Here is a 121896-nt window from a genome sequence, read left to right on the forward strand (position 1 = left end):
ATATAAAAGATGATTTCCTAAACCAATTAGAGGAGAAAGGATATTACTTGTCAGATCTAAGGATAAAGAGTTCATGACAAAATAAGAAATCAACAAAACACAGAAGATAAAATGGACAATTTTAATTACCTAAAATAAAAAAGATTTTACACAAACACAACCAATGTAGACAAATCAGAAGAAAAGCAGGTAAATGGGGTTGGGGGGTACTTTGTTGCAAATATCTCTCTAAAGTCTATTTTTAGCTACCTAGGGTACTGATTCAAATTTATCAAAATAAGAGACATTCCTTAATTAATAATCCTGCTTAAAGGATTCAAACAAGCAGTTTTAAGAAGGAATATAAGTTATCAATAGTTATATGAAAAATGCTCTTGATCACTATTATGGGAAATGCAAATTAAAACAACTTTGGGGATCCACCTTTCACTCATTGGGTTGGCAAAGTTGACCCAAAGAACCCCACAAACAACCAAACCAAAATAAAAAAGGGAAAATCAAACTTTGAAGGGGCTGTTAAAAAAAAACCAAGCAGATAAATGTATTGTTGGTGAAGTTGTGAGCTGATCCTGCCATTCTGGAAAGTAATTTGAAACAATACCCTCAAAATTATTAAATTGTGACCCAGAGATCAATGAAAACTTTAGGCCCATATACCAAAGTGATCAAAGAAAGAGTAAAAGAACATGCATATAAAAATATTTATAGCAACTCATATGATGGAATACTATTATGTTATAAGAATATATCAAAAATTTAATAGCAAAAGGCAGGAATAGTCAATTTTGAAAAGATTGTGAGTGATTGAAAAGATAAATGCACTGTTGATGAAATTTTGAGTAGGTCCAACCATTTTGGAAAGCAATTTAGAAGATGACTTAAAGTTCCATATTCTTTGATCCAGAGATGCCATTACTAGGCATTCCCCCCCAAACAATCAATGACAAGAGAAAGGCCCCATATATAGCAAAGTGTTTATTCCTAGAAGTCTTTTTTGAAGTAGCAAGAAATTAGAAACAAAATAGATGTGGCTCCTGAGGAAACACCTATTAATTACAGAGCATTTGAACAAGCTGTGATACAAGAATATAATGAGCACTGTTGAATTTTAAGAAATGAAAAATGTAGAGAATCATAAAAAGACTTAGCTGAACTGATTGAAAGTGCAAAAAAAATATGAAGAAAACAATATCCACAATAGTTACAGCAATTTAGGTAGAAACAACATACCCAAGTCATTATATAATCCGAATCCTGTGAAATTTGCTTGGCACAAACTCCCAGCTTCTTTGCATAGCTAGAGAACTATGAATGTGAAACACTGCATATAATGTCGGGATTTACTGATATGTCTTAGCTTTGTAGAACTGTTCTCTCCTTTTTATTTTTTATTATTCAATATTACTGTCTGAGAAGAGGAGAGGGGAAAATTATACAAGAAGATATAGATGATGCAAAAGCAAAAGATAGCAAAAGCTATTTTAAAATATATCAGAGGTACCTTAATCCTTGATGAAAACCTGAGCGGAAACAGATAGGTTTTTGCAGATGATTTTCTCTAACAAACCACTCACATCTCTATGAAGTTTATTTAATCTAGGAGGTATAAAGATAACAAGATTATATCATATTTGTTTGTTCATTCATTTTAAAGAAAGCAACTGATTAGGTAGAATAAAATACAACTTTGAAGGTTCTCTTCAGTCAAGGTGTCACTGACACCTAGATCACATCAAAATCATACTTGTAGCTTCCACAATATACATGACTATAGAGACAAATCTACTAAATAAAATAAAAACATAAATTCACAATAGATATTACCTAGAATCATGGAACAGGTCTTGTAAAAAGTACAAATAAGTATATCCTGTTGATAACAAGACTCTTCAACTAAATGACACTATTCTTTGTTGATAGTATACTGATTGCACTGAGCCTCAGAACACTACAAAGACAGTTGTGAAATCTACTGCACAGATCACGATAATTATCGAGATCATTACAACCATCCACATTAGAAAAACAAAATGGAAGGAAAAATACATATTTTTACGGATATGACATGCAGTAAGGTAGGCAGTCTCTTGACATTTTGTTATCAACATTTACTCTTGGACAAATCCTAAAAATAGATAATGTTCTGTACTCAGAATTGAACAAGAGGAGGAGATTGGGCTGGATTCCTTTTAGCAAACTTAATAGTACTTTTTTTTTTGTTTTGTTTTGTTTTTTGCAAGGCAAACGGGGTTAAGTGGCTTGCCCAAGGCCACACGGCTAGGTAATTATTAAGTGTCTGAGACTGGATTTGAACTCAGCTACTCCTGATTCCAGGGCCGGTGCTTTATCCACTAGCCACCTAACTGCCCCAAACTTAATAGTACTTTGAATGAGTACTCACTGCTCATAGCCCACTGTTCTCTGTTATAAGAGCTCATTTCTTTTTCATTAAACTTCTCAATATGCAATATGCATATAAATTATGGAATATCACATCCTCAGAAGAAAAACAACTCAAATGATAAAAAAAATGGAAAAATGTATAATAGATGTAAGCAAGCTGGGGTGTGTTATCAACAATGGTTTGTAAATGAGAAGCGGCATAAAAGAACAATCAATCAACAAGCATTAATCTGTTACTATGAACTGTATAAAACCCTGGGGAGACAAGAGGGAAAAAAAATTCCTGCCCTCAAGGAACTTACATTCCAATGAAAAAAACAGCATGTGTATGACTAGATTCATATGAAATATATAGATAGTAGATGGAGAATAGCATTAGGGCAAAGGCACTAGGAACTGGGGGAGTGACCAGGAAAGACTTTCTGAGGAAGGTGACCCTTAAGGTGTCTTAAAGGAAGCCAGGGATTCCGAGGGATGGATGAGCAGAGGAGAGCAATACAAAAATAATTATAGTAGCTCTTCTTGTAGTGGCAAAAAAAAAATTGAAAGTGAGGGGATCCTCATCAATGGGGAATGGCTGAACAAATTGTAGTATATGAATGTGATGGAATACTATTGCTTGCTAAGTGGATGAACTTCAAAAAAGCCTAAAAACTGATGCTGAGTGAAATGAGCAGAACCAGGAGAACATTAACAGCCACATTAACTTCCCTCAGCAGTTCAGTGATCAAAAGACAATTCTAAAAGACTTGAGATGGAGGATGCCATCCACATCCAGAGAAAAACTGTGAAGTCTAAATGAAGACTAAAGACTATTTTTCACTTTTTAAAACTTATTTTATTTTTTTCCTTTTTCTTAAGAGTTTTCACTCCCTTTAGTTCTGATTCTTCTTTTACAACATGACTGGTATGAAACTAGATTGGAAATGGAAATATGAATATATTTTATGAAATTACTCACTATCAAGGAAGTAAGGGAGGTAGAAAAATATGAAACTCAAAAACAACAAGATGACTTTTGAAAATTATTTTTGCATGTAATTGAAAACAAAATAAAATAGCATTAAAAAAAGAACTGCTTGAAGTGACAAATAAACAACTTAAAAAACAAAACAAAAACCCCGAGGGAGTTTCTCTCTCTCTCTCTGTGTTTGTGTGTTTGTGTGTGTGTGTGTTTGTAGGACTTCAGGTTGCAGGACAATGAGGATGATGAAGGGTCTTGGGTTTTTGATGTATGAAGATTGTTTGAAGGAACTGAGGATGTTTAGCCTGAAGATAAGAAGATTCAGAGGGACACAATAACCTTCTCCAAGCATTTGAAGGGCTCTCATAAAAAGGAATTTTAGACTCAGGACAGAACCAGGAGTAATAGGAGGAAGTCACAGAAAGTTAGATTTTGGGTTGGTGTCAGGAAAAACCTCCTAACAATTTGAGTTGTATGAAAATGGAATGACTTTCCTAAAGAGGTGGTGGCATAATTTTCAAATTTTTCCTTGGAGAGCTTAACCATAAAGTTATAGAGAAGATTTTTTTTTTATGGATTAGACTAGATAGCTGGTGAGATTCCATTTGCTGTGATTTACATAGTCTATGCTTTAAAAATATTTTGACAACTGTGTAGAGAATGGACTGCAATTGAGCAAGACTTGAGGGGAGCAGCTAGGTGGCACAGTGGATAGAGCACTGGTCCTGGAGTCAGGAGGAGCTGAGTTCAAATTCAAGCTCAGACACTTATTTATTATCTAGCTGTGTGACCTTGGGCAAGTCATTTATCCCCATTGCCTTACCAAAAAAGAAAAAAGAAAAAATACAAAAAGAGAAAGACTTGAGGCAGGGAATCTAATTGGAAATTTATTGCAATAGTTCAGGCTAGAGGTGGCAACAGTTTCAAATAGGATGCTATGAGTGTGAGTGGAAAAAAGATTATAAAAGATGTGGAGAAAAAAATTATTAAGAATTAGCATTGGGGGGAGGCTAGGTGGTACAGTGGATTGAGCACCGGCCCTGGAGTCAAGAGTACCTGAGTTCAAATCTGGCCTCAGAAACTTAATAATTACTTAGCTGTGAGGCCTTGAACAAGTCACTTAACCCCATTTGCCTTGCCAAAAAAAAATTAGTATTGGGTTGGATTTATGGGGCGAATAAGTGAGGAATCAAAGATGACAGTAAGGCTGAAAATCTTTGTGATTGGAAAGATACTGGTACCCTTAAAGAGTAATAGGGAAATTCTGAAGGGGGTGGGTTTGGAAAGGATTTTAAAAAGATAAAAATTTCAACAATACCGATGACCTAAAAACTATGCAAACTAGTCATGTAATGGATCTTTCATATTAGAGAAAACAAATGGACGCATAAATTTTGTATCAAAACCCTTAAGATAAAAATCATAAATGAATTGGATTGATCCTCTATGGACAATTTAAGGACATACATGGGCAGAATTTCCCATCATGAGCAGGCATGACAAGTCTGTAATCTACATCAGTTTGTTAATCTTTTTAATGTAATACTCAAATCAATGAAATGACAAATCCAGCCTGTGTAGAAGGACAAAAAGGGAAGGATAGGTCCTACAAAAGATGTCCCAGATAATGGAGGAACCTTGGAAACACCATAGTGTGGTAAAGCAATGACTTCACACCTGCCATGGTTTAGGTTATTATGAGTTTTAGTCCAGTAGTGAGGTAACATAAGACTTTGAAATAAAATTTCCCAAGGAAAAGATATGAGTAGGATAAGACTGGAGGGAAAAGAGGGATTGCTCCAATTTGGAAACACAAAGAAGAATCAGTCTACTTGATATGGGCAATAAAGAAAAGATTGTTTAATGTTTTTAAAATATTTTATTTACATGATCTCATTTGATAAATTACCATTTGACTTTATTATTTGTACTATTATTTTAATATTTAAATGGATGGATTTGTGAAGTATTCCTCAATAGAGTACATTAATACCTATGCATATCTTCCCATTCTGTGTAATTCTTAGTTTTATGGAAAACAGATTAGTCTACTACCCTGAAATTCCTAGGATATTGTATTTCCCCATATATAAGACACTCCCATGTATAAGATGTACTTTAATTTGGGGGCCCAAAATTTGAAAAAAACAAAGTATTACATAATATTATTGAACTCAAGTTTTATTCATCATAAAACTCATACAACTCCTCATTACTGTCAAAATTCCCATCCATTTCTTTGTCCTCATCTGTGTTTGATGATGAATCACTATCTTAGGAGAGGCTCTGCCTGCTCTCCTGCCTGTGGTTGATGACAAGCACTCTCTGGGCAAGTCTGGTGCATGCACATATGCTCAGTCCATTGAGTTCCATGAACCTAAAGCACCAATTGTATCCTCCTTTGAAATCAGTGACTTCTTTTTCATCAACAATTCTTCTTGCCTCATGCTGAACCATCCCCTTTGCCCTTCAATCCACCTCTTCAATTCCCTCTCTAAATCAGGTCATTTGGCTGATTTGCCTCTCATGGCCTTCTTCCTGCCATGACATTTTCAGTAGGGTTTCTTCTTCCCATAGCCAGTCTCAGATTGTTTTCTCAGTCGGAGGAAGACCAAATTTACATCCAGCAGCACTATTTCCATTCATTTTTGCAAACTGGATCACTTTGAACTTGAATTCAGCACTGTATAAAAATCTTTTCTGAGCCATTTCTGGACAGAACGTGTAAAAACATAACCTAGTATACCAGTAACAACCAGTAACAAATGAGAAACAATGAATGCAAAGATAACAAGTGGGAAAAAAAGAGGGAAATGCAAATAAAAAAAATCTATAACCACTGTATAAGATGCTCCCAGTCTTTAGACTCCAAATTTTTTGGAAAATGATAAATCTTATAAATGTGGCAATACATCAGTTGTACATCACTCTTTGTACACTTATACATCAAATCATCATTGGAAATATACTACAGATTAATTATGACTACCACACATTTTTCTATTGTTCTATAGATCACAATAATCCATAATAAGAACTTACATTTATACTGTATATTTATTTCCTCACAATACCCCTATGAGAGATGTAATACGGTGTTATTATTCCCATTTTGTAAATGAGGAAATTGAAACTAGGAAAGGTAAAGTAGCTTGCTCAGTACTACATATTAGCTTGGAATTCAAATCTAAGTCTTCTTACTCCAATACAAGCTTATTTTCACTAGGATACTGAGATTAGAATAACAGGTAAATCTAATCCATGAATTAGAATAAACTTTGAGAACTGGCTCGAGCTAGCTAAAATAGCTTATTCAAAATTTTAAAAATCTAAAATACACTAATAATAATGAAGAGTTTGTGTTTAGACTATTAAGAAGAATTCTAGGGGCAGCTAGGTGGCGCAGTGAATAGAGCACCGACCGGCCTTGGAGTCAGGAGTACCTGGGTTCAAATCTGACCTCAGACACTTAATAATTACCTAGCTGTGTGGCCTTGGCAAGCCACTTAACCCCATTGTCTTGAGAAAACTTTTTTTGTTGTTTTTTTAGTTTTTGCTAGGCAATGGGGTTAAGTGGCTTGCCCAAGGCCACACGGCTAGGTAATTATTAAGTGTCTGAGGCCAGATTTGAACTCAGGTACTCCTGACTCCAGGGCCAGTGTTCTGTCCATTGTGCCACCTATCCGCCCCACCTTGAAAAAATCTTTAAAAAAAAGAATTCTAGCAGTGGCAGAACAAGTGATAGAACAATTGACAGAAACAGTGGAATAAGCTTGGGGTCCAAGAAAGAATAGTCTCTTCTCCTTCAACAATTAGTAGTGATCGTGAAAGGGAAGCATGAAATGGCAAAGGAAGTGATTGCAGATCAAGTGCAGTCCATAACCAATAAGAAGAATTTTTGGCCAACTTGGGCTGAGAATTGGAGATGAAGAAAAGAGTGTCAAAGATAGTCATATAGAAGGGGTGGCTAGGTGGCATAGTGGATAAAACACTCTCCTTGGAGTCAGGAGTACCTGGGTTCAAATTCGTTCTTAGACACTTAATAATTACCTAGCCGTGTGGCCTTGGGCAAGCCACTTAACCCCATTTGCCTTGCAAAAAACCTAAAAAAAAAAGATAGACCAAATTAGGAAGGCTATTGGTCAAGTCCTGAAATGTCCTTTAGGAAGTACTCCTTTGATTTACATTCCTTTTATTTCAGTGTAACTAGGGATACATAGACTTTAATGCTTAAATAAGGAAGCAAAGTTTTTAAGTGGTAGGGGGGAGGAGAATTGTTATACTGAGTGTCAGAACTTACCTGGAACATAGTAAGCTCTTAATAAATACTAGGATTTTAATTTTAAGTCCTGAGTCAAGAGTCTGAGACTCATCTTCAGGTAAATAATTTCATCTAATTGAGCCAAAGTTTTTACTGTATCATGTCTAGGGTCCTTTTTGACTCTTGTTTCCATCTACAATCTATTCTTTTTCCCTATCACTCACATAACAAATTCTCTGGGGCAGCTAGGTGGTGCAGTGGATAGAGTACTGACTGTAGTCAGGAGGATGGGAATTTGAATCTGGTCTCTTACACTTGACAAGTACTAGCTGTATGACCTTAGGCAAGTCACTTAACCCTGATTGTCTCACCATCTTCCAGTCATCCTGATTCACAACTGGTCACTGGACTCAGATAATTCTGGAGGAGACTTAGTGAAACACCTCCTCACTCAAATCTAATTTATGTGATTGCTTTATTCTTCCAGAATAAAGAGCAAACATCAATCATTTTTTCCCCTCAACCAATAACAAATAATTAAGAAAATTTAAATTGATGACTCATATGTCCATGAGGAAGGTAGGATGTTGCTAGAAATTGGCAGATTCCCTAACATATAACCAGGGGGAAGTCTCTTATCCCTTGATTGATCTGGTAATGGTACTAAGAAAGGTTTCTTTTTTCAAGGGCCACAAGAAGAAAATCAGATCATTGATCTAGAATTGAGGCTCTTAGCTTGAATTTTATCAGTGAAATGAAGTCCTTGCTTCAGCCTAAGGATAGTCACAGCATTTATTCCCTTCCCAGAGGGACCAGAGCTTGGGTCCAGATTCTCAGGATGTCATTGACTTAAGAAATGTTTCTCTTTTCTCTCCAAAGGGGCATATATGACCCCTTTATTCAGGGATCTTCGTGGTGTTCTAGACAGTACTGGATGGCCAGTCATAGAAAAACTGATAGTGCTATGGTGAAAATGATTCAAATAGTGAAAATTCGTAGTAGAACTATCCTTCCATACTAATCATTTTGACCCCACTGATTAGCATGAAATTACTCTTCCTTTTTTTTTTTTCGAAACAGACCTTAAGTTTCTTTTAAACTGCTGTCACTGATATAAAAATGGAGTGTATTTGTGGGGTGGTGTCGGAAAAGTGGTCATTGATTTTGGTGATGTTAGAGGGAGCAGTTTTTGTTGCCTCTATCCCCTGGAAGGGTCTTCGAGATGTTTTCTCTTTGAGACCTAGATCATCTAGTGGAAAACGGAGAACAGCCAAAGAAGCTCGGAAGACAGATTCCTGCCCCAGCAAGTCTCTCCCAAGTAACTTCCAGATCTCGGGACCCCTTCCCCCACAGTCCTATCTTCACAAAAGGAATGCAGCGACTCCCTTGCCAGAGGGGCGGGGGGAGTCGGGCTAGGCAGTAGTTTTCCAAGGCTGGCCAGGATTCCACACGCAGCGGAAGTCGGAGGAGCAATCTCTCATTTGCCAGCTGACGGGCGTCTCTCATTCACATGTCACTACCCAGAATGCCCCTGTGGCTGGCTCCTGGTACGGTGCTGGGAGGATGAAGAAGCGTCTGGATGGTCTAGCAGAGGCCGTGGGAAGGGGAGGCTTAGGCTGGGTCTACTCGGGAGCAAGCAAAACTGTGCTGAATCCAAATGGAAATGAATTAACCTCCCCCACACACCTCCGCCCTCCATTCTCCTCACCCTCACTCCCCAATTATTCTGGAGAGTTTAACCTTGGTGGATTGTTAGACTGGGGTGCATTTCACACGTTAGATGAGTTGTGCAGACCACAAAGACAAACCCAAGACTCCAGGGGCCTCGGTATGAGCTGTTGGACAAATAAATGTTGGCTCCACTCCAGACTGTTGTAAGGCTAGGCTGCCTGCCTCTTCCTTCATTGCAGGACAGAGAAATCTGTTATGCCCCACGGGGAAAGGAGAGGAGGAGGAGGAGGGGTGGATCCTGGGTTTTCCAGAATGGGAGGAACCAATTTTACGGAGAAATGGAGAATCCTCTCCGTTGCTTCATTGATATTTACTGTTGTCTAGGTAGAAATTTCTGAGATTTGTGGATTTTCTCTTTCCCAAATTCAATAATAAACCAATTTGACCAGTTTCTCAGAACTGATACTCTTCTGACACCTTACTAGTCTGTGAAGAGAAAGGGAGAGATTCAGGCAAAGTCTGAGATAATTTTTATGTACGTTGACAAAATTACTTCATCTCTGCTGAGAGACGATTAACTGAGTTCTACACAGTCAGGTTTTCTTGAATCGAGATATGCTTTTACTTACATTTCTGGAATTTTTAGTACATTCCAGCATATACAGAAGGTACAGCCTACAAGCTGGTCACTGGACATAACCACTATAAGAAACAAATGTCTCAGAACTCCCTCCCTGAACAAATAGTTTTGGGTCTTGCCATCAACTTATCAGCCTAGGTTTAGGGAGAAATTGTGAAAGGAATAAAAACTATATCCAGGATCGCAAGTATTTTCAGAATTCTCAGACAGAGAGTAGCTTAAGGACTCCCTATTGTCTTAACGTTGTTTAGTTGGATTCTAACTCAGATTAGAAGATCTGAGTGGAGGAGTCAATGATAGTTTTTTTTTAAACTGGGTGCTTTGCTATGAATTTTAGATATCTCAGCAATGTATGTCCTAGAAAGCCCCTTTCGTTTTCCCTTCTTACACATCCGGCCCTACAGAGACCATTTTTCTTTTTCCAAGCAATTTCATAAACCTTTCTCTTGGGAAAGAATAATTGCCAAATTCGTTAGGGTTGGCTCACTTAGGATAGAGACAATTGTATTCTAACCTCTAATCCTAACCACTTAAATTTTTGACACCACAATCATCAGCCCCTTGAACTCCACTAATTTCCAAAGAAGGAATGACCTGAAATCCCAAATTTCTCTTGAGAATCTTGAAATGAGGAGCCTTTCACCTCTGAATCTATAGTCCTGTGATAACAGATTTGGACTTGGCCTCTGAAAAACTGGGTGCTGTGGTTTGCTATGAGTTTCAGCACTGTAATTTTGGACAGCGCCTCCATCTCAACCCAAGCGGTATCTCAACCGAGCTATTTCTCTCTCTCAAAAAGTATAAAGAATTAGAAAGAAGTCACAAAACAGAAGGTAGGAATGGAGTTGGGTTCTTAGTATCTAGGGGAAAATCACTTCTATGGGCGACATTAGCAAAACGAGGGGTTTGGACTACGAATATTACTTAAAATAGGGGTTCTCGTCAATCTAGTGAAACATGGATCCCTTTTGAGAATAACTTTTTCAAAATGTGTAAGATATAGGATTTTAAAAATCCTAAAAATTATTGAAATTAAATATGTAATTTCGCCTCTCCTACAGTTCCCAGATCCTCTCTGCAATCTATTCCCCACCTTTGGGGGCCCAAGGATCTCGGGTTAAGAATTCCTGAATAAGAAGTTTCCTTTCCTTCCAAGTCCTGGGGATTCTTTCTATGAGGTGATCAGTCCATTAAGGTCCTAGAAGTTCCTCAGGGTGAGACGCTAATTTTCTTTTAGCTATTTTCTGTTATTGAATGTGGGCTGTATATTCCTAATTGTAAGAGAATTAAAAATCAAACCAGTATCTGTGGCGAAATTCTTTCTGGGAAGTATCTTTTTAAAACTTGTTTTCATATTTCTAAGTCTAAGTTCAGCCCTGGTCTCTGAGGCTATTTTGTGCGGGAAAATAAGCCTACGGTGACAGTAAAATGGAGAAATGAGCAATTACTTGCAAATCAGTCATTCAGACTCCCCCCAAAAAAAACTTATCCCCACATCCTGTGCTCTCGATTCCACTTTGCCCTCCAGACACAATCCTCCAAGGCACTCTTACTATCTCCATCAAATTAAATACATAGAAATTCGACTCAACGGGAATTCCTTTTCCCAGACTCTGACCAAAGAGTAAGAGGTGATACGTAAAGTCCTAGAAATCTCAGAGGGAAAGGACTTCAGGTTTGATGTTGCATTGAGAAATGAATTGATGGGAGCAGCACTGGTTTCTAAGCCATGTCTTTGGAATCAGTCACAAGGAGAAAGAAAAGGGGAATGGAGGCAGTCTTTCCTTCCATTTGCTTGAAAGAACCACAAAACAATTTTCCTTCACCAAACCAGCTTCACTGCAGCAGAAAAAGGAAAAGTGGACTTTTGAATAAAGGATACTTCACTAAGAGGATATTTTAATCCAACTTGACTCCTGGTTCATATGAAAACCCAGGTATATTGCTACAAGTAAACTATTGTTTCTCGATTTGGCCTAGGTCCCTTCCTGATCGCTGGATTTGACTCTTTTCCATCTCCCAAGGGTCGAAGTCTTTTTCTCGGAGACTGTAAAGTAGTCCTGTCGGTTTTTTCTTCTTATCCCGTCTCCCTCCTCTCCCCTTTCTAAGTATATCTCCAGACCTTTCCTTTCTTGGAAAGAATAGGGGGATTAATTTCCCTTTTTTCCAGAGCCCCACTCTCCCTCCAGGCTCAAGAGCTTGGACCCTGGAGTGGCGAGAGAGAAAGAACGATTTTTCAATAAAATGTAAAACCCCCTATAAGCAGTCAATAAGCATATATTAAGAGTCTTTTATGGGCTAGGCCCTGTGCTAAACTCTAGAGATACAAAGAAAAGAAAAAGACAGTTTCTGGTTTTAAAGAGAGAAATGAATGAATTGGAGGTGGACTTGGATTCTGGCACTGACCCCACCACTGAAATATTGTACGACATCAGGCAAGTCGTTTAACCTCTGAATGCCCTCATTTCCTCATTTGGAGGGAAATCGTCTTTTACTTCTACTTGTTAGTTTAAAAAAACCCCTACAATTCCTTGTATCCTTGTTGTCCTTTCCCATTCAGATTATTTACAAAATTAATTGTTTCTTGCCTGTGCATAGTTATTTGTATGTTGTCTCCCCCATTAGATTGTGGACTTCTTGAAGGCAGGAACTGTTCTCCCTCTCCTCCCTTCTGTCTTGGTCACAACACAGTGCCTAGCATATAGCAGGTGGTATAAATGAAATTCCTGGTGACTTGGAGGTTATCAGTCCCTCACCTTTAATCCCCGGAGCCAAACTTCATGGTGTTCCATGAACACCCTCGGGAGAAGAAATGACCGATAAGGGAAAGATCAATAAAGTTCCTTTGTATAATGAGCCTTGGTGTTGTGCGGGAGAAGGAAAGAAATGAAGGTTATTCCTTTTTCAAGAAGTTTTTTCCTTCTTGTTCTTCTCTTAGCTCCTGTCGGTTACACAGTAAACTGAAGCGGAAAAACCCAGAGACCCGACAGGAAGCCAGAAACCACTGACCCAGTGTTGTTTCAGGCCAGAATCCCGAGAGTCCTCAGGGACTCCAAACCCAAAGAAGAGTGTGGCTCTTTGCAGTGAAAAGACTCTGATTCGGTTCACAGTAACTTTTTCTTCATGATAGGTGCACCTGGAGGTGGGGAATGGCCCAGACCGCCTGGGACACGGTCCTTCAGTTTCAGCTTCGTTGGAAGGAGGAAAAAAGAAGCCATTGAAGGGAGCACAGACTTGCCTAATCAAAACTCAATTACTTTCGAATACTGAATTTCTCCCCCCCACCCCAATCCTAAGAATAGGGAAGCTATTTCTTCTTCTGTCCTGACCCTTAGAACTTAAGAGTACTTTTGGAGAAGGCATAAAGAGCCGCCTGTGAGCCAAACGCGCGGACTCGCAGTTGAGATCTATAACCTTTGCGTCGAAACTGGTCCATATGTGAAGTGGAGTTGGGGTTGCAAGAACCTTAAAGCCTCGCTAAGGAAGATCGGGCATAAGTGAAACTCATATTAGCTGAAAGTGATGGAGACTAGAATTTCATGCAACCCCTTCCCACGCCCCATACACACTCTTTGGTCAGGGTCAGGGAAAAGGAATTCCAGCTGAGCCGAATTTCTGTGTATTAAATGTGATCGAGAGATAGTGAAAGTGCCTTGTATGGTGGGCAGAGTAAATCGAGAGTCCAAGGTGTGGGGTTGTTTGCAAAAGCAAAGCAAAACAAAACATAAAAACTAAACAAACAAATCTCATTCTTTTCAATTATCAAAGTCATTTTAGAACCAAAGTGGATTTTATTTGAATTTTCCAGCTACTTTTGTGATGATTACCCAAATGCTACAGGAGAAAACGCATTTGACTTTTCCAGGCGCCTGAGTATTTTGGGTTGCAGAGCCCAGTTCCCCTTCTACAGCTAGTTCACGAATCTCGGGCATCTCCAATCTCCTGTCCTTTCCTATTCTGTCCTCTCCTCCCAGCTCCTCTTCCCTTCTTTCCCCACCTCCGACTGGCAATCTGACGACAGACTTCTGATTTCTGCTATCTGGGTTTGTCCGCACATTCCCAGAGACTTTTTGGGTTCCTTGGTTTGATTGGTCCCTTGCTCCTCAGGCCTCATTAGTTCAGAGGGCAACAGAGCTATTATATACAAGTTGTGTCCTGACAACTAGAAGCGAAGTAGCACTCTGGAGTCCCAATTCAACTGAACTGGGAGTAAGGATGTAGAAGTGGGGACCCAGACACTATACTGATGTCTGGATAATTGTGAGCTGAGGCGAAGTTACTGATATGACATGTTAAATGATATTTACTGCCTTTGATAATAATGATCGTGATCATCTAAAATATAGCAAAATCATCCTGTCATGCCATTTAATAAAACCTCTAACATTAGATGTATAAAATGCTGGAGTTTCACTCTCCCCTATAAAGATTTGCGAGGCCATATGGAGAGGGAAGATTTCACCCAAAGCTACCCGAATAAGAGGACATGGCTCCGGCAAATCCATCAATCCTACGAGTTGCTTTGAAAGCATCATCGGCTCCGGATGGGATAAACTGAGGGTTCCAGAGGAGCTTGCGCCCTACTTCATCTCTCCTCTGGTTACCTCGCAGATTCGGGGAAACTAGCATCTCTCCTTCCAGCTGTAAAGGAAATGCACTGTGCTCAGTTATTCAAGAGATGGCTGGGAGTCGAGTAAACAGAACCCTAAAGGAACTGGATGCTAAGATCTCACTTCACTCGTAGAATCCTCTCTATTTCAAAGGCAACATCTTCTGCAGACTTTACCGGCATATCGTCGATTGTGTAGACTCGCCTTGACCTGAGGATCTAGTAGAAATGAGATTCAGAAAGTCAAGGAAATGAGGAATCTATGGAGACGAAATTTATTCTCGGTCGATCTTGTTTTATGATTAGAATCGATCTCAGTGCCTGTCAGTTTGCCATTCTTATGCCATTGGGCATTAACTGGATTATATCTTTTATTCTAGCCTCCTTTAGTACAAAATCGAAAATTGTTGCAGATTCTGATGGGACCAAGTTGCGGCATTTCTGCTCACCCTCCCCTCCCACCACCCTGCTCCCAATTCTGTGCACAATGACTGTCCAAGGGACACATAATCATAGAGGCAGAACTGGGAAGAAGGAATCCTGTTGTTGGTTTTAATTCCTGTTTTTATTCAGTCCTGTGTATACTTGGCCACCTCTGGCCAAATTCCCTACTTTGCTTGGCATCATGTAGACCGAGTTTCTGAAAGGCTGGAGACGATTGGGAAAAATCCCAAGGGACTAGAGTTGAGATAAGGACTGCGTCTGTGATTTCATTCCTATAGGATTTTTTCTGGAGAGGAAGTGCAATGGCCTCCTAATTGATGTCCCTGCCTCTCCTTACTCCAGTCCACACTGCTACTCCAGATTTTCCTTAAGTGAAGATTTGCCTAAATAATCCCCCCTAATTAATAAATTTCTGTGACTTTTCATTGTCTCTGGATCAAATAAAAATTCCTCTGATTAGCTTTTAAATCCCTTCACATCGTACCTCAACTTCTTTCTACAGTCGCATTGTACAGCTTCCCCCCCTCCACACACACACACTTTCTGAATCCGGTTAAATTGACCATTTACTCATCTGTTCACAAAAGTCTCCAAGCTTTTGCCCTTGCAGTCTCCGGAACCTGCAATAACACTTTCTCCTTACTCCCACCTCATAGGATATTCTGGCAAGCTGTAGTTAAGGCACACCTGAAGCCTTTCTTGAAATCCCTTTTAGTGGTCCTCTCAAACTATTTAGTATTTATTCTCTGTCTATATTCTTATATACATATATTCACATAGGTATATTTATCCCATGCACACGCTGGAGCGCACACACACACACACATACACAGTAAATATATATCCCAGATTAAATTGTGAGCTCCTTGAGAATAAGACTGCTTCATTCTGTGTATTTTTATCCCTTGTGCCTGGCACAGAAGAGGTTAATAAATGCTTATTTATTGAAATACCCTCAATCAGAGTAGGCCAGCATCTACTGGGTAATTTATACGGGGGGGGGGGCAAAGCAATGGGTTAAGTGACTTGCTTAAGGTCACATAGCAAGGTAATCATTAAGTGAATGGGGTCGAATTTGAACTCATGTCCTTCTGACTCCAGGGTCAGCGTTCTATCCACTGCGCCACCTAGCTGCCCCCAACTTATACTCTTAAAGGGTTGCATCCATTCCGGAGAGGATAAGTGCCCACGGTTACAGAGCCAGTGTGTATCTCAGGCCGGACTAAACTCCAAGTCTTCGACTTTTCAAGTAACTCTCTATCCACTAATCAACCTCTTTCCCTCATTGCCACTCAACTAGGGAAAGAAAGAAGTTCCATTAGAGAAAAGAGCAAAGATAAGTTAGAGACTTATTTCATACCCTTTCTCTTTTCTCCTTCACCACCCCAGTTCCTTGCACAAGGCTTGCATCTAGTTGTGGTTTAATCGATTTTAGTTTAAGGTTGAAGGGGATGGCAAGTGGGGCTGAGATCAGTCTGTGGAGACTCAGACCCTTGTAACGAGCCTACATTATTACCATGCTGAGCGGGATAAGGATCTCGGAAGTTCAACCTCCTGGTTTTACAGATGAGAAACCTGCAGCTCAGGAAGGTGAAGAGGTTATGGTATCCTCTAACTAGCGACAGAGACTGAACAAGAACCCAGAAATCATTCAGAACGAAAGAGTCATCGCCTACCAAATCTCTAGGAGTGTGTGATTCCAGAAGCTCGCCTCTTTAAGGAGAAATGAAATACTTCCACAGGTAAAGGTTTGCAATGGGATGGAGATTAGGAAGATAAGTAGGTACATTTCTGAACTTCTGAGTTCTCATACAGAACTCCATTCACTGATTTCTGAGAACTTGACCAGCGGCCGGAGGTTGTAAGCTGGAAATTTCAGTGAAGAGCTCATTGGGTGAAGCTTTAACTTTGCTTCTTGGACTCTTGGGTGATTTGACCCTGGAGTGGTGTTCCATGTCATACTGGACTTTCCCAGGCTAGTGCCTTAGCTAAGTAGGATGGGAAAGAGGGTGATGCAGTTAATTCTAGCTTGAAACGCTAAAAGAGAAGAAAATGGATTCAAGCTCTAACCGGTGGCCACAGCAAGAACATTTTCTGTACCTTCCTTCCACTCCAGCCCTGTACATCCTTCTCTCCTGAAAATATTCTCTCTTGTGCTTCCCAGGATGCTTTCCCCTTAATGGACTGTGTTTTCTCTCTTTCCAGCGATTTCCTTTCAGAAACTCACAGGACCTTCATAGAATTATAAATGAAAAGATCAAAAGAACTTGAGATGTAGCTTCTAATTCTATTCCTTGAGTATATATAGATTAGGAAACTGGGGCCCAGAAAAGTCCAATAACTAACCAAGGTCTTTCGTTTGCTTAGTTTTGAATATCCATTTGGTAGTTATTTCGTGATCCAGGAAAGTCATCTCCCAGTATCCTTTTACCACCACCGCAATAATTTTTCCTCTAGAGCCGTGATCTTAACCTTTTTTTGTGTATGTGTGTTCAACCCCTGGGACAATGTGTCGAAGACTATGGACCCCTCCTCATAATGATGTTTTAAATCCCTAAAATAAAATGCAAAGGATTACAAAAGAAAAATAAAAGTTAGTGGAAATAAAGATCATTTTCCCATCCAATTTAACTGTCCCTTGAAATTAAGAATCTCCCTGTTTTTGAGTCAGCATTTTATCCAACATTATTTCTTCCTTCATTTTCCTTTTTTGACTTCCCTTTCTTTTTGACCATCCTATTCTCTACCCCTCCCCCCATCCTAGCCCCAGTTTTCCCTTCAAAAGCAGCTGAGTTGGCCAGAGAGGAAAAAAAAAGACTAAACTCTTTTTAATATTCTTCTGATTCTGGTATTTTTAAAAAGGAAACATGGAGCTGGTTTTTAATTAGCCTAAAGATGAGTGGTTTGTAGCTTGGGTATTTAAAATAAAATCTATTTTAAACAAAATACTCTCAAATTAGCTCTTCTCAGCAACTGAAACTCTATCTAGAGGGAGTTGGTCTCTATAGTTGCAAACTTGAGAATAGGGTTGAAGGAAGCAAAATTCTGATATCAAATGCTAATGTTTGGAAGACAGGAAATTGATCTTTGCCTCAACCTGGGTAGGTAGAACCTTTATACAAATGCCTAATGGTCTTGGCATCTGCATTGAGATATAGAAAGTATAGCATGTCCTCCATGTTCTGTTTCTATGGACTCCTTACACCAATGCCTCAAAAAATCTATAATGCAAAGTAAAAAATTCTCAGTGACTTAAGAAAGGGTCTGAAAGAGTTTTGGTGAGAGGGAAAAAACTCATCAACTGATGGCCAATCTCCTGTACTTGAACCTCACACAGTGAAATTCTTTCCAGTTTGACTGGGTCTACTGTAATTTTTGATGTCCTGAATGCAGGGGTTACTTCCACTACACATAGGTTAGAGGAGTAGAGGGTAGATAAATTATAATTATAAAATGACTATGCCTGCATGAATTGGTTAACACTTAAGATATCTTCTTAAAATTCTCTTTTTGGTTATGAATTATGTACAAAATCAGTTGACACAATTCAAAGTAAATATAATTAAGATTTCTTCATTTTCCCTGGGTTCTTAATGATTTCATATGTCACTCCCTTTCTAAATGTTCTCAATTATGCCACCTTCTCAATCCTATAGAAAGATACCAAACGAGGAAATTCACAGAGCATCTTATGAGAAAGGAGAAGGAACATTTCACAGGACAGAAGAAACTGTTTTGATTTGAGGGTATCAGGCATGCAGTTAAGTTTTTTGAGCCCATTTTGGATTTTATTGATTCCCTTACTTTTATAATGTTTGGTATTTAGGGCCTGAGGTGGGGAGTTTTACAATAGCTCTCCAGATTCATGCCAAACTTATCTCAAGCTACATTACTGAGGTGTCTCTTGCTCCCCCTGGTGGCATCATATTGAATATTACAGAATCAGATCATGCAACGTCAGAAAAACAAAATGGGATTACTTTTCCTCTCCAACCCTCTTTCATCCTTGCCAGGAACTAAATGGTCAATCTGGAGAGTAATTTCCTCGTTTCAACTTGTTCAAAAGAAAGGGATTGAACCAAGTTCTAATCAATGAGAAGACAAGATGACCCAGCTACAAGGCTGAAAGTTTTTGTTCTCTATAACTTTTCCAAAGTTGGACAAAAAGTGGAAAATTAGAAGGCATAAGAAGCCTTTCTAGAGTATTCCTTGATATCCTAGTGACCCTTATCTAGAAATGTCCTACGGGCTCTGTAGGCTTTACTAGGTGAGGAAGAGGAAGGGTTGGAGACACCAATCCTCTATGGAGGTCGACAAGTGACTGCAGTGCAGCCCATCTGAGGATTTGCTCAAGGAAATAAACTTCCATCTTTCAATAGAACTGTGATCTTTTCAATATGGATATTGACTACATTGTTGCAGATTGAAACCCAAATATTCCTTTTCATCCCCTTTGGCTCTTGTCTGTATTCTCCAGTAAATCCTTCAAGGGGATTCTATTCAATGTGCTATGGTCTTTTTTTTTTTCTAGATTTTTTGATATTTTGTAAATACAAATGGAGCACACTGAATTCATTGGCCATCATTTACCCTGTTTTCTTAACTTATTCTTTTCTACATATTTGTGACACAGTGAAAAAAAAATGCTGAATTAGATTCAGAGGAACAGAGCTCAACTCCTATCTCTGCTACTTGTCATCTCTAGGGCCTCATATTCTACAGAATAAAGATTGTATTAAATAAGTCTATTGTTGACTAGGACTTTTTCCACTTCCCACTGAAGGCCAAGACTCAGCCACATGATTCTAAAATGTACTGTGACTGGGATGGAACTGAGAATGAACTTCAGTATTTTATAAGAATCACTGTCAGCAAATTGGGGCAATTAGGTAACATAAAGGATAGAGTGCTGGACCTGGAGTCAAGAAGGCTCATCTTTATGAGTTCAGATCTGTCCTCAGATACTAGCTTTGTGATCCTGGACAAGTCACTTAACCCTGCTTGCCTCTGTTTAATGAGCTGGAAAAGGAAATGGCAAGCCACTTCAGTATCTTTGCTCAGAAAACCCCAAATGGGATACGAAGAGTCTGATAGGACTGAAATAACTAACAACTAACAACAAAATGGTCATCAAATTACAAAATCTTAGAAAATGAAAGGAAGTTGAGATCATTTAGTTGAGCCCTCTAACTTATGCAAGAAGACCATCATAAAAACAGTCATTCAGTCTCTGCTTGAACATTTCCCATAACAGGGAGCTCACTACTCTCCAAGGCAACTCATTTCATTGTTTGACAACTGTAATTGATAGAAGAGTCTTTCTTATATTATTAACAATGCTTTCACAAGTATAAAACACTTTTCCATTTAAAAATCTTTTAGCTCTCTTATTCAAATGATCATCATAACAGCTTTACAAGGTCTTTAAGGAAAGTGTGATTTTCTTTAGTTAACTGAAGTCTATTGAGGTCAAATGATTTATTTAAACAGCACAGCTATTAATGAGCAGACTCGGTACTAGAACTCAAGTCCTTCCTAGTTTTCTGTATTTCCACCCATTGATTCTCATTCTACCTTCTCAAGATACACAAAACAACACTATTCTCTTCCTCTATTCTCCCCCCCCCCCCAACTTTGCTATACTATGGACACTGTAATTCTTTCCCTGGTTGTTATGTGTCCGCAAAAATGGGTGTGTGTCCAACTCTGCTTATTGCGGGGTTGGAAGTTAGTGCCAGTAATATTTCTTATATCTTTCTGAGTTTCAAGGGGGCCAATCTATTCCAGCACTTGTGGAGTTTGGAGTGTATATTTAATTCAATACAGACCACAGAACCAGCATGGATTCTTGTGTGAGACCATGTGTCTATAGCTCCATGCATGAAAGAGCATGTAGTGGAATGTTCGTGAAGCATGGATAAAGGTAGATGTATTAAACCATCTGGCCCTGCATGTGTTAACCAAGATATTTGTGTACCTGCCTCCACCTGTATCCAAAAGCATCTTCAGGAAGTTTCTGGGAATATTCTTATGTAGGAGGTTACTCAAAATGTGTATATTCTTGCATCTCATCTGAGGTCAGGGGAAAAATGAGAAACCTCACTAATTTAGGCAAAGTTTTGGTCTTTTTTTTTTTTTGCTAGTAGAAATCTCATCTTTGAGTGGAAATTTTCATGTCTATACTCCCTGTGTCAGGGAGGGGCAAAAGCACATCCTTATGTGCCTCTATCTGAATTGAAAACTGATTAGTAACTCATTTCCTCAGAGCAGTGTTTGTCTTCTTACACTTAATCATCTTTCTTTGTATTATTTTGAAAAATGTATTTAATTAGTTTTTTTTTATATTATATCTTCTTTTCCCCTCCCAACAAGTAAAATATATGCTTCTTGAAGATAGGGAGGGTTTGTTTATTCTAGTCTTTGTATTCCCAGCACCATGTATGTGCGAAACAATTAATAAATAAATGCTGACTTGAAAGGTCGAGTTTCTATTTGAATTTTAGTTATTTTGTAAAAATGTTATTTTTGGAAAGTAGAAATTGCCTGGATAGAGTGCTGATTTTCAAGTCCAGTTGTTTGTTGTATTTGACTCTTCATGATCTCATGGATCATGGTCTATCAATACTAATCATGAGTTTTCTTGGTAAAGATACTGGAGATGTTTACCACTTCCTTCTCCAATGGATTAAGACAAACCAAGGTTAAGTGATTTGCCCAGGGTCACACAGCTACATTTGAACTCAAATCTTCCTGACTCCAGGGTCAGCAATCTATCCAATGAGCCTCCTATTTTGTCACTAGCTGCCTGCTTGATCTTGGGGAGGCATTTTAGATCTGGCATTTTAGATCTCTGGGACTCAGCTTCAACATCCTTATAATGAGAAGACTGAACAAGATGACTGATAAAATTCTTTCTAGCTCCAAAACAAGCTAGTTCCTTTGGTTCTGATGTTTTATTCTCCTATTAGATAATAAGCTCCTTGAGGACAAGGGCTGAATTATTTTTTCATTTTGTGAATCCCAGGGACTAATCCGATGCCTGTGCAATGGAGGTGTTTAAACATTTAGACTGAATGGATTATGCATTTGACCAGATCTGCTGTTCTTTGGTCCAGTGTAGCAGTTGTGTCTGAATGAGAGCATGTACTTGAAATGAGTCTGGTTCTCAGATTGGATGATTCTGTGAAGGTGTGTCTTTACAGACATCCATCAAGCTCTTTATCTGCATCTCCCTGTTCTTATGCCCTGGAAATTGCTTGACCAGTCAGAATTATGTTTTCTTGTGATTCCCTAGCAGCTTTGGCCAAGAAGTCCTTCTAACTCTCAGATATTTGCTCTAGGCTGGGAGCTGATAGTTGAGGAATATTCATCTCCTGGGAGTTTTTGTTCTGCCTGCATGAAAGGCCTCAATAGCTGGGAATACCACTCTAATTACGGGGAAGCCCGGCTTATGTGGGGGATACAATGGGCCTGCTAGTCTCATAGCAGCTCCTTACATCAGTCAAATAAGGCGCTCTAATGACGGGGTGAGAGCCGTGAATGCCTAAAACAAACTCCAAAAGGAGAGAAAATAAAGCCGCCGGGGGCTTAAGATATATTAAATTACCCTGATTAGGAATCCTGGCCTCACTGGGGTTGGTTGGAGAGGCTGGGGAGACTGAGAGTCTTGCTATTCATTTCGGGGGAGAAGGGTCAGCAGGTCGGGGGGGTTCACAGAGCCCCGACTCATTCTCATGCTAACACTGAGCACAAACTCGAGGCTTAGTGGGCTGGAAAATAGAAATGAATTTGTCATAATCCTTGCTCTTCTGTCGAAGGGTGAGTTAGCTCTGGCTAATTGCAGCCAGTTAGAGCTTGGCTGGGAGAATAGGACAGGGGGTTGGGCGGGGAAACTTAGTCTAGGAGGCTGGGAGAATGGGACTGGGGCTAGAGGCTAGTAGGGGGCCTCCATTCCCCTCTCTAAGAGAGATGGATTGCAGGGGTGAAGCAGGCCCTAAAAAGAGCCTAGGCTTTTCAAATGAGCTGTGATGTGATAACTGGACTCAGGACTTCAAAACTGGCTAGTTTGTTTGTGTATGTACAGACATACAGCACCAAGAACATCAGCAGACATACAGTCCTATAATATAAGGCCTGAGAAAGTCATTAGGAGTCATTAAGCCTGAAAGGGACATAAGGAGTTATCCAGTCAACATTTCATTCTTAATTTTACAGGTGAGGAAACTGAGGTTCAGAGATTTGTCCAGAGTCACCTAAATAATCATGAAGCACAAGAACTCAGGTTTCCCATAGTTGCCTCTATCTATATAGATACAAATGCATAACTGTGCTGCTCCCATAAGACATGCTAGAAAACCCATATCCTTAACACTTCCCCCACTGTACAATGTATATATAATTATGGACAAATAAACCCCTACCCAAACACTAGCTACTTATACTCTCAATACACACACACACACACACACACACACACACACACACACAGACACACACACAATACAGACACAAGTGAACACAGACACATAACACACGTGCTCCAATACAGCACATAAATGCAAGCCCCTCCCCTCCCCAGTCCCAGAAGCCTGGGCAATGTCTAGTTGACTCTCAGGCTCAAATTCTTGTGTCTGTATAATTAGCCTCTCCATCCTCTTTGGGTTGCTTGGTTTACAATCGATTTCTCTGCAAAGCAAGCACAGTTGACAAATATTTCAGGCTGTCACCCCCGCCCCTCTCTGCAGCACCAAAACCATGCCTATACAATTACGCCTGTAGTGGGGGCAAATGAAACCTCTCCCACACAGCAGTGGATTTGAACAACAAAGGCCAACAAACCAGCATATAAACGGAGAAAACACCCACTTCACCAAGGACAAGGCCACCCTCTACTGGGAGAAAAAGCTACAATTTAAGAGAGACAGTTCTATCATCCTCCTCACATACCCTCAATCCTCAAGGTCACACATACCTACTGGGGGCTTGATCTATATAGGACCTGCTCTTGTCCTTCAGATTTAGGGTACTAGGAGAAAAAGCTAACAGAAGCAGAGAACCCAGGAGACCCAACCCAGGAGACCCAATGAGGGGTGATAGTCAAGGAAAAAAAAGACAGAGCAAAGAAGATTGTTCTTCCGGTGGACAGACTCAAATTTTCTATCTTCAAGGAGACTTTCTATCCTTCATGTCAGAAAGAGAGTGGGGAGAAGCCTGGACATTTATGTTCCCTAAGAAAGGCTAGAAAATTGCACTCTCTGCATTTGAAATCCATTCCCTATGTTATTGTCCATGGTAAACTTCCAGCCTTCACTCTAATATCTGTGATATGCCTCACAAAATAGTTTTGTACCAGAGAGAAAATCATTTTCTGGCTTCTGCACTAGAAACTCTTTTCCATGCGACCCTCAACCTCTGTTGGCACTGAAAGGATGTTTACCTTGCCAACCATGGTTCCAACTCTGGGTGAGAGTGTTACTGTCTGTGAATTACTTCCCAAGGCTCCAAGAATCTCTCTCTCTCTCTCTCTCTCTCTCTCTCTCTCTCTCTCTCTCTCTCTCTCTCTCTCTCTCTCTCTCCCTGAGACTACAGATCACATTTTAGAGAGCCAGTCTCAAAGTCAGGAGACAGGGCTCAAGCCTGACTTCTGACACATAGCTCACCATACTACCTAGGGAAGCTATTTAACTTGTCAGAGTTCTTGGAAACTATCTAAAATCATAAATCCCCAAGAAGCAGTGGACTTGCCTCTGGTAGAGGAAGTAGCCTTACGAAGGAGTTTCTTATATCAGTATATCACAGGTCCAGACCCTTTTTGGTTCAGTTTCTTCCCTTCCTAAGTCAGGCTACAGTTTTCTCTTCTACATTGTAGATGTGAAAAATTGATGCATGATGGGATAGTGAGCAGCTGACCTATGAACTAAAGGATCTCAGGTTTCTTGGGCTTGTTGGGGCTCATTCCCCGTACTCCTGTTTCCCCACATCCTAGTCTTACTATGAGGGCTCAGGAAGTATGTAAAGAACATTGAGACCCTTTTGATGAATCAGGAGCAAAATGATTTTTAAAAAATTTCAGGAGGAAGCAGAAGTTGTTCAGCAAAGAACTATCCCAATTTGAGAACATCAGCAGACAGTGATCATCCTATTTCTGCAACTGTGGATAAAACAAAGTTCTTTTTTTGACTTGTGGCTTATCTACAATTGACCTTCACTCCACTCTGGGAAAAGGAACTATTTCAGCCCTGATCAAGAAAGAAAAAAGCTATATTTGGAAGTAAACAGTGACTGTAGGAGAAGGGGACTTGGAAAAGAAGACTTCTGAGTCTTTAATTCCAAAATATGCCACTGTCCAACCACAGGTGACATATTTGACTATGTGCTTCAATTTCCTCACCTTGTAAAAAAAGCACACCCAGGAAACACGACTTGGGTAAAAGGGTTGATGGTATTTGGGGCTGCAGAAGTCAGGACTCCTCTCCAAGATCCATCCCTCCTTACTCCATCAGTACCCTACCTCACAATTCTTAAAGGCTCTTGTAGAGATTCAACTTAGGGAAATCTATTCCATCTAGGGTGAGTCCACACAGTAGTTTCCTGGCAAAAAAAAAAAATGAGTTTTAGTGAAATTGCTCCCTAAACGACATTGGGTAAAGAAGTCAGAGAGAAGAAAGGACATGAAGGAAGTGATTAACTTTTTCGTTAACTTTGGACAAGTCTCTTGAGCTCTCAAATTCTGTTTCCTCATCCATAAAATGGGGAGGGAGTTAGGCTACTCTCCAACGACCTTTCTTTTCAAATCTGACATTTTATGATTCTTATCATATCTCTAGTCAAAGAATAGGCATTTCCTAACAAATGTGGCTTTAGGGTAAATAAAATGGTAGCAACATCGACTCATCCCTCAACACTTCTTTCCTTATTGACACAAAGTGAAGGGGACTGGGGTGGAGAGATTCTATTATATTATGACTATTCAAAGTAGTAAATCAGGTGATTTAAATTTAACCTCTCCTCCAAACAGATGTCTCCAAACTAATAATCATTGGTGGCATTGAATTTGGCATTTTCATCAAGATAGATTTTAAGGAGATGCCATCTCCTGAGCCACCAGGTGCTCCTTAGGGATTGGGTCAGTTCTACTCTTCTATCTCCCTTGTTGATGGGACCTTCTTTGCTTCGGGGGTGGAGGGCTGCACCCACTTTCTCCTTTTTGTGACTGATAATATGGAGGAGGGAATGAATTATACATATGTCTCTTTGTTACCCAGGCTCTTGCACTAACTATACTGCTAGGACTCGGCCTGCATTGTCTGCTCAGGTGTGAGCAGGTCACCTGTCTCCAGCAACACCCGAATTTCCCCTTCAGGGTCAAAGTCAAAACCCGAGGAAACTATGGAATCATTTGGGGTGTGAATGTAGCGGTCATGGTGAAGGTACAAATGAAATAGCGTACACTAAGAATTTTGATGACCTTAAAACACTCCATAAATGTTAAATATTTCATGTTATTATTTTTGGACTAATCATTTATGTTGGGCAAATCATTATTACTGACAGAAAAATGGATGGGGGAATGGAGAAAAAGTGAAGGGTAAATAACCTCGAGTTCCTCTGGGTTTTCCCTAGTAAAATCAGGATTCTCCTACTGAAGCCAATTTTGCTGATTTCCTGAAGTTGGAATATTTCTTACCCTTGAGCTTTGCTGGTAAAGCTGTCAATTGAACCTCAGGATTGTGTGAAAGCACCAGTCCTGGGGAGTGAAGGGGGAAGCAAAACAAAGTGTGCCAAAATGGGCACATTGTCCTAGAAGGGTCCTGGGTCCTTAGTTGCAAGGTCCTTAGGGTTTTCCTTAGGGAGGGGCCTAGAGCCAGAGACAGGAAAAGGGAACAGCCTGCAGCAGGAGCAGTCGCCACTAAAAATAGGCACGAGGTGTTGGCTAAGACGCAGGGAAATCGTGATGTGAAGGCTGGGACAGTTTTGTGCGAAGAGGTGGGGGGGGCGGACACAACACCCACAGAATGTGAAATCTGAAGTGTGCATGTGAGAGAGCAGAGACACACACACACAGCTAAGCAGCCAAGTAAAGAAGTGTTACATACATTCCCAAATAAGTGACTTTATATACATAACGAATGTGTATAAACTTGATTACAGTTATTCCAGGGAGAAAAAAAATGAATTTCAGTATTTCCTCCAGAAATATAAAGCAACCTGCATGTGGTGATTCTCAGTCATAAAATGTTGACTCGGAGAGAGAGGATGGTCCAGCAAAGAGAGCCAAAGGAGAGAATTTACTTCCCAAAGGGTGATCAACAGGGATCCCCCCCCCCCCCCATCCGTCACCCATCCGACTGCGCAGGACTTCTCTATCGGAGTTTCTTCCCCCTCTTGTTTCCTAAAAGGAAAGTTTCAAGCAATAAAGGCTAGGATTTTTGGTAACTAGAAAAAAAAAAGGAATTGTGGTGAGTCCAAGACCTGGAAAGGACATAGGGCTAAGGAAATAAAACGCACTTTAATGAAACTTGCTGTTATGAAGGTCGTGGACACGTTAGATTTCAATAGTTATTTCTTTAAATTACATAAAAACAATTGAATTCGCCATTATCCTCATAGGTCAGCGACATAGCATCCTTCCTCGGTTGCCGGAAAGCAAATGTCCCACACGAACATTCCTGTTTCTGCTTTCTCGAATCTCTTTGTTCTAAAAGAGGAAATTAATCATTTTGCCGGCCAATTTCTATACTAAAAGCGGGGCTATATTTTACACTAATTTCGAGGACACAGATCTGTTTTTATCAAAATTGCAAGAAGGCGGTGAAGACTTCTGCGTATATAGATAAAGAGTTCGGCATCGATCTGAGTAAGTGCTCACGAATAGCAGTTTGTGAGTCGGGGTCTGGAGATTCTAGCATCCGAGGGCTCCCCTCGGACTAGACTCAGTGGGATTCCCTCCTACATGCATTCCATATTTCTCTATCAATGTCACACGAGGGTTCTCTGGTGCAACATCGGCAGCCTCAGTCCTCCTGCACCAGAAGCCGCAGCTACCAGAGGGGCAGTGGTTATTGTTTTGTCTTCTCTGAACTCACCGGCTCCTCCGTGGCCCCTCACTGCCCTTGGCCCTTCGTTTTAAACAAACAAACCCACCAGTTCTCACCCCCTCCCTTCCTCTAGGCTGAGCAGAATCTCCGCCGAATGTAATGGCCTAGGGGCATCCTGTGAAGTCGTTTGGAACGTTTTGACTGAAATTGCGGGGCCAAGTGGTTCCTCTCGGTTCTCCACTCTGGAGAAAACACAATGTGGGGTGGGGGTGGGGAACAGACCAAACCCCTTCGATAATGAGATCCCAAAGACATTAAAAAAAAAAGAAAAGAAATTCTGGAGATCTCTAAGCCCTAGTGCTGTCTCTGTGGGTCCAGGGAGAGAAGAAAAGACTTAATGACCGTACCTGGCTTTTTTTTTGAGGGGAGGGCAGAAAGGGAGTCGGAGGGAGGGAAGATATGTTCAGCTAGCTCTCAGGAGTCGGTCCTAGGTTTCTTTTTAAAAATAAAGAGATAAAAACACATTTTAAAATGTCTGATTTCAGAAATTCAGATATAGATGACTTTCACTTCCACACATCTGCATATGTTTGAACGCCAAAAATTCTATAAAATCAATTGTATCCATTACTGAATTAGGCACGTGTAGCCAGAAAGTCCCGATGAAATATATTCACATATCAGTATTGCCCACATGGGGTGTGTGCTGGGAAGAAAATAGGAGTACGTAAAGAGATATCTCTATGCATGTGCATTTCTATATGTACATATGTGTCCTCGTGAATATTTACATAATTATATATGTTTACCACTATGTATTTATATCCACAACCAGGCTGCTTTTTTTTCCGGGTGCCTCACATAAATCCTACTTGCATTCCTTCCTCATTAATTGTTCTCACTTGGAAAATGGGATTCGGACAACCAGGTGTCAGAGATAACCCGAGCTTCCCTCCAACACCAAAAGACTTGTCCCAGGAACTCTTGTTAATTGATTTTTCCCTGATCCTTGAATCCTGCAGTGATCTGGGTAAAGTCAGAGGAGCTTTAGATGGGGACAGTGAGTTCACTAATAGGGAGCCTGAGATCTAGGGTTTCCGGCCTCGAAATGTCAATGGGGATAAATGAGAATCCGAGGTTGGTGGAGAAAAGGAAAAGGCAAACGACGAGGGTCATTTAGGCAGGTAGGGCGAGAGAAGGCTGGAGCTCACTGGGCGTGGATCGCCAGTTCTAAAAAGCTCTTGGTTAGGGGATCTCCCTCGCTAGTCTGTGGCGGGACCCACTTAGGCTAAATCACAACGCGTCTATTTATGTATTTCTCTCCATGTGCTGGATTCTGTGTTCCTGTGAATTGGAGCGGGTGGAGGAAGGGGAGAGAACGTTCAGATAAAGATGAAACGGACACTTCGATTTCCTGAATCTGCTCTGTTTTTCTAAGTCCTGTCTGATAAATAAACGATAACTATTGACCCGGTGCCCCTCCATTCTCCTTCTATTGTCGCAGCTCAATCACACACTTACTCGAAGAAAAGCCAGTTTATCTTACCCCTGGAGCAGTGTGTGTATATGTATGGGGGGGGGGGGGCGCGACTACTTTAGTTAGGGAGATTCTCCAACCAGAATTGTGCAGATGGGTTGAGGAAAAGAGACTTTCAGAAAAGGACCAATTTCCCCCGCACAATGAGCGCTAAGTACCTGATAAATGGGGCTGGTGTTTATTCATGAGCAGGTACTTTGGAACAGGCGTTTAAAATAGCCGGCCCGCTCCGCCTCGCCAAGGTACTTAAACCTCGGCAGGTGCAGCAAGCTAGAGAGCACAAAGCCCGGGCTGCTCGGGGAGGGGGTGTGAATGAGAGAGGGAAGGGAGGGAGCACGGAGGGTGGGGGGGACTCCAGGCGCTTAGATACCTCGGCCCTTTGTTCTTCGCTAGGGTCCAAACCTACTTAACCAAGAGGCCCAGGTCGCGAAAACCTCGCAGTTAATTACGAAGAACTCCCCCCCCCACACACACACACTGCTGGTTTACTTCCATTTAGCCAGAAAGGGGGAAACTTCGCTTAAACTCAGATTCAGGCCTCTGGTCAAGCACTCCTAACTAAATAATTGGCTAAAGAAATTCTCTTGTCTTAAAGGCCGTTTGGCCAGTTGAGCCAAAGGAGGTGCCACCAGTGGCTACCAAGGGCAACTTTTAGTCTCTTTCTTCTTACTCTTGATTTTTATTTCTTTAAACCTCCTCCCCCACAAAAAAAAAAACCCACTTCTAGATGCTTGGGGAAGTCAGTGATATAGGGAGGCAAAGACTCTAAGGACCCCAAGGTCGACGAGACCTTAGTATTAGAGTAGGACCAAAAACTATTGCTTTAGGTCCCTTGTTGCAGCCTTTCTCACCTACCATGTGCACGTGAGGGATTCTTCTGCTGAAACTGGGCATTACTTGGTGAATTCTGCATCCTCGGTTTTAGGACTTACATTGTCTTTTCAATGTGTATTAACTTATGGATTGTAACTATGGGTCCAATTCAGTCATATAGATGCCACGATTAATTAATTTTGCCTGTTTTCCCTTCGGATATTGAGGGTTCCAAGTATACAGGATACAACCGTGTTTTGGGTGCTTTGTTCACACACTTGCTCTTTCCAGTGTTATGAGGACACACTTAGTTCTGTCTCTTCAGGCCTGGCTTTTCCCGGCAAAAGAGACTCTCTGACCTTGATCCCCACCCCCAGGATTTCCCAAACCCAGAAAAATTCTTTGAAGGAACCATGCCATGAATAACATTCCAACCCCTTAATCTCTAGGGTTGATTAGTTGACCACCCACTCCAATCTCTACAGACTTTCCAGTTTTTAATCCCTTCGAACCTTATTTCCAAGTAATGTCTCTGTTCAGCCTGGAAAGAGTTGAGGCTAAGAGTCCAGACAGAACAGATTCTTTCTAGCAGGAGGAATTCTTTCGAATAGATTTTTTTTTAAATGATGAGGGCAAAGGAGAAGACAAGAAGTTTAGTGGGAGGGGACAATAGAAACGCTTCTTCGATCCACACGAATGTCTGTTGAACAAGACCTTTTTCCTTATTTCAGATAATAGTGACATTCAATAGAGCAGATGATAAAAATTAATGCCCGCCCATCATTGGTTTGTTTTTTTTTAACCTGAAACCATTGAGATGAAATTTGAAGATAACATCAAATTTGGGAGCAAAGCTGAAATACCCGAATTTAAAGAACACTTTTAAAAGATGGGTGCCCTTTAGATGGAAGGGATGGGAGGTTTACTGTGGGAGCGAAAGAAGACGGGAGAGTCAGTAGCCAGTAAGCCGTGAGACGTTAGCTTCGTCACCTCCCGGTTCTGAAGCCCTTGCTGACCCTGGCCTGGGCAGAGGTTCTAGTGGAGCGCCTTCTATCTATCCACAGGCTTCGGAATCAAGAAGTCCCTCAGGTTTGCAGCCTAGAGGTAGCTGACCCGGGCGAAAATAGGATAGTTTACACCTTCTTTAAGCTTGTTCCTAGGTTATATATCAAACTTGAAGGACTACATCAATATCAGTTATTATTATTGCTGCTTTTATTATTTGGTTGTCTTATTATGATCTTTTGAAGTCATTCAGTTAGGATGGGGACTCTTCAAAAATGACAACAGTCTTTAAGGAGAGAAGTAAAGAAAGATTCGGTGAGCGCTAGCAGAGACCCTTTTGCGCTCTCCCTGGCAGCAGGGATACCCCGGGGCCCAGTAGGTCCCCACGCCGAGCCAGAGCCTCCAGGATGCTAATGTCATGCAAATAGCCTCATTTGCATGTTGATCTTGAGTAAATGTTAAAAGGATGTTAGGGAGTGAGGGAAAGGCTGATGGCTGCTACTGGGGCCGCGCTCGGACTGCTTCCGCTGCCGCGGCGCTCCCAGCCTGATCCGCACTTCCCCGAGGCAGAACCGCAAGGTTCGGGCGCTTAACTTTGGATCTGTCCCGCAGCACCCAGCGCAAGGCCATGCCAACAAGATGGCTGCTGGTGAAAAAAGACATTTGGACGCCACTCAAAAGGGGAGCAAGAAAGCACCTTCTCCCGCGCCGCATCCCCACCGTGGCTGGGCCGGGATCCTAACAAGGCTCGGGATAGGAAAAGGCTGGAGCACTCAGAGGTGGAGGCTCCCTTCAGCCTACTTTCTCTTTCTGCAGTCAACTTTAGGTGTATCCAAAGCAGCAGCATTCTACATAGAACGTTGCAGGCGGCAAAGCCTTTTCACATGCCCCAAATAGATCACACCTAGGTGCCACCAACCCCTCCTCCTACCTGGCTCAAAATCCCCGCTATTGAAGCTGCTGATGGCTTAACTTCCAAAGAGGTGAAGAGGGGAATTGTCTGTAAATATGAAGCTATGTTAGCTGGTGGAGGTAGAAAGGCAAGAGAAGCCTTCTACCATTTCTCCCGTTTGCACATCAACGTGGACAGGTTTTCTCAGGTGTCAGCCATACCCTTAAACTACCCTGATATAGGCCAGGTAAGTTTCAGTGACCAGAAGAAGCAATGGATCTGGCAATGAAAAGCCCGAGAGCCTTTATATTAAGATTAAGATTAAAAAAAAGATTAAGAGAAAATGACAGCCCCCCCCCCCCCAAAAAGGGAGAGAAAAAAAAGACAAAAGGAGAGCAGGCCAAGATGGTGTCCGGTATATAGTGAGAAGCATAGTTTGGCAGTTGCCAATGCTAGGGCTCCAAAGCAAATATACAGAGAGACTAGATTTGGGGAAGGTGAAAGACTTCACTGAAAAAAGATAGGTTGAACCCTGACTGTAGAGGATAAACTTTTGAGCTCTGGATCTAGCCTTTTTATGGAGTAGAGTCTGATTCTGCTGTTTAGTGCCTCAAATTGGAGATTCTGCATATTCTGAACTGCCCCAGGTTAATTTCTGTAGTCTTTTGGATTCCAGATTAAAGGACTAAATTCTCCTATTATACAGAAAGTTGGTACAAAGATTGGATTAAAACTAAAATCTCTCCCATCAAGTCTCCCTTCGACCACTTAACTGCATCACTCACTCAAGTAGATCTTGGGCTTTTATTTGTTACTGATTTCATAGAGATCAGGACATTGGGAAACACTGATGCTCCCTGAAAAGAAATCAATTAACTCCTATCCCTCCCTGTTCCTGTCCCTGGCCCAGCCAAGATGATCTGAAACAAAAGACCATATTTTTCTATTTTGAAGGAACAGGTTCTTCGCAAGGGTGGGGAAAAAATCCACTTTTTTTTTTTTAAGACCAGATATGTCTTTGTCAAGGAGGGAATTGTATCCAGAGATAAATGGAACCTGGAACTCCTTCCCTGAAAAAGTGATAGTAATCTACAGTATTCCTGAAAGCAGTACCTTAGTTGGGGTTGGGTCTAGAAAAAACATCTCACAGGTGCAGGTGTACAACAGTCTCTGTGAGCTTCAGGTTGGGGGGAAGGAGGGATCATTTCTTACAGATGTCACCAAGTTTCCTGGTGATTCTTTCCATCGATGTTTATGTTTCCTCCTATCCCGAACCTTAAATTCAGGGTCTGAGTGTGCCAGGCATATTTGATGTGGGAAACCTTTCTCTTACTCCCTTCCCTTGGCTTCGTTCTATGTTTGCAAAGTCTTTTGTGTTCTTATATATGGATAATAAGTGACTTCCCCAAAGCAATAAATGAAGGGAATAGAATATAGCATTGGAATTTTAAGACTCAAGTTCAATAGGAATACTCAGATTGCTTTCTTGATAAAAGTCCCTGAGGAAACATTATAGAAGGAAGATGGAGAGAATGAAACTCTTGGCGGCTACTAGCATTGTTTGAAGAAAGAGTTTAACCACTGATATAAAAAAGAAATTTCCGACTTTGATACTATGAAATGGCTTTTACTGAGGTCCTGGCCATTATCTGCCTTCAACCATTCCTCTTCGTTTTCACCAGGAAATTTTGCTTTTATTCTTTCCCATCTTCTCCACATACTACTCCCCTGTGGAGGGAGGAAACTTCCCTCCATCCTTCCCTTCATTCTATATCAATATCCTATTGATACTTGGTATTGCTCAGGAAATGGAATGAGATCAATCGAGGGTATTTAAGTTGCTCTATAATATGTGGAGGAAACAAAGGGAGTGGCATTGCCCATCCCATAGATTAGGTTGTTAGATTCATTTGAGACTAAATCTCCCTTTGAATCATCCTTTTCTTCTCTTGGGCACCAAGGAACCAGTCTGTTTCTCTCTCCCCATCTAATAGTCTTTTCCACAATCAATAGATGATTTTCATATTTGAGAGATGAGGTAGAATGTATCTACAGTGTCTCAGTTATTTAATTCTGATCACCTATCAGCATATTCTCTTTCTGGATCGCCCAGCTACTAAATGCGAGAAGCAGGTCTCTGCTGATTCCAAGTTCAGCACTCTCTCTATACTGCCAGCTTGCCTCTTGTTGTGCAAATGAGTATGAAATCAGAAAAAATGGAGATAAACACTGAAGGGAAATGATACCTAGATACAACTTATGTAACTGGAACTCAGTAATCTAGAAAACAACTAAAACCAGAAAGCAATTAAAAAAAAGAGGTTCCATGCAATCAAAATAGACTATGTACTAATATTAATACACTTTGTTCATAAGGAATCCCCAGCAGAGGTACCTGGTGGGTTCTGGGTTCAGTAACCAGCTCTGGAACTCTCTAGGCTTTGAAATGTGCTTCTAATTGATCTATTTACAGTGTGGAGATACTATCTTACTACAGAGCCCCCCAACATGCCACCACATTGACAGGGTTAAAGCACTCGATGATCATTAATAGGACTGTTCTTGTTTGATATATTTTGAAAATACAAAGTATCAGTGACATTGTCATTGTTATTAATAACAGTGATCCAGTGATCATTATAATAATTGTCCTCATTTCCTTCCTTGGGTAATTACTGAAGGAGGCGGAAATGTGCCTTCCTGAGGGACTTTCATAGACTAAGCTAGGAAGGATGCCTTTTTTTTTTTGAGTGATGGCGTCATGATACCAAATAGAGAAATAATGGTGGCTAATGCTAAAAGAACTCTTTTTTAAAATCCTACTTCTGACATTAGCATTATGGCATTATGTAACTTCCCCGAGTTTTAGGTAACTCTATGACTATAAATTATAATTATGGCTAGAGAGGCTATGTATGTATGTATGATGAAGAAGGTCATGGATAGAGAATCAGCCTCAGGGTCAGGAAGGTATGGCTTCATCCTACATTGGAAGCAAACTCACTGGGTACCCTGAGAAAGTCACTTAACCTTTTAATGTCTTCCCTCTCACCACCAACCATAACTCTTTAAGACAATTAATTGCAGAGCCATTACTGATCTGGGAGGTGGGGGGGGGGGGTGTAAGAAAGGATTTTCTTTTTAAAAATTCCCTACAGCAATGAAATCACAGGTCTGAATCAAAAAAAGTCCCACATCATCTAGACCATCTACAACAACTACATTCTTATTTATTTTGAAGGCTCCATTAGATCTTTTTGCATTTGCACCATTCAGATAACTCTTTGCTTAGCTCCATTCCTTGCCCAAAGTTCATTATCTATTATCTCCATAACAGCTTCATCAGCATTTGACTGTTACATATACTACATATTTTGTATATTTTTGTATATGTATATTTGTATATGTATTTTTACATATACTACATACTATATGTGCTTTTTAAAAAAAATAAATTGAGATGTGAAATCTTCAAGATTCACTGATTTTAATTGTATTATGTAAACATGAGTTAATTAGGGGTGGGGGTTTTGTTCTCAATAACTTGAAGAAACTCTGCACTCCTGCTTATGACCATGTTTTCAATCTTGATTAATATTCTTACTTCTCTACTATCTAGTTTCTTTGGAGAAGGGGATCAAGGGTTTGAAGCAATTACAATAGAACTTTGGCTCTCCATAATCACAGGGAATGTCTTTCTGATTCATTGAGTTTTCTGGATTGCTAAGGGTGTACCCTCTCCTCCCTCCTCCTTTAAATATTATCCTTTTTATTTTTCATTTTACTATTTTGGATTTTAACCTTGCTAAAATGTACTGCATATCTTTTTGCCTTTTTTAAACAGAGGATACTGAATATAACTTATCCTTTGCTTGATTACTTAGGGTCATCACTATGAACATCAATTATTGCATTATTCTGTGAATATGAATGTCTTCAGGGGCTATTTGAATGCATTGGTCTATTTACTATAACATTAAATACCCCCAGAATGCTGGACCTCCTTAGTTCTTATCTCTTCTCTATACAGTTTTTTCTTCAGTTTCCTCTCTTGCCAGCTGTTAGTTTTTCCTCTAGTAACCCTGATCCTCCCTCATTCTTATTAACTTTCCTTATCTATTGAAAGCTTAGAAACCAGATAACTGGCCAATTGAAACTATTTGTAAACTAAAAATAAATAGACTTTTTTTGACAATTGTTTGAGTGTTCACAGATTCCTTATGCTTACTTCTTAGTTCCCAGCTGTGTTCTGGATAACTTAGTTCCAGATGAGTGAGTTGTTACTCTACATTATATTCATACTTCATTACAGAATGTAGTGGCTAGATCATATTTCCATCCCATTTGACTGACATTTGTCTTAATTTTTATGATTTCATAATCATTTAGCCATCAGGAAACAAAGTGATGTCGTGAGGAGGAACTAAAGACAGGAATGCTGTGTCTCTGATACTTTAACTGTGTGATGTTTCCTTTTCAATCATGTCTGATTCTTTGTGACCCTATTTGAGATTTGGTTTGCCATTTCCATCTCCAACTTATTTTACAGTTGAGGACACTAAGACAAACAGGTTAAGTGACCTGCCCAGGGTCAGACAGCTAGTAAGTGTACAAGATTTGAACTAGGGTAGATGAATCTTCATGACTTCAGGTCTCTATCTACTTTGCCACCTAGCTGCTCCAGCTGTATGACTATGGGCAATTCATTTACTCTCTCTAAGCATCAGTTTCCTAATCTCTAAAATGTAGATAATTTCTTAGTTCTTGTTTCACAATATTGTTGGGAGATTCAGTTGAAATAATGTACATGAAATGATTTATAAATCTTATAGGATTTTATCTCATCCATAATTATTACTGTAGAATTTATCAAAAATTGATTAGATAATTTTTTTTAAAAATTGATGAGATAAATAAAAGTGAGATCAACAGAAGCACTATCATCTGCCAGCATATTATGGAGTGTATGACAATAACCATAGAATAGAGATAGGAAGGAAGAAAATAAGTAATTGGTTAGAGCCTACTTTGTGCCAGGGGCTTTACAGACTTGATCTTATTTTAATTCTTACAATAACCCTGAGAGGTAAGAGCTATTATCAATCCCATTTTAAAGTTAAGGAAGCTGAGGCAAACAGAAGCTGTCACTTGACCAGAATCATACAGCAAGAAAATGTCTGAAGCAATATTTCAATTTTGGTCTTTCTGACTCCAGACTCAGAGATCTAGCCACTTCTCTAGTTAGCTGGATAGGGACTAAACTTGGGAGTTCACTGGTGAGGAAACTACTGCTATTAATGCTTGGTGGTATCTTCATTGCAATCTCTAATCTGAGGGAGTTACCTAGAAAACTGAGAGGTTAAGTGATTTGCCCAGGTCACACATGTGTCATGTATATGTGAGCAGCTTTGATTTGCATCAAAAGTCAAGTGGATCAAAAACCAGCTTTCATTGTAGTAGGTTACATTGCCTCTCAATAGGAACCCAAAATGTTCAATGGTGGCAATAAAGCAGTGAGAAATGGTAGAGCTCTCTCTCTCTCTCTCTCTCTCTCTCTCTCTCTCTCTCTCTCCATTGTATAACAGGGGACCTGAATTCTAGTCTTGGTCTTGACATTAAACTTGCTAACCTCTTATTGATTTTCTCAACTACACATAGGAGACCATAGTACCTGTACCTGTACTTGTACCATCAACATTTGCAAAACAAGTGGCTTGAAGTGAAGGATCTTTGGGCTCCTTTCCAAGATCCCGTGATTCTCTATTACCCTTGACTTATACAGCATTATCCTAGGTGTTCTGAATAATTTCTTTTAAAAAATCAGAGACATATTTTACAATTAAGAAAAGACATGGCTTATTCTTGGAGAGAGCAGAAAACATGTTTAATGCTTTGATTTGTATTCTGTATAGCATCTAGCACAGTAATGAATCAAAGTAGTAGAAATTCAGTAAATATTTTGTATTGATATAACAGCATTTGTGGTTCTTTCCCCCATGCCTTATCTTTTGTCTCCTCATAGCCAGAGGCCAGTCTAATTCTGGTACATCCTAAGGATTCAGATTTGGAGAGGGGAGAAAATGTCAGTAGTCATCAGAGACCAAACAGACCCAATCTGAAATATATAAGGCAAACTTACTTACTTTTGGTTCATTTCCAGTGTTTATGAGTTATTCTGGATGAGCATAATGATTCTGAAGCCAACTTCACACATTGCACTGACCAAAATTTTTAAGGCCATACCTCCCACACCTTCTAACATTGAGTCTTCCTAAATCCTTACCAGTACTCCTAGGTATCCCATTTGTAGCAATAACACTCATTCTTCTGATCTCCCAGATTTAAAATTTTGGAAAAATCTTTACTTAGAAACTTAGAAATGGTTCTCTGTGGGTGGTGTTGAAGGTCCCTTTCAACTCAAACAATTTTATTATTCTATTGTATATCAAGTCAAATTCCCTCAGGGTGATTTCCCAGAGCTGGTCTCACCTTACACTTTCAAACTATGTCCGTAAAAGTCACTCCACCTCTCTGTACCTCAGTTTCCTCAACTGCAAGAAGGAGTTAATAATGCCCTCACAGGGCAATATTTATTAAAAAAAAACCCAGCACAGTGCTTTAGCACACAGTGGGTGCTTAAAATTATCTTCCTGCCCTTTCTCTACCTACATGGTATATCACCTACCTTACATATATTATGTGCAAATCTGGAGGAAGGATTGAGAAGTGGAAAGTACACTGGGTTTAGTGTCAAAAAGACCTGAGCTTGTGCTCTAGCACTTAGTTGTGTTGCTATAGGCCCCTTAATTTCTCATCTTCAGTTTTTCCATCTGTACCATGATTTCAAGGGATCTTAAAAGTTATAGTACCTACTTTTTTTTTTTAGGTTTTTGCAAGGCAAACGGGGTTAAGTAGCTTGCCCAAGGCCACACAGCTAGGTAATTATTAAGTGTGTCTGAGACAGGATTTGAACCCAGGCACTCCTGACCCTAGAACCAGTGTTTTATCCACTATGCCACCTAGCCGCCCCAAAAGTCAGTAGTTCCTTGTTAGGGCCACTCTTTTTTTTAAATATGTTTTTGCAAGGTAAATGGGGTTAAGTAGCTTGCCTAAGGCCACACAGCTAGGATGGAATATTATCCTCACTTATGTTATTTTTTTTATGAACAATTTTTAATTTTTTTTATTTAAGGCAATGGGGTTAAGTAATTTGCCCTAGGTCACACAACTAGGCAATTATTAAGTCTGAAGTCAGATTTGAACTTAGGTCCTCCTGATTCCAGGACCAGTGATCTATCCACTGCAACACCTAGCTACCCCTTATAGTACCTTCTTTTGAGGAAAGCATTTGTAAACCCCAGAGCTGATACAATTGTGTTGTTATTGTTCCTGCTTATGCTGCTCTGGCTATCTATTCGATCCCCTCCTCACCACCAATTCAAATACTACACTTTCTTTAAGGTTTATATTATATCTTATTTCATCCATTAAGTCTTCTCTAATTACTACAGCCCACAACGATCTCTGCATCCCTACTAAGTAAAACACTGATAATTAATTGTATCATGGGCTTTAACACTGGATTATGGTCTGCCTTCATATTTGTGAGCTATTTCAACTCTTGTCTTCCCAACTCTGCTGTCAATTACTTGAGGACAGATACCATCCTCACCCCCCTTTCCCTAATCTTCCACAATTCCCAATAGTACTGTGCACAGAATCGGGATTTGATAAATATTTAGTAATTTAATTCAACTTAATCAGAACCAGAAAAGATTTAGGGAGGGCATGACAGAGGGGGGGGGGGAATGATTGTATTCAGAGTCAGAACTCTGAGAAGAGTGAGGTCCAGGATCATTTGTCACAATAGGAGAACTTAGAATAAGGGCAGTCAGAAGTTCAAATATCTAACAATTAATATCCCTGCCCCCCCCAAGCTATACTAACTAGGTCCATCTGTGTCATTAACTAGGGAAGGAAATCTATCCAGAGAGGGAAGGATCAAGATATATGCAGAATCTTTTTTTAAATTTTATTTAAGGCAGTGGGGTTAATGTGACTTGCCCAAGGTCACATAGCTAGGTAATTATTAAGCATCTGAGGCTAGATTTGAACTCTGGTCCTCCTGACTCCAGGGTCTGTGCTCTATCCACTGTGCCACCTACCTGCCCCATGCAGAATCTTAAATGCAAATAAGTCAAGCCTAACAAACTTGCCTTTTCTGTCACCATCAGGATATTTCCCCAAGTTTTCCTTGGTGCCCACCAAAATAAAAAGGACCAAGTTTTGATATCAAATCTTATAGAACACAAGAAAGGGAAGCTATATGGTAAATTAGATAGAACATTGGATTTGGAGTCAGAGGACCTGAATTTGAATTTTAACTCTTTCATTTGCTAACTGTTTGACCTTAGTCAAGTCTTATAACTTCTCTTGGCATCACTTTTCTCATTTGTAAAATAAGGGGGCTAGATTAGATGACATCTGAGGCTATTTCCAACATTAAATCTCTGCTTCCAGAAGAGTCGGATTGGATCTCTATTAAAGGGATAAATATTTTCCCACCATTGTGAAGACAACCGTCACATTTCAAATGTTGGAGCAGCCAATGTACCCTAAGGAATTCCTACTAGTAAAGGTTTTCTTGATGAGAAAAATCTAAGTTGATCTCATATTTTTTGCCCTGGTTGGACAAACTTCACTTACCTGTGAAGTATGAAGGGAGAGAGTTTGTGGAATGTATCATTTCTTATATATTGCACCTTTTGGTTGTTTACAACACTAGATTCTAGTCTTTGGAGTATTAAATGTTAATAGAGGCAGAGGAGGAGAAGATGGAGAATCATACAACTTTAGGGCTAGAAGAAAACAAAGATTTAACCCTTTTACTGTTCCAGAAAGAATATGGAAACCAAAAAAGGATGTGATATCCCTAAAGTTATACAGCTCTTTAGTCACAAAGGTAAGATTAAGATCCAGGTTTGCTGACTCCTAAATTCAGTGCTCAGCATTGACTCCTCCACAACCAAATTACAACCTGATATAAAATCCTAGAGCCTTAAGCACTGTCCTGCCCAGGAGATGAATTCAGTTATCTTTGCCCTTAGTCAGGTAGGGTGCATCCTCAGCTCTCAGTGATCCCCAGTGATAAATGATTTGAACTATGGAATGTACTCGAAAATCTTCTGAAGCTTAGCTTAAATAAATCCTACTTATCCAAGGGACTTTATTCTCCAGGAACTCAGTTTGGTTGAGAGGAGAGGGGGAGGGTAGAATAAGATTCTATAAGACCTAATCCCATAATTTATTATGATTCTTAAATGTCTTAGGGATAGGGAAGAACAGGAAGGAGATTCTCGGGGCTATAAGATCTGGAAAGGACTTCCAACAGCAACTTGAAAAATGTCTTCATTATCCAGATTAGGAAACTGAGTCCTAGGGGGGGTGAAAGGGACCTTAGTTGTTAGATTCTTGAACTTCTACCTGCCCTTGTACCAAGTTCTCATACCATAACTTATCCTGGACCTGACTCTTCTCAGAATTCTGACTGAATTTAATGTCATTTTCCTCTATATCATGCTCTTCCTATATTGTTGAGCCAAGCTAAGTTGCTAATTGATCCACCACACCAATCATGCTGCCACCTTGGCACGGCTTGCTAGGTTAAACATTCCCCCTTCCTTCCCCACCCCCCACATTGGGCTGTGGATAAAAGGGCACTGAATTGTTAAGAGGCTTCAACTCACTCCCCTTCCATCAACAGACTTCAGGTTCAGATAGAGTAGGCCTTCAGTCAGCCCCACATGGTTTTCAGTTCCTTACAGATGCCACAGGGTCTGTGACCCAAAGAAAGTTTCTTAGGGAATAACCTGGAGTGGGAAGCTGGCAAGAGGAAGAAATAAAGTGAATAAAAAGAAAAGGGCTACAAGGGAGGAAAAAGAGCGGGTAAAATCATGGAAAAGTATCTTTTCCCTCTTACTCTCTCCCTCTCTTATCCCTAGTCCCTAGACATCTGGATTAGGGTTCCAATTGCCAGACCTTTCCATTTCCCTTCTCCCTGACATAGTTTTATCAGGTGAATCTCTTCCAAGACTTAGACATACCTGTAAGCCCCAGAGGGAAGTAGCAGTCAGACACCTCTTAAAGAGAAGACCTAACCCCTTTTAAAAGATTCTTCTTCCCAACACACACACACACACACACACACACACACACACACACACACACACCCCACCACCACTACCACCACTACTACCACTACCACTACAATGGACCCTTCAAGGAAGAAATCCCAGATCCTCATGTGGCGAGGAGGGAGAAGAGGTGAGAAGAAATACTATAAACTAGAATTTACTGAAAACTGAACTTACCTGAAAATGAACTCAAGCGGTCAGCCTTGTTGGAAGGAACTCGAAGTTTGCCCCGAATTAAACTAGGAGGAGGAAGAGAGGAGAGAACTCTCCCCAGGACTTCTACTAGCCTCTTCTGGTCCCCCAAAATCTTAGCTCCCCTGCGACTGAGGAGGAGCCCAGACTGCAAGAACGTCTTCCGGCTAGCCCCAGTGGGGCAGGCAGAGTTTGCCGGCGGCAGTTAGAAGCCGGGCCCAGCCCGGGAGGGGGAATAAAGAGCGATTGTAAGAGGAAGAACAAAAGGCGGTGACGGGAAAGAGTTGCGTCCCCCGGGCACGGCCCTGAACTTGAACTTGTACTTGACATTTTGTCCGGGAGGCGGCGAGGGGCAGACAAGCTCCCGAGATCAGCCTAGGGCTAGGAGCTGTGGGACCCCAAATCTCTCTCCGAGGGGTTGGGCAAGCCTCCGCCCCTCCCCTTCCCAGTGGATGTGGGGGATCTCAGAGCGGCACTTGAGTTCATTGGGGTCCTTCCTTGTCCACTATCAGGAGTTCAGTATATCCCCTCTTTACTTTCCAACTCCTACTCATCTTGCCCTGGGGTCCCCAATCCAAAGTGACTTGAGCCCGAGGTTTCTGGAGGTCACTATGCCATCTCAGTGATGTGTGTGTGTGTGTGTGCGCGCGCGCGTGTGTCTGTAATACGCGCGTGTGCTTTGAAGAAGGTTGAGGATTGGGATGAAACCTTGGCAATTAGATGGGGAGAGAACTGTTGGGATGGGGAAGGAGGATGAAAGGTTGGGTCTGTGGGGGAGATCGGGAAGTTGCGGGGCGGGGGTAGAGGGAGTGGGGGAGGGGCCGGGGAGGCAGTTTGCAGACCGACCGCCCCTCCGGGTGCCCGGGCTTCTGCCGAGGCCCGCTCCAGGCCAGATTCTCCGCACGTCGCGTCTGCGCCCGGCTCGACGCTATTCAGCCGCTAATTGAACGTTAATGGCAGGTGCAGATGAGGTCACTGGAGCTGGCTTTTCTCACACATTTTTCATGCAAATCCACGAAACTCTAAACAAATTTGAATAAAAACCCCTTTGTGCTACCCGCCCCCACCCCCAATCCCTCTCCCGCCGGAGTTTCTGCCTCTTTCTTCCTGTGAGATGGGGCCTGGCGGGCTCGGGGTCTGGAGCCGGAGCCCAAGATCCAGCAGGCGTGTATGTATGTCTGTGTGTGTGTGTGTGTGTGTGTGTGTGTGTGTGTGTGTGTGTGTGTTGGGGGAGGGGAGAAGCGCCCCGAGGAGGACCAGGATGGACAGGGTTCATCTCTAGAGGCGAGGGACTCTCTCCGACCTCGGGAGCCAGGGCTACTAGTGCGATTTCCCCGCGGTGTCTCCCTTGCCTCGGTCTCCACGCCACTTTTATCTAGGTCTTGTTCTGGAACAACGCCCAGGGTTCCTTGCTCCCGGTTCCTATGTGGTATGGGAAAGGAACCCGTGTCCTGACTCCCGTCTTTTCCAGACCAGGATCTCTGAGTGCAGAGGCGGCTAATAACTGAAGAAACAGGCCTCTGGCAGCTAGTGGCAGGAGTGGGCGAATTTTACTTTGCTGGTTTCTTTTTTCTATACTTAGTCCTTGCCTTCCCCCTGTTCCCCTACAGAGAAAAGAACTCTACAAACTCTCCCCGTTCTCCAAACTCTAGAGAGTAGGAGGCCTAGCTGGGGAATGTGTACTCTGGGCTTGAGTATTTGCCACGATTCAAATCTTTTTCCTTTAACCTCCCTCCCTTTCTATGGGCAGTCTGAGAGGGGCACTTTATGAAGGAGAAGGTTCATAGAAAAACACTTACAGGCCTCCATGTGCCCATTTGGTCTCATCTGGAATCTTGTCTGATACCCCCCAACCAAACTCCCCCACCCATCTACATGCCTTGGATCATGTGTCCCTAAGATCTATAAAATATATTTTCTTTGTGCTTTATTGGATCTTCCTTCCTTTTCCTTCCATGGGTAGCACTCCTCTCAGGGCTCAGAGAGATTCATATTGGCATCTGTGGTGGCCTTATACCAACCACTTCCTCCCACTTCTTCTTATTCCTTACTATATTTTTCAAATCTCTGCTGAAGACATTTTACTTATCCTGACTACATCCTTTTCCCACTGGTAACCAATTTCCCAATTCTTGCCCTTTTTGGTAGAGCTGAACAGAAACATGAACTTTTATTTAGCAAATAAATGTTTATTGAAGGAAGATGGGAGGGAATGGAAAGAGGTAATTAGGGGTATGTTTAAGACAGTTTACTCCAAGGTCTAGAAGTGCCTCAAAGGCTTTAAGGGAATAGTTTCCACATATGGTTCCCAATGTCCCAAACCAGATCAGAGGTCTCAGATCTTGTTCAAATTCCACTGGCATTTCTATGTAAATTTGACCTCTCATTAAGGGGGCTCCTCCAGGCCATTATCGGCACTTCCTTATTCTCATCCTCTACCAGATCCTCCCTGGCTTCCATATGTTGGGTATCTTCAGAAAGTGCACTTGTGTAGCTCCACTAGGGATCACCCCTAGGTCTCCTCTTCTTCCCAGTATCAGACACTCTGAAAAAGTCAATCCTTTGTCCCACTCCCAGGGACTTGCAACCCTTCAGAAATCTGTGAAGAAGGAACATCATGTGAGTTACATTATTAACCACAAGGATAACCTTAGCCTCTCTATATAGATTCTTTTCTATGAAACTCAGTTGAGGATTAGGAATTGTAAAGATATGGGATTATTAGTGAAGTTAGTAATGGGATAGATATTTCAATCACTGAGTAATACATATTTTTAAATAAGTCCCTAGTGATTCTGTATGTATGTGTGTTTTTGTGGTGCCAAGGACCAGGTCAGTAAATGTGTGGCAACCTGATTGGGTAAGACAAGGCTGACTATGAAAAATTCAGATCCAGAGTTAGAAAGTATTTGGGGAAAAACAGAAATAGCTGTTTTGGCCTGAAATTGGCATAGATTCATGTTCATACCTTGTCAGCCAACCTCTTCATAACAATCAGCAAGGAATTAAGTAAATTAGAACAGGAAACTTAAAGCTAGCCAGTGAATCTATTGTTCAGATTATTTTTACAATTTAAGATACTTTTTACTCTTTATATCATATTTAATTCTCTTCTTCCAAATGAGCCCCTGCAAAATTCACTTGAATAGGAGAATGATGAGAAGGAAGATTTTGAGAGAGCAGGAATAATTAACAGAAAGCAGAATAGAACATTGAGCTTAAGGTTAGTAAGGGTTCAGTTTATTGGTGAGGGAGTTAAAGCCATAGTGAAGTAACAAAACTTTGGAAGAGATTTGGATTTTCAAGTATGAGCCATCACCCTGGGAAAACCAAGAGTTTCTAGCTGGATCCCAACTTCACAGGACTTATCACCTTGCTACTAATTGTGTGTGTGTGTGTGTGTGTGTGTGTGTGTGTGTAAAATATGTGTTAAATAGTGTGGTTTTTATGAGTCACTAGTCTGATAAGAAATCCTATGTACTTCCATCTTCTTCCCCACCTGGGGAAAGAAATATCAATTACATGCTTATTCATTCCCAAAACTCTTCCCCAAAATATGTGAGATAAAAATCCAAATATTCATTCTGGTAAAGTCCTCTATAACTTTGTCCCTTAATAATGATTCATCTTCCTTTCCTAATACCTCTTCACATTGACTCTTTTCTACCATGTTGGTCTCTTCACTGATACCAGATCACTATGAATATTCATCTTCCTCTCTTTTCTCACTCAATTTTCTGACCTGGAATTCTATCCTCACTTTCACTACTACTAGATCTTCTCTACCAGTCCTTCAGGGATTATCTCAAGTTCTACTTCCTTCATGGTACCTTCTCATAACTCTAGCCAACATTTGGAAGTTCTCTTCCTACCCACCCATACTGTGTTTGAATTTTGTCCGAATCATAATCCTTTAGTATTTAGATTACATTTAATTTAGTGGCTGACTGTAAACTCTCATAAACTTTATTTTAAAATATGCACTAGACTTAAGCACCTAGGTTGAGAGTTAGAAGGCTCTGAGGTCATCCAGCTCTGGTCCTTTTCCCAGAGAGGCTAAGTGATTTGCTCAGTCACCCAGGCCACAAAAGCAGCCAGGAATTTAGCCCAGGTCCTTGGATTTCAAAGCAACTCTTTCTGCTCCACTGGATCATCTTCCTATAAGGCTTCAAATGTCTTAGCCAGAGAATCAGTTTCATGCTTTCTTTTTTAGTCACCTCAAACACCTAGTCTAGTGTAGGACCAAGAGTAGGTACTCACTGAAGATTTACCAGATATAATTGAATTAAGTGTAAGTGAGGTCGACTAATATCATTTCCCAAAATTTCTCCTTAGGGAATCCATCTGATGTGCTGGGGACCTTCCTCAATTCTTTTAATTTCTTGGGGATACCAATATAGCACCTAGACTGCGTATTTGTTGCAAGGGTTTGGAATTGTTTCTTTTTTCCCAGTGGGGAGGAAGGTATAAGGAAGACAAAAAAATACTTGATAATTGAAAAGATAAAATTTGATGTTAAAAAGCTATTATGGCAGTATGAGGCTATAAAATAGGATCAAATGTAACCTTGAAATTGACTCTTATTGTGACTTTTTAAAAAGTTAGCTTTTAAATATTTGGGAAGTCAACATTATCTCTCCCCCTCATAAAATATATCTTTTTTTTTAAGTTCCAAATCAAGACTTTCTCTCCTCTTTTCAGGCATTATGGGTTATTTGTGGATTTTGGTATATATAATGCAAATTATAAAGGGAAGAGTAGAAGTTTCATATTTTGAATGTATGGAATAAAGATGAGAAATTGAGGCACTAAAAAAGAACTTTGAACCAGGAATAGGAAACAAATCTCTGAGAACTAGTCCCAATTCTTAACTGTGTACTCTTGGGCAACTTCATTTATAGCTCTGGGCTTTTAGTTTCCTCATATGTAAAACAAGAATCCTGGACTGGACAATCACTCTTTTTTTTTTCAACTACCAAACTCTATAATTTTACATTCTCAGACTCATAAAGCTGGAAAGGGCCTAAGTAAACATCTCAAAAAGATCATCCAATTAAATCCCTAATTTTGCAGATGAGGAAACAGGCTTAGAGAAGTTAAGTGACTTATCCCTGGTCATGTGGCTAGTTAATTGTAGAATTGGGCAGATGTTAGGTTTTCCCACCTGCTCCACCCCATACACTCTAGGCCAGTATGGTTTTGGATTATGGAAGTTAACTTCATTCCCTTTCAAGGGCAATTGGGGATTGGCAGGCAGGAAGACCACCTCTGCTATATAAATTCGAATTGGAGTATTTTATTGTAATTTCCTATTTTCTCAGTTTCCTCATTCCCACTGCTCTTAGACATTGTCTCAGATGACCAAAAAAATTATTGTAGATAGGATATCCATTAAAACAGTAGTGGGCACCTAATAGTAAAAGCCACACCAGTCCAGACCTGAGTCCTTCTCAAGAAACTCTATAGATCATCCAATCCAATTCTCTTATTCTAAGTTGAGGAAACTGAATTCCTGATAGGTTAGGAACAATACAATAAACCCCACCCCCGATTTTAATTCTGTCTCACTGAAAAAGAAAGAACTGGGTTTAGACACTGAAGTTTTTTTTAGATAATTATTTTAAGGAGTTTTCAATATAGTTAACTTACTTGGTAACACAATTAGAAGGGCTCACGTCTCCTTGTGGTGGTCCTTGTGCCACCGGATGGACTCTTGGGTGATCTTCGGGAATCACTGAAACCTCAGTTTCTTCAACTGTAAGATGAAGAGGTTGGATGGGCTGATCACTAACGTTCTTTCATCTCTAATCCATAAATCTATGCTCTACAAACATCTCTAGCCCAGTTATCTGAGTTCCTAAGGGGATGGGCAACATCTCTTCGTGGCTCCCCCTGGCGGCTTCCTGAGGTAACAGGATTAGGTAAGACCCCGCTCACCTAACTCCCAGCTCCTTGCCCTCCACCATCCCTCTCCTCAAATCTTCCTCCGATGCGGACTGAGCTTCCCCGGACCTGCAATCTGGCACCGGAGTGGCCCGAGGGTCCAGCTGCGGACAGACTGGGCGGGCACCCGGAGGGACGGTCCAGTCTAATAGAGAGCTCTGCCCGCCCGCGCCCTGTGCCTATTCATGCCCTTTAGGGAGAGGGGGAGAGGAGTGGCCAAGCCCTGCCCCTCTCGCCACGCCGAGCATCCCAACACAAGGCCAGGCCCCGGGAGCAACTTTCTGGACAATTTAATCCCTCTGGGGTGTTACGGGGCCATGCGTGGCCGCGTTCGTTCTCCCCTCCTTTCCTTTCCATCCTTTCTCTTAGACAGTTTCCTTTGAATTCTCTGATATCTCTCTTTTTCTCTGTTCAGACACATGCTGCTTATGCAAATAACGCGGCTTTCACAGCTACCTCTTTGCCCTCAAATTCGGCCCCCAAAGCTGTGCTCTCACACACACCCCTGCCCCCCAACAGTGATACCTCAATTGGGTAGGAGGGAGTAAAAGTTTTATAGTAAAACACATGCTGTTGGCAATGGGAGCAGGATTCTCTTAACTATCTGTACCCAAAGATTATGGCGAGGTGGTGGGGTTTTATCTAGACTCTGGGGGTCCTATCAAGAAATGGAATCTCCCTAGATAGATTCTTAACAGGAAAGAAAAAAACTCAATGAACCTGAAAAACTTGAACCTGGCAAAGAGGAACAACCTCCAAAAACTATATCAAGGCCTATTTTTGTTATGTCCCCTCATTAAGGAATTTTCGGTGGTCTTTATTCTCCTACCCAGCCCATAAATACTTACAGAAATTTCATTATCATAAACTTCTTGAGGGTAGCGATTCCTGCCTTGCTTACCATTATTATATATCTGCCCCCATCACAACAATGGTTAGAACTGGGTATTTCAATGACTACACAATATTTGAAAAGGTACAATTTTGTAGGTATGAAAACACACTCCACCAAGGCAGATCACAAGCCCTCTATGCTTTATAAGACAGTTTTATGAGTTGCTATGGATTCCTCTAGGAATAATAATAGTTAGCATTTATATAGCCCTTCAAGGTTTGCAAAGCACTTTACATATATTATCATCTCATTTGATTCTCACAACACCCTATAAGGCAGGTACTATTTTTAATCCCCATTTTACAGATAAGGAAACTGAGACTGAAAGAAATTAAGTAACTTTCCCAGAGTCTCACAGTTAGTATATTGAACTCATGTCTTTGGGATTCTTAATCCAACATTCTATTCACTGTATCTCAGGTCTTTTACTTTCCTCCCCCCCCCCAAAAAAAAAAAATCACCAGTGTGCAATCTTTCTGGTGATGACTATCTTGGATCTTAGACTGAAACCCATAGTCATTTGGTAGGACTTGTCAGTACTCAACTTCCCACTGGTGTGGCCTTAAGAGAATAAAGGGACATCTTCATGTTGCCATGAGGAATTGTGGACTACTTTAATGGAAGTGACATTATATTCAGCATTTTGACTAGTCTGAATAATACATTTTTTGTTGAATAATCATCAGAGAGTATTTGAGTGCCCTATGCTATGAAGTTGGATGAAGTGAGTTAGCATACCTTTAAAGATATATTGTCCTAGATAAACAATGATGACAAAGGTGAATATTTAACTCAAAAAATATCCTAGGAAATTATCACATAGACTCAAAAATATCCTAGGAAATTATCACATCTTGCCAAAAGTAATCTTCCTAGAGAGGATCTGAGGCAGGTGATTCTTCAGAAATTGTGTCCATGGAATTTCTTTTCTAGGGTCTCTATAGGCAGATGGCACTGGGATGCCCTGAGAGGATGATATCCTGAGGACTGGAGTCAATCAAGGGTCTGAAGGGGTCTTGGGATCTGAGGGAGACAGTGGTCAGCCTGGCTAGGTCTCTTGCTTGAATAATTCCCTGCAGCCATTGTTTCCTGCCTGCCTTGTCTCCTTAGGAGGGTGTGGGGGAGTTTATGCAGAGGGATGTGGAGAGGGGGTGGGCAGCTTTCACCAAAGGCACCCAGGAATGTGTCACAAGGGGGAGAGAAAGAAAAAAATACAGGAGAGACAGGACGTCAAGGACCCCTGACTAATGAATAGCGAGTTTGCCCTTGAACCTCACTGGGCTTTGCCATTCCCAGGCTCAGAACAAGAGCCGAGACGTGTCTGAGCCCAGCTGCAGGGGGACCAGGCTATGGTTCATCTCAGACACTTTGACAGGCTGGGTCTTTTCCCTGCATAGCTCAGATCTGCCTAACGGCTCCCCTGGCAACAGCACAGTGGTGCAGCTAGGGCCCAGGCCCTGCCTGCTGCATACAGAAGTGAGGAGGGGGAGGAGGCAGAGGAAGAAGAGGAAGAAGAGGAGGACAGCTGGGGAGGGGGTGCTGTACATGAACTAGAGGCTATGAACCCTTGAAATCCAGAGCCCTTTGCCTTAGAGACCTCCCAGGGTTTTTCTGCTGATATTTCTATGAGCAGTCAGTCAGTCAGTCAGAGCCCCAGAGATCTCTTTAGTTTTGCATCCCTATGACATAGACTTAGGCAAAACATTGCCTTGTGCTTCTGAGCCATCAGCACATACACACAGACATGGCCAGAAACATGAATACAAGAAATGAAAGTCAACCCCAGGGCAGAGCTGAGTGGATATTTTGAGATTTTTAATGGAATTGAACCTTAGGGTAACTTTGAAAATACTTTTAAAAAAATAAATGTGAATGACAGGTTGTAAGAGATTCCTCTATACAAATTATAAAACCATATATATATTTCTAGGTGTTTTAGATTCATGATGATCCTGTTCAAAGGTATTCAGCATTTTGCTATTTATTGATGTTGGCTTTCTTTTGTTTTTGTTTTTCATTTTTAGCTTTGGCATGAGTTCAACATTCCTTCCTCACAGTGCCTTTAGTTGTGAGCTCAACTGAGTTATGATATACTCTAGGAGTGGGAAAGGCCTGGCCATACTCTTTGACATCTTCAGGACTAGGCCATAATTAGATTAGGATTCCCAGACTAGTGCACCAGAGAAGAGGCTAGGGTCCAAACTAAGAATAAGTACCTAGGCACTCACCATGGGTGCAACACACAGGCAGCAATACAAAGGAGATTTAAGATTTCTATTCCAAGTCCCATTTGTACCACTTACTGAGCATGTGACCTTGAGCAAGGAATGTAGTCTCACAAAACCTCAGTTTCCTCTCCTGTAAAGCAGGGAATGTTTACCTTACAGAATTTTCTGTGAGGATCCAATGAGACATTGCATGGAAAGCATTTTGTAATGGCCAGGAACTACATGTTATTTACTAATTATTATGATTCCCCCTTTCAGTCCATCATGGTCTGGTGAGTCTAACAGGAGAAAGCACTTTACTAGTCTTGGCTTTGTTGTACTCACAAATTGTGACCTTGGCAAGCCACTTCATTCCTGTATGCTTCAATTTTTTTTTTTCAGTAAAACAGGAAAAAAAAACCTATTCCATAGTGCTTCATGGGGACAATCTGAAGAAACAGAAATAATATATGTGAAAGAGCTTTGAGCTCTTGGGAAGAAAGATGTCCTATAAATCCGATTCAGGTGTTATTAGGGCTGAAAGTAAGTATTACTGCTCTCTGGAGAATGGAGGGGGTGGGGAGTTGGGGAAAGGACCTGACAGCTCTTCTCAGACTATACTGTTACTTCTCTAGCAAAATAGCTCTGAAATCTATGTAACCCAAGTCCTCCAGAAGGGGTTTAAACCTCTCTCTCTCTCTCTCTCTCTCTCTCTCTCTCTCTCTCTCTCTCTCTCTCTCTTTTACCAACTGAAATTCAAAACTCAACATTGACAGCTCTTCTGACTGTGTGGTCCATAGTGATTATCCTTGTTTGGAAACTAATGCTTATAACAGAGCTTAGTATTCTAGGCGTAAGGTTTTGAATCCCTGGAGTAAGGGGTGGTTTCAGCTCTGAAAAACCAAGAGATTTTGGCCAGGGGTTACCCTTTCCCAGAATGTAACACAAATCAGCTGAGTTCCATTTAAAAAAATGGTTTGGAAAAAGGCTGTTGGGCTTATCCTAAATCTACAAATGGAGGGACAAAAGGCAAACACCATCTCAGCCAAAAGAAGAAAGGAAGGCTTTTGGATGTGAGGTACTCTGTGTAAAATAATTTGCTTTACTAACCCAGGATCTCCCCCAGGGCTTAATCTATTCAGGCATTTTTATAGGATATCTATAATCCAGGAAAACTTTGACCCAAAAAGGTCAAAAGAAGCTGAACTTGGCTAAAACATGATTCAAGACTCCAGTCAATCCTTTCTCTATGCCTGATGCAGGCTTGTATTTCTGACCTACTAGTCAAATATCTACATAGGGCTTTTTTTAAGAAAGGAAAAAAGATAACAAAGACAAAAGGGTTAAAATGAGTCAGTAGACTATGGGAAAAGAATATTTACCAATATGCAATTTCAGGGAAGCTAGGAAGATATATATATGTGTGTGTGTGTGTGTGTGTGTGTGTGTGTGTGTGTGTACATATATATATGTATATACATATATATGGAGGATGGAATAGGTGTGACTCTCAGATCATAGAATTTTAGTAATCTAATTTTACACACAAACAACAGAAGCTTAGAGAAATGATTTGTTTGAGACCCTATAGAAAGTTGTTGATACGTTTGAGACTAGAGTCCAAGTTTCTAGATCTCCATTCTAGTTTTATTTTTCCAGCTCTGCCTATGCCATATTGCTTTAGTCACATAGGGAAGGAATATATTATACTATTGAATGAGAAGCAACTACAACCAAAGAGAAATCTAGACAGAAAAATGCTTCTGAGAGAATAATGATGGCCAAGAAGGAGCTAACATCTTACTTGACAAGAATGTAATAGAAAACTATTATTCCTTAGGATCTCAAAATCCTTCTTATACATTACATTATTCCATCCATTCATCCACCACCTTATCAGAGAACAGATATCAATAAGTCCATTCTGCTAAAAAAATCTAAGGCACCGAAAAAGCTAAGTGACCTAAGCATTCAATAGTAATTCAATGATAGGAAATGATAGGAAAAAGAGCGTTCCTCAATCCCTGGTTCCTCCTATTTGTCATTAGTCACATTGTGACAATGGAGAAGCCACTAGTGATAGAAAGACAGAAAGAAGAAAGGTGCTGAATACACCCCAAATCAGAGGTATTCCTGCCTGGTAGTAGGATAGCCACAGTATCTAAGAATCTAGCTAGCTTAGGTCAAGAGAACCCTTATAGAAGGTTGTTACATGTAAAAGTTGCTTCTAGATGCCAAGCTGCTCCTTTCCTACAGGAGTCTCTTTTCCAATATCATTCAATTATTCCAAACCTTGCCTTTTCTCACAATCTATATTTTAGAATATGGCTGTTTTATAAAGGGGGAAAAAATTCTGGAACAAAAGAAAAGCATCGGTATTCGGGAGCATACTTCAACTCTTGCCCCAACCTCTCCTTAAAAGGTTTGGGTTTCTGGAAAAATGCTTTATTGAACAATGAGTGCCATAACAAGACTGAAACCATGGAGGAGATTGACTCAACTCTGGATGTGGATATGAATGTAATATGGATAGAAGAACCTGGATGTGAGTCATAAGGAATGTAGAATTAGACATTTCACAGATAATGAAAAGGACCAAGAGAGGTGATGACTTGCTAGAGATCATACTGAAAATAGTAGAGCCTAGACTAGAATCCAAGTCTCCCAGCTTCCAGTTCAGTTCTCTAACATTTAAGTCAACTAGGTTAAGGGTAAACCTCACATGGATGAAAGAGGATTAACTTTTAGAAAAGAAACAGCTTTCCCCTGAATCTCTGAGCTTCCCAAGAAGTCCTTATGGAATCCTTCATAGTGGACATAGGAATAGATCCCAATCAGGTCCTGGTTTTTGATATGAGATCCTTTTCTTCCTTTAATGTGAAACTGGGATGGTTCTGTTTGGAACTCAAATGAGAGACTTAAAAACAATTCTGACTCCAATCAACCTAGTGATACTGATTGGCTGAAGCTAATCTATCTTCTTTGACTAGGCTAGCTTAGATTAAATAATTTCATTTGGATCAATGTACAACATGGAAACGAAGTAAAGACTGACAGATTGCTTTCTGAGGGGGGGAGGGAAGCAAGATTGGGAGGAAAATTGTAAAACTCAAATAAAATCTTTAACAAATTAAATAATTTTTACCGTTCCAGCTCTATGTCTATAGTTTTAATAAGAGTCATATGTTGGTGAGAGTGAAACCAACAGATTCAGTATCAGAATAATTGTAACTGTGCACACATTGTTCTCTCCACTCCTACTCCCATTTCCCTTGAATTATATATAAAGGTTTTTGGAGATTCTCAGATTATTTGCTTTTACTTTTGAAAAAATATTGTGAATTCTCTGAGGCTTTGACAGTTGACTTATTTGACCTATGACATTTGACATTTGACCCAGAATTTTCCTTTTCTGAGGATATACTTTACTCCAAGCTATATCTTTCCAGGTATCCCTAAAATATCTGCCCCCACTCTCAAGGGATGTCCTAACATCTCTATAATCTTTGCCACAATAGGATCATTAGAAGTTCAAGTTTGAGGGAATCCAATTGAATAATCTCATTTTCTAGATAAGAATTCCTTAGATTGGTTTGAAAATGATCCTATGCTGAGTCCCTCTTTATGGACAAGCTTATGGAATCCTGATAGTTGATCTATAGTAGGCCAAAGTGACAAGTTAATACGTCTTTTGAGCATCTCAATAGTAGTGCTTCATAGGCAGAGTTTCTCATAATTATAGATCTCAATAAGGAATTCCCTGAGGTGTGACTTTCTGGAAAAATTGCTTGGAATGAATAGGTAAAGACCCAGCTCAGCCATAGTGTGTGAAACATGAGCAAATGGTGAGATTATGAGTTCCAAACTGTATTCTAAGAGGACCTTAAGATTCTGAGTTTTTCTGGGCTTCTTCTTCACAAGGACTTTTGTAGGGAGGATAGACTTGGAGGGGTGGGTGGGTGAGGGTGAATGAAGGGGAAGTGGAAGGAAGTGAAGGAATATTCTTCTTTGTATAGAAATAGATCCTTCCTCCGCTGTATCCTCACCCCCTTTCAGTACCTGAATGGTAGATTCCTGGATAGCAATAGAGTAGCAGCGATAGGATATGGGTCAGAATTGGTAAGAGCCATGGTCTCTCCAACCGCCTGCTGTCATAGCCCATGGAAGAACCATCTGCATCATGCCCAAGGGCTCTTTGGAGATGATTCTTCCTTCCTCTCCCTCCCCCATTGAACTCCCTGAGGCCTCCGCTATTGGATAGTTATCATTCTGCAAACAAATCAGCCACCTGGCCCCTCTGGAAATCCTTTTGAGAATTTTCCATTTTCTCATCTTTTCCCTAACCTCCCTTGGTCTTGAGTCCAAGCTCTTCTCAACCTTTAGTCCCAATTTGTGTTTTCCCCTTCCCTATGTCTCTGTCTCAGCTGAATTACCATTCTGAAGTTCAGCCTCCTTTAGAGGAAGTTCACTATAACTCGTGCTCAACAAATTATACTTGTTCTGGGACCCCAGCAGCATTTCCCTTGTATACACAGGAAACAACTGAGGCAGGGAGGAATAGCCCATTATCAGAAACAAAGTGCAGGTAACCAATTTCCCAGATCCAGGTTGTGGCCTTTCATCGGTTCCTAGTGAAAAGAGCTAAATTGTGAATAATCTGGAAGCTTCACGACTCAGTCTTGTAATTCAGCCCAGGGGTTCAGCAGATTGGGGTGAGGGAGGGTTTGAGGATGGGAGGAAGAACTGCTTCAGACTTCCATGTCTCAGCTGTCAAGCCAAGGAGCCTCAGCGAAGCAGAAAGGGACTTGACACTAGATGCTTAATCTCGGTAATTCTCCCCTTTCCCTACCTTCCCCCTTCCCCCATCCCCGCTCCAAATCACTCCGTGCGCCCCTGCCCCGGCGCTCGGGCTCTGGCTCCAGCACGGAGCCTCGGCTGTCGGTCCGACCCGGCCACCCTGGGAGGTGGGAGAACCGCGCTCAGAATATGATTCTCCGGCTTTGCGCGCTGCTCCGCCAGCCGAGTACGACTCTAAAGCTCCCCTGTCACCTCAGCCAAGCTGCTCCCGGCCCGCCCCTGGATAACCGCGCTGATCTCTAGATTAAGGAACCCGGAGCGGCAGCTGAGACGGCTCACCCAGGCGGGGAAAGGGAGCGGGCCACAGTCTCCTAAGATTCGGCCCGGAGTCCCTCCCACCGACTCTTCTCGCCTAACTACCCAACCCCTTCAACCTCTAGCAGCCTAGCAGCCTCCCCACCCCCAGCCCAGCCTCCAACTCTCAGCGCCTCCTCTAGCCTCCTACTCAAAGCGCCCCCCACCCCAGTCTTCTAATCTCAGCAACCCTCTGCCACCCCCACCCCCTAGCCTCCCACTCTCTTAGGCTTCAGTTGGCTAGGAGAATTTCTGGCCAAAGGAGGATATGGGGGCGAGGCGGGGGTGGAGGTGAGGAGGAGAAGAAATAGAGAGGGAGCTATAGCTAAAAATAAAGAGTGAGAGATCAGGGGCGGGTGGGGGAGAGAGAGAGAGAGAGAGAGAGAGAGAGAGAGAGAGAGAGAGAGAGAGAGAGAGAGAGAGAGAGAGAGAGAGAGAGAAAGAAGAGAAGGGAAGAGAAGAGAAGGGAAGAGAAGAGAAGAGAAGAGAAGAGAAGAGAAGAGAAGAGAAGAGAAGAGAAGAGAAGAGAAGAGAAGAGAAGAGAAGAGAAGAGAAGAGAAGAGAAGAGAAGAGAAGAGGCGAAAGGGAGGGAAAGGAGAGAGGGATGGAGGGAGACGAAGAAGGAAAGGAAAAGGAAGAAAGGAGAGAGAAATGAGTAATTGAGAGGGAGGGATAGGGTTTGGGACGGAGCTAGAGCGAGAGAGTGTCACAGAGACAAGCCTGCACTGAGGTGAAAGTGAGGCAGGGAGATAAGCAAGTAGGAGAGGCAAGCTGGGTATTCTAGGCCTAGATTAAAATAGGCCTCCAGGGTTAACTCTTGCGGCAGTTCCCTGGGGGTTTTCCTGTGACTCCGCAGAGTGCAGCTGCCTCTTTAGAGAAGCCCCAGGCTCGAACCCCAACCCCTGTGTTAGACTTGGGTTCCCCAGTTGGTGTTCCCGACAGCGGTCTGTTCTGTGAAGCCCGGCATTAGGGTGGGGGTGGAACCGAGAGCCGGGAGCTTGAGACAGGGGAGCAAAGAGTGGTGGGAAAAGAAGAAAAGTTTACGGAGATGGCGGTGGATGATGCCTCGAAAGGTCCAAAGACAAAATGGCAACACGAATGGACAAAAGCTTTCCAGAGGGAGGTTTGGCTGAGCTAAATGACCTACGAGTTCCATTTCCGGCTAGGAATTAAGTGCTATCTTCTTTTCAGGACAAGTGCATAAACACTGGACCGGTGGGTTCACTCTCCAGTGCAAACTACAACCAGTTTGTTTCTACGACCCTGAATCCAAGGAGTAGCATACAGTCGGGGTACTGAGGCCTGGAGGGAAACCCCTCAGAGAACTTCCATCCCAGATCTGTCGCCCTCTTGGGTCTGGTTACATTACCATACCTTACATGCATTAAAAATACTCACAAACAACCAAACCCATCTAGAGCCCTTGCACTCCTCTGGGCTACTGTCCCTCTCACCTGCAATATCAGGGTTCTTCAACAATCTCATCCTAGACGACCTTCCCTCCTCCCCTTCCCACTCGAGGTTGTGGCTTCAGAGGGGTCATTTCTATCTAGGCTCTCTCCATCTTCCAGTCCAACCCAGAGCTTTCCTGTGGATCCTGGTCTCCTGGAAGCTAAGAGAGGACCAAGCTTCCAGCAGCTGTGAAGGCAGCTGGAGAGGGGAAGAGAGAGCATAAAAGGTCATTGAGCGAGACAGGTAGGGGCAGTCTACAGACAGCTGCCACCACCTGAAAACAAGCGATCTTCTACGCTGCTTCCTGAAGAGACATTTTCTTTATTGCTGAAGCGTTGAGTCCCCAAACTTCAGGTTTGACCCATACCAGAACCTTCCCTTATCGCTGAAGGCTTAATTTTTTTTAGTCCGTTTTGAGGAAAACTAAATAATAATTCATTTTTATAGCGTTTCGTGAAGCGCTTTACATACATTATCTCATTTGACCCTGTCGGAAATCCTGGGCAAGTACTGTCTCCATTTTACAGATGAGGAATTTCCACCCAAGGTCACACAGCTACTACAAAGTGAATCGGTTAGGTGTTCATGGGAAATGGGATTTGGCCAGATCCTGGAATAAGAGGAATTTGACTTTGTCTCCTCTTCTCCCACCATCCACACTCTTATTTCAACTAAAATCCTCTCTACATAGTTTCCCCTAGAAAATTCATTTCTATGCTCGAGATTCCCCCTCCTCAACCAAATAATCACCCCTCTAACCCCCAAAGTCTATTTCTTTCATCACGGATAGAGTAATTATGGTTCGATGCCAGCAGCCCTTTCAACAGCAGTATTTATAATAATGATCCACAGGGAAGATGAGGGCCACTATCACAAGCTATCTGCTCTCCCCTTCCTCTTCCCTACCTTGACTGGGACAGGACTAGATAGTGAGCTAATCAAATTCTCTTTCATAGAATTGATGCGAGAGACTGTTTCCAATGGCCCATTACCCAACCTTCACCTCCCCCTTCATACCTCTAAGTCCCTTATTCTTTGTTACTGGGACCGGCCTCTACCCACAAGAAATCAGCATTGTCCTAGGTCTAGTCAGAATTCCATGAAGCCTGAAGTCTAGAAAACCTGAGCAGGACCACAAATTACATCCAGGTTTCACAAGTGGATTGCCTCCTTGTCATCAGGGACTAGAGAAGGCGCCCAAACTCGACCCTCTGCTGCAAGGTGTTCCTCCCCAAAGCAGGGAGTTCCGCCAGGCTCACGGGTGTGATCCTTTATCTGGAAAGTCACCATGGCCCACTAGTCAACCGGGACTGAATGGAGAAGGGAGGTCAAGGCTTCCCTCGCCCTTGGGACAAAAGAACAAGCACGTAGGGGAAAGAAGGAGCTAGTGGCCTTGAGAAAAGAGGACTTGGACAGATGGATAGACCAACATTCCCTTGGCTAAACCGTAAATCGCTAATGTGCGGTGTCAGGGGAGGGAGAGAAGGGGAGAACTAAAGGAAGGAAAGGTTAGAGTGAAAAGAGAGACAAATATAAAAGATACCTGTTTAGATAGAAAGGAGCAATAAGGAACGCGAAGAGCTGAGGGGAGTGTGGGGGAGAGAAATGGGAAAGGAGGGGAAGAATATTTGGAAATTTTGAAAATTATTCCAACCTCCCCAAATGGGGAGATTGTCTGAGAATTCACATAGCATTTTCGAATTTCGGTTCTTTTTACCCGGACGTTCCCATCCCTAGTCCCAACTCTACTCTTCTCCCCCCCCCCCCCCCCCCACCAACACAGACTGGCTCCTTTGGGCCCTTCAACCCCCATCCCCCTCTCCAGGCTAGGCTCCATTCTCAGAGACTGCCTGACCGCCTCCTCCCTCCTTCGCCCTCCCACACTATTGAAGCAGCCCTCACCAGAGGAAAGACAAACATATACACTGGCACCTTATCAGACATGCATGCAAAACTAATTAACATGGGGAGACATGCGAGCAGCCGTCCAGCTACACACCCTCAAACACACACGCAAACAAGGCAACCCCTTGTCTAGAGGGGACATTCAAAAGGCTTTGTTGCTAATTTAGGCATCTGTCTCTGTCTGGTCTGGTCCTCCTGCCTGGGCTCGGGCTTTTTTTTTCCCAGCCCCTCCAACAATGCTGGGAACATGCCCGCCGATCCCTTATTCAAATCACACCCCGGACAATGGCCTCATTGTGCCGCCTACAGAAAAGGGGCTAGGAGGGGAGGGAGGGGGGACCCAGTCGGGGTGGGTAAGAGGGGGAAGGGGAAAGGAGAATGAAAATGGGAACCCAGGAAAGTGTTTACTAACACGATCTCTGCAGCTGCCTTGAGCTCCCTTTCCCCTCCCCCACTTGGGCAGGGGTTGGGGAATCAAAGGCACAAGTAAGGGGGAGGCCAGAAACTGGAGCGAAAGGGGTGCTTGGATAGGTAGGGATGCGTCAAGAAGAGGTTTCAGGTTCAGGGAGTAGATGTGGAGGGAGGGTCGAGGCCAGAGCCTGGGACGGGTAGGTATGAGGCAGGGGAAGGCTACACCTATTCAGGCAGCGGGATGGAGAATTGTTCAGCAGGCCGGGCCGGGAGGCAGAAGAAAAGCACGCGCGGGCACACACACACACACACACACACACACACACACACACACACACACACACACACACACACACACACACACACACACACACACACACACACACACAGTCACACTCATGCACAAACACTGACTTAACCCAGTCTCGGCCAGTCCCCGCCTCCCGAATCTCAACACAAACAACTGTGGTTAGGTGGGTCTTCCTTTTAAACTCCTGCCTTGATGTGTAATCTGCCACCAGGAGAACGAGATGGAGGAGGAAGAGAGAGGAGAAGAGGGAGAAGGAAAAGAAGGAGAAGGAGGAGGGAGAGGAGGAAGACGAGAGGAGGACCAGGAAGAGGGAGAGGAGGAAGGGGGAGGAGGAGGAGGAGAAAGAAGGAGAGGAGGAGTCTGGCTTCGAGGATGCGGTGCGTGCGGCTGTGAGTCACTCGGCAGCCGCCAAGAGGCGAGCACAATCCCTGCCATTGTCTTCGGGCATCGTTTCATTTTCTCCTCCTTCCCAGCTAATAAATTAGAGAAGAGACTGAGAGCGAAGGGACCCGGTTCCCCACGGACGAGTCGAGTCTGCGAGCTCACAGCAGATGGGTTTCGCCCAGGCTCTAGTCAGACCACACCTGGCTGGGGAGTCACACGTTGCTCAGACAATGAAGAGTACAAAAATTATAAATCTCCCGAGAGTACAGAGAGGGAAATCTGGGCCTTCAAAATTCCCTCCCCCACCTCCTTTTCTAGGCTACAAGAGCCTAGACAAGCAGACATAAACAGACACACACAGAGACCGACACTGACACGCAGACACAAAAAACCCCACATACACTTAAAGGCCAAAGCAGACACACACACTGACAATAGTGTGATGAATGCAGGACTACATTCATTCAGCCCAAACCACATCCAGGCTTGCCCACGACCTGATAGTTGAAAGGTTAAAGGTCCTAAGACAATTTCCATAGGGAAACCTCTCAGATCTGGTTCAAATCGAAGCAAACTAAAAAAACGGACAGATATATAGAAATAAATGCCTTCTGTGACTGAAATGGTTCCCATCTAGGCTCAGGCTATGACCAGAGGAAAAGTCTGACTTATCTGGAAGTTATTGTACATGAAAAGGGAAAGTGGGGGGTGGGGGGGTGCTTTTAAATTTCCTCTTTTAAAATTTTACCATGTTTTGAATGTTTTGAGAGGGTCATCCTAGTTCAGAGAAATTATAATTTAGAGATGAAGTGTGTTTTCCCTCAGGGCTGAATCCAGTAGTCTCTTCCAATAAAGGACAATAGAGCTTAATGTCTTGGGGTGGATTTTAACTATCAGATTAATTTTGATAAAGACCACTTTCTCTTCCCTAGGAGAAATAGAAATAGACAAGCCTGGAAATTCTTATAAGATGAAGGAGATCATATGATGAAAAAAGTTTAAAGCATAAATGATAAAAAACATAAGGGTTTGTTAAATAAGAAAGGGCTCACCTTCTAATCTCAAGAGAAACAGAAATTGTTAGGAAGTTGGGTGATAGTATAATGGGGTAGAAGAAATCATATATATATTATATTTTCAGACATACATCTATGTATATTTACATTCATGTATGTATATATATATATATATATATATGCACTTGGGGAAATATATACTTTTTTATATGTACAAAAGTTATTTTTTTCCAGTAAGAAAAAAAAGTCTATTATAATCAGAAATCAAATTTTACCCTGAACTATCAAAAACAATATAAACACTGTAAACATAGGGAAGGTCAGAATAGCAACCTGAAATGAAATGATTGACTTCTCTCTGAAGCATTAACTCACCTATATATATGCTACTTGGGCTTCTGAACCAGGCCTAGAGTCAGTCTGCCTTTTGACTTGGTTGGCCAAATTCTCCTTTTCTCTCACCATCTTTCAGACTTCAAGGGGCTCTAGAAGAGGAAAGGGATAAAAATAACAGTAGAATAGAATAAAGAAATTACAAACAAGATCTTAGGTGGAGGGGAGGACACAGTCTGATCTCTGGATGTTCACTCTTAAACTAAATGTAATATTTACATAGGTTTTCTTATAATTGATGTATGTTGTCAATTACAATATTTTTACTCAAAGCAAGATTGTTATATAATGCAAACCCAGGAATCAACATCAGTAAGATTCATTAAAGTGAATCAAATTGTCTAAAAATGAAAATTGATAATCACTAAAGAGGAGAAAAATGACAGAAATTGTAAGGCAGCAGCCTTGCTAAAAAATAGGAAAAAAAAATTTGATCAGTCTAGGAAAAAAATGTTAGCCAGAACCTCTCCAGGGAAGTAATAGGAAGTCTGATAAAATCAGAACTCAACTTCAGGATAAGGTATCAAGAATATACATTTATCATATAAGGCACTAGTTATGGCATTCATATTAGAAAATACAAAACTCACACGTTGCTTTGAGAAAATCACCCTAGGAAATATCCTGCAGGAGTTGCTCCAGCTGAAAAGAGGTCATCAAAATATGGAAACTCTAGAGAATTCCTTCCCTAGTCATGCCACTTCTTGCTTACCACTTGGCTGAAAAGAAAAACTAACATCCGGTCTGTCTTTGGAATCAACTACTTTTGTCTACTTAACATTTCCAGAAGCCTATTGCTTTCTTCCAGAGAGCTCTAGATCTAGAGGTAGGAAGACTCTTCTCCTTAGTTCAAATTTGGCCTCAGGCTCTTTACTAAATAGCTCTCTATTAGGGCTCCAAGCAAGTCATTTAACCTATTTGCCTCAGTTTCCTCATCTATGAAATGAGCTGGAGAAAGAAATGGCAAACCACTCCAGTACCTTTGCTTAAGAAAACCCCAAATGATATCACAGAGTCAGACACAACTAAAAAAGATTGACAACATGCTCAAGCAACAGTCACTGTCAGGAATCCAGCTGCTACTTAGAGATTGTGGGGCCTTGTAAAAATTGTATTCAAATCTCAACCACTACTACTACTACTTTCTCTCTATGCTTTGCAGAATCTACCTGTGGAATGAGGGTGAGCTTATCTATCCTCCACACCTCACAGAAGTAGTTTAAGGATAAATGCTTTCTTATCCCTAAAGAGTTCTTAATACCTTGGGGAAGGAGAAGAGGACCTTAGAAATTCTCTTGCTAAGAAAATACAGCAGTCTACCTTTTTTTTTTAATCCTAACAAGACTACCCATGAGATGTAAGAAGAAGCTTATAAAAGTCATTGCTCTTATTTTTCAGGACATAGTTGTTGCCCTGCCCTAGATAAATGAGAGAAAGGCTATTTACAGATTTGGGCTCTATTCCCCAAAAGTACATGATTAATATACTAAAACTTCATGTTTGTATTTTTTTTTTTGGCTTTTGCAAGGCAAATGGGGTTAAGTGGCTTGCCCAAGGCCACACAGCTAGGTAATTATTAAGTGTCTGAGACTGGATTTGAACTCAGATACTCCTGACTCCAGGGACGGTGCCTTATCCATTGCGCCACCTAGCCACCCCCCATATTTGTATTTTTAAAAAGTCAATAAATTGTATTACCTATCATTACTGATTTCTGTTAGGTGCAGATGTCTCTTTCTCTCTCTCTGTGTGTGTGTGTGTGTGTGTGTATTTGCACATGTTCTGAGTGAGCCCAAATCAGTGCCTCCTTTTAGGACTCTTTGATAAAAAGTATTTGAGCCAAATACTTTCTAATTTATATCAAAAGGGGAAGCTGAATCCTCTGCAAGGACACTCATAGGATACTAAACTATAAAACAGGTTGTTTTTATTTTGGCTTTTAGTTTACAGAGGGAGTGGTTAGACAACATGGAAATCAAGGTTTATGGCTCTATATATTTCCAGGCAAAGTTTGAACTGAAGAGTCTGTAAAAGCAAAGGATGTCTAAATTATAGCTAAAGATAAGAAAATTATACCCTGCCTGAGAGAACTGGGTGAGACCTGAAACCCCTGATGGATACCAAACACTTTTATTTTGTGGCCATTGTTTATCATATATGCCATAGTATCTTAGAGGCCTAGCTTGATAATCCACATTCTAGTTGGGACATAGAAAATCCTAAGAAAGTCATCATTAAATATGCTGAATGAAAATCCAAATATAAAGTAGAATGGGGGAAAACATTCATAAAATATAGTTGTATATGTAAATATTTATAATACTTGGGATTTGTGGAAGCACAAAAGATACAGTCTAGTTCATGGACTAGTCATAGAGAGGAAATTTTGACTCTATTCTTTCTCCTGTCTCTGTCTCTTGATCTCCTTTTCTTTCTCTGTCTCTGTCTCACTCATCCTCCCTACTTCCCTCCCCTTCCTTCCCTCCCTCCCATTCACCTTGCCCATCTCTACCACACCAATCTTGCTTCACATCAGCCCCCTGCTTAAGCATGTATAATGAGTTTCTTTTGTTTACTACTTATAGTTTAACTCTATTTGTCTTTCAGGATCCTTCATTATCTGACCCAACTCTATCTTCAACTTTATTTCCCATACTCCCTTGCATATACCTGATACTCCTGTCTATATATTAATTCCCACTGCCTAGTGTTTGCTCAGGCCTTTCCCCATCCTCTCTGCCTATCTCAGCAAATCCATTTAAATAAGGCCCAATTTTAAAGATTTTTTCCTCTATGAAAGCTTCCCCAACTACTCCAAGTCACCTTAATCTCTCCCTTCTTACCTTTTGTCATCCTAATGCAAGTTTATGTCTAATTCTATGCAATATCAATTATGCTCTAAACATTGTACATATATTCATCTTGCCTCCTTAACTAGATCAACTCCATGGTCAAACTTATTTTATATCTATTATATAAAGCACCTATTCAATACATACTAGTTGTTCAATAAACACAGTACTTACTGAATGATCTGAGAGCTGACGAGAGCATGTCTTACTTAGACCTTCTAAGTAAATCCAGTAGAAGCCATGGTAGGTGTTCTCATCAAATGTTTGATATCACTAGGTTCTTAGGTCTCAGACAAAGAGAAGACTGAGAGATGGAAGAATATAGAAGGATGATACAAATTGAGGTATAATTATTGCTGACTCAACACTATTCTCCTTTTTCCTCTCTTTTCTTCCCATTTCTATTTGTTTCTGTCTCTTCCTCTCTCTTCTATAACAAGATCCCTTATTACAAAACAGTCCCCTCACTCCCACCTCACCTAAACTTCTATCCTAAGATTCTCTTCTTGATTCCTTTTTAGAGTGGAGCCATTGGGTAGGAATTTGGTAACCAACTGAACAACTTCAGAAAAGGACAGCTCTGCTTCATAGATACTGATGGGGAAAGGTAAAACATTATAACTTTACACATAGTGGGCTATAAACCATTCAAGTGCAGTTCACTAGGCCTATGGTAGAACTTTATTTTCAACCTATGGTGGAACTATAATTCTTGGGCCTATGGTAGAACTATATTTCTTCCTCATCACTTCCCCCCTATTCAAACCATCTCTGCAACTAATTGATTAAGTAACACCAAAGCTCTAAGTGGATTCAGCCAGAAGGCAAATATCGAATTTCTCATTTTACTCACTGCCTAAGGATAAAACAAACTATCTAATTAAAATGTTCTAAACCAGCTAAAATGTTAAAAATGTTGGTAGAATTGAAAAGTTTCCTTGTGGACAATGAAACAGGAAGAAGAATAGACCTATTTATGATTGTATGATGTAATGCAAAGAATCCAATCCTGAATCACTTGCCTTTCCATGGTGCTTGTATAACTCAATGAAACTATGAGTTATGCCATGCAGGGTTACCCAAGATGGACAGGTCATAGTAGAGAGTTCTGATAAGAGGTAATCCACTAAAGAAGGAAAAAGGAAATCATTTCAGTGTCTTTGCCAAGAAAACCCCAAGGACACTATTAAAATGATCTTTGATAGATTTCAGGAGATACTGGAAGATAGGAGGGTCTGATGTGCTATAGTCCATGGAGTCACAAAGAGTCAAACATGACTAAACAACTGAACAGAACATTATTATTCAAAGTGTTGTCCACATACTGAAGATGAGTCAAAAGACCTGGGTTCAAGTTCAGTTTCTACCTTTTATTCATTGTAGAGCCCTGAGAAGATCAGGTAAATTTCCTGAGTTTTAGTTTCTAAAATGGAGGTAGATGATTGGTATTACCTATCTCATATGGTTATCAGAAGAATTAAATTGTATATAAAGAATGCTATAAAAGTAAGCAGTTATTATACAAAGAGTCAGATTCCTCCAGTGTAACTGCTAATTCCATGGTGATATAATGCCACAAATAGGCAGTAATTTATTTAATGATATCTGAATGAGTTGAAAAAGTTCCTATTAGAAACCAAGTTACTAAACATTCTCTCAATAAGGTTAGCTTCATAGAAAGATTATATGCTCAAGTAGAACTCCACATTGATATGTGTGTACATATGTGTATACAGATACATGTGTATATATGTAAATGTATATATATATATATATATATATATATTTATCCCCATTTCAACAAAGTGCTCTGACTTTTGTAGATACACATTCAATTAATATTGTGAAAGTGGGTCAGCTAGGTGGTACAGTGGATAATCCCTGGAGTCAGGAGGACCTGAGTTCAAATCAGTCCTCAGACACTTAATAATTGCCTAGCTGTGTGACTTTGGGCAAACCACTTAACCCCATTGCCTTAAATAAAACAAAAAATAAAAAAAAAACTTTAAAAAAATATTGCAAAAGTGATAAGCTCCTTGAGGTCAGGGACAATTTTTCATTTTATTTTTGTATCCCCAGCACCTAATACTGAATCTCATACATTTGGGGTTTTCTTGGCAAAGATACTAGAGGGGTTTGCCTTCTCCAACTCATTTTACAATGAGGAAACTGAGGCAAAGAGAGTTGGTTAAATGACATGTTCAGGGTCACAAAGCTAATAAGAATATGAGGTTAGATTTTAATTTAGGTCTCCATACTCTACCTGACTGGTGTTCTATCCACTGCATCACCTAGCTGCCCTCTAGTAAGCACATAGTATGTTCCTACAAATGCTTATTGGATTATATAGGATTGATAGAACAGTAACCCAGAAACTTTTGAATTTGATGACAACAGAAAATAAGGTCTATTGTTCAATCCAAAGGCTAAATCCTCAAGCTGTCTATCCTTGACAAGAGACTTAGACTAAATTTTCATTCTAACGTGACCCTAAGAGAGAATGATTTTTCCTACTAAACAATCCCTCCCTCCATGAAACACAAGAGGAAGGATACTCTTCATAGACTATTTATAGAGCATTAGATTAAAAAGAAATTTGTGAGATTATCTAGTCCAACCTCTCTTTTTACAGATAAAGAAACAAGATCCAGAGAGATGATGTGACTTTACCCACAGTCACATAGCTAGTTAGTAGCAGAAGTTTTAAAACTAGAAGCCAGGTAGGTCTCCATGCATGAAGAGGTGAATTCCCATGCCTACGGAAAGCAAATCTGACTCTCAGGAAATGATATGCCCTGATTCCTCACCAAAGAATCATTTTAGAAAATGTGAATCTTTGGATGGAAGCCAGAGAAAAAAGACTATCCAAGAAGAAATTGGCTTTGAGCCAAAGTACATCTCAGAAGCTTTATACAAATACAGAAATCCTGGTATCTGAAGTTGAGAGACTGGAAAAGGAAGAAAAAAAAAGATGTAAAATTTTCTGATGGAAACAAACCCTCTTGGTAGAAATTTGGTTTCAGCCTCAGAAATAAGCCTGGGGCCCTCAGAGATGAGAGGTTCATTGTTATCATTGCTTTGGGCCACTATATATTCACCTGTCTGGGAATATCAACATTGCCTGAGGAGTGAGGAGTCTCTTCCTTTCAGAAGCTACAGATTTATCCCCAACATTAGATAACCTTGGGTGATGAGGGAGATGCTCATTTAGATAGAATGGAATTCCCCATATCAAACACATATGGGGAAATTTGACAGGAAAAAAACCCATAGTCCAAGGAAGCCAATATGCCCAATGCCATATACTTTGAGAAACAATAAATGGAATGACAATGATGAGTATGATATTATTAAGAAAATCTTCATTTATAACAACAAATGGAGCAAATTAAGGGGCTTATCCCAACATTGTGGAACAACTTCAATATGATAAGCCTATTTTAATCTGTTTCCTGTTAGATGATCCTATCAAAACAAATGATTAGTAAATTATCTGGGGCTTTCCTCTCCTCCTATATATTCCTCCTCATGTCTATCTAATTCATCAAAGCTATGACCATGAATATTGTACTAAGTTATTGCTAAACTTCTTCATCCAAATACTACCTCCAGACATTCCTTTAGTATTAGCAATGACTGTTCAGAGACTAGACAGATAAAATAGGGTTGTGGGGCACTATGAAGAAATTTCTCTAACTATATTCTAGTTACCTGAGCTTCCTGGTCTTCTTTCCCAAAGCCAGCATGCTTGATTTTGAAACACATTATTATTATTATTATTATTATTATTATTATCATACTCAGAGGTATAATAATATAAAACACTTGGAATGGTTATTAGAAAGAATGAAAATGGTAAACTTGTCATACCAATAGTGGAAGGAACAAAGGAAAATAGTGAGGGTCAGGTGGGAAAAGCTAGACGTCCTCAGTATTTTACATAGGCCTATTTTTACTCAGGAGAAATTCTTGGCTAGACCATGTGTTTTTTTGCAGTTTGTTAATGCCTGTCCCATGGTACTGATTCCTGCTGATTCTCTTCTTGTAAATCCCATACGGAATTAACCATACAAGCTCATCTATGCTTTGGAAGAAAGTAATGAACAGTACCTTTATCCCTGTTTGTATTCTACTTACTCTGGAGTCTCCATGCCAACACACTATGATAACTACTGAAGAACTAGGCAAAGATTTCTTGTAGAATGTGGTATTTTAGCTGAGACTTAAAGGAAATCAAGGAAGCCAGAGGGCAAATGCAAGAAGGGAGAACATTCCAGGTATAAGGTACAGCCAGTAGAAATCCATGAAGCTGGGGAGATGGAGTGTTTTGTTCCAGGAACGGCAAAGAGGTCAATGTCACTGGATCACAGAGTATGGAAGGGAATGTAAGGTATATGAAGACTAAGAAGTTAGGGGAGGAGCAAGTTATGATGGGCTTTGAATGCCAAACAGAGGATTTTATATTTGATCCTAGAGATGACAGGAAGCCACCTTAACAGAAAGGGGGATTGGCATGTGACATGATCAAACCTTTGTCTTAGGAAAATCATCTTAGCTGTTGAAATGAAGATGGATTGGATTAGTCAGATTCTTGGAGCTGGCAGACTATTGCCATAGTCCAGACATGAGATGATAAGGGCCTGTAACCAGAGTGATGGCAGCATCAGCAGAGAGAAGGGGTATATTCAAGAGATGTAGCAAAGGCTTAGGTAACAGATTGGGTTTCCTTTCTTCTTCTTCTTCTTCTTCTTCTTCTTCTTCTTATCTCTTCTAGTTTTCTCTGTTCATTTGGTCTCTGAATATTTTTTCTCTTCATTGAGAGAAATTATGGAGAAATTTCATGACAATAAATCTTAAGAGTCTTTGGATAAATTACCATTGGTTCTCTGCTTCAAGTATTTTGCAATAAAATGGGATGAACTATTCTATGGAGTTGTCTATTTGATAATTTGGTGCCTATGTTCAATTTACCCTTCAAATTCAGGGTATGATAGATGTTAAGGTCCTAATCTCTTCTGAATTATTAATTCCAATATGCATCAGACTTTCATTAGTTTTCTGGAACAAAAGGTATTCTCTGCTTTAAAAAAAAAGTCCTGTAACAGAAAAGCTGTTCCCAGTCACTGTCAAGAGATGTCTAAGACTCTGAAGTCAAAGGAACAATAAGTTGGAATATTGACATATGAGATTAGAGAAGGATACAAGGAAGTATGGATGAGCTGGTGTGGAAATATCACAGTTGAAGAGATAACTGGTTTGAAGACTTCAGTGAAAAGAGAAGATAAGTTATGGAGTCTTTGGTTTAGGGCAAGATACAAAGCCTTGAGACAATTCTCTGAGTTAGACTTTATAGCTAGCTGCAAAGTAGCTGGGGACAAAAAAGATGGGACCCTGAAAGAAGCATAGCCTAAAATGAAAGATTGCACAGATATAAGTCTGATTTAAGAAAAGTCAATATGCAAAAATCAGAACTTGCTAAATAGATAAATTAAAGGCTGGTTATTAACATGGCAAAATGAATATTTGTTTTATAAAAACAAAGAATCATGGCAGTTTTCCTTTAAGTAATATATTTAAATTATGATTTAATTTATGAAATTTGATTTACTTGCTACTTTTCAGGACATATTCATTTCATGAAGAGAAGATGCAGTTCTATTTACATGTATTACTCTGGTAAAATGAAATGAAAAGGTCAGCTCTCACTAGGTGACCTCTTTAAAAAAAGCTAATCTGGGTCACTGAATCCTCTTCCACTATGAGTTTTTTTTTTTGTCATGAATTATCTCAATAACTGCTGCAACTTGTGTAGGTGTTGCCTAAAAGCAGCCAGTTAGATAGTCAAGATGAAGTTAATTTCATGTCTAAGGGAGTTAGCACACAATATTACAGATGTTATTCTTGCTATGATAAGATGTGCCACATCTCACTCTGCCCTCACTATGAAAGGCAGAATTTGCCCTTCTTGGGAAGTGGAGAGAACATAGGTATCTAAACTATCCAAAGGATACCCATTCCAAATCTCACTTGTTTCAAGCTTATCAGTATCTCACTTTCTTTCATCTTGCACCTGGACTAACCACTGACAAAGTTTTAGCTGAACTGATTGCATACCCTGGGTCTAGGAACATGCAGATCAATTGCACCTTTAAATTTTCTTCTTTTTGTCCTGCAAATTAAAATAGCCACTAATTATTAAGCAGCAGCCAAGTCTATCCCCAATCCTGAAGATGGGTATATTTCAAAGCAAATTCTTAGGTGATCAGATATTATCATCAAAGGATTCGTTATGCCCTTACTGGAACCATGCTAGGAATTCAAAAAACATGGTCTTTTGACCAGAGGAAGTATTCTTTCCAACCAGAGCTACACTCTGTGAAGGTGACATGCATTAAAGTGATAAGCCTCATAAGAAAGAAAATTCAAGCTATCTACCCAAAGAGCCCCCAAACCTGGCCAATTTTTATCAAATGATGACTGTGTCAGGTCAGATATTCCTCATTACTTCACCTAATGTGGTTTGAAAGTAATTAGTAAAATGGTCATCAGAAGAGAGAAATGATCTGCTTCCTACCACGTCAAACAGTGTGACAAATCCAACAAAGAGAACTAGGAGGAACTTGATATAGAGTGCCATAAAGAAGCATTTGGATGCTTCTTACTCTGTAGCTTGACCCAGAGCAAAATGGGATTAGTATTGTAAGAAGCAAATCCCTCAGATGAAAATCAAATGAATATAGTTACCAATGCCTTCTATGATTCTCTTTTGGTTAGCTCATAGGATCACAGCTTCAGATCTGGAAAGGGTCTTGGACATCATCTAGTTAAACCTCCTCAATTTACAAATAAAGAAACTCAAGCCTAAGAAGATTCAATGACTTGTCCAAGATAATTTAGGCAGTAATTTTAAGTCTTCTGACTCCAGAGCCCTATATCATGCTCAGTTCAATTAATCATTTTAAACACATACTAGGTACACAATCCTACTAAATATTGTAAGTTTATTTACATATTTCAATAAGACCTGATCTTGATCTTCATGATTAAAAGCTATTTCTTGGATGATGACTAGGGGTATTCTCTAGATCTATAGTCTTACTCGTGCAATTTTCCATCACCTCTTTCTTATAATTTAGTGTCTTTAACAGGTTCAGATTCTTAGCCTTCTGTGAAATAACCTGTGCACAAGTATCTCCTCTTTCTTCCAAGGATTATCTTTGGCTATAACCAAGTAAACAGTGAGAATTTCTATAGTGAGGATGAACTTTTTGTGACAGAAGCACAAAAGCCACTGCTTGGGCATGAAATAATAGCAAATTAAACTCCCTTTCATATTTCTTCGGCTGATCTTCCAGTCTGTAAGACTGAAAGCTGGAGAGGAGCTCCAGCTCTCTCTCCCTTCTCTCCCCAGAGGGGAAAAGGAGGTAGAGAAGTTTTAGTAGAGATGGCCTGAAAGATGAACTTTCCTCTCTTAGTAGCAAAAGAAAAAGAAAAATAGTACTTCAGAAGGAGTGATGGGAATGTCCCCCCAGTTTTGCCACAAACTTATGCAAAATGCATTTATAAAATGACATCTTTCATCCATTTTCTAGTTAGGTTTTCAACTCAGTGCCCACCAGACTACCCCTCTTTATCAGCAGGAAGTTTGCCTCCTGGACCTGAAGAGAGGAAAGAGAACCTAAAGACCTAAGTCCCTATCCTGGTACCTAAACTACCCCAGCTAGTCCCACACCATGAAGCTGTGGATAACACGACTTTCCAAGGTTCTTTTTTGGACTGTTTCAAGCTTTGTTGAGCTGCAACTCATGAACCTACAGAAAAAAGCTTCTTTGCTTTTGCAGTCCAGTCCTCCCTTCCTCAGTGGTCCTATCATGTTGTCATGATAGGACTCCTATCCCTATATAGTAATTCATTAATGCTCTGCTGTTTGACTTAGTTTTTTTTTTTTTTTTAATGTTGCCCAAGGACCTAAAGTCTGGCTCTGAAAGTACTTCTGCTTCAAGGAGGAGGTGCTTAGTGGTGTTTTCCTCATTAGTTATTCACATTCAGGATAATACTCCAACTACTTTAAAATCATAGGATCATAGTCTTATAGTTGAAAGTAATTTTAAGGACTTAGTCCAAACTGCCCCTTCTTTTTTTCAAAAGAAGAAAGGGAGATGACTTTCCCAAGGTCAAACAAGTGAAGTGGTAAAGCCAGGATTTGAACCCAATGTCTGGATTTAAGATGTAGCACTCTTCTGGGAGTGTATTCCTATGTCAGACAAAGCAAGAAAATCTATGGGACCTGGGAGCCAGGTTTGGGAGGAACACTCGTAAGTTTACCTTTTTTCCCCTGGCATATTAAAAAATCTTAGCATTAATCTGGAAGCCTCATGGATGTACTTCACTGTTAATAAAGATATCATATAGTAGAAAAAACATAGTAGTCAGAAGACTTAAGTTCTAGTAACAGCCCTGCCCTTAACTTGTGGTACTCTGATCAGAAACTTCATCTTTCTGGGCCTTAGTTTACTCAGTTGTAAAATGAGGGAGCCAGTCTAGAGAATTTCCAAGGTTTTTTTTAATTCTCAGAGAGTCTGAGAAAGGATATGTATATATATATATATATATATATATATATATATATATATACACATATATATATATATATGCAAAAAAATACATATATACATATGTATACATAGCTACATAAACAGACATACATGAAATTATATATATGGATTACATCTATAGAAGGCTAATGTACACTTGTATAGATGGCTACATAGATGTAGTGAAGGGTTTTTACATGTCAGAGGCAGGATATGAACTAAGATTAACCCTCTCAGGGTTCTAGGCAGCTCTCTATGATAATAAATTTCAGTGAAGGTGCTGACCTGCATTGGTAGAGAGGGTTTCTACATCCAGGAGATCCCTAGACCATTGATATCACAGATGCAGTCCCTATCTCTGTCCCTATAGGATATATATAACAAATGTCATTCAGTAAATTCACACAAAACACAACTAAAAATTGTTTTTCATTAATCACAGATCTCTAGTTCAAATTTGAAGGGAAGTGGAAACAATATAGAATAATTTAGGAATCCAATCATCAAGTTATTCATATCTTAATTGTGTAGATAACCTGGGAAAATGTAAGGACGTGGGTATGGGATTAAATTTTATGGGCAATTCGGACTGTGTGTGGATTAGGTTTCCAAAAGTCGATGAGGGAGCTAAGGAGATGGTTGGTCTGGCCTTAGATCTCGACTCCACTCTCTTTGCTGGAGTAGCCCTTAGACTGCGAGTTCACACAACGGCTCACCATCTGCTCAGGCCTCCTGGTTCCAGACACAATGGGCGCCCCTGGCGCAGTATGGGTAGAAGACCCCTTAAGAGCCCGAGGGACTGACGGGCTTCAGCTCAGACAGGCAGAGCTAGACTAGTCACAAATCCCACAGTGGAAGGAAACAGAATTCCACCATCGGGCACCTAGGAAGGAATGGCCGAAAGGACTTAAACCTCGGCCCCCAGTTTTGGGTACCACCCAGACCCTTCTCCCATTCTGTCCAACCCCACCCTAAACACACACGTCCCCATCCCCCAAACACATACACGCATATGCTAACACATTAGTCTGGAGGTTGGCATCTGTCTTCCGTATCTCTCCCCATCCTCTCCACTCACCACTCCTTTTACCACCCAACCTCAGGGCACAGCCACTGCCCTTTGCTGGAGGAGAGAGGAAAGCTTAGTCTTGGGCCTCGGGTCTCCTGGACTAGAAAAAGGCAAGATCTTTCCGCTACAAACTACCCCAGGGTGCAGGGGAATACAAAATGCTTTTACTCCCAAAGAAACCGTTTAGGTCCCAATTGAATACGAAACAAAGGGGTCAATTGTTTTAACCCTAGATGTAACTGCGCTTAGTGCGCTTTACGCTCAAGCCACAGCAGCATTTGAGGACCTAACCGAAATGGGGGTGTAAGGAACTTCACACTCAATAAACTCGAACTTCTTTTGGGGGGGACTTCTATGCAAGTCAAATATTTTACATTCAAGAAACTTTGTTTCTTACTCTTCCCCTCTCCCGTTTTTGAAGGGTTGAGTAGTGGGGTACCCAAATCTATCCAGAGATTCTGGTAAAAACTCAACCGACAAAGCACAAATAGGCGTTGTAGAGGGTTTCCCGGATCTTTAGACCTTCTTCCAAAAAACACGACAATAGATGGAGGGGAAGACAGGGTATTGGAAGAGAATAGTTCAATTTCATCTTCAATTGAAAAGAATACCCTCTAGATCTGTGTGCTAGCTCCCCTGAGGTGGGAAAGATAAGGCTAAAGCCTTTCGGGAAGGAGAAGAAATTCAAATTCATAAAGTTCTTAAATTTCTACAGAGTGCTTCTCTCAAAACAAACCTATGAGGTGTAATTAGGGCCACTGCCAAGAATCAGTTCAAAGGGCAGCGGTATAGTGGGCAGGAATCGTCTTTTCATCCTGGTTCTGCCACTAAATTGACTACATTACCTTGGGAAGGTCACTTGGCCCCTCTCTTCATCTCAATTTCCTAATTTGTAGAATGAGGGGCAAAGATTGGGGTTGGATTAGATAATCTTGAAAGTTCCTCCTGGCGCCAATGACATACACAAACCCTTCCCCCCCAGCCATTTGACTGGGTTTGGAACAGGAGGCAGGGGACCACGCAGGCGCACAAGGAAAATTAGCAAGGTCTGTGTTAATTCAATTAATATCTGGTGTTGGGAGAACAGGGTATTGGGTTGGGGGTGGGGAGCTGCCTGAGGAGGGAGAGGTGGCAGACACAAAACTGGGCTGTGCCAGCTCGATTTCATTGTTACGCTTCCGTGGGCAATGAAGGGAGGGTCGGCAGAGAGGGGGCGTGAAGGAGGTGGCTCGTCAGAGACCTAGCGCGCTGCAACCTACCTCGTGCCCATGCAGCCATCTTATCTTGCAGAAGGCTCTTTGCTTCCATCAAAATGGCCTCCTGGCACCAGAGAGCCTGAGAGTTACTGTGTGAAGAATAGGGCAGCCTGAGAGGTACAGAGTGTTGGGTAGGGCAGCAGAGTTCTCGGAGGTCTTCCTTTCTCCTCCTCTTGGGCAGTTTCTGGGTGTCAAGAAGATAGGACTTTTTCTTCCACCATCCTCTTTTCTCCTGTGACTTCTAATCTAAGAAGTTCTCTTGCCCAGAAAGGGGCTGGAAGCACAAGGAGAGGAAAATTTCTAGATGCTACCTTTCTATATGTGTAAGGCACTCTGAGAGGTACAAACATTGTCCCTTGAGTTCTAACATTTTTTGCTGCGGTGTTTTAAGTCCTCTCTCCCCCTTTTCAAACCCTAACCATACACCTTGATATCTAACAACCCTACGCATAAGGGACTTTTTTCTAGTCAGACAGCCTACATTTGATGGTCCACAGAGATTATTTTGTAGTCAAATTATGGGTACTGCTAGAAAGCAGAAGGTTTATTGAGGCATTAGACCTGGGCCTAACCTCAAAAAGCCTGATAGGCAAGAAGAATTTCAATTCAAAGATTTTTTTTTCTTATCTAGCCTAAAATATTAATGTTGATTGCCTATGAATAAAAGTAATTATACCTAGGAGGGGTAGGTATAATTCAAACTATTTGAATTAGGCTTAAGCCCAAGTCATTGGCCCAGGAGACTTAGACCCCTAAGTTTGGAGTGTCATTTCTGACCAAAGGATGAAAAGACTTTTAAAAGTCCCATAGCATATGAGGAACATTGTGAAGCATGTGCAAACTTTCAATTTATGAAAGAGACAAAGTTGTATAGTCTTATAGTTTAGATTTTCCTAGCATTAAATAAGCCTCACATTTCACAATGTGGTTTGGCATTATGAGCTGTGTTCATCTTTGCAGATAAGAAAATAAGAGGTGGAGTGCTTTGAGAATAACAGAGAAGGGACTTGGAGGCATAAAACAGAATAAAGGGGCAGGAAGCTGTGTGTCGGGGATGCTTGTGAAAACACATTCACTTTTTCTCCAATGTGCTTAGGCCTTGTCTCACCTTCTCTCACACAGTCTATTTTAGCAAGAACTCCTTTGGAAATGAAGTTTCTCCTTGAGAGAGCCAAAGGGAGAAAGGACTAGTAGAAATGAGGATTTTTTTTTAATAGAAAAACTGAGGGGAAAGAGGAATACACCTCTAACATCCCTTGACTCCCCCACCCCACACACAAGGCATTGGTAATCTGAGTTCTAGATGCAGAACTCTCCTGGACATCCCTACCCAATGGCTCTAGTAAAAGGTTTGGGCGCAAGTTCAGGAGAGATTTCACCCAATTTCCCATCTGTTAGACCATACTGTCATGAATCTGAGCAGATAATGATAGCTGACACCTAGCCCTAAGGCCACAAACTCACCTCTCTCCTGGCTCCATCTTCTCTGAGTACAAGCCATGTTCCGTCCTGTGCCTCCTCAGCCACGTTTGATTGTACAGAAGGGGGATTTATCTGCATGAAGGGCCTCACAGCAGACGGGAACACAATTAATAATGACCCCAGGGCCTTTCATGGGAAATAGCTGCAAAATATGTTGGAAAAATGAGATACACCCTTCCCCCACCCCATCCCCAAACACACAAACATCAAATACACATGCACAGACACATCAGTACACATATATAGAATGGTGTGCATACATATCAATCTAAGGCTCTTCTGCCTAAGAAACTCAGTCCCATCTTTATCTTGATGCAATGGAAAGAGCACCAGCTTTAAAGTTAGAGGTTTGGGTTTGAATCCTGGTTCTGCCACTTCTTACCTCTGCAATCTTGGACAAACTTCAGTTTCTTCATCTGTAAAATGAGAGACTTGGACTAGATGAGCTCTGAGGTTCCTTAGGATTCTTGTTTTTTTGATAGGTATATGAGGAATTCTCATTCCTACAGTTTCTACTATCCAGAGAAATGATGGATAAGCCACCATGAGTAGAGAATCAAAAGCAAACTGTCCTCTCCCAGGCATCCTGGATTAGCAGGAGAAGCCTCTGCTATCAGAGTCCAATCTACAGAACCAAGACTCCTGACTCCTTTTGTACCTCAGCTCTGACCTCTTTCTTCCAAACCTAAGAGGGGAGACAGACATTTAAGGGGAATTCTCAAGCCTACTTCAAGATAACATCTCTTGGGGCTCAGATCTTCCATTCTAGATCTCACTAAAAAGTTGACTTCAGTGCTCTTGTGATTGCCATCTCTATTTGGAAATGATGGCTGGGAAAATCAAAAACACAGGAAGCAGGGAGGCTGCTTTTCATCCACTAGCTTCCACATGGCCTTGGCAAGAGACTACTGGATTCTGGAACTGGATCCCAGTAAATCTCTAATCTGGTGTTCAGGAATGTTAATAATAGTGAAGTATGATATGAATGCACTTGCATCTCCAGCTTAGAATAGATTCTCAAACTAATTTTTAAAAACCATTTTAAAAACTAACAGAAACAGACAAACCCTCTTCAGCATCCCCATAGAGGAACAGGAACACAAAACTGCAATCCAGAGGTCCATCCTCTGGAGTCAATGAGGGAGCAGACATCAGAGAACAGGCCAACTAACCAGAGTTCTGGGTTTAAAAGCCCAGGAAGCAGGACACTTCCCAGAAACCAAGAAAACAATCATTCTGCCACAGAAAATGCTAGGTTAGCATCAGTATCTATTGTGTTTTTTCAAAACCCTCCCACCAGAACCAGTCTAAATTTCACCCACTGGGTGCCCCAGAGCAAATTGCTTGAGGAATCTAGGACCCTGTGAAAAAGAGAAGACAGGCCCAGTGGAGTTGCAATGTGGAAATTAATCCCTTTTTATTTTTTAAATCCAATCCACCTAGCACAATTAAGTGGGTAATTCAGGGTTATCATAATAATTCAAGCAGAAATGAATGGGAGGAGTTTGGAGCTTTCCACACTGTCTCACAACAGAATTAAAGACATAAAACAATTCTTCCACAGGAAAAACAATCACAAATAAAGATATAGAGGAAAGAAATTATTGTTCCTCTATCCTTCTGCCTTTCCAAGGCTCTCTATACCAATCATATGTCATCTTTCCCATTTCTCTATGAAATATAAGCAGCCTAAATGATCACATGTTTATCGAGTGCCTACAACATAAAATGAAAAAAAAAGTTCCTGCCCTCAAAGAGTTTTTCTTCAACCAAAGAAATACAGATATTAAATACTATGTAATTGGAGAAAAGTCAAAACTCAAATGTCTAAGGGCAATCAAGAAGGACTTCTTGGAAGTGGTGCCTGAGATGGGTCATGAAGTAAGCTAAGAAACTCAAGAAGTAAAGGTGAAGAGGAAGAGACATAAAGGTAAAGAGGAAGTGAAAATTTGCAGTTGCGAATTGCTATTTCATAGAATTAAAAGGAAGTTAATTTGATCTTTTTCAGATTGTTCCTTTAAAATCCAAGCTGGAAGAAAAAAAAACAATACAAATTCTTTTACAAATAATGAAGAATAAATCTTATATCAATTTAAGTGGATTTTTCCTAGACTACATGTGGGCACTGAGGAGGCAGAAGCTCCATATAAAATTTCTCAAGAGCCTCAAAATGCTGCCTGTAAATGGGGAGAAAAATCAGGGTAAGAATTTCCAGGAAGGGTCATAGAGAACAGGAAGAAGATCAAGGTCCGAGAATTCCTTGAAGTCCAGAAAGTCTAAGAAAATAAGAAACCTGGAAAAGTATTAAGTGCCCAGAAGAGCAGTTGACAACCCTCCCCTCCCAAGCAAGAGAGAGAGAGAGAGAGAGAGAGAGAGAGAGAGAGAGAGAGAGAGAGAATCAGAGTCATGGGCCTAGAGTTAAGTTTTGAATTCACTGCCCAAGGCTATTAGTCCCTACTCTTCACCTCTTTCCTACAAAGTAGATCTTAAATCCATTTTAAAAAAAGGGTGTGAGAGCTTATGAAAATTTACCTAACCTAACCCAATGGGGATGATAGAGAACAAAGAAAGTCCTTTGGGGCTCACTCCTCCAAAGCAAACCACCTCTCCCACTATTTTTTTTTTAGATTTTTTTCAAGGCAATGGGGTTAAGTGGCTTGCCCAAGGCCACACTGCTAGGTAATTATTAAGTATCTGAGGTTGGATTTGAACCCAGGTACTTCTGACTCCAAGGCTGGTGCTCTATTCACTGCACCACCTAGCCACCCCCTCTCCCACTATTTTTCTGACCCATGTGAAGTGATATTGAATGAGAAAAGAGACTTGACATATTAAAATAAAAGCACCTCCCAAAAACTTAGAAATGGGGAGAATAGTTTCATTAATTCTTCTCCAAAAATGATTCTGGATAAAGAAAGTAATATTTTTTTTCTAGATTTAGGACTAGATTTAGACTGGATTTGGACTGGATTTAGAAAAGCAAGTCAGCCTTGTGCATATGCAGGTAAAAGCTGAAAGGGAGCACTAATTAGCACAGGGACCATCACCTTCCATTAATAGCTCATCACTGTTTCCTTGATGTTGCTGAAGGCAGGAAAGTTGGAATGTGTGATGCTTACCTGTCCCTAGCTCATTAACAGAACTCAGGGTGAGAACAGACCTTTCTTGGCTGTAGCCCAGACAGAGACTGAGGCCCTCTCTCTCATCTAATTACCAAACTGACTTCTGTACCCATTGGAGGGGGAAATATTAAACACAAACTCCATCACATAATGTGTGTGTGTGTGTATATATATATATATATATATATATATATATATATATATGTACACACACACACACACACACACCCTTGGCCTAGGTAGACACATACATTCAGGTATGCCTAACTGAGGTATCACAATACAACCTTATAAATATAAAAACCTACCATCTAATAATTTACTATTATATTTTTACTAGCTTACTGAATCAAGAATGTGACCATCCTTTACTGCTGGGTGAGCATAATTTTCCAGGGCACAAACAGGAATGGTTATATGAAAGTCAGACACACAGATTCCTGGATAATCTTATGTGAATGTGAAGGAGGGTTTGTATGAATTAAATAAATTAGCTAAGGTAACTTCAGAAAAGGAGTACAATTTTCCATTAAAAAAAAAAAGTAAATCTTTCTCCATGGTCATTTTTCAGTAAACAAAGAAATCCCTCCTTCAGCATCTACACCTCTATATTCATTATGAGCTGACATTACAGAATACATTCCAACCTCACTAAGTCACACTAATGACTGGAAACCCAATTGCAGATTACAGGGTCTCTTTCTTTACCACACTCTTTCCCTCCCTAGTCTTTTCTTTCCTTTTTTTTCTTTTTTCCTTTGCAAATTAGAGAATAAGCAAACCCAAGTGATCAAATCAAGGCAAAGACATCACTAACTGTACTTTGTTCATTTATTTTGACAAGTGCAGTTTAATTTTAATTATTTATGATAATACTTCATAGTAGACTAGTAAATGTGCTGGAGTATATTTGGTAACATTAATGAAGTCTGCCTAATAGGAGACTTCACTCCAGCACCCTGCTAGGAAATCTTGATGCTAGAGAAGTGGGTTGAGACCACTAGCATACCATCGTTCTTGTCATTTTTAAGGGAACTTAATATGTTTGAGGATTGGTGAAGTGAGAATTAACCAGCTCTCACAGACTAGGGATATATATAGTTCTGTATTTTAAAGCACATGCAGAAATAGAGTTTTACATAAACCTTGAATATATATATACTTATATACATATGAATTTTTCTCCACAGCTCTCAACAGTGCGCATTATGATAAAGACCCAGAATCCTAAAGAAATTATTTTCCAAGCAAGGAAAATTTAAAAACAAAATTGAAAATCTGGCATTACAACAGTAGTTCTACACCTTTTTAAAGACTACTTATGCTTCTGGTTGTTATATGCATCAAGTGGGCAGGTGATGAATGGCATTTGTAGACTAATAAAAAGTTGAAATTTTTTGAGCTGATAATTATACATAAAGTCTCATGACAACACTCACAAGCAATGTAAATCATGAAAAAATATATCTAATTCACTAGGTAACTTTAAATGGGAACAGTTTCTAATGGTCCACTGTCATGCCTAACATTGTCATTATCACAGATTTTTATTATGAGTGTATAGTTCTTTATTAAGGCTCTGTCTTTATGAGAATAAGTATTTTGCATGCATACTCATTTTAATAGACTTAAATAGCCCCAGTGACTCCAGATGCATGTCTTACCATATTTAGATTATTATTATAATGAGCAGCAATGATGGTTTTAAACCATACCAAAACATTATCCTTTAGAATATGAATATATAGAGGATTCTTTTGTAGGAACTAATTACAATTGAACCAATCTAAATCTTTTGTTTTCTTAACTCAGAAAATCTATGTGTGGGGATCTTTCAGCAATCTTATGATTGAGTTTTACTAGCAACCTTGGTAAGGAGGCCAGAAATTTTGTCTTTTCTGGTACAGTCAAGATGCCATATTCCACAGGAAAAACTATCAACTTAACATTTGTTGAATTCTTAGAATGAAGGTTCTTCTATTAAGAGAATAGAAATGCCTCCCCATTAAACATTTTGGGCAAGATGAGCATCACTGATTCAGAAACATAAACCTTAACAAGGAAGACTATATCAAAGTCCCTATAAAAGTGCTCATCCCCCCAAAAAGACCAAGGTAATTCTAGAAGGTCTCAGATCTAGGCTAGTTAGTACTGTATATGCATAACTCACCCTCTGAATTTTTAAATCCTTTACATACATACATGCACACATAGTCCACTACCCTACAAGAAATAGGTGGGTTCTTTAGTCTGGATTAGGATATCATCTACTGAAACCATATTGGGGTTCCCTTTTTTCCCCTCCCCTGGCCACACCCACCTTGACTCCCTCTTCCCTTAAGGCCCTGGTCTCTGGCGTGGGAAAAGCAGGTTGGGGCTTTTCACAAATCCAATATCCCCTTGAACCAAAACCAATTAGCTTGGCCCAAGGTCCTGTCATTGAGGCCCTGGCCCTCTTTTCAAACCCCTGCCGGCTCAATTGCTGTAAGGGGCCTGGCAGTGAATGAGCGGAGCCCACTTAAAGTGGTGCTTAAGCCTGGACCAGGGTAGAGGAAAGAGTAAGTCTCTATAGGAACAGGCAACTGCCCATTCTAAGAGACAACTGACCAGGGTTTTGTTTGGACTCCACCCCCACTCCCTTTCTCTTTGGGGAGGGGAGGAGGGAAGGAGGGAGGGAAGGGGAAGGAGGGAGAGGGGGAGAGAGAGAGAGAGAGAGAGAGAGAGAGAGAGAGAGAGAGAGAGAGAGAGAGAGAGAGAGAGACCCATCCTACAGCTGTCTATGGGAGAGATGAAAACCTGGGTTTAGGAAAGGTGCATGACCCCTGGGACTTGGTTCTTCTATCTCCAATTTGAATTTTCTTGCTTCCCTTTATCCTGGGTCCAAACAGCTCTACACTCCTTTTCACTACTTCTGTCTCTGTCATCATCCCACTTTAAAAAAGAAAAAAAGGCTGTTGTTTGGAATGGGTCAAAAGACCTAGATTTCATTTGAAGACCACAGTGTCCAGGGAGTCTAATTTCCAGAACTTCAAAGAAATTAACCCTTAGGAGGGAGTCTGTCAGGAAAGGTAGTCAGGTAAGAGATGGGATATAGGAACCTTAGGAATGACAAGAAAAAGTTGATGATTGGAAAGGAAAGTAATCCTAAAATTGAAAGTTCTTCTCCACCACCCCACACTAAAAGGGGGAGGGGAGTTGTTTTCTTTATGAATAAGCTGCATGGTTTACGCTGACTAGAAGTAACTACTCTCCCTTGTTAACCTGTTTGGTTCTATCCTGTATAAAACCCATAAGTCTGATATGCACCATAACCATCTGACTGGGAATTGACAGAAAGTTTGAGCAACTCCAAAGATGAGGTCACTTAGACTTTCTCCTCCTCTGGTCACCTCTCTTTCACACCAACCAGAAGGAGAATAAGGATCGGTTTGTGAATGAATGAAATTCCCATTCACGAATCTGGGGTAGAATTTAGAACCCTTATCATCACCATGGTAACGAGCATACCACCCTGTATCCCGGGGCTGATGGGTTACTATCTCTGCCCAGGTAGACTTTGGTGAAGATTGGAGAAGAGGCTAGGACTTTCATGCCTTGGGGACCATGTCCCAAACTACAAAAAATGAAGAAAGCTGGAGAACTGAAATCAAGACCGCCTTCTCAGAGAGTTTGTGAATTTCGTATTGATCCAGGCCACAGTTCCTGTTGATTGAGAAGTCAAAAAGACTTTTTAAAAGTCATTATCTTGCCATATATTCTCTCATTTGGGCCCTATATAGGAAAGGTGATTTGGTGTCAATATTTAAAGGACTAGAAATCGGTGCTGGCAGGGTGAGGACTGGTCTCCTCCTCCGCCTCCTCCCGGAATTCTCCTGGAGCGCCTCAAGCATGTAAACTCCAGCTGGTTTGGGGACAGCCCCGTGGCACGTTCTCGCCCGGTGCGGATAGAAGGATTAACCCTGATCCTGCAGACTCGGGTGCCCCAGTTGAGCTCCGTTTGGGGTGGAGGGGGGGTGTGAGAGCGAGCTCTGCGCCTCTAATCCGGGCGCTGCGTGTGGGACCTGGCGGATCAGGGAATTAGCGCTGTAACTTCGGATTAGTAACGCTCGCTAAATGAGAGTCTAATTCCGACCCTTCATGCTTTTCAGCGTCCTGGCCTGGCCCTGGGAGGCCTCCCTGGCATTAGCTCAGGCAGCTCTCGTCTCCGCGGCCCAGGTTTCATTTCCCGGTGATCTCCCCCTGATACTGGGGAAGATCAGCCGCATGCCTTGCTGGTCCGCCAGGAAGCAGGAGCCCTAGAAATGAGTGAGGAAGCTCTCTCCGAGGCCAGGTCAGTGTTTGGCGGGGCAGGGAACCAAGAGGTCGCACAGAGTTAGAGATAGATGGGGGGTGGCTCCAATCAGTGCGAGGTCCAGATCCTCAGTTTCTTGCAACCTTTCCAGTCAATTGTGTCAATTGTGAACTTCCTTCACCTCTAGGTAGCTGGGCAGAAAGCTCGCCTGGGTCCTGCAACCTAAAGTGTTCAGAAACCAAAAAGCCTACTCGAATTTAGGAAGTTGGGCGCCTTAAACAAAGCTCCGAGGAAAGGGGCTCCTGACTCTAGAGCTGAACTCAGATATCCTTCGCTCCTTCCAGGAGTGTAGAGTATTTCAAGATTGAAGCAGGTTAGAAGCTCCAAGATTCGCCCCTAAACTTTCTCTATGAAAGGATGGAAATAGTTCCCAGGTGATAATGGGGAGAGGGGCACTACAAAGGATCTGGACCCAACAAATGCAGATCGAACAAAGGCCTGAAGTTGAGCCAGGCTGATGACTGTTGTCAATTCCTAACTACAAGTAGCTAAAGATACGGGGCCAGTGCCCTTAACACACACCAGCACACACAGAAACACTAAGATCAAGATCACACACACACACACACACACACACACACACACACACAAACACACAAAAACACAACCCTTCCTGATAGGTTTTTAAGAATGAAAAGTTGCTCTATTCTCCTTCCTCACCATTTGTCATCAAAACGTGAAGAGGGTGTACAACCCGGAAGATTCAATCAGAAGCATGCTCTGACTACACAGTAATTCCTTCCAAATCACTTTCAACAGCTCAAGTCGTCTACACTGTTGACCCTGAAGGTGGATTCATTGCTTAAGTGAATCTTGGTAGCAACAGTTTTTTTGGATGAAAGCAGTTGAGTCAACTTTCTTATTTGGACAGGATCCCTTCCATTCTCCTCCCAAATTGTGTCATTCAGGAATGTTTTCCAGCTTCTGTAACAAAAAACAACTTGAACAGTGTAGACAAATGAAGATACTAAATTACTTTGGTACCAAATCCTGAAAAATACGTGTGGTGGGATGGAGACAGAAAAGTGAAAGTCAGGGGATCTTAGGGAATGCAATGGTCCTATCTCTGTTCATGACTGTGACCTCGGAGCATCTTTTTCCAGCGACCCAATTTTTCTTCTGAAAAATGAGTTAGCAATTTCTGTTTCCTAATTTAAAGATAATTTGGGGTAAGAAGTGAAATTAAGAATAAAGAGCTTCCTGCCATCATTCCTTCTTTCCACCTCCATTTAGCAGAAGGAAAGAAAGGTCTACCTAGGTGAGGGACTTAGAGGAGGGGTAATTCTTCTGCACATTCTTCTCACAAGGCAAAGGGCAGGAAAAGAGAATAATCTTTAAAAAAAAGAAGTGGAATTGAGAAGTTTGAGGGAAGAAGTAGAAGATTTTTACTGAGTGAGTAGGTTTTGGGGTCCACTAGAAAGAGGGTTGGGTTGCAAGCAAATGCCTAAACATGCACTTAAAAATCACAAAACACACTGATAGGCTGACGTACTGATATGCAAAACATCGGACATACATACAAGACATACATCTGCAAACATCTATTTTGGCCTCATCCGTAGGACTGCCTGCTTGCCTGACTGGAGGAGTTTGGTTTCTTCCCTTTATTGGAGGACACTACAGACCCAGAGTTGAGTACCTAGCCAGATCTTTTTTTTTCCCAGAGGATTTGGACAAACTATTCTCCACCAATGAAACATACCCAGGTATGCTGCAGCGAATGTTCAACCACTTAGTTTCAGAAATAATCCTGGAGCCCCCTGAGACCTAAGAGTAAAAGAAAGTGAGCTGGAAGAAATTCCAGGGAAGGAGGATCGTGGGACCTCCAGGACCTGACTTGTTTAGAGTCCCCTTCCTACTCCTGCCCCAACCTGTCTTTTCAGACCTGCAATCAGAGTCCAGAAGGACTAGGATTTCTTTTCCTTGCCTTGAAAAAACTACCCTCCCCCCATCCCACAATGCCACCGCGCACCCCTCCTGAGCTGAGAGAGTTCTAGGGGGCCAGGGGGTCGTTTGGACCAAAGTCGTCCAGGCAGGAGCTCGCCTTTCTCCCAATGTGTTGCTAAAATGTGCCAGGAGATTGCGTGGCAGAACGCTAGCTGCTTTGCGTTACCATGGGAACGGAATGCAGATTTTCCCCCAATTGCTTTTTTATTTGCTAGACATTGTAATACATCTTATGTTGCGACTTCTCGGTTTTGCAGAGGGAGGCGAGCGAAGCAGTCTTTATGCATGTTAACCATTCAGGCAACTTGGGAAGCAGGGGAGGGGGAGGGGAGGGGCGCGGGGCGATGTCCGGGGTCCGGTTCAAACAGATAGTTTGTATGCAGGGAAAGTCTCGGCGGTGAGGGCTGCCCCCAGGATCCCAGTCCCTTTCTATTGAGCAGACTCCCCTTCATTTCTGCTCCGGTTCACGCTGCACAGAGACCCCCCAACCGCACACAAAGGCAGCTGCCAAAGCCCATGAAAAGTGATCAAATTATCAAGAACTTGACCTCACCGAGGGGCGAAGCTTAGGGAGGGCTGAGCCCCCAGCCCGATCAAAAACCGAAGCCGCATGCTAATGCGGCTCCAGGTTTGACTCGCAGAATAATTCGATAAAGGCCGCATTGTTAGAACAGAGTGGAGCCCTCCGCTCCCCTTCACACCCCTCCACAGGCCCCCCCACCCACCCCCGGCCAGGCCGCCGTCTCCCTCCCGCCCTATTTGCATCCGAAAATCCCAGTCCTGAGCTATGTGGAACAGATTGTTCCAACCTGATTTATGGGGTGAAGAAAAAGGGTTTGTCTCCCTCCCATCAGCGACCCCTCTTCAACCTCATCCCCTCCCTCCCCACTCACATTTCCCTTTCTCTTTCCAGACAACCCTTCCCCGCCCCGCCCCCCCCCCCCCCTTCTACTCAGTTCCTCGGGTTCCTTAACCAAATGCTTGGCTAGCAAAGAAAGAAACCAAGTCCCAGGCGAGGGAAAAGTTTCCTTCCCCTAGTCGAGGAGCTGGGATCTGGCACAGATCTGTGAACCGAAAGACAGAGAGAACTTAGGTACCTGGTTCTGGGTAGGGGCCGTCCCCTGGCCTCTACTTTGTAAGTCGGATTCCTGGGTCCTCAGGCTCCGTTGCAACCGCCGCCTCCTCTCGTCTTGGGACAAGGCGGGGTTTGTGAGAACTTGAAGACAGTGGTGGTAGTTTGGGAGGGGGGGCTCTCCCAGCTCGGAGAAGTTGTGAAAGTCATTTCTACTTTCGGTTATCTAGCTTTATGATAGCTCAATAACACTCATACAGCTAGATAACCAAAGAGAGAAACGGGCCTCGATCCCGCAGGCCCCCTTGCCGCCGCCTCCGGAGCCCGCCCGACGTGTTGGGTTGGGAGAGGGCTGGCTGGTAGGGAAAGGCGACTTCTTGGGCTGCTCCTGGCCCCAGGAAAGCAAGGAAAAGAGCAAAAGGAGAAAAAAGAGAGAAAGAGAGAGGACATCAGTTGAGCGCCCTGCATCTCCCTCCTGGAGCCCGGGCAGTTCCCGGGGGGCTGCCTGAAGCTGCTGGCTGGGCCTCCCGAGCTGCCCGGCGGGGGGGCTCCGACCACTAGGAGGAAGCGGTCGGTTTGCATGCAGGTCATGCACTGAGGTCCCGAGGCGCCGCGCACACAGGGAGCACCCCCCACCCCCGCCCACTGCCCAACTAGCCCTCTTTTCTGATGGTAATCACCCCGCGGGGAAGTGACGTCAACCTGGCCCAGACCAATCAGGGGCCCAGCATTCAAATCTGGGTCCCCTTCCCGCGCTCAACCGGACCCAGACTTTACAATGGATTCGGCGTTCACAGGCCTCCCAGGGTAAGAGGAGGTCTTCAGCTGCGGAGGAAAGATTCATGCTTGTCTCTTAAGAGGGACGTAGAGCCAAGTCCCATTCGAGTTAATTTCGCTCCCCTTCCCCTCAGGATCCACATTCTTCACTAGGCAGACAGATTTCCATACGACAGGACCAATTTGATATATGGGGTCACGAGAAAAGGAGGGAGAAGCCTCTTGAAAGTATGAAAGTGAGTGTAGGGTGTATGTGGGGGTGGGGTGGGGGTGGGGAGGGGTATAAATATGTATCCCTGAATGTGTCAAGGTTTTTATATAAGCATCAAATGCTTGTGTGTATCAGAACAAATGCATGAGGCTATTTGTAAAGGTGCAAATATATGTATCTCTGCCCAAGTTGGCACGTGTGTCTTTGAGTCAGACTGCAGAATAGAAAGCTTCTCCCTAGAGAATACAAAATGCTGATGCAGTTTATCTCCTTCCTCTCACTTTCCCTAGGCTTGGTGAGTCGTAAGTGGAAAAGCATTTAAAACTCCTGTCTCACCCCACTCTAGAATGTTTCACAGAAAACAACAGTACGTGGGTTCTCTATTTTTAAAGCACCAATCAAGTAAATATTTTCTCATTCTGTCACATCAACCAATGTACCTTTCCATTTAGTAAAAATAATGAAGGGAATGTAGATTTTATTTAGGTACCTAGACCGGAGAAAGCCCACACTAAAGCACGCACACTCTTCCCTCCCCATGTGCTCGGTTTCCCCACATTTAATCGCTAAACCTCGCAAGTGTGGCCCTGCTGCTAATTATATATCCAGTGACCTAAATCAATTACTTCATAAATCTCATTACCGATGGAAAACGAATTTCAAGACTTTTAGGACTCTTAATATGTTTTTTTTTAATCATCTGGGTAGAAATGATAGGTAAGGCCAAGGACAATGAGTCATTACTCCTTGAACTCAACTATGAAAACTTAAGTGATGGGAGAAGCCTGCCCCTTCCTCAACCACTTCACACCAGTCCCTCACAATCTGAGTTGTTTCTTCCATGTTCTCTGCTTTCCTTTTCCCTAGAATGTGGGCAGCAAGGCAGTCTGTCTTAATCAGAACTTAGCCCACTGAAATTTGGGAGTTTAATTTGGTGGAGTGAGAAAGGAGAATTGTGAATCCTGAAACCATAACCCTGAATTTCTCTCAGCCACTTTGAACACCTAGGTCTCCCCTTAATATTTCCGATTGGTTTTCTGGGGGATATCATGCAAAGAAGATTTTCATATGGAAAAGAGAATTTTCTCTGGCTACCCTTGGAGACAAGAAGCCACCACCCTGGTATCTCTCCCTCTCTCCCTTTTGTTGTCTCTTTGACCAAAGTTGATGGTTGCCCCAGTTTGGGAAGCCCAAAGTTTATCGTCATTGTAAATGTCACTAAATTAGTCTTCAGAAATAGATACAGAACTTGAACTAGATGGGTAATTCATAATTTCCTTCTGTCTACTTCCCCAACCTCTTCTTCAATGGTTTTCTGGGCCCATAGCAAAGTTGGCCAGAGAAAAATCTAGAAAGACCTATTGGTATAGGCATTTCTTTGCCAGGACACTAGATAAGGTAAGGGGGGGGGGGGATCTAGCAGTCCTACCTGTATGAAAGACATTCAATTATTTAAAAAAAATCCATTTCCTCCATTTGCTTTTCCAACTGCAAAACAACCATTCAAAGTCTCTCCCAACCAAAAGAAGAACAAAAGCCCATTCAAACATTGTTTGTCTGATTTCCTTTTTTGATCCCCAGAAAAGAAAGCAGCTAGCAGATCAAGTACTTTCCCCTACCTCTAGAGGCCTAGAACCTAAACCATTTTCTTGTGGGTCCTACTTCACAAGACATTTTCCTCTGCAAGAGCCCGAGAAACTGAAGAAGGAGAGGGAGGGGAAGAAAAGGAACAGAAAAGCTCCCATAAAAGAAGAACACCTGGTTTGGACCCAAGATATTTAAATAAAGGATAACAATTGACAAGAAATTAGCAGTCACTTAGGGGTGGCTTGCCTCAAGTCCTTTGGCTCCTTTTTCGTTTTCTGAAGCAGACAGAGGATGGACTATTGGGGCACCTGATGGGAGAGTGGGGGTGGAAAAAGAATCCTTGCCCTTCAGAGGCCTTTCCCTAAGAGCAGAGCTTAACAAGTATGGGAGAAAGACAGAGGGAGGGAGAAAAGGTAGCAAAGAGAGTGAAGCGAAAGCAAAAGAGAAAGAGACTCAGAGACAGAATCAGAGATGAAAACAGAGACAAAGAGGGAGACAGAGTCGCTTTTAGTATAATTTAAGCACAATGCGCACAAAATGGCTTCTCGGCAAAGCTAATGTTAACGGTATATGTGAGGCGCCCCCAGTAGTGGGGGAGGCACCGAGTTGTTGCTAAGAGAAAATAAATTATTAAAGCATTTTGGAGATCATTCATGTCAGAGACACTGTTCATTACTTCCCCAGTCTTGATTTCCCTTTTAGGGAAACCCAGGTCCTGAAGTTGGATGCACTGTGCTCAGGACAGACCCACTGGGGATGGAGCAAAAATGGCCAATCCTTCCCTCTCTTTATCCTGAAGAGGACAAACATAATCTATTAGAGAATGAGCTTTAAGAACATCGCCCTCTCCTCCGCCCATGCCCCTATCTTCCTTCCCCGCCCCGCCCTGCCAATCTGCAGGCTCCACGACTTTCTTAGCGCCATCTCACCCTTCACATAAACGAGGTAAAAGCCTTAGTCCTCTTGAGCGATCGTAGAGCCGACCAGATTCAGAGAGAAGGAAGGTAACTACAGGCCCTTAATATAGGCCTGAGCCAGTCTGCACCAGTCTGCACACCTTGGATTCCCAAGGTGGGTTGGTTTAACTGGTAGAGGAGGCTTATTTGGGATTTAGCTCTGGAGATGATTCAATATGAACTACTACCCTATTCTCCTACCCTAACCCACCGCCCATGGTCTCTATTGGCAACTCAGCTTTCTCTGTATTTCAAAGAAAGCTGATTTCTTTTTTTATCTGAAAAAAATGGACTAGTATATTGTTTTATTTTTCATATGTTCCACAGGGCAACATGAGGCAATATGGTGTATATCAAAGATATGCAAGGCTACCTATAATTTAGCACACATACATGAACAAAATAAATGTGTAATTATTGTGTATGTTCTCTAATACCAAATGTAAATACACACAAGTAGATGAGATGAAGCTCTGAAGATTGTAACTACGAGTCAAATTTAAGATCAGAAACTTGATGGGCCTGGTTTCCGATTACCTCAAAAGAAATAGCTCAAAATAATGAATATATGTTTCTTTTCTTTTTTAGTCTCCTGTTTGAATATTCCATTTCAAATTCACCCCCTGCCCTCCAATTCATCTTGATCCCAATGCGGTGCACCTTAGATTCTCTTGGAAGATTTAACTCCTTGCGCTAAGGTAGATTTAGACCGTGTTCCCCCAAGCTTCTATTACTTAACCTTTGAGGGTTTTTCCTCACACTTACTCCACCCTGTCCATGCCTCTATTGCATTCCTCCCTTCTAACTCTTGCTTTGATCTTCTTAGCTCAAAGCCCCGTAGAAAAAACCAAACTCAATAATCAGCGGGGTCCCTGACCATGGTGCTGAGCGAGAGACTCCCGCTTTCGGGCTGGCCTCTTGGGCCTGAAAAACAGACATAACCTCTTCACTACAATTTAGGGATTCGATATCTAGAAAGCTGTTCTCTTCATCTACTCCCCCACCCCACAACTCACCACGGAATCAACTAAGAGAAAGCCAGCTTAATCAGCTTTTGACCTGAGAGAATTGGGTAAGGAACACAGAGTCAGTAGGTTTGAGACTCAACTACTAGGAACACAGGTCTTACAAGGTTTCTTCATAGAGCAGGAAAGAAAAGGCACTTTCATATCATCTGTCAGACACACACAAATTATCTTCATACACATATACATAGAATCATATAAAATATATGCACATCCACTATACATACTGATGATCACATGCTACATACATGTGTTCAATATATATATATATTCACAAACACAAATATAAATCTACCACACAAATAGAGCATAATTATAACATACATTCACCCATACATGAAGAGGCATATATGAAGATCTTTTTTCTAAATTAGCTTTCTCTGTTGTAGTGATTCTTCCCCCACCACCATCACCACCACCTCAGAAGTCCCGTATTGCCATCTCAACATCCAAAAGAACTTTAGTGATTGCCATGCTTTGGATTCTGGTTTTTAGGATGGCAATGGGCACACTTAGGCTCTCAAAAGTCTATGCCATGGGAGAACTGGGCCTTTGGTTGCATTTGGATGGAGGAAGAAAGGGAAAAATAAAGGGAGAGAAAGACTGAAAGCAGTGCTTCTGTGCAAGTCCTACATCCTGCTGTCCACTTCTTTGGAAACAAAAAGAAATCTTTAGTATTAACTAGAGTTCTCTAAGTCTATCCCTTTTGGGGAGTGGCTGGTGAATGTAGGGGGAAGATCACGCTATCAATCCCTGCAAAGGAATATACCCAACATTTTCTTAGACACAGTTTTAATGAGATTTGGGGGAGCCTCTTATCAGAACAGGCCTATGGTCAAGGTAGAAACTCCCAACTTCTCCCTTCGTCTCCCATCCTTATATCATGGGTCTCTAATCAGAAGAAGTTATTTTAAACACAACCTAAAGTAACCTTAGTTTCTCATGGTCTCAAGTACCCCTCTTTTTTATTTTCTGTTCCCTTCACTTCTCTTCTTCCCTCTCCTATACCCTTATTCTTAGCTCCTAAACCTTTATTATTCAGAACTCATCATTTTCTTAAAGGGTTGTGGTTTCATTCCAAACTCTTGTCTTTCCACTCCTTAGAAATAAGAAACTGACTTCCTGATACCTCCCTCCATGGATACCAAAGCTCCCCCCCCCTTACTTGGCCAGGGTTATTTAGGGTCTTGGTTCCCAGTCATTGTCAAAACTGTAAGTATACCTGCCTGGGTTTACCCCTTTCCTCCCTTTGCTCCAGTGAAGTCATTTTGGGCCTAGGAATTAGGGAATTAGGAATTAGGCAGGTAGGTGGAAATAGAATGAAGAGAGAACAAGGACAAGGGAGAAATACAGGAAAGGATGCTGTTGTGGAGAACAAAAACAACTGCCATAACAACAACCCTGGCTGAATCAAGCCACTTGTACCCCTTTCTTATTCACTGAGCTGGCTTCTTACTTCTCCTAGCTTCAGAATTTGACTCAAGAAGAAAACCAGTGCTCTATCCCACCCCCCCCATCCTAACCACAAACTACAGATGCTCTTCCTCTAACCCTAAATATTTCACATATGATTCAGCTTTTGAAGGGAGCCTTCCCCTCATTCCTTTATCCCTTTTCTTAGCTCTATGGGTTAGAAGATTCAATATATTCCAACCTTCCTGTCAGAATGAGGGTTGGGTGGTAAAGAGAACTACCATTCAACCCCCCCCCCCATTATTTCTTCCTCACTCATATATCTTGATACAAGCACTGCTTCCTGTACCCACACACAAATTAGTAAACATTGATTGCTCTTTAAATCTGAAACTCTAACCAAAGTACCCCCCCACCATTTCAGGGCCCTTTCTATGCCTATTTGCTGTGCCCAGTCCTCCAGATTGGACAGCCTTGGCCCTCCAACAGAGTCTCAGATCTGGTTTTACTGAGAAGCCAGAATCTATGAGCATTTTCAGCTATACACTTCCCCTCCCCCTCCTGTTAGAGCTTCACCCAACTATCCTCATCCTTCTCCTTTGGAAGGTGGAAGAAATAGGTAAGGGGGACTAGAACCAGAATGGGAAATACAACTAATTGACCTAAAGTTCTTATGTGAGAAATTGTATGGGAAATAAAATATATCCAGAAAAGATTTTCTAATGATCTCACGTTCTAAATGGAGAAAAAAAAATGTTAGGGATCTTTAAAGATAGTTCTATCTGTATTCATGTGTGTAATTATCACCTGAAATAATTTCTTTAGATTATGTCTATCCTAGTGTGTAAGTATTGTAGATATGGGTGTGAATGTAGGCTGTGAAGGAAGGAAGAGAAAATGAACTCTGAAGCTAGGGTTGAAGATTGGGACCTGGGATATTTAACATTGAGGGATTTACCGTTTATTCTTTCATGCTCAATCCAAGTCATCCAACTTCCACTCCCTTCCCCCAAGGGATCCAAAGTCAAATACCTTACTCCTCCCGCTTCCCTCTACCACACGACCCCTGACCTTGGCCTTGTAAATTTCCAAGGGTCAGTGGGTTCGGGCCAGGGCATAGACCCCTGGCTTCCTCCAGGCACTTCTCTTTTGCTCTGGGCTACCCATCAAGTAGAGCTACTGATGTCTCTTAAAATGAAGGAGAATATGACCTGGACGCCTCCCCAGGTTAAGCTAAGCTTCAAGAAACAAGTTAAACCCCATTCCCCCAAAGCTTCACCCCGCCCCCGTCAGTTGCTTAGTCTGTCCTAGTCCCCCTCCCCCCTCACAGCACCTCTGGGCGTCGCAATCCCCATCCTTTCCCCACAAAGCTCGGCTTAGACGCACCCGACAGCAGCACTTACGGACGGGGGAAGGGGTGGGGGTTCTCGGAGACAGAGCTTAGGGGCCCGGGGAGGCAGCGGAGGGGGCTGGGCGGCGAAATGGGAATGGTAGAGAAGGAGGGTTCTCCAGTCCCCGTGGTGGTGAGGAGCGCAGATTCCTGCTTCCTGCTGCCGCCCTTTTGGCAGTCCTTGCCTCTTCTCGGCCCAGGGAAGAGGAGGGGGGCGGCGGCCAGCCCGGGGGGCTCCTTGCCTCTCGCAGCTTCTCCTGTCTCTGGAGCTGCTCCCAGCGCCGCCTCTTCGGGCTGGCTCGGCCCGCAGTGACGTCAGCGCCTCCTCCCCCTCCCCTCCTCTCTCTCCCCCCCTCACTCCAACCATTGCAGAAGGGAGAGGGGGGGAGAGCTGGAAAAAGGGCAAGAGCAGAAAGGAGGCATGGAGAGAGGGGACTTCAGAAGCCCCTTTCCCCGGTCCTTTGCCCTTTAATCCGGGTTCTCAGAACAGCTTGTGCCATATCGGCGCCATTCCCAAACCAGCAGTGCCTGACGATAGTCATTCCAACTATAGGCTCCCCCATTCTTAAGACCCGCCACTCACTCCCCCCCCCCCCAAAGCTGCTCGTCTCACTTAAAACCCCCTACACAACTGGGGGCAATGGAGGGGGAGTGTCGGTAGAGAAGCACAGGGTGACCCAGGATGGAGGCCTTGTTCACAGCTTTGGGATAGAAGGGAGAAATGGGTTTAGCATAAGAATGGGGAGGTTGAAATTTCCCCCGGCGGCTCACCGGGGAGCTAAAGCGCCCTTCCCTAGATTTAGCCGTAGTCTAGCGATCTCTTGTTAGAATGTAGGGGGAGTAGCGGATGCGGGGAAAGGGGGAGAACAGGTAACCCCAATGTGAGTTCAGAGAAGCTCCAAGAGATTGAGTCCACCTTGCTTTATAGCTCTTGAAGACCTACTGTATACATCGCCCCCCTTTCCCCTTCAAGGCAGGTCTCAACTTTTCACAATATTCCTAATCCTTATCCCTTTCCATAGAACCTGGAAACCCAGAGAACCAGAGCCCGGCCAGTTATTTCCACCTGTCAAGCTGCTGTCCAAGTGCTGAACTAGAATTCCGCTGAACCCCTAACAAATCTTTTTGCCCTCATGTCTGGAATCAGTCCCAACCTTAATCCCAGAATGAATTCCTCTCTGTTATTCCATTATTTGGAGAGATCTCCTTCATATACAGTGGAAGAATGAGATAGGGACAGAGCTACGGAATTTGAATTCCCTGGAAACATAGATTACCTTTCATTATTTTTGAAGAGGGGTACCGGGTGGTGGAGGAGGGGTCGTGGAGAGGGAAAGGGTAAGTGTCTTTTGGAATGAGAGGGAACCGTGGGTCAAAGCTGGTTCTCTCTTCCCTTCCCTCTTCCTCCCCATCTCTTGTCTCTGAGTCTCTGTACACTGTATCTAGGTCTGTGTGTGTATGTCTCTGTCTCTCTCAACTGCAACAGCAGGGGAGGTCCCGCCAGCTGAACTTGTCAGCGGGGTCTTACCATCCATCAAAACCCAGACAGACAGGCCAAGTTCATGAGCAATAGGGTTAACCCTTTCCAGTCCGCCTCCCCCACTAGGAGCTTGCAGCTGCCTAATTAGAGGAACCTCGTTTCTCACTTTAATTCTTAAGGCAGTGTCCCAAGGACAACCCAAATATTCCAGTCTTTTCCCCATCTATCCCATTTTCTTCTGATTCTTTTCCAATATTCTCACTTTGCGTTTCCCATCTTAGATATTTTTTAGGCTAGGAGTAAGGTTTTTTTCTTTTTTCCTCTCTTTTGGGTCCCTCATCCCATTTCCACTCCATAATTAATCTTTGTCTAGGTTTGTTTTCCTCTCCAGAAGACAACTTTGCCTCTCCACATCTAGACTACTTTCCCTACAATCTAAATTTTCTCCTAATGGAGATTTTGTCATCTTCTTTAAAGAAAAATTCACATAAACACACACACTGCACACTACCAATCCCCAAATACCTTATCTCGAAGGCATGGTGTGAGGTAAGAGAGAGATATATAACCAAAAGCACCTCCAGGAATGGAGGAAAATCTTATAATCATCTCAATCTGGAGACAGAGAGATGAAAAGAGAGAGGGAGAATATCTGAATAAGTATCTTGGCATTTGAGAATTTCTCCTAGTCAGTGATTAAAAGTTCCCGGTTTTCTCAGGTCCTATATAGATAGATCTTCAGCCTTTTATTCCTGGATCCCTCCAATATTACATGAGTCTCCTACAAAGTTCTCTTCATCTCTTTCTCTTTTTTGCCTGTAACCCCACACTATCTCATTATTCCTCTACTCACTTCGCTCTCGAAGTGTGATCGTGTGTTTCCCTGGTCCCCAACTAGGAAGGAGCCTTCACTGCTGGGAATCTAGAAGCCCTCTCTCTGTGAAGTTTATTTTCATTAAATTCCCAAGAGCTCAACTTGCATGTAACCCGGGCCACCTTCTCATTACTGAAATCTCTACATTTCCTATTGAATTATATTTGCTCCACTGCCACTGAAGCAAAGGCGACTGATCAACTTTTCCCCTGTGCATGTTCTCTACACCTCCCCCCTTCCCAAAGTTCGTTCTCCCCCTTCTTTTTAATTCAGGCACCCAGGCCGTGGACGTGTCCTGCAGTTTAACTACTTCCAAATTCTTTGTTCGGGTCACACTGGGACTCCATTGTGCCCCTATTGAGAGAGCTTTATTGCTAAGCGAAGCTTGAATCAATTTAGGGACATACCGCTCCAAGTCCCGGGGTCTGAGCACCATTGATTCGCCTCTAGCGAGAGCTCTTAGAAATGGAGTATGCGCGAGAAGAACAGTGAAAAAAACCTTTTTCATTCTTCTCCAATCGACCCCAAATTTATTTCTTTAAAAAGCTTCAGATTTACTTGGGTTGTGATGATCACATACTACTGTTATTAATAGTTTGTCTTCATCTTGATAATAAGTCTTTATCAGAACCACCTCCACCACCACCATTTCTGCTCTAAATTTCGTTCCACTCACCTTCTCTCCTTCCCTTACACCGAGGCCTTTTGCGTTTCACCCGATCTAAGTGCAAACGCAGACCAGTTCCCTCAAAGCTGTAGCGACTGTAGCCAGAAAGGCTGTAAGGTCATTGGTCTCAATGGTACACTCATCTCCTCGGGAGACTCGGGGTTGACTCCTTCTCCTCCCCACTCCCCCACAGCTCTCACTTTTGCTTTTCATCCATTCCATTGCCCATTCTACATTTCCACTGTCTCTCCTACAATGTCTCGACATTCTCCGCTTTCTTCAAATGCAGCTCAGGGACTCACCTCTGAAAGATGACCTGAGAGGAACCAAGCTGGACTGTTCCTTTTTCCTGGCCAGTCTCAGGGTGGAATTGGAAGTGCTCTGTCTCGGGGTCTCCAGAGCACTCTCTCTTCGGTGGGCGCGGGAGTTTGTGGCGAGGCAGGGCTGCGTCCCGATTAGAAAAAGGCGGCGTCCCCCCGAGGGCAGGGGCGGGGGAAGGGGGAGCAAGCGCCGAAGTGTCACTTCAGGGGTAGAAGCCTATGAACGTGGGGCTGAGGCCCGAGCTGGCCACGTAGCGCCCTACGTCACCTATAAAAAGGGCTGGGGCCTCTCTCCTGGGGGCTGCTCCCGCAGAGGGGAGAAAATATCTGAGATTGGGGGGGGGAGGTGAGTTGGAGATCTTTCTTTAGCTTCTTTCCCCAAGGAATCTCTTAGCTGGAGTGTTGAGTGCAATTCAGGTGTAGACTTTGAGTTTGCCAGGTTCCTCTTGGGTAACTCCTGTCAAAGAGGTGAAGAAGGCAGGCATTATGATGTCCCCAGCCCAAGGTCTCCAGATCTGGTTTATTGCTCCTAGTGTCGCAGCTTCGGCTTCTTTCAAACTCAGGGAAGGTCCAAAGGGGATGAATGAATCCTTATGAATGGTGCCACATTTGGGCAACCTGCCCAACATAGCTAACAGTAGAGCCTTGAATCGCTTCGATTTAAGCTCCCTCCACTGCCACGGGAGATGAGGGTTCCGGCCCCTCTAAGGAGTGAATCTTTTCCGCTCCAGTTTTCTAGGCCCCAGTCGGACACCCCTTCTTCTCCCAGGTGTTTTCCAATTCAAGCAAGATTTTTAGGCCAAGAGCAGCTCCTTTCGGGGAAATAGGGGCCACCATTTCTTTTTGTAGAGCTTAGGCCTAGTTTTGACCCCATCACCCCCTCCAACTGTCACCACTGGGAGTATTAGTTATAAGAAGAATATATGATTAATGATGCTAATGATGTTAATAGCGATTTTGCTTCCTAGTGCCAGAGCCGAGGATGGCCACTCGGTGTACCGAAGGCAGAAAGCAAGCCTCCCAGACTTCTCTGGTTCCGCTGGCCTCTTTTCTGCCTATTCTGTGTTCCCTTCTCTTCCCCTACACCTCAGCCCCCAGCTGCTGTGGCAAATAGACAGCGTACAATGTTCTCTCTAGCCGTGGACATTCTCTTTTCCTGCGAGTTTTCTGCCGATACCTGAAATGGGACCGTTTCCCCGCTTGCGCGCCAGGTCCCAGAGCTTGGCGTCTCCTTTGTTCCAATGGCAGGGCATGGCCCGCCACCCGGCTGCTGCCAACTTCTTCCTTGCCTTGAGAACATTTCCGCGTGCTCTTCCCAAGTCTCTGTCCGAACCCCAGCCCTCTCCCAAGACCATTCCTACCAGCTGCAACCGAGTGATTCCTCTGCGGCTGCTGATCTTGGGCACCCCATACCTTGCAGGCTCTGAATGGGCACTTCAACCGACTAGTGGCCCGTGGTATTACATTCCAGAACCCGTATCTCCAGATCTTTGCCCTCCTTTCACACCAGCTCCTACCCTCCTCCCAGTTCTATTCCAAGGAAAACTCTGGAAGGAACTTGGGAGTATTATTGTTTTCTTTTGACTCCCAGCCCTCTCCCCCTTAAACCAGACAGACGCTAAAATGAACTCAGGATTCATAAGTGGGGCTTGGTGGCGCGGCGCTGGACCCTTTCAGCGCATTTCCACAAGCCCTCGCCAGCTCGGGGTCTTGAGGGAAAGAGAGTTAGAAAAAAAGGCTTCCGTTAGTGGAATTTGCTGTTGTTTTCATTAAGCCAATGGCTTCCAATCCCGGGTCAGTTGCTATCTATCCTCTGGACGCGGGAACGGGCAATTTCGGGTGAATCGCAACCCGCCCAGAATTTAGACAAAAATAAGACCGCCCTAAGAACAACACTCTGCCTCAATCCGAGATTTGCGGGTCAGGGGAAAGAGAAGACCCTGGCCTGAGATTTTTCTTTCTCCCCTTCTTCGTCTGGATCACTCCCGCAACATACAACTTTCACGTGCCTATGTCCAGGAAAGAACAACGGACACCCGATCACTGACCCTTTGAGGGGAAAAGGCCGACAGAATCAGACTTGTGAAAGGAGATGCTCTGAACCCGTTAGCTGCCGGGGCGTGTCCTCTTCCCCTGGTTGCGGCAAGATCAGGGCGGTAGGGGTTCAGTCAGGCCCCCCCTGGTCCTGTCTTTTGAAGGCCAACAAGGTCTAGGAGTTAGTGCCCTTTTCTTCAGTGAAACGGCTCTAGGATATCCGGTTAACTTGGTGGTGGTGTTGTTTTTCTTCCCCCCACCCCCACCCCCAGCAGTCCCTTGGGATTGACTGACCCCCGGGCCTAGGCTGCTTTGGGGAGGTCAGACTGGTTTCCTCTTTGGGAAGTCCACTTTTCTCTTATTCCTTGCTGCCCCCATTCTGACCTCATAAGCAATCAAAGAAGACAAAGAACAGGTTCCGCCCCCCCCCTTCTTGTCCTATAAAGACACTAGAAAGGCTATTGAAGATGGAAAAATATGTGTTTTAAAGGAAAAAGTAAAATAGTAGCCATCCAGCAAAATCACCAAACTGGAAATCAGTTTGCCACTCGGCAAAACAGGTACTTTGGGAACACAGATCTTTGCTTTACTTCCAACCTAGTCCTACCAGGGAAAAAGGAAAAGTCCCAGCTAAAGCGAACACTACAGAAGGGCAGGTCTATTTTGATTGTTATTCTTGCTGCCCTTTCTTAACCTCCTAAATCTAATCCAATCTCCAGAAGAAGAAGAAGAAATCTGGTTTTCAATTTAATTATGTCGAGGACTATTCTCTGCATTGGTATTATGGTCCAGGGAGGTTTAGGGATATCTGACTCTGGGGACAAGGTAAAGTTGAATTGAGGAAGGGGAGTGGGTATGGGGAAGAAATCTCAGATAAGTGCCTCTTGGTACTTTGTACTTTGGTTTTGAGTCTCTTTCAATTATATTTTTCGGCAAGAAAGAAGTGTAAACTCCGAAATTTAGTTGAAGGGAACCCTAAGTCCTTAAGAAAGATCAGAGTGGGGTAAAGAAATTATTTTCTTAAGATAGTTCCTAGACAATAACAGTCACTGCATGAGTATGGTTAGTTTTTTTTAAGCCCTTTCTTCTTTCCTTCTGTCTTTTCTGTCTCTCTGTCTCTCTATCCTTAAACTACGGACTTTCTGGACGTTTCTGTCTCTATTCCTCTTTTCTTTCTTTCTTTCGATCTTGCTAACTGCGGTTTTAGCACCCCACTGCATTTTTTTTCCTATTCTTTTCTTTCTTTCTTTCCCCCCTTTGAGATCAAGCTGGCAAACAGCAACCTCTAGTGGACAGCCCAGGAGAGGTCTGGTGGAACATGGTGATGGAAGAAGCTGGAGAAAGAGAAACGGCATCATTTCCACAGTATCTTCTCTAGGGCTGGGTAAGAAGAGGAGAATCTGGACAGGGCAGATTGTGAAGTCATCTTCTAAACGAGTTCCAATTTAGGGGCTCCAGGCTTTGCTAGCTGAGTGAATATTTTTTTTTTGTTTTTTACTTTTTGAGGGGGCAGAAGGGAGAATGACTGAAATAGATACTTTGGAAAGGCTGAGATACAAAGTTCCATATTTCTATGACCACACAACACTATGATCTTCATTTATCTATATAAGTTCTTTTGTTAAGAAATAAGATTTAAGGTCAAGGTCCCATGATTAAAACACATTCAGAGACAATGTGATATGTATTTAAAATCAAGAATCTTTTTGTTTGGGAGATGATTGGATCTATTCATTGCAATTGCATCCTCATCCTATAGCCTGAGATTTTGGTCCCAAAAGAGCTAGGGTGGCTGCTTGGGAAGTTCTTTTATTTCTTTTTTTCGTGAGAAGCTTTTCTGGTTCTTACTCTCTTGGTATAATGCAGCACCACTCCACTCCTAGAGAGGAATATGGGAATTTCTCTTAGCCCTAAATATGTTTGCTCAACCCACTGGTTCCAAGACCTCTCTGGACCAGCTGAGAACTATTCAGGTTGAACTTGATCTTTAGATCAGGAGGGACCTCTGGACTCCCTTTCTGAGATACAGAGACACTAGTGCCAATCAGCAAGTGGTTCCCCTTACCCCCCAGTTTGAACCTACTGCTGGAGATTTAGGGGAAAAGACTGAGGGGAGATGCTGAGGCAGCCCCAGACCGTTCCTATCAAAGCCAAAAAAAAAAAACCCTAATTAATTAAAGCATTGGTTTAATTCAGGTAGACCAACTGGAGGCTGGGAAATGAGGAGCAAATGAGAAGCTGGAACAGTTGGAGGTGTCTTTTACAACTGAGTAGATTAGGAGCATCAGGAAGAAACAATTCACAGGAAACTGATGGATGTCTTATTCACTGAGGGACTAGCAGCTGGCAGGGGGGTGAGTCCAGAAGTATGAAGGGCAACACCTTGTCTTTTCTGAGCCTTCTGAGCCTGACTCTACACGTAGACTCATGAGAACAAACCGCTGCACATCTTTCCTTGCTTTTGTGCCCTGAAGCCCTGCCTTGGTAAGTGGAGCTTGGAAAGCTTCCCTGTTTCTCCTACTTCCCGACTGGTGGCGGAAGTGAATGGGGGTTGGTTGAAGGTTAGGCCTGTCAGAACCTTGGAAGACAGAGCTACCAAGTGCTCTCTCCACTGGGTGAGACACGATTCCAAGGTGTTGGATCGAAGGTTTGGAAAAATCTCTAGCCAGCAGCATTCAATCTCTTCAGTCCAAGTAAGGGGAGAAGAAAGGTGTTGACAGAAGGGTGGGGCATCTGGTTTTCAGGCAAGACTAGAGAGTAGGAACAGATAGATTGAAACCCAGTTAGAAGAGGAAGCTTAAACACAAATGTTTCCTTTTTAATGTTTCATGCTCTTCTGGGCTCAATCACCTTTTGTTTATCTGACTTCCATCATCCTCTTGACCAATTACCCTCACCTACTATCAAAAGCTCTCCAGTTTACACCTCCTCTTTAGGTTTAAATTCTACTTCTAGCTCCACCTTGCCTGTCTTAGAACAGCAAGAACAACATTAGATTGACCTATAAGAATTGTTGGTCACTGGCCACTTGGGGTAGTTAGGCAGTAGATAGAGTGTTGGACCAGAGTCAGAAACATCTGAGTTCAGATATTGCTTCTGTCATTTAGTATCTTTGTGACCAGAACAAATCATTAAACCTTGCCTGACTCAGTTTCCTCATCTCTAAAACAGGAAAAATAACAGCACCAATGTGTTATATAAAGTTTAGCTATTGTTATTGCTATTAATATTAGTTATCATTAGTATTAGTATTAGTATTATTATTGCTTGGCCTCTGAAGTAGCCTGTGCTTGTGAAAGAGTGGCCTGTATCATGAGAATGTTTTCAGCTAATTCTAGACTCTGGCCCCATAAGACAAATGTGGAGTGGAGGGAGGGAGGAAGAGGTCCTCCACTGCAAAGCAGTATCTTAACTGGAGTGGTAGGTCTTAGAAACAAAGAACAGTAGACCTGGAGGGAACTTTGTAGATTGCATAAGACTCTCTTATAGAACTGAATGAGTCTAGAGAGGTTAAATGATTTGCCACAGGTCAGAGGTAGTTAGTGGCACAATTAAGACCAATTTCCTTGTTTGGTTGTTTAGTATAGTCCTCTTTGAAACCAAAAGACTAGTAGTCTACTAATACCTCAATATGATCCAAAGCCTAATTTATAGTAGATTCTTGGGAGTTTCATAAATTAGAAGGCTTCAGGAGTCTATTAAATGCATAAAAAAATACTCAAAAGTTTCTGCACTGTTTAATATTCAGACTCCAGTGATAGTTATGAGTGACATAAAATATGCTGCCTTCTAAGTAAATTTGATCTCTTGTTGAAATTCTCACCATTTCCAAATGAAGGCAAGTGTAGATGTTGTCCTATAATTAAACATATAAAAAACACAAGAAACCACCTTTCTTTAGATGAAGATTAAGATATCCAAGCAAATGAGTCCAGCCCAGAAAGAAATTAAGATTGAACAGTCAGAAGCAGCTAGGTGGCACAGTAGATAGAACACTGGCCATGGAGTCAGGAAGACCTGAGTTCAAATTCAGCCTCAGACACCTAATTACCTAGCTTTGTGACCTTGGGCAAGTCATTTAACCCCTTAGCTTTGTCAAAAAAAACAACAATAAAAGATTGATTGGGGGAATAAGTCAGAATGAAAGGAATTATTATTCTACACACAGCCTGAAAAAAATATTAAAGTCCACTACTTACTAAATTCTGTCATTCCAGTTCCACATATAAGGATGGAGCTGGGATAAGACATTTGTATATCTTAGGCAAGGTTTAAAAAATTGCATTCCATGAAGAATACTGTTCAATAAAATTTATGAATCTTCATGATAACTGGCATTCCTATGGCACTTGAAGGTTGATAAAACTTCACATACATTAACATATTTGATTTATACCATATGTTGTTATTTTTGTGTCAGATGTCACATGCTGATGATTTGCCTAGAGTGTTGAGATACTTCACTGTTAGGGGAGGAGAAATCATATTCAAAGGCCAAGACCTGCCAAAGAATTTAGACCATTACCAGAAGTCCTATTTCCTATCATATCAGGTCATGGGATGAAATGATTCTGGAAAAGAATGAGAAGAATGTCTTTGTACAACATACCCCCTTACTATAAAAACATAAAGTGAAAGTTATGTCACCTTTAACTTGGTCTTCTTTGAACAAGAAGGATGACTATCATTTATCACAACTATACTGAGAGTTATTACAAGTATTATTCACATTTTGCAGATCAGGAGATTGAGATTCCAATGGCTTTCTCTACCTCTAGATCAAATACAAAATCCTCTATTTGGCAATCAAAGTCCATTATAACCTGTCCACCACCTTCCCAGTCTTATCTCCACTCCCTCAATTATTCTTTAATGCAATGACATTGTCCTCCTTGCTCTTTCTGGAACAAGATACTCCATCTCCCAATTTCAGGTGCTTTCACTAACTGGCCCTCCTCATCTCTGATCCTTGTTTTCCCTGACTTCCTTCAAGTTATTAAAATCACAATTTCTTAATTTTTGGTTCTTTTTCTCTACTGATTATTTCTACATTATTATTTTTTTTTAGGTTTTTGCAAGGCAAACGGGGTTAAGTGGCTTGCCCAAGGCCACACAGCTAGGTAATAATTAAGTGTCTGAGACCGGATTTGAACCCAGGTACTCCTGATTCCAGGGCTGGTGCTTTATCCACTACGTCACCTAGCCGCCCCATTTCTACATTATTCTATATATTCTACATATATATTGTTTATATATAGTTGTTTATATGTTGTCTCTACATTAGAATGTGAGGTCCTTGAGAGTAGGACTGTCATTTATCTTTCTTTATAATCTCAATGGTTAGCCCAGTGCCTGGACATAGTAGGTATTTGATAAATATTTATTGAATAACTGGCTAACATTTCTTTCTTTTTGGTTTTCTTCAGAACTGAATTTGGTCATAGTTATACATTTTCTAGTTTTTTAAGTTGTTATTTTATTTGATCATAGTATTGTTCATTTTTGTCTTCCAGATTCTGCAACTTTCACTCTGTATCAGTATATACAAATCTTCCCATTTTCCCCAAATTTTTGCATTTGTCATTTGTTACAGTAAAATAGCATTCCATTATCTTCAGATGTTATGGTTTGTTAATTATTCCCCAATAGAAAGATGTCTGCTTGGCTTGCAGTTCTTTGCAGTACAAAAAGTGCTGCTGTGAATATTTTAGTGGGTGAGACCTTTATGATTCTGATCTTAATGGAATATATGCAAAACATTAACATCTTTGAGCCAAAGCTATGAACAACATGTATTTTTTTCTACTTAGTTGCAAAATGTTTTCCAACATTCTAACATTCTTGGACCATTCTTGAACCAATTCAGGTTCATCAACATAGTATTAGTGTACCTGTATTCCTGCAGTTCCTCCAATCATGACCATTTTCATCTTTTGTCATTGCCAGTTCTGCTGACTTTGAAGTGAAACTTCAAACCCATCCTCCTATTCATATATCTTTTGATTATTTATCAGGTGGGGAATGGCTCTTATTCTTACTAATTTGAATAATTTCCTAGTACATCAGAAAAAATGAGTTCCTTATCAGAGAAAATTACTATAGATATTCCTTCCCCCTCCCTAGTTACCCAATTCCTTTCTAATTTTAGCTGCATTGGATTTTTATGCTAAAACTTTTTCAATTTTATGTAGCTAAAATTGTTCATTTTATCTTCTTTGGTCCTTTCTAGCCCACCTTTGACCATGAACTATTCCACTATCCATGGAAAGGTAACTTCTTCTTTGCCCCTCTAATTTGTTCATTTTACTCTTTATGTATCTTTCTATTTTTAACCAATTTGGATAATTTTGATGATTACTATTTCAGAATATAGTTTGAGGTCCATAAGTTCTCTTTCCCCTACCTTTATTCTTCTTCATTATTCCCCTTGAGAGTCTAGATTTTTATTCCTTTGAATTATATTTGTTAATTCTTATTACATTAAGTAATTTTAGTGGTTTGATTAACATAACACTAAATCTGTAAATTGATTTAGGTAATATCATTTTAAATTATATGGTAGCAGCCCCAAAATAAGGAATTACTTTCTAATTATGTAAGTCCTCCTTTATTCATTTAAAAAAGTATTTTAAAATCATATTTTTATGGAATTTATTATTTTCTCCTGCTACATAAAAATGCTGTTAATTTTTGTGGATTTGTTTTATATACTTCTACTTTACAGAAGCTATTCTTTGTCCATTTGCAGATTCTCTGGGGTTTTCTAAGTAAATCTTCATATAACAAGTAAATAGAGTTAATTTTGTCAACTCTGCCATTTTTTATACCTTTCCTTCTATTATCTTATTGCAATTCCTACAATTTTTAGGATTATGTGAAATATCAGTATGGGAAAAGAGGAAATCTTGTTTTATCTTTTGTTTAATAAGAAAGATTCTAGTGTTTTCCCCTTGTAAATAAGATTAGCTTTGGGCTTTGAATATATCTTTATCATATCAAAATTTGTCCTATGTTAATGTTTTGTAGTGTTATTGGCATACATGAGTTTTGGACTTTGCCTTAGAATTTTTCCTTCATCTTTTGATATAATCATATGTTATGGCAATTTCTGTTTTTAATATGGTTAATTGTTAGTAGTTTTCATAATATTGAACCATTCTTGCTTCTTTCAAGAACTTCACAATCAACCATTCCTTCTCTGTCCCAAATTAGATCTCAAGACTTCAGAAATATTAAAAGTATTTCTTATGCACTAGTATCTGCATATGTGGGTCAGGAACTAAAACTGTCTGTGGTAGTCATTGTTTTTCACTAGGCAAAATATTTGCTACTCTTTCAAACTCTCAAGTATCTTTTTAAAATTTTTGCTTGTTTCTCTAACCAATGGCCCCCCAAAAGACTTAATTCTATACATCTCCATTTATCTTTCACTTTTCATATTTTACTGTCTTTGGTTTTTACTCATTCACTGACTACTTCCTTTGATGAGGAAACATAGTCAAGTATACAATGCCCTAAACCTCCTGTGCAACCTAGGTGAGGTGTGCTTCCTGATTGTTATTGTTCCCAATGAACATTTCTAGTAGCATACAAAACCTGACTTGTTTTTTGAGTCCTTTTTGGGGGTTTTCTTGAGAAAGATATTGTAGTAGTTTGCCAATTCCTTCTCCAGCTCATTTTATAGATGAAGAAACTGAGGCAAACAGGGTCAAGTAACTTGCCCAGGGTCACAAACCTAGTAAGTGTTTGAGACTGGATTTCAACTAAGGACATCCTGACTTCAGGGTTTTATTCATCACACCACTAGATATCCCATAAACTTGACTTAACAGAAGGTAATACTTATGTATCATAGAAATGGAATTTTATATTATTAAAAATAAGTGAATTTATAATGAGCTTACCCCACTTCATTAAAGAAGTATATGGGGGAAGGAGATGCTAGGGGTAAGGAATATTGTTTATACTATCAGAAATGATTGCCTAGAAATATTATAAAACTCAAAACATTGCAAAAAAGAATTATTGTAAAAACTACTGGTATATGTAGTTGGAAAACAAATAAAATAATAATATAAAAAGGGAAATAAAATAAACACCTATTTTATAGGATAAAAAAGAAATGGTTGACTATATAATTTTTGGTTTTACAAACTGTTTCTTTCCTCTTAAGATATTTAAAAGATAAGAATTCTTCAGGTAGGAGAGGAAAAGGGATATATTCAGAAATGGAGGTGCTATAAAACTAAATATATAATTAAAATAAGATAAAAAGTACATTTAAAAAAGCAATGCAATATCAACATGTCTTGTGTTGCTTGTCATGCACAAAAAGTTCTGCTATAAATACTTTGGTATAGATAGGACTTTCCCTTTCTGTTAAATTCTTAGCAGTGGTAAGGGGTATAAGAAATTTAGTTATTTTTTTTGTATAATTACAAATAATTTTCCAGAATGATTGGACCAATATTAATGACTCTACTAACAGTGTATTAGTGTGCTTAATGACTTCTAGAAAGGGTAGTATTCCTGATACTTGGAAAATGCTTTGTTTCTATTTTGAATATTTGAACTGAATAAACTCAGCATGAGGATACAAAGTGGAATTATTCATTGTTTGATGTAATCTAACTGTATTGTATAAAGAAATTATTATTAGAAAGGTAATTGTGGAACAATTTCAGTGCAACTGAAGGAATGTTGTACAAGGTTCTCTAACTTTATTCTCAACCATTGAATATTGCTAAATAAATTACCTGAGCAATCTGAATGACTCTAGTCCTGCCTTCCAGAGGTAGGTTGAGAGTCAGAAGTAATTATTCACACAAACCAAAATGAGTCTTAGAGAGATCCACTGAGTAGAAAGGAAAGTAAGACAAAAACATATTTGGGTGGGTTGGGAGATGATTTCTGTGCTGACTGGGAGAAGCTATGAGTGTGACCCACAAAAGAACTGAAATAACCCTATGAATATGTAATTACAAGAGAACAGTTAATATTCCCTTGTGACAAACAGGCCACCTAGTATTTGCAATACAGGGGAACAGCAGTGGTAGTTTATAAAAGTAGTTTACAGCAACTAGGGAGAAAATGCTTAAGCAGATGAATTTCTTACATTGTTTTACCCAGAATGCAGCAAGGATTTTATTAAGCACCAACTTCTACAACAGAGTCCATTGATTGCCACATTCCATTGTCTAGAGGGAACATTTCTAGAATGAATTAATCACTCAGAACTAGGTGAGTATGGACAAGGCCTGGACACTTTTGTCCAAAAGCAGAGGAGACTGAAATGCTGTCCCACTGAAGTGGTTCCTTCCTAAAGGTTTGACTGAAACACTTTTTTCTCTCTGTACTTCTAATCACTCAAATCTCTTGGCCTTCCTAAAATTTATATGACTTCCTAGGGCATTGTCAAATTTCTTATTTAATATAAACACTACTTATTAAAATATCTTTGATTCATTCAAAGAGGTGGTTAGTCCTTACTTACCTCTAGCTCTGGTTGATTGATTAAATTAAGATGTTTTCTCACCTTTTAAATAAGCTGAGATAATTAATGTCCCCCCCCCAACTTTACATGTTTTTATTAATTTTTCACTTGGTTTATGTCTCTGTCATTATCACAATTTTTTTATTTATAAGGAAGAAAAAAAGTTCAGTTCCACTGAGCTCCCTTATATACATGTTTGCCTGAAGGCCTAAGTAAACAACAAGCATGTGAATGTTAAAAAAAAAAAAAAGGTGTATTATTAGGACCCTCTGAGCCAAAAGCAGAGATTTTGAGACAAAATCTATTGTAGGTTGTCCTCAAGTTTTTCCTAGAGTATCTCCTGCTGAGAAATCTGTGAGTAAATATATAATGGGACCCAGGTTCTGAGCTAATTTATATTGATTGAACAGTCTTTCAGATGATATTAGAGAAATGTTTTTTGTTCCTATATACTAAAAATAAATAATGTTTTAAAGGATTTAGGGTTGCCAGAATTGTATATATGAAGTGTAATGTGGATCCCCATCAGCATTAGTGAGGGAATGTTGCCTCCATCATCTGGTTCTGGTTGCTCTAGAGAGCCAATGAGAAATCGATGATATAGTGATGTCCTTATAATGGATGCATCCATTGAGCCCCATTCATCACTATCTGGAGCCTTGGCAATGATGGGAGAGTTGGAAGTCTCGATAAAATTGAATTGGAATTTTTAGTGTTTTTGAAAATGTCGAATCTGATCAATTTGAGAACAGATCACTAGCCCAGCCTTTGATATGAATTTTCTTGGAGGCAGGGAGGTTCCATTTATAGCAGAGCTTAGTAGAATATCTTCCTGTTTTCTGATATTGGGAACTGTAAGGGTCAATAAAATAGATTCCATTCTTTGCAAGTTATCATCCGCACATGTCTTGTCACTAGGGCTGGACTATATTTGCAGCATAATTTGGTTGTCAAGACTACAGAGTATGAAGAACACCCTGCAGCTAGGTATGGGTGACCTGCTGCTCATTGTGTGAGTGCTGCACATCCAACTTAAGAGTCACAATTTTCAGCCAGTGGCTAAAGATAGAGTTGTTTGTCCATGTCTCCTGGAGAGAGGAAGTATTGTTCTGAGTTGTGAAGAATAATAATAATAACTCATATTCATATTAATAACATCTAGTGCTTATGAGATTTGTAATGTACTTTATAAATATTATCTCATTTGACCATCACCATAGCCCTATAAGGTCAGTGCTATTCTTATTATTTTGCAGATGATGAAACTGAGGCTGAGAAAAGTTAAATGACTTGCCAAGAATCACTCATAGTGAGTATCTGGGGAAGGATTTGAACTCAGTTTTTCCTCATTCCTAGTATAGTGTACTATGAATGCTGCTGAGATGCTTCTTTTCAAATCCATCCAACAAGTATTTATTAACTGTTTAATAAATGCTTTTTAAAATAATTTAGAGAATACACAAACAGTCCTTATTCTCAAAGAACTCACAATCTAATGGGAGAGACAATATTTCAACAACTATATGAAAACAAAATATGTACAGGATAATCACAGAGGGAAGACACTAGTATTAATGATAACTAGGAAAGATTTCTTGCAGAAGGTGAATATTTAGCTAATACTTGAAAGAAATCAGGAAGCAGAGACATGGAGGGAAAGCATTGCAGGCATGGGACTGAACGAACAAAAATTCCTGTAGTCAGGAATTGTTTAATAAGCAGCAAGGAGACCAGAGTCACTGGATTGCAAAATAGATGTGTTTTATGGGGTACTCTTTTATGGTTTTTATGATTCACAAAGTTTCTCATGACAACCTTGCATATATTATTGTCCCCATTTTAAACATGAGGAAACTGAGGTTCAGATCAACTAAACAATTTGCCTGGTCAGTGAGATATAAAGTATCATTGAAATAGAAAATATCAGATATTTATATGTAGGTTTTTCAGTTCTATATCCAGTGTTCCTTCTATTATTCTATAGTATATTTGTGAAGGGATCAGGAATATTTTCCATCCCTGGAACTCAAAAGGTTACTTCCCTTCCTTTTTCTTATGACTGTCAGGCAAAACTTTACTTTTGAAGAAATTTGCTTGTTTGTTGTGTCTGGGTTGAGTATGCACACATACACATACATACACACAAAACTTTACTGATATATAAAACAAAAAAAGAAGCAAACTAAATAACGAGTTTAGAATTTCAAAATTACAAAGATATACTGATATTTTTCAGTTTAATCTATCTAGAATTCTGTTCTTTATCTGATCTGCTTCTCCTTGCAGTCCAGGACTCCCTCAGAGTGGATAAGGGGGATTCTTCCCTAAAGTGAAGCTCAGTTCTGTAGCTTTTTAAATGGTATCTTACTGTAATTTAGGTCTACTTTTTATGAGTCTAAAGGCTCATTTAGGGGGCTGTTTCCTTTTTGAAAATGGGTATCCTAATCTCTGCCACCAAGATGTCGATGCCCAAGAAGAATTGAATTGCCATCTATGAACTCCTTTTTAAGGAGGGAGTAATGGTAACCAAGAAGGATGTCCACATGCCAAAGCATCCTGAGCTGGCAGACAAGAATGTGCCCAGTCTCCATGTCATGAAGGCCATGCAGTCTCCAAAGTCTCATGGCTATGTTAAGGAGCAGTTCACATGGAGGCATTTCTATTGGTATCTCACCAATAAGGGCATTCAGTACCTCCAGGATTACCTTCACCTGCCCCCTAAGATTGTGCCTGCCACTCTTCACAGAAGTAGACCTGAGACAGGAAGGCCAAGGCCTAAAGTTCTGGAGGGTGAGCAACCTGCCCAACTTACTCGGGGTGAAGCTGACAGAGACACATACAGATGAAGTGCTGCTCCCCCTGGTGCTGACAAGAAGGCTGAAGATGGGGCTAGGTCAGCAACAGAATTCCAATTTAGAGGTGGATTTGGTCGTGGATGTGGTCAACCTCCTCAATAAAAACCATAGAGATATGTTTCATATTGAATAAAATTTTGGGGAAAAAATTAAGAGTTAAAAAAAAGAAAATGGGTATCCCTCCATCACCTCCTACCAAGTGACAGCTATAGAGAGCTTCTGGTTGAACTTGGTACTAAAACTGTTACCAAATGGATCTAATTAAGATTTCAGATCTGTCTTTGGTCTAGTTGCTAGCACTCCACTTATTTCATCATGCTATTGATTGATAACTCATTTTTTAAATTGGCCCTCAAAGTCTCTCCAGAAGGGGAGTGAATGATCCTAGAATTCCATTTTACTTTGTAACACTTATCCAATACTTTATATAGCTATTAGCCAGAAATCCCATATTCTGAGGGTTCAGTCTTGGGTGCCTACTTCACTCTCAGGTGCATTGTTGACTCATTTTTCTACCATCAAATATTTTCTCTGACAACTTTAAATTATATCTCTATAGGTCTATAATCATGTGAGTAAAAGGGTCCCAGATCCCATGTAAGTATACACCAAAGGTAGCAATTTATAAGGAACAGGGCAACTTTTATTTCACTCCAGAGATACAATTCTTAGAGGATTTAAATAGTCCCTAACAATTGATAATAATTTTCTCCTTTGCAGTGAGTCCTATTTTCATTCCCAGGACAGACTTCTCCCTTCTCCAAGAAAGTAAAGGAAACTGGATTTGCTAGAAGCAGCCAGGAACCCAGAAAGAGATTCAGGAAATGGCATATTAAACCATGCTTCTGTCTCAACCAATATCTCACCTGAGAACCCAATGGAGACAACTCAAGACTTGGAACCCCAAATTCTTGGGAAATGTAATTCTCTTCCTGCCCCCTGAAAATTGAATCTGCTTCTTGCTTAGCTCCCATAGCCATCATGGAGGAGAGCAACCCATATTGTGAAAGGGTCTGTCTTCTCTGGCCTAACTGCCACTAATCACTGACAAGTAAGCCCAAGAGCCCCAGGAATGCCAGTGTTTTCCCCTCCTCCTCCCTGTTAAACACTGGTTCTACTTTCAGCCTGGCCCTCAAATCCATCAATTTCAGAAGCAACCTCTATGGAGATCTGATCTGGCAACTATTTTCAACAGGTACTGCAGCCTTCACCTCCTTAGCAACCATAGCTACTGAAGACACAGAAAGGAAAGTCATTGGAAAAGTCAGAGTTCAAAACTAGAAATGATTTTATTAATGAAAATATTAAAGAAGATATATTACTAACAATGATTTGCTGTTGGACCCTGACTAGCATGAGACCTTTCGATCTGACTTGCAGATGAAACTTCCTGTTTGTGTTGTCTTGCCTATTAGAATGTAAGCACCTTAAGAAAAGAGACTATCTCTGCTTTCCTACTCTATCCCCAGCTCTTAGAATATTACTTTACACATAATGAATGCTTAATATATGTCTTTTAATTCATTTATTTAATGGGTCTGTACTATGTTACTAATGGAACCTGTTCTTTTGCTCCTCCATGTTGTGCCTCAATAGCTTGCTGCAATAGAGTCACATACTGGATCCTCATTCTAGGATCTTTTGACATTTCCTTGGGAAGGCTGAGATTTGTAGCTTTCATCACTCAGACACCTGGTTCCATTTCCCATAGGGTGATAGGTGCCACAGTGGGTAGAACAGTTGGTCTGCAGTCTGCAAAACTTGGGTTCTGTTCACGTGAGCTCTGTAATGACTATACTTTATGTTAGAATTTCCCTTCTTCACAGGGGAGCAGAACAATGGAGTTACATAACAATCAGTCAATTAAAAGGACTTCTGAGGCTTTGCTAGTGAATTCTAGCTCAATTTGGAGACACTCATAGTTGCCAGAAGTCACAGAACTAGCCTTGATCAGTTCAAGGGCAAACTGGAGCAGAAGCTTCATAATCAAAACTTTGCTCAGGACTTTGTAAATTCCTGCTGCCTGACTTATGTCTCTACGGACGCCCTCTCCCTTAACTCCTGATCCCCTCTTAAAAGTCTCTTTTACTATAATATCTTACCCCTTTTCAACTCATCTGAGCAACTGAGAACTCTCCCACTCTGCTCCTTTGTAGGATCTTCTCTCCCCTACAAGCCTTTTCTTGGATAATAAGTGCTTTAAATACTAGACATTTCATTTCTTGCCCCTCTGTCTGGCTTAGTTTTTCCAACTGCAAAATAATAACAGCAGCGCCTACCTCCCAGGGTTGTTGTAAAGATCAAATGAGATAATATGCATAAAGTGTTTAGTACAGTGCCTCCACATAATAGGTGTTTAATAAAAGTTTGTTTCTTTCCTTTTCTTCCTTCTCCATGGTAGTCATCTCAGAATGAAAAATTACATATTTTCTGGGTCCTCTTCACAGCTAGGTCTAAGAACGTGAAGTCCACAAACATCCTCTCCTCTGTTTAGAAGACTGAATCATGTGGCTTCAAGACTACCACTACCACAGTGAGTGGTTGTTCTTATTCTGTGTGGTGAAGACATATGCTGAGGCTCTGCCATAACTTTCTAAGGAGGGCATTAGTGACCCCAAGAGGAGGTTGTGCAGATGCATAGTATATCCCTCCATCACATGTATTCACATCTGTTCTTAGCACTGCTATAATTCTTCAGTTCTTTGAGAACCTCACCAAAGCTAATTCCACCCCCAAGACTCTCTTTTATAGGCCTAGGACAAAGGGGGTGGTGCTATTCCATAATAGATCAAATTATCCACAATCACTGAGACTTACTTAATCACTCATCTTTAATGAGTTATGAATAGGTTGACAAGCACCCAAGCCCAGGAGATGTCTTCAACCATCTCAACAAGGTTTTAATGGGCATGCCCACACTCTTCATAGGGAAATGCAATCAAAGTCCCAAACAAAGGCTCACCCCCAGGAAACCACATCAAATTGATGAGTATCCCCTGCTCAAACCCCTACAATTATGCATGCTGCAATAACACAGACAATTTACATTTCAACCAGAGAAGGATTGCTTCATCAAATGGTGTCTTCTGGGTCCACCTGTGCTGTCAGGGGTAAGCATTTCCAAGGCAGAGATGAGACAAAGCAATCTGTGCTTCTTAGACAAGGTTTCCACCACCCTTCTTTTAAAAAATGTTTAATTTACTTTCACAAGCATTTATTTTCTTTATGTCCCACTGCCCCACCCCAATGAAAATTTTATAAAATAAAAAATCCTTATAATAGACATACATAGTCCAGAAAAACAAATCACCACATTGACTATGCACAAAACTATTTGTCTCATTTTGCCTTTTCAATTCACTGCCTTTTTGTCAGGAGGTGGGTGGTATATTTCATCTTCAGTCCTCTGGACCCATAGTTTATCATTACATTGTTCAGGGCTTTAAAGTATTTCAAAGCTTGTTTTTCTTTGTAATGTTTTTGTCATTGTATAAATTATTCTCCTAATTCTTATCACTTTACCCTATATCCCTTCTTAAAGGTTTCAGTTTTCCCTGAAAATATCCATTTTATCATTTATTATGGTACAATTACTTAATATCATAGGAAAGATTTAAATAACTATGTTCTAGTCAGAGCTTTTGAATTTTTTGATGTAAAAGATGCAATTTTATTTAGTGTAAAATATATAATGATAAATGAATGCAAAAAATAATTTATTAAGTGGACCATGTGGACTCCTGGGAATATAAATACAAAAAATGAGTCAGCCTCAAGAAACTTATTTTCTAATAGGGAAAGCAAATAAACATTGGAAAATGTTGACCAGTAATTGGATTTTAGTATGGGAAGTCATGTCTTATGTATCTCCATTGTTCTTTGTGTGATCCTCAAATTCAGTTCTTTGGAGACTGTGACACTCCATGACTCATTCAACATCCTATGAAGGTACTTGGTATTAAAAAGATGAATCTCTGCTTCCTGAAGAAACTTGTTTGGTCATTTATATTCATATTAAACTCTTCATGACATCATTCTGTATTTTCTGGCAAAGATTTTTTTGGGGGGTTGCCATTTTCTTCTCCAGATAATTCTATAGATAAGGATTTGAGGCATACAGGGTTAAATGACTTTCCCGGTGTCAAATAGCTAGTAAATGTCTAAGGTCCAGCACTCTATCCACTGTGCAATTTAGACTCTTAGAAGAAACTTAGGGGTTATCAAAAGAAATGAGCAATTTTCCCAAGGAAATCTGGTATGTTCTCCTCTCCCTTTCAAGCCTAGGTTTAATTCATCTTGCATTTGCATAGCGCCAAGTAGAGGCACTTTATAATGAAGAAAATTGCAATGTGGAAGGGATAACAGCAAAATAATGAAAACCCAGAAAGGAGAGAGTGGTCAACAATGTAAAATGCTGCAGAAAAGTCAAGAAAAATCAGGAATAAGAAGACCATAGGATTCAGCAATTAAAAGATCACTGGCAACTTTGGAGAGAAGTTTCAATTGAATGATGAGGTCAGAAGCCAGGCAACAAACATGTAAATAGTAAACAAAAAAAGAGGGAATGGAGGTATTAAATGGAGAAAAATTGTTCTAGAAATTCTTCTAGGAAAGGGAGGGGAGATATGAGATAGTGAGGGTGAGTGAAGGGTTTTTCCCCCCTTAAGTATTGTAAAAACATGGATATGTTTATAGGCAGCAAGGAAGAAGCCAAGAGAGAGGGAGAGATTGATGATGAGAAAAAAAAGAGGGATAATTAAGTTGTACATCCAAATGCAAAATCATTATCTGATCAACATCTTTTCTTAATCCACTTTATTTTTCTGGTGTAGTTAGAACTCTTTTGAGCAACTCTGGATCTCATTTGGGAAATTCTCCAATGCTGCAAGACTCGATCAGCCCAAGATCATCCATAAACAGTAGCAACTACAATGATCTCACCAAGCACAGGGAATTCTTCAATTTGAAGTCTACCTTGAACCTCCTCCAAGACAATATAGAATATTTTTGGCAAGGATACTTCTCTCTGTGTTATTCCTTCATTGATATTAAATATTGAATAGTTAAGTTAGATTATCTTTGTTGTTATAGCTTAAAAAGGAAATCAATTTATCCTTTTATACTTGAGTTCAGTGCAAAGGGAGAGAAGAAATATTTCAGAAATATGATTCAGGAGCAAGGAATGAGAGAAACCAAAGGCTTATAGAATACGAAAAAGCCTTTATTTAAGAAACTCAATCAGTTAGCAAGCTGGGCACTGGAGAAACAAAAACAAAAACACATTCTCTTCTCTGGGAACTAACATTCTCTCTATAGGAAACAATATTATGCATAATCATATTATATACACATATGTATGATATACATTTATATAGACATTTGCATATATGTCTAAATTAGATGGCACAATGGATAGAGCAGAGGTCAGGAGTTTGAATCCAGTCTCATTCTTTTACTAATTGTGTGACCTTAGGCAAGTCATTTAATCTTAATTGCCTTGCATACAGGACCATCTCCAGTCATCCTGATTCATATTTGGTCATTGTCTCTGGAGGAGAAAGTGAGGCTAGTGATTTTACACAACACCCCCTCACTCAAATCTAATTCATGTGCTTATCATATCAATTCCCTGATGTCATGGTGGTCTTCGCCAAGGACATTGCATTGTGCATGTAAGTTAATATTAGGTAATTTAGTGGGGGGAAGCACAGCTGGAGAGAATCAGGAAAAGCTTCATGTAGGAGATTCTCTTTAAACTGAACTTTGACACAGGATATGCAAAGAATACTGAGAAGGAACTGTCAGAGAGATAGGAGGAAAGCAAGAGAGAGTAGTACAATTATCCCTTCCATATCTTGGGAAAGAGGGAAGGTTAGGAACAGGGCACCATGGAGACCAGGAAAATCTGAATTAAAAAATTTTGGTTCTCCCTTTGTACCAGAGAAGTAGTCTGAATTATTATGATGTTAAAAGATAAAACATGTTATTATTTGATACTATACACATATTTTATGCATTTCTAAGTTTCTAAACTTTTTCTGTGTTGTCTGCTGGCCTTCAAGTGTCATCTGTGGCTTTGGCAAAACTCAAAATTTCCAATTTAATTTTGTATGTCGACCTGCAACATATTGAAACTTCAAAGGAGAAAATTGCAGTGTGGAAGGGATAACTATAGAATCATGAAAATCCAGAAAGGAGTGTTCAACAATGTAAAATGCTACAGAGTAGTCAAGAAAAATCAGGAATGAGAAAATCATAGAGTTTGGCAATTCGATCACCAGCAACTTTGGAAAGAACAGTTTCAATTGAGCGATGAGGTCAGAAACATTTAAGAAGTAAACATTTAAGAAGAGGGAAAGGAGTCATTAAATAGAGGAAAGTTGTTAGAAATTCCTCTAGGAAAGGAAGGGGAGATATAAGGGACAATAAGATCAAATGAAAGTTGTTTATTTTCTTAAAGAAAACAGAAGCATGATATGTTTATAGGCAGCAAGGAAGAAGTCAAAAAATAGGAAGAGACTGAAGATGAGAAAAAAGGGGGGATAATTAAGGGAGCATTCTATTTGGGGATCTGGAATGGGATGGAACCAAGGGTAGAAATAGAGGGATTGTATTTGACAAGGATAAATGTCACCTTTTTTGACAGGAGTGAATAAGTGATAATGTTCAAGAGTTTTGAGAAGAAGTAAAAAAAGGGTAAAGAAGGGCTTTATGGTGAATTACTGCTATTTGCTTAGAAAAGTCTGAAGAGAGGTCTTATATTGAAAGGAAGCAGTGTGAGAGGATCACAGAGAGAAGGTTTGAAACAGCCTCCAAGGGAATTCATCAGACTTTCAATTAGAGAATTGTAAATGGCTTGATTCGTGGCAATAAAGGGCCAGTTGAGATTATAATTTTTTTTTAGCTTTTTGCAAGGCAAACGGGGTTAAGTGGCTTGCCCAAGGCCACACAGCTAGGTAATTATTAAGTGTCTGAAACCGGATTTGAACCCAGGTACTCCTGACTCCAGGGCCAGTGCTCTATCCACTGTACCACCTAGCTGCCCCCGGAGTTTTTCTTTACAATATTAGCTATTGTTATATAAATTATTCTTTTGATTCTTTCCCCTCACTCTGTATCAGTTAATAGATATCTTCTCAGGATTTTCTGAAATCACTCTTTTTTGTCATTTATTATGCTGCAATAATATTACTTTATATGCATGTACTATAATATACTTTATTCAACCATTCTCCAATTGATGGATTTTGATGGTTTAGAATGAGTGTTAATAGCAATTGTTCTCTTTCCCTCCCAGAATGACAATTTTATGATGACAAATTGGGCCCTGTCTTGTCTCAGTTTTTATCTAACCTTATATCATTGTCAATTTGTCTCAAATTGAGACTTGAGAAAAACTTTAATTTAGAAAGGTCAAGACCACCCACTTCATCCTGAGCCAATTATCTTGACTTTTGTCTTGCCTATGAACTTCAAAAACTCTAGAGGAGAGAATGAGACTGACAACTTTTTGAAGCTCCGTCTTACTTAAATCTAGTTCATGAGCAAGTCAAGATATCAACCTCATTATGTCATTGGTCTTCTTTAAGAGCACAAGATGAACAAACTCCTCAGTTTTCAATTCTCTTCTTTTTTCCCTTTTAATCTTCCATTCAGTATCCACCTCTCTGAAGGTGAAATTTGTTTTGCTTGTGATTATTTCCTCCCTGATGTTATTCTCTTTCTTAACCTCACTTTTCCTATTAATCCCTGTCTATTAATTCTTTAGTTTGATATATTATATGCCAAACTCTGTGTGTGTGTATGTGTGTGTGTGTGTATTTGTGTGTGTGTGTGTGTGTGTGTGTGTGTGTGTGTGTGTGTGTGTATGTGTGTGTGTGCGTTTTCACTACTCCTTTGTTGGGTTCAGGTTACAGTGAAGTATATCTGGTGCTTATTCTCTTCATCCCTTCCTCTGAGATTGTATACTCTTCTCATGGACTCCAATTATGAGAAAAAAAAATGAGTTCTACCTCTTTCTTCCTTTCTGCAAGAGCATATTCCTTTTATCCTCCCCCTTTCTCTCTTAAAATCATCAGAACAAAAGCAATCCACCCCCAAGTCCTTTTGTCTTAATACCCTTTGAAAATATTAAGATTCTAAAGGGAACTCATTTTTTCTTTGTCTATTAGAATGAAAGCATTTCACTTCTGTAGAGTCCTTTCCAGTTGCCAAAATCAATATCCCTTTTTTAAGTTTGGGTCTCTTGATTCTTCTGTTTTTGTTTTAAATTTTCTATTCAGTTCTAGTCCTTGTATTTTTTCATCTTCATCTCATTTCCATTGAAGGTATTGTTTCCCCA

At 41.1% G+C, this 121896-nt stretch overlaps 4 long non-coding RNA genes and 1 pseudogene across 5 annotated transcripts; 3 read left to right on the forward strand and 2 right to left on the reverse strand.

Annotated features, from left to right (window-relative positions):
• Nucleotides 1-44871: 44871 nt before the first annotated feature.
• LOC141520020 (uncharacterized) lies at nt 44872-62816 on the reverse strand. The gene is made up of 4 exons (XR_012477509.1): nt 62711-62816; nt 58312-58507; nt 48311-48416; nt 44872-45260 (listed from the first exon to the last, which is right to left on the reverse strand). It is a non-coding gene; the product is annotated as an uncharacterized LOC141520020 (long non-coding RNA).
• A 13660-nt stretch (nt 62817-76476) lies between these two features.
• LOC141520022 (uncharacterized) lies at nt 76477-86625 on the reverse strand. The gene is made up of 3 exons (XR_012477511.1): nt 86115-86625; nt 77964-78123; nt 76477-76683 (listed from the first exon to the last, which is right to left on the reverse strand). It is a non-coding gene; the product is annotated as an uncharacterized LOC141520022 (long non-coding RNA).
• On the forward strand, nt 76478-91217 carry LOC141520021 (uncharacterized). Its single transcript, XR_012477510.1, has 4 exons — nt 76478-76616; nt 85252-85433; nt 87017-87160; nt 91043-91217. It is a non-coding gene; the product is annotated as an uncharacterized LOC141520021 (long non-coding RNA).
• A 10460-nt stretch (nt 91218-101677) lies between these two features.
• Nucleotides 101678-118500, forward strand: LOC141520024 (uncharacterized). Of its 2 annotated transcripts, none has more exons than XR_012477512.1 (4): nt 101678-101767; nt 102470-102591; nt 103404-103691; nt 118388-118500. It is a non-coding gene; the product is annotated as an uncharacterized LOC141520024 (long non-coding RNA). The 2 variants fall into 2 exon arrangements; XR_012477513.1 differs by lacking the exon at nt 118388-118500 and adding an exon at nt 110337-110611.
• On the forward strand, nt 113160-113657 carry LOC141520023 (small ribosomal subunit protein eS10-like; annotated as a pseudogene).
• Nucleotides 118501-121896: the final 3396 nt, after the last annotated feature.

The sequence above is a fragment of the Macrotis lagotis genome, chromosome 4 (genome assembly GCF_037893015.1).
Source record: "Macrotis lagotis isolate mMagLag1 chromosome 4, bilby.v1.9.chrom.fasta, whole genome shotgun sequence".
Taxonomy (NCBI): Eukaryota; Metazoa; Chordata; class Mammalia; order Peramelemorphia; family Peramelidae; genus Macrotis; species Macrotis lagotis.